Here is a 144,179-nt window from a genome sequence, read left to right as displayed (position 1 = left end):
GATTTTTTTTATTTGTAGTACGGATGCACTGAATGCACAATTTTGGATTTGGGCAAATCCTGAATCCATTGTGTAAAATTAGTCTGAATACTGAACTGAATCCGAATCCTAATTTGTTTATGCATAATTATTTGTTTTCTTTTAAAGCCAGGTTTTTATTACATATGCAATTTAGAGACATGAAAGGAAAAAGTGTTAAAAACATTTTTTTACTTCCTTGGTTTGTGACAAAAAGTCAAGTGATTTCTCTTCCCACAAATTAGTATTCGGTTTGGCCAGGCACAAGGATTCTGCCAAATCTGAATCCTGCTGAAAAAGCCTGAATCTCAAACCAAATCCTGGATTCGAAGCATCCCTAATTTGTAGGCCCTACCCATTCTGATACTGTGATTAATGAACAATGTTTCCTTTATCAGTGGATAAAAACTACATGTCAACTACTGCACCATGATTTTTAAGTATGGAAAAAAGGTACCCAAAGTGGAATTTGGGTTTCACTGGGTTAGCAGTACAGTATGTGACAACGTTTCAGATGTGACAAACTGAAACTTTGTCACATCTAATCTCTTATTTACAATTTCTAGTACAACTAGTACAATTCTAGTACAACTAGAACTATTCCAATTGGGAAGGATTTTAATAGGATTGTTAATATCTTAAAGGGATAGTGACACTTCTCAGGTTTTAGCATAATTGAATTCATCACAATATGCCTATATGTCCTTTAGACCATTTTCCTCATGTGACCTCTTTCTCTGTAAATTGGACATAGGTCACTTCGGACTCCAACACGTTCTTATGGTCCCTTGGGGCTTGTCAATCAGAGCTGCATGGCCAGAAGTTAAATGCTTGACTGACAGGAAGAATTCGGCACAGTTAAATGGCGGCTTATACTACATAGCCACATAAGGTCAGGGTTTACAGCCTCTTTATCACAGTGCTGTTGCGGTCTCTCTTATTCAGGTATGTGACTATACAATAACTCCTCCGCTCCTCCACCACACTGAAAAACTCCTCTTCTGCACCACTTTGTGCTGCTAATTTTTTTAATGGTGCTTTTAACTTATTCTGCCTTACTTTTATGTGTGGCCCTTGTCTGCCTGCCCCCCCCCCTGCACAAACAGAATGATCTGTGCCAGGACTGCTTGCAAGATTAACTTTTTGACCCCATAGCTAGAGTAGATCTTTAGTGCAGGAAGGAAAGGGACATGCATATATAACCTATAGGGATGCACCGAAATCCACTTTTTTGTATTCGGCCGAACCCCCGAATCCTTTGTGAAACATTCGGCCAAATACCGAACCAAATCTGAAATCTGGGAAGGGGAAAACATTTTGCTTCCTTGTTTTGTGACAAAAAGTCACGTTATTTCCTTCCCTGTCCGTAATTTACATATGCAAATTAGGATTCGGTTCGGCCTAGCAGAAGGATTCGGCCGAATCCGAATACTGCTTAAAGGACAAGGAAAGGCAAACATATAAAATCCCATTTTTTCCACTGTTGTGGATAGAAATTGTCAGATGGTCCCTAACTGCTGAGCACGGAAACAATCATACTTATGAACAGCAGGGGGAGCTCTGGCCTTACTTACCATGCAGAATTCAAGCAGCTTTGTTTATGATGATCCCTAAGCAGCCCAGACCACACTGAGCATGTGCAGGGTCAGGGTCAGGCAAAGATATTTAACAAAGTTAGACGATGACAGCCCCCTGTGGCCAACTTTGAAAGCATAAATCATTTGTTTGATTACGCTTTGTGGTGCAGTAAGTTCATGTTTATGTTTAGTATACAAAATACAGCATTTCTAGCCTTGTTCTATTTTAGACTTTCCTTGTCTTTTAAAAAGGCTGAATCCTGGCCGAATGCCAAAACCGAATCCTGGATTCGGTGCATCCTTAATAACCTAGTAACAGGGAATGAGTTAAGCACCATCTAAAAAACAAACCCGAGCAGTGTGGGAGAGGAGATTTTCAGAAAGAAGAAGCTTTTATTTTTTGCAGGAGTGGGTGTGAGATAAGAGAGGCTGAAATCATTAGTACTCACCCCCTACAGGAAATAGTATCCTTCTCCATATGAGGAAGTGGAGTGTTTTCTTAAAAAACAATACATTTTACTAATTTGTGTGTTTACATTAGTAATTTTGTGATTAATAGGCATTATTCCCATTATTCCAAGTAGAGATCTAAGCACAAAACTAGGTGTCACTATCACTTTAAGTGATATCCCAGTGAATGAAGTAAGAAAATGCTTGACAAAATGTCGATGAAGTATAGACAAACTGGGACTTAAAAGAACAGGATATAAGAATAATAATAAGAATATTTAAGAATATTGTCTTAAAGTTAAAGTCATTTGTTTTCTTTCAAAGCCAAATTTTTGATCACACACTATACAGTAATTTGCTGGGTAATATTTGCTATCTTAGGTTTTTATATTTAAATATGTACATGTTCCTTGTATATAGCTATTTTGTATATTGCACAATTCACTTTAGCTTGACATTAGGTATAAACTGCAGAGTATATATTTTTCCTGCTTATATTTTGCTGTATTGGCAATGCATTAATACCAAACCATATGTAATAAAAATACCTGGTGGTCTAGTGGTGCGGCGGCGTGGACGGCCGCCACGCCGCCGCGCTCCTTCTCCTGCCTCCAGCGCCGGCACCATCTTGGTTTCTTGCGGCGCGCGCGGCGCGCCTGCGCGCCTCTTAAAGGTACAGGTGCGCTGGCATGATTACGCCCGCGCGCATTGGCGCACGTTTTGGCGCGAAATTTGAAAGTATTTAAGGCCCATTCATACTCCCAGCCAGTGCCCGTGATAGAATCTTGATTCTGGTGGTTCCTGAAGCCTTGTGCTGTCTGTTCCTGTGTATTTTGTATCTGCTATTCCGGTTTTGATCCCTGCCTGTTCCTGACTATTCTGATATCCGAATCCTGACCTTTGCCTGCATCTCGACTACTCTTTCTGCCTGACCCCATCTGTTTGATTACCCGGTTTGACCCTTGCCTGCCTGACGATTCTTGATATCTGCCTGCCTCGACCCTGCCTGTCTGACGATTCTCTTGCCTGCTCCATTTGTACCGTGACCTTCGGCCCAAAAGACTTTCTACCTGCCGTGCGCCTCTGCTAGCCAGAACATCTTGCCTTGTACCCCTCGTTAAGTCCAGGTGACGGCCGCCACGCCGCCGCGCTCCTTCTCCTGCCTCCAGCGCCGGCACCATCTTGGTTTCTTGCGGCGCGCCTGCGCGCCTCTTAAAGGTACAGGTGCGCTGGCATGATTACGCCCGCGCGCATTGGCGCACGTTTTGGCGCGAAATTTGAAAGTATTTAAGGCCCATTCATACTCCCAGCCAGTGCCCGTGATAGAATCTTGATTCTGGTGGTTCCTGAAGCCTTGTGCTGTCTGTTCCTGTGTATTTTGTATCTGCAATTCCGGTTTTGATCCCTGCCTGTTCCTGACTATTCTGATATCCGAATCCTGACCTTTGCCTGCATCTCGACTACTCTTTCTGCCTGACCCCATCTGTTTGATTACCCGGTTTGACCCTTGCCTGCCTGACGATTCTTGATATCTGCCTGCCTCGACCCTGCCTGTCTGACGATTCTCTTGCCTGCTCCATTTGTACCGTGACCTTCGGCCCAAAAGACTTTCTACCTGCCGTGCGCCTCTGCTAGCCAGAACATCTTGCCTTGTACCCCTCGTTAAGTCCAGGTGGCACCCAAGTAAGCTGAGGGCTCCTCCCGAAGCCCAACTGTGGTCACACTACTGGTGAAGCCGAGCCGAGACCAGGGTACTTGGCACCTGTTCTGGTATTGGGTGCCGGCCGTGACATTATCACGGGCCATGGAGAACGATGGTCATGAAGCTGCTGCTGCCTCTGCTACACCTCAAACTTCCACTGAGATGTTGCTCACTACCTTGCTGCAACGTATGGAGGAGCAAGAGCAAAAACAGAATTATTTGCTTCAAGGGTTCCACAATCTGACCCGCCAGTTGGGGCCTTCGCAGCAGCCGCTTAATCCTGTTCCTGTACCTCCTGTGGGTTCTTCTGCCAGTGGGGGTAACTCTTGTAAACCCCATGAACCCAAGATTGTGTTCCCCGAAAGGTTCAGTGGGGATCGCACTAAATTTTTCGTTTTCAAAGAGGCTTGTAAGCTGTACCTTAGTTTCTTTCCTCATTCTTTTCAATCTGATGAGGAGAAAGTAAGGTTCATAATGACCCTGCTTTTGGGTGACCCCCAAATTTGGGCCCTCAGGCTGCCTTCTTCAGACCCTGCTCGTTATTCCCTAGACACCTTCTTTAACATTCTTTACGATGACCCGGATCGTGCATCATCTGCAGATACCGCGATTCGTAAGTTGCGCCAAGGGAAAAGGGATGCGGAGGTGTACTGCACCGAATTCCGCCGGTGGGCAGTGGAGAATGGGTGGAATGATTTGGCTCTAAGGAGTCAATTCCGGTTGGGGTTATCCGATTCTGTAAAGGATAGTCTGGTTAATTATCCCCTGCCTTCTAACCTGGATGGTCTCATGTCCCTCGCCATCCAGGTAAATAGAAGGCAAAGGGAGAGAAGGGGTGAGAGGAGTACAAACTTCTCTGGGGTTACCAATATAAGATCCAATGTGGTGACCAATGTGAAATCTCCTAACCCCTCTGTGCCTCTGCCTCAGGAGGAGCCTATGCAATTAGGCATATCCCACCTAACTCCTGAGGAAAAGGCACGCAGGCGTTCCATGGGTCTCTGTATGTACTGTGGTGAAAAGGGACATTTTCTGAACCAATATGTTCTAAGAGGCCGGGAAACTCCGAAGCCTAAATGGAGAAGGGGAGCTCCATTTGGGTGCAGGAGTTTCCTCTCCCCAATCTGCCTCTAAAGTTTTGTTACCAGTTAAACTAACTTGGCCTACGGGCTCTGTTAAACTGTCCGCATTTGTGGACTCTGGGGCGGAGGGTAATTTTCTGGATACTGCTTTTGCAGCTAAATTCTGTATCCCTGTAGTTCCTCTAAGTGCCCCCATGAGTAGGGATGTAGCGAACCGCCGATTTGATGTTCGCGAACGCCGTTCGCGAACACCGGCAAAAAATGCGAACAGTTCGCAAACTGTTCGCGAACTTCGAACATCCGAAAATCGTTCGATTCGAACGATCGAAGGATTTTAATCGTTCGATCGAAGGATTTTCGTTCGAATCGAACGATCGAAGCCATTCGATCGAATGATTTCATTCAATCCAATGGCTTCGATCGTTCGATTCGAACGAAAATCCTTCGATTTTAGCAATCGAAGGAATCGAATGGTCGAATGGTCGAACGATTTTTGACGCGAACGCCTATTGGCGAACGTCGCGCGACGTTCGCGAACATTTGGCGGACGCGAACAGTCGAAGTTTGCGCGAACTAGTTCGCCGGCGAACAGTTCGCTACATCCCTACCCATGAGAATAATGGCTGTGGACAGAAGACCCTTAGGGTCAGGTGTAATCTCTAAGGAGACGGTAACTCTTTCCATGTGTGTTAATAACTTGCATTGTGAGGAGATAGCTTTTTACCTCATAGAGGGTGCTTCCTCTCCTCTTATTTTGGGGGTTACCGTGGCTCCAGAGGCATAACCCTCTGATTGACTGGGTCTCAAGTAGGGATGTAGCGAACGTCGGAAAAAAAGTTCGCGAACATATTCGCGAACTTGCGCAAAAATGCGAGCGGTTCGCGAACGGTTCGCGAACCCCATAGACTTCAATGGGAAGGCGAACTTTAACATCTAGAAAAGACATTTCTGGCCAGAAAAATGATTTTAAAGTTGTTTAAAGGGTGCAACGACCTGGACAGTGGCATGCCAGAGGGGGATCAAGGGCAAAAATGTATCTGAAAAATCTGCCTGTGTGTGCTTGGAAGAGATAGTGTAGGGGGAGAGCTGTTAGTGATTTCAGGGACAGATGATAGTAAGTTTGCTGGCTAGTAATCTGCTTGATACTGCTCTGTATTGGAGGGACAGAAGTCTGCAGGGATTTGAGGGACATTTTAGCTTAGGTAGCTTTGCTGGCTAGTAATCTACTGTTCTCTTTAAACAACTGCCATACGTTGACCTTGTAGGCATTGTTTGCCCAGTTTTTTTGGACGCAGCCACTGAAGCACAGTTGCCAGAAAAAATATGCCATATAAATGCTGAAAATAGTCATTTTTCGCCATACGTTGACCTTGTAGACATTGTTTGCCCAGTTTTTTTGGACGCAGCCACTGAAGCACAGTTGCCAGAAAAAATATGCCATATAAATGCTGAAAATAGTAATTTTTCGCCATACGTTGACCTTGTAGACATTGTTTGCCCAGTTTTTTTGGTTGCAGCCACTGAAGCACAGTTGCCAGAAAAAATATGCCACATAAATGCTGAAAATAGTCATTTTTTGCCATATACGTTGAGTCAACGTATGGCAAAAAATGACTATTTTCAGCATTTATATGGCATATTTTTTCTGGCCTCTGTGCTTCAGTGGCTGTGGCCAAAAAAACTGGGCAAACAATGCCTACAAGGTCAACGTATACACTACTACAGCGGTGGATACGGATTACGTAAAATATATGAATGCTGCTTGAAAAAAGTGACTCCGGTGTTTTTTCTGGAGACGGTAATATTATGGATATTTAGACAGAATGGGAACAAGGTCACACAGCTCGATGGCGGGTTGAAGAAAACAGTGTGCAAATAATGCCTACAAGGCCAACGTATACACTACTACAGCGGTGGATACGGATTACGTAAAATATATGAATGCTGCTTGAAAAAAGTGACTCCGGTGTTTTTTCTGGAGACGGTAATATTATGGATATTTAGACAGAATGGGAACAAGGTCACACAGCTCGATGGCGGGTTGAAGAAAACAGTGTGCAAATAATGCCTACAAGGCCAACGTATACACTACTACAGCGGTGGATACGGATTACGTAAAATATATGAATGCTGCTTGAAAAAAGTGACTCCGGTGTTTTTTCTGGAGACGGTAATATTATGGATATTTAGACAGAATGGGAACAAGGTCACACAGCTCGATGGCGGGTTGAAGAAAACAGTGTGCAAATAATGCCTACAAGGCCAACGTATACACTACTACAGCGGTGGATACGGATTACGTAAAATATATTATGGCTGCTTGAAAAAAGTGACTCCGGTGTTTTTTCTGGAGACGGTAATATTATGGATATTTAGACAGAATGGGAACAAGGTCACACAGCTCGATGGCGGGTTGAAGAAAACAGTGTGCAAATAATGCCTACAGGGCAAATAATGCCTAAAAGGTCAACTTATACACTACTACAGCGGTAGTAAAATAAAAAAAAGTAAAATAAAAAAAAATGAATATTAAAAAAAAAAATTAAAGTTGGTGCTGCTGAACTACTAGGAGCAGCAGATTAGCACACCAGTCCCACTCCCCAACACTGCTAGACTAATAGCACTGGGCTCTTATAGTAGTAGTAGTAGTAGTAGTAGTAAAACAACAAAAAAATAAATAAAAGCAGTCCTTACAAGGACTACTGTTATTGCAGCAGTCAGCAGATGAGATCAGAAGCAGGACAGCTGCCCACTGCAGCTACATACAGAGCACTGCAGTAGAAGGTAGATTACTAGCCAGCAAAGCTACCTAAGCTAAAATGTCCCTCAAACCCCTGCAGACTTCTGTCCCTCCAATAACAGAGCAGTATCAAAACGATTACTAGCCAGCAAACTTTCAACTGTCCCTGAAATCACTAACAGGCAGCAGCTCTCTCCCTACACTATCTCTTCAGCACACACAGGCAGAGTGAAAAAACGCTGCAGGGCTTCGGTTTTTATAGGGAAGGGGAGTGGTCCAGGGGAGAGCTTCCTGATTGGCTGCCATGTACCTGCTGGTCTGGGGTGAGAGGGCAAAAAAAAGCGCCAACAATGGCGAACCCAAAATGGCGAACGTCGCGCGACGTTCGCGAACTTCCGGCGAGCGCGAACACCCGATGTTCGCGCGAACAAGTTCGCCGGCGAACAGTTCGCGACATCTCTAGTCTCAAGGGAGGTGGTTCAATGGGGTACTATGTGTGGTGGGGTATGTTTTCCCTCTGTAGTTGCAACTACTTCACTTGAAGGGTTACCTGCTGCATATGCAGAATTCGCTGATGTCTTCTCTAAAAAGGCAGCAGAAACCTTACCCCCACACCGGCAGTATGACTGCCCAATAGATCTGGTCCCTGGGTCAACTCTTCCTCGTGGTAGAACCTATCCTCTTTCATTGCCGAAGCCCAGGCAATGAAAGAGTATATAAAAGAGAACCTAGAAAGGGGTTTCATCAGACCTTCTAGTTCCCCTGCGGGGGTGGGCTTCTTTTTCGTTGGGAAAAAAGATGGTGGTCTTCGCCCCTGTATTGATTATAGGGGGCTCAATAAGATTACCATAAAAAAATCGCTATCCTCTCCCTCTAATTTCTGAATTTTTCGATCAAGTTAAAAATGCAAAAGTCTTTACCAAGCTTGATCTTAGGGGGGCTTATAACTTGATTCGAATCAGGGAGGGGGATGAGTGGAAAACAGCGTTCAACACCAGGGATGGCCACTACGAGTATTTGGTAATGCCACTCGGTCTTTGCAACGCCACCGCAGTGTTCCAGGAATTTGTCAATGACATCTTTCGGGACCTGCTGAGGATATTCGTAGTGGTCTATCTTGATGACATTCTTATTTTCTCTTCTAATCTAGTTGAACACAGGAATCATGTTTGTGAGGTTTTACGTAGACTGAGAGAAAATAATCTGTATGCAAAACTTGAGAAGTGTACTTTTGAAGTTACCTCTGTTCAATTTTTGGGTTTTAACATTTCTAACAGGGGTCTTGAGATGGATCCAGGGAAGGTGAGAGCAGTCCTGGAATAGACCCAACCCCTTTCTTTACGAGCAACCCAAAGATTCCTCGGTTTTGCAAATTATTACCGCCAATTCATCAAGAATTTTTCCCTGGTAGTTGCCCCAATCACCAACTTGACCAAAAAGGGTGCTGACCCTAGTATTTGGGCCCCAGAGGCAGTTCAAGCTTTCGAACGCCTCAAAAAAGAGTTCAGTTCTGCCCCTATTTTGCAGCATCCTGATACTGCTTTACCATTCATTGTGGAGGTAGATGCCTCTGAAGTGGGTGCTGGGGCAGTCCTTTCCCAAAGGCACCCGATTACCAACAAGTTACATCCCTGCGCCTTTTTCTCTAGGAAGTTTTCGCCTGCAGAGGCAAACTATGATATTGGGAACAGGGAATTGTTAGCTATCAAGTGGGCCTTTGAGGAATGGCGGCATCTACTTGAAGGTGCTAAACATATGGTAACCGTATATAAGGACCATAAAAACCTGCTTTACATTGAATCGGCCACACGGCTAAACCCTAGGCAAGCTAGATGGGCATTGTTCTTCACCAGGTTTAATTTAATTTAATTTTAATTAAACATATAGGCCTGGATCTAAAAACACCAAAGCTGATGCACTCTCTAGGAGTTTTGAATCTACCTCCTCTGACTCTAGTGAGTGCATCCCCATCATTCCTAGGGAGTTGATTGTAGCCGCATTGGATTCTGACCTCTCCACCTTGATGTCCCCTGTCCAATCTTCTGCTCCTGCAGACACTCCTTCTGGGAGAATGTTTGTGCCTGAGGAGTTGAGGGAACAAGTTCTCGAAGAGGTTCATAACTCCAAAATGGCTGGGCATCCTGGCATTTCCAAAACTATTTCTTTGTTAGCCCATCATGTGTGGTGGCCTTCTTTTAAACAGGATGCTAAGGTTTTTGTAAATTCTTGTCCAATTTGTCAAAGGTCTAAATCCTCTCGTCAATTGTCACAAGGTCTGTTGAATCCGTTACCAATCCCTGAGAAGCCATGGTCCCATCTTTCGATGGATTTCATTGTAGATCTGCCTCCTTCCCAGGGTAAAACTGTAATTTGGGTGGTGGTGGATAGGTTTAGTAAAATGAGCCATTTTGTTCCCCTTCCACACCTCCCTTCTGCCAAAACCTTAGCCGATCTGTTTATCTCTCATATTTTCAGGTTACATGGGTTCCCTGTTAACATTGTATCTGACAGAGGAGTTCAGTTTGTCTCAAAGTTTTGGAGAGCTTTCTGCTCGTTAGTTGGGATTGATTTATCCTTCTCATCTGCTTACCATCCCCAAACCAACGGACAAACAGAAAGAGTGAATCAATCCCTTGAGCAATATCTCAGGTGTTACGTTTCTGATAACCAGTCCTCTTGGGCTGAATTGTTGCCCTGGGCAGAGTTTGCCTACAATAATGCCACTCACTCCTCCTCTGGGGAGTCTCCTTTCTTTATTGTAAATGGGCTACATCCAAAAGCATTTTCTTTTTCTGGTTTAGATTCCTCTGTACCCTCTGCTAATTCCTCTGTCAATCATTTTTCTAAGGTTTGGGCCCAAGTTCATCATTCTCTTTCTGCCGCTTCCTCTGCTCAAAAGAAAGCTGCAGATAGATCTCGTAGAGTGGCTCCTCAATACAAAGTGGGAGATTCTGTTTGGCTATCTACCAAAAATATTAAGTTGAAGATCCCCTCTCTCAAACTGGGGCCCAGGTTTATTGGTCCATAACCCAATAACTGAAATAATCAATTCTTCTTCTGTTCGTCTCCAATTACCTGCAGAGTTTAAAATATCTAATTCTTTTCATGTTTCTCTTCTAAAACCAGCCACTCAAGTCCGTCATATTCCTGTTCCTCCCCCAGTGTTAGTCGAAGGTCAGCCTGAATTTGAGATCCAGGAGTTCCTCGATTCTCGTCTGGTACGGGGTAAGCTCCAGTATCTTATTAAGTGGAAGGGCTATGGCTCTGAGGAGAACTCCTGGGTCTCAGTCGATGACATCAAGGCTGATCAACTCAGAAAGAAATTCCATCAAAAATTTCCTGGGAAGCCTGGGGGTCCAGTGGCCCCGCCTAGAGGGGGTGGTAATGTAATAAAAATACCTGGTGGTCTAGTGGTGCGGCGGCGTGGACGGCTGCCACGCCGCCGCGCTCCTTCTCCTGCCTCCAGCGCCGGTGCCATCTTGGTTTCTTAGGGCGCGCATGGCGCGCCTCTTAAAGGTACAGGCGCGCTGGCGTAATCACGCATTGGCGCACGTTTTGGCGCGAAATTTGAAAGTATTTAAGGCCCATTCATACTCCCAGCCAGTGCCCGTGATAGAATCTTGATTCTGGTGGTTCCTGAAGCCTTGTGCTGTCTGTTCCTGTGTATTTTGTATCTGCTATTCCGGTTTTGATCCCTGCCTGTTCCTGACTATTCTGATATCCGAATCCTGACCTTTGCCTGCATCTTGACTACTCTTTCTGCCTGACCCCATCTGTTTGATTACCCGGTTTGACCCTTGCCTGCCTGACGATTCTTGATATCTGCCTGCCTCGACCCTGCCTGTCTGACGATTCTCTTGCCTGCTCCATTTGTACCGTGACCTTCGGCCCAAAAGACTTTCTACCTGCCGTGCCCCTCTGCTAGCCAGAACATCTCGCCTTGTACCCCTCGTTAAGTCCAGGTGGCACCCAAGTAAGCTGAGGGCTCCTCCCGAAGCCCAACGGTGGTCACACTACTGGTGAAGCCGAGCCGAGACCAGGGTACTTGGCACCTGTTCTGGTATTGGGTGCCGGCCGTGACACCATAATTCTAAGCCAGATCTGTCATTTTATTAATGATTATAAAAATATATAGTTAAAAATGTTTTGTTATTGCATTAATATTGTATCCATGTTCTTTTAATTGTCACAGAACTCAATTATTTTACTCTTTATAAAATATAATTGGTCGCACACAAGATGCATCGGATTAGAGATGCTCCTGTAAACACAAATCTGATTTTGCATTACTAGCATTAGGTTATATGCTAATGTTGATATCTTTTAAATGTATGTTTAAAAAAATATTTTAGTTTTAAATGATTAGCAGTAGAGTCATTTAATTCATATTTGTAACTTAATTTGTAATATAAGAACCTATTAATAGGGCTCAACAGAGTTGGCTAACACATACATACAGTACATACATACTCCATAGTTTTGTTTGCAGTCTAGATACACTATATGATTGTTGTATATTATGACCATATACAATATATTGGTGAGTCCTATTTCAAGTTATTTATTTGCAAAGTAGAAATATTTCCCACACGGTCATGCTGTTAAAGGTGATGTAAGTCTTACTAAAATCTATGCCATAATCTACTGGTTTTCCAAAGCAGAAGACCCAAATTACTCTTTACATACTACAGTAAGAATAATCTCTTCCAGCAATACACAGTCCTCTTGATGGTGTAATAACCTAGTGCAAATTGTTTCTCAAGTCTACAATATACTAAAAGTTAATTGTAAATTACATTTTTCTATTAAATGCTACTTGTAGAAAATAACCAAACTGGAAAAAAAAAAAAAAAATATTATAACACCATTGTAATATGATCCTAAGTGGGGGTTGGCATAAGCAAAGCGAATATGCACAGAGTTGACTAAGAGACCAACAGAAATGAGTAAAACACCCCTTTTCTTTTCTAAACTGCTAAATAAAACTGGCAACATAAATTGTTTCTTTAAATTAGACTTTTCTACAGTTAATGACCTGTTAAGAAGAGCATCATTCGCCCTTGACACTGCACCATTCTGGTAATTAAAATCCCTATCATTACAGAGGGTTCTCATTACTTTGCTATACATTTTTAAATTGTGGAGAATTCTAGACAAAGAAATCAATTTAATTAAAAGTTCAATTACACTTCTAAAAAGTGGAAATATTGCCCTCTAGAGTCTTCAAGTCTCTCCCATGGACTGCTACCTTGACGTGGTGGGAGGGCTTGAGTGTCTCAAAAACCCAGAGAGCTATGCTGGCTGGAGCTTATACTCCTGGCAGGACCACCCATGCCAGACAGGTCAAAGGATAGAGACCAGACGAAGTGCAGTCCCTGGCCCTCCAGGTTGGGGGTTGGGCTATGGGCCAACAACCCATTCTCAGTTAAAAAATAATTTGTTACAGAAACCACAACGACACAATCAGAAAGCAACTTGGTTGGCGATGATTTCTCTCCAGCAGAGCTTATGACGCAATCTGGTGAAAGCCCTAGGGAAGCCAGTGCGCCGATAAATCTTCTATCAGCCAAGACCAAAACAAAGATCGGAACATGAAATGTCCGCACCCTTTACGAAAGCGGTAAAACAGCACAAGTGACCAAGGAGACGGATGCTGTGTCAGACCATCACCTAGTGCAGGCGACACTGAGGCTGAAGCTAAGGGCACACAGGGACCAGGCACAGAGGCCAGCATTCAAATACAATGTGCAGAGCCTGAAAGATGCAAATAAAGCTACAGAATACCAGTGCAGCTTGAAGAACCGCTTTCAGGCACTAGCAGAGTTGGAGAAAGAGATGGTGGAAGACCACTGGCTGGAGCTGAAGAAAGTCTGGAGGGATACCTGCCAAGAAGTCCTGGGGAAAAAGAACAGAAAGCACAAGGAATCGTTGTCACCGGGTACATGGGATCTTATGACTGAAAGAAAAGAACTCAAACAGAAGATGAATAATCGTCAAAATCATCAGGAGAAGATGGATCTCCAAGCACAGTATTGGGAGACAAATCGGATGGTGAAAAAGAGCTGTAGAGCGGATAAGAGAAAATTCATCCACGTCCTTACAGAGGAGGCAGAAACGGCAGCGGGGAAACAGGACATGAAGCGATTGTATGAGATCACCAGAACTCTCGCAGGCAAGAACACACAGCCATCATGTGCAACAAAGGACAAAGAAGGCCGCACCATTACCAACGAAGGCCAAGAACGAACGAGATGGGTTGAGCACTTTGCAGAAGTCCTCAACAGGCCACCTCTAGAGCAGCCTTCACTCATCCCACCAGCAGACAGCCTTTTGGACATCAACACCAACCCACCCAGTAGAGCCGAGATCATCACAGCAGTAAAAGAAATCAAGGCTGGGAAAGCAGCAGGTCCAGATGGTATCCCACCTGAAGCCCTAAAATTGGACGTCATAACAACCACGAACATGCTATACCCACTGCTTCAGAAAGTCTGGGAGCAGGAAAGCGTGCCAAAAGAGTGGAGGGAAGGGCATCTGGTGAAACTTCCCAAGAAAGGCGACCTCTCCAACTGCAACAACTGGCGAGGCATCATGCTCCTATCTGTACCTAGCAAGGTACTCACACGAATCATGCTGCTGAGACTGAGGGAGGCTCTAGACAAACGACTGCGAGATGAGCAAGTAGGCTTCAGGCAGGACAAATCTTGCACGGACCACATTGCAACATTGCGCATCATCATAGAACAATTACTGGAATGGCAGTCTCCACTTTACACAATCTTTGTAGACTTTGAGAAGGCCTTTGATAGCGTAGATAGAGAGGTCGTCTGGAAACTTATGGCACATTATGGGATACCACCAAAATTCATCTCCATTATCAAACAACTTTACAACAACTCCACATGCCAGGTTGTGCATAAAGGAAAAATTACAGAGCCTTTTGAAGTGCGGGCGGGGGTGAGACAAGGCTGCATGTTGTCACCAACCATCTTCCTGTTGGTAGTAGACTGGATTATGAAGAGTTCTACACAAAATGCCAACACAGGAATCCACTGGTCCTTCACTAAAATCTTGGAGGACCTAGACTTTGCAGATGATGTCAGCCTCCTGTCGCACAGACAACAAGATGCACAGCAGAAACTCACACGTCTATCAGAGGAAGCAGCAAAAACTGGCCTCAAGATCAACACTAACAAAACAGAAACCACGAGGATTAACAACCAGCAGCAAGATCAAATCCAGCTGCAAGGAGTTGACATTAAGGACGTGGACAAGTTTGTCTACCTGGGCAGCGTAGTAAGCAAGGATGGAGGAGCAGATGAGGACATCAGGAGCAGTATCAACAAAGCCAGACATGCATTTAACACTTTACGTCCCATCTGGAACTCCACTGCCCTTTCACAACAAACCAAAATTCGTATTTTTAACACCAATGTGAAAGCAGTCTTGCTTTATGGTTCGGAAAATTGGAGACTGACCATGACAACCACAAGTAAGCTCCAAACCTTCATCAACCGCTTCCTACGACACATCCTACACATCAGATGGCCAGAGAAAACTTCCAACATCAGCCTATGGAAAAGATCAAAACAGATCTCCATCGACCGAGAAATCAGAAGAAGAAAGTGGGGCTGGATAGGCCACAACCTCAGAAAAAGTTCTGACAACATCACATGGCAAGCCCTTGAGTGGAACCCACATGGGAAAACAAAAGTTGGCCGGCCAAGACAGACATGGAGGAGGTGCATGGAGGCTGAAATGAAGGCAGCAGGATGGACATGGGCTCAGCTGAAGAAGACCGCTGCGAACCGAGTTCGTTGGAGGAGTGTCGTTGAGGCCCTATGCTCCCCGCTGGAGCAAACGGACTAAGAGAGAGAGAGTCTTCAAGTACTAGAAATTGCATGCTGTAAATTATACAAATTTAATCTTTTATAGGATACCAATGAAAACAAGTAGGGTCGTTATCATAAATATTGGGGTGCAAATAAAATATATTGAATCTCATTAGAAGTGCTTCAGACACCTGAAGGTCAAGTTCCTAGGTAGGCAAATCAATATCTGGGTCCCTAATATGGCCCCTACTGCTATACTGTGGCCCCTAGTAATAGATCTACCAGGAGAAGGTTGCCCTGTCTCACTTGCCCCCAAATACTCAAGACCCCTACATCAGTCCCAGCTGCTTCTTTTCTGATGGTGGCCCAGGAAATCAGGGTGCCGAACAGAAGCCCAAATTATGAGAATGCAGTATGGAAGTTATAGGAAATAAAGATACTAGGAGCCCCAATACATGCATAAACTTGATACTAATATCCGAATTACATTTTTTATCACTTAAAATTATACTTTATTTAGTGCTTTACAGAGATTCCTCTGGTGGAGTTTAAAATCGAAGGTCCCTTTCACACTCAGATAAATACTACTATCAATTTTATCAGGAGTCAGTTAACCTGCTTGTATGATTTTGGAGTGTGGGATGAAGCCAGAGTACCTCGAAGAAATCCATGCAAAAATTTTGCTGTGCTCATATTTGCTGGTTATGGCTTCATGGTGCATGAGGAACAGGATAAGGACTGTAGAAAACCCCCATAAAACAGAGAGTATACAAGGGTTGTCATATAATGCATACATTACTGGAGCTCATACTGCACACTTTCGGCAAGGGGTAGGCATTCACAAGGATCCACTGAGGTTAGTAAATAAATTTATAAAAAAAATATTTCCAAATCATCCTCAAAACGCCTGATTCTTTTCATGCTATGTGCAGTGACAATGTTTTGTCAATTTGTGTGACTCCATGTAGTAACCCTTACTAGATTATGCAATGCACAATACACAGCATACTGGCACCAGCCATGACAAGGCCATAAGTACAGGGCTTTTCTCATGTTGTGCCTTTAATATATGTAATAAAAGGCACTAAGTTTGCCCAGGAGCAGTAACCCATAGCAACCAATAAGATGTTTGCTTTTAAACAGGTGACCAGTGAAGGCTGCCTGCTGATTGGTTGCTATGAGTTACTGTTCCTGGGCAAACTTAGTGCCTTTTATTACATTTCCCCCTGAAGGTTCCAAATTGCATGCTGATGTCAAAATTGCATGCTGTTCTTTCTCTCTCTTAAGTACACATTGCCTACATTTGTACATTTTTCTACTGAAAGCCACATGCAGAGTTATGCTGTAATTCTGGGTACTAATGTTTCATTGACAGACCGAAACATGACAGATACATTTCTTATTCATTGTGTACTCCTTTAGTAAATTAGTTCTTTAATATTAGTCAATGGTGTTTCTCTGTAACATGTAGCACTTTGCTTAGATATAATACACAGTTAAAGACTGCTTTATCTGTACATGGAACATCATTAGATATTCTACCAAAATACTAATAGAAGCAAAGCCACAACCCACCTTCAGAACCCTACCCCCTTCACCGCCATAGATCACATGTCTGTATTTTTTGGGGGGGGGAGGGGTTGGGAGAAGTGCAGACTGGAAAGTGGAAGTGTTGCAATGTAACACATAGAAACAGGGAAGGCAATAAATTATTGACAACTGAGATTTTTTAATGGGTTTATAATAGATACAGAAATTTCAATAATAATAATAATAATAGAATTTGGATTTCATGTTTAATTTGACTTTTATTATGCCGCTTTTTGTGTGCGAGTGACAGGGCCCTTGTAAATAACAAAACACCCCTATCCCCCCCAAATGTTACTGCAAGTATTACCTGGATATTTTACACTTCATTAATGTGTATTACAGAAAACATTTAGTAAGTATGTACTGAATGTGTTGAACACAATATTTGGTGCATATTATGGCTCTTATTCTCAAGTGACAAATGGTTTCACTTACCCACACAAGTTAGAAAAATGGGTAGACTTATTCTTTCAAATATATGTTTATTTGTTATACACAAGGTCATACAATGTCATATTACACCATTGTCAAGTACAGTTATAAGGAATTTGCTTATTTACAGATAATGACCACACAAGTAAACATAACAATGATAACCTTATCACAGAATGGGGTTACGGGGGGGGGGGAGAGGGGGGAGAAAGAAAGGTAAGTAGATAAAGTTAGCTCCAAGGGTAGTGGTATCATGCATAATGTACATCTTGAACAATAACATAAATCCTGTTCATGCTGATTCACAATAAGTGTTGTTTATAATCTTGTTCACTTTTGAATAAAATCCATGTCAACCATGACAGGGCAGAGTACTCTTTAAATTGTTTTTCAGTGCGAGCGGACCATTCCTCAAATTGTTGAATCTCATTCACTTTATTAATCCAATCTCTGATTGTCGGTACCTGCTGCGTATTCCAATGTCTAGGAATTAAGAGTTTGGCCGCGTTCAACAAGTGAGAAAGGGCTGAGTTATTGAAATGTAACCTGTCTTCAGGGGACATGTGAAATAACAGGGTAAACGAGGGATCATTCAGATCTCTGCCACATGCAATATGAGAACACAATCGGAGCACCTGTTTCCAATATTGTTCTATCAGTGGGCATGACCAAAAGATATGTAACATATTTCCCTCCCCACCTCTACACCTCCAACACATACGTATAGCATTCGGGAACATTCTGTGTAACCTAGAAGGTGTATAATACCAATTAGTTAGAATTTTATAATTGAGTTCCTGTATTCTGTTACATCTGGAGCTTTTCATTAAAGTATGTACCATGTCAGCAGCTTCTTCCCCTGTTAACGTGGAATTTAATTCTCTCGTCCATTTCTTTATGAATAATTGCTCTTCTAGCTTACAGTCCCCCGTCAGATTTTTGTAGATAGCTGAGAGAGTATGTTTAGGTGGTGTATTAACAATACATAACTTTTCAAAGTCAGTCATTTTTCTGTTAAATATTCTGTCCCCTCCCAATTTGTTATAAAAGTGCTTAAGTTGGCCGTATTGTAAGTGCTGGAGCGGGGTGAGGGCCGATGCTCCTCAAGTTTCTCTTTTGAGACCATTTTGCCCTTGTCTAACAGGTGTATAATCTGTAGATGACGATTTACTAGCCAATGTTTATATTGATCCTTATCCATGGTGGGTGGAAAGGCTGGGTTGTTCGTGACAGGAGTTAGTACAGAGGGATGTTTAGCAATACTAATTTTTTTTATCAAGTGTGTCCCATACCTCTAAGGTATTAGTTAGAAGTGGATGTCCCTTGGTCAGAAGTCTTCTATTGATTTTAACAATCGATGGGAGATGTAAAATGTGTGTTGAGGTAGCCTGCTGCTCTATTTCAATCCACAACTTGTTGTCTAAGTGGTGAGACCAATCTAAAATCCTATTCAAAGTAGCTGCCTTATAGTACTTATGTAGGTCTGGTAATGCTGTCCCTCCTAATTGTTTGGGTCTAGAGAGGATATGTTTGCCCAATCTGGGGTGTTTATCTAACCAGACAAATCTTGTGATAGAAGCTTGGAATTTATTTATTGATCCAACCTTTAGGATATTTGATTGGAAGGGCTTGAAAAAGGTATAGCAGTCTAGGGAGAATATTAATTTTTACGACATTTATACGACCAAACCATGAGAGTGTGTTAAGTTTCCATCGATTCATGTCTGGACTATATTTTTTTGTACAGATGCGAACAGTTTAAGTCACCCCAATTGTTACAATCTTTTGTAAGTGCAAGACCCAGATAAATAATACTATTTGATGCAAACTTGTAACGGAAATTTTGAGATAACCCTGTATCGTCCTACTTGGTATGGAAATGTTGAGGGCATAAGATTTGTTGTAATTTTTTTTAAAGTTGCTTACTGCCCCATATTTGGCTAAGATATTATTAAGATTCGGAAGTGAAATGATGGGGTTTGTTATGACAAACAGCAAGTCATCAGTAAAGCTGCTGTTTTATGGTGTGTTACCAATCTGAAGTCCCCCAATATCCTGGTTGTTTCGAATTGCATGCAGTAGAGGCTGGAGCATTAAAATAAATAATGAAGGAGAGAGGGGGCAACCTTGACGTGTACCATTTTTGATAATTATGGTTTCGGAAAGGATGTTGTTAACTTTCACCTTAGCTGTTGGATTGTTATATAACGCCTGAATCCATTTGAGAAGGTTAGGTCCAAAGCCATATTGTCTCAGGGTATCAAACATGAATCTCCAGTTGACGCGATCAAACGCTTTTTCTGCGTCTGTGGAAAGCAAGTGTAACTGTTTAGAGCGTGTCTGTGCATGGTATAGTAGATTTGTTAATCTGTTTGTGTTGTCACTGGCCTCTCTGTTAGGTACAAAACCTACTTGTTCTGGGTCTATCAATTTTTCCAATACCTGTTGCATTCTTTTCATTATGATTTTGGCCAATAATTTCACATCATTGTTTATCAAGGAAATTGGCCTACAACTGCCTGGTTCAGAGGGATCTTTGCTAGGTTTCAGTAAAAGGGTTATCTGTGCCTCTGGTGATTGGGGTGAGAATTTGGCATATGTTTGTAAGGCATTAAAGGAGTTACATAAATGAGGGGATAGTTTATGTTGGAACTCTTTATAATATGACATTGGGGAACCCGTCAGGTCCTGGGCTTTTGCCTGTTGGGGAAGAGGAGATGGCTGCCTGTAATTCTTCTAGGGTAATGTTTGCCTCCAGTTGTTGGCTGACTCAAGGGATGAAAACATAATTATGCCTCTTTATAGGTCCCTGGTAAGGCCTCATCTGGAGTATGCAGTTCAGTTTTGGACTCCAGTCCTTAAGAGGGATATAAATGAGCTGGAGAGAGTGCAGAGACGTGCAACTAAATTGGTTAGAGGGACGGAAGACTTAAATTATGAGGGTAGACTGTCAAGGTTGGGGTTGTTTTCTCTGGAAAAAAGGCGCTTGCGAGGGGACATGATTACACTTTACAAGTACATTAGAGGACATTATAGACAAATGGCAGGGGACCTTTTTACCCATAAAGTGGATCACCGTACCAGAGGCCACCCCTTTAGACTAGAAGAAAAGAACTTTCATTTGAAGCAACGTAGGGGGTTCTTCACAGTCAGGACAGTGAGGTTGTGGAATGCACTGCCGGGTGATGTTGTGATGGCTGATTCAGTTAATGCCTTTAAGAATGGCTTGGATGATTTTTTGGACAGACATAATATTAAAGGCTATTGTGATACTAAACTCTATAGTTAATATAGGTATGGGTATATAGAATTTTAATTAAAAGTAGGGATGGGTGTGTGTATGGATGCTGGGTTTTCATTTGGAGGGGTTGAACTTGATGGACTTTGTCTTTTTTCAACCCAATTTAACTATGTAACTATGTATAACTATGTAACTTCTTGTGACAATTTGGGTAGATTCTGTTGGTGTAGAAATGTGGTGGCTATATTGTGGTATGTACTATGTGTGCTATGGGGGTTCCGGTCAATTTACATAGTTACATAGTTAAATTGGGTTGAAAAAAGACAAAGTCCATCAAGTTCAACCCCTCCAAATGAAAACCCAGCATCCATACACACACCCCTCCCTACTTTTAATCAAATTCTATCTACCCATACCTATAATTTGATATACTTTAGTAAAGAATGTTTCAAATTTTTTCGCTATTTTCTCGCTTATGAACTCTATTGTTCCATTGGTTGTTTTAATTTGGGGATATAGTTTTTGGCAAGCTTTTGTCTTAAAGCATTAGCAAGCAATTTGCCTCATTTATTACCATGTTCGTAATATGTATGCTTGATCAGTGTTTGTATTCTGTTAGTATATGTGTTAAGTGATCCTCCTAACTCAGTCCTTGCTTCTGCAAGTTCCAGCGCAACTTGTGCCAGTGATTGCTTATGCTGTGTTTCTAGAAGTTTTAGATAACAATTGTTCGATTTGTTGATTCCGTGCTTTTTTAAGTCTAGATCCAATCTCAATGATAGAGCCACATATCACACATTTGTGAGCTTCCCAGCATATCATGGGCGAGGTGTCTGGCAGGCATTTATCTTGAAATAGTTTTGAATGTTTGTGCCAATTTCTTTTACTAAATTTGGGTCTCTTAAAAATGATTAGTTAAATCTCCAGGTGGAGTAGGGTTTTTTAGAGGTCGGTATTATGAGTTTAGTAGATATTGCCGCATGAATGGAAAATGTTCTAAGATGGATGTGGCTATTCTGTATTTCCGTTAAGGCGAACTGAGAAATGAATAGGTAATCTATTCGAGTGTATGAATTATGTCTAGCTGCGTAATATGTGTAGTCCTTTTCCTTTATGTGTTGAATTCACCAGACATCAACTAGCAGTAGATCATGCAGCCATTGTTTCATTTTCAAACATGTCGCTGGTTTTCCCAGTTGAGCAATCTAGAAGAGGTTCCATAGAGACATTAAAGTCTCCCCAAGGATAAGAATCCCTTCCATAAAGTGTTGCAGAATTTGAGTTATGCATGTAAATTCCTTGTCCTGGTGTGCATTTGGAAGATATACTTTAGCAAGTGTATATAAGTAGGGATGTCGCGGACTGTTCGCCCGCGAACTAATTCGCGTGAACATCGACTGTTCGCGTCCGCCGAATGTTCGCGAACGTCGCGCGACGTTCGCCAATTTGGTTTCGCCTTAGCTGGCGCTTATTTTTGACCTCTCACCCCAGACCAGCAGATACATGGCAGCCAATCAGGAAGCTCTCCCTCCTGGACCACCCCCACACCCCCTGGACCACTCCCCTTCCATATATAAACTGAAGCCCTGCAGCGGTTTTTCATTCTGCCTGTGTGTGCTTGGAAGAGCTAGTGTAGGGAGAGAGCTGTTGAGTGATTTGAGGGACAGTTGATAGTAACTTTGCTGGCTAGTAATCTACTTGATACTGCTCTGTATTGTAGGGACAGAACTCTGCAGGGATTTGAGGGACATTTTAGGTTAGGTAGCTTTGCTGGCTAGTAATCTACCTTCTACTGCAGTGCTCTGTATGTAGCTGCTGTGGGCAGCTGTCCTGCTGCTAATCTCTCATCTGCTGACTGCTGCCTGTAACCCAATAGTCCTTGTAAGGACTGCTTTTATTTTCTTTTTTGTTTTTTTACTTTGCTACTATAAGAGCCCAGTGCTATTAGTCTAGCTGTGTTGGGGAGTGGGACTGGTGTGCTGCTCCTAGTAGTTCAGCACCAACCAGAGTAATTTTTTTTTTTTAATATACATATATATATTTTTTTATTTTTACTTATCTTACTGTTCTTTAACGTGTCCAGTGCTGTTTGCTGTTCTTCATAGTAGTGCACCAATAGTAGTGCACTTGCAGGCATTGTTTGCCCAGTGTGTTCTTCAAACAACTGCCACCTAGCTGTGTGAGCTTGTTCACATTCTGTCTAAATATCAATAATAATACCGTCTCCAGAACACCACCTGAGTGACGTTTTCCAAGCAGCAATAATATATTCCGTATCCACTGCTGTAGTGTATACGTTGACCTTGCAGGCATTGTTTGCCCAGTGTGTTCTTCAAACAACTGCCACCTAGCTGTGTGAGCTTTTTCACATTCTGTCTAAATATCAATAATAATACCGTCTCCAGAAACACCACCTGAGTGACGTTTTCCAAGCAGCAATAATATATTCCGTATCCACTGCTGTAGTGTATACGTTGACCTTGCAGGCATTGTTTGCCCAGTGTGTTCTTCAAACAACTGCCACCTAGCTGTGTGAGCTTGTTCACATTCTGTCTAAATATCAATAATAATACCGTCTCCAGAAACACCACCTGAGTGACGTTTTCAAAGCAGCAATAATATATTCCGTATCCACTGCTGTAGTGTATACGTTGACCTTGCAGGCATTGTTTGCCCAGTGTGTTCTTCAAACAACTGCCACCTAGCTGTGTGAGCTTGTTCACATTCTGTCTAAATATCAATAATAATACCGTCTCCAGAAACACCACCTGAGTGACGTTTTCCAAGCAGCAATAATATATTCCGTATCCACTGCTGTAGTGTATACGTTGACCTTGCAGGCATTGTTTGCCCAGTGTGTTCTTCAAACAACTGCCACCTAGCTGTGTGAGCTTGTTCACATTCTGTCTAAATATCAATAATAATACTGTCTCCAGAAACACCACCTGAGTGACGTTTTCCAAGCAGCAATAATATATTCCGTATCCACTGCTGTAGTGTATACGTTGACCTTGCAGGCATTGTTTGCCCAGTGTGTTCTTCAAACAACTGCCGCATAGCTGTGTGAGCTTTTTCACATTCTGTCTAAATATCAACAATAATACCGTCTCCAGAAACACCACCTGAGTGACGTTTTCCAAGCAGCAATAATATATTCCGTATCCACTGCTGTAGTGTATACGTTGACCTTGCAGGCATTGTTTGCCCAGTGTGTTCTTCAAACAACTGCCACCTAGCTGTGTGAGCTTGTTCACATTCTGTCTAAATATCAATAATAATACCGTCTCCAGAAACACCACCTGAGTGACGTTTTCCAAGCAGCAATAATATATTCCGTATCCACTGCTGTAGTGTATACGTTGACCTTGCAGGCATTGTTTGCCCAGTGTGTTCTTCAAACAACTGCCACCTAGCTGTGTGAGCTTGTTCACATTCTGTCTAAATATCAATAATAATACTGTCTCCAGAAACACCACCTGAGTGACGTTTTCCAAGCAGCAATAATATATTCCGTATCCACTGCTGTAGTGTATACGTTGACCTTGCAGGCATTGTTTGCCCAGTGTGTTCTTCAAACAACTGCCGCATAGCTGTGTGAGCTTTTTCACATTCTGTCTAAATATCAACAATAATACCGTCTCCAGAAACACCACCTGAGTGACGTTTTCCAAGCAGCAATAATATATTCCGTATCCACTGCTGTAGTGTATACGTTGACCTTGCAGGCATTGTTTGCCCAGTGTGTTCTTCAAACAACTGCCACCTAGCTGTGTGAGCTTTTTCACATTCTGTCTAAATATCAATAATAATACCGTCTCCAGAAACATCACCTGAGTTGTTGTTGTTGTTTTAAAAAAAATGCCAGGCAAAGGCAGGCCGCCACGCAGAGGCACTAGGGGCCGTGCTGCTATGCTATCCTGTGTCCATAGGAAATTGCCCAGTTTTACAAAGGCAATTACCCTGAACTCCCAAAATGCTGAAGAGGTAGTTGACTGGCTTACACAGCACACCCCATCCTCTACCGTTTCTAACTTTGCCACAACATCCTCATCCTCCTCTGCTATGGGCACCCCACGTAACACTTCCTCCACCACCGGCGCCCCTTCTTCACTGGAGTCAGAGGAGTTATTTACACATGAGTTTCTTGAACTGAGTGATGCGCAACCATTATTGGCAGAAGAAAATTAAGGAGATGAGGACGTTACACCAGATATAATTCTGGCAGACAATACAACAGAGATGGACATAATGAGTGATGAGGAGGTCCCCGCTGCTGCTTCCTTCTGTGAGCTGTTAGAAGAAATTGATGCATCTGAGGAGAATGATGATGAGGAGATTGATGTTTTGTGGGTGCCCAGTAGAAGAGAGCAAGAGGAGGATAGTTCAGATGGAGAGACGGAGAGTCAGAGAGGCAGGAGGAGAATAAGACTTAGAAGAAGCAGGGAGGACAGCTCGCAGGGAACAGTAGGGCAACAACTCGCAGGGAACAGTAGGGCAACAACATGTATCGGCACCTGTGGTCAGCCGGCCAACGCACCCGCCATTGCCGCCAACTTCTACTGTTACCGCCAGATTGCCAGCTTCAAAAAGCTCAGCAGTGTGGGATTTTTTTAATGTGTGTGCCTCTGACAAAAGTGTTGTAATTTGCAATGAGTGCAGTCAGAAACTGAGTCTTGGGAAGCCCAACACCCACATAGGTACAACTTCTATGCGAAGGCACATGAACGGCAAGCACAAAGCACTATGGGAGCAACACCTCAAAGGCAGCAGACAAACTAAAAGCCACCCTCCTCCTGGTCCAGCATCTTACTGCTCTACCTCTGCTGTCCTTGACCCGTCTGAACCACCCTCCACTCCGCCTTCCACCTTGACCACCAGTTCCCAGTCATCTGCCACCAGCCAAGTTTCTGTGAGGGCCATGTTTGAGCGTAAGAAGCTAATGTCTGCGAGTCACCCCCTTGCCCGGCGTCTGACAGCTGGCTTGTCTGCACTCTTAGCCCACCAGCTTTTACCATACCAGCTGGTGGACTCTGAGGCCTTCCGCAAATTTGTAGCAATTGGGACACCGCAATGGAAGGTACCCAGCCGCAATTTTTTTCCAAGAAGGGAATACCACACCTGTACCACCATGTGCAGAGCCAAGTCACCGCATCTCTGTCACTTAGTGTTGGGGCAAAGGTCCATATGACTACTGACGCATGGTCCTCCAAGCATGGTCAGGGCAGGTATGTCACCTACACTGCCCACTAGGTGAACTTGCTTATGGCTGAAAGCAGGGAATGCTTGGCTCAACAACAACAGTGGAGTTGGTGTCACCGCCACGGATTGCACGCGGTTCTGCCACCACCTCTACTCCTCCTTCGCTCTCTACCTCGTCTTCTTCCTCTGCTTCCTCCTCCTCTGCTGCTGGGTCCTCCTCCTCCACACCTGTGCACCCCCAGCTCCCCCTAGGCTATTCGACGTGCCAGGTACGCCGTTGTCATGCTGTCTTGGGGATGACGTGCCTGGAAAGCAGAAACCATACCGGATCTGTACTCCTGTCATCTCTGCAGTCACAGGCCGATCGGTGGCTGACCCCACACCAACTGAAGATCGGAAAAGTGGTGTGTGACAACGGAAGCAATCTGTTGGCAGCACTGAGACTGGGCAATTTAACACATGTGCCCTGCATGGCACATGTTCTGAATTTAATAGTCCAACATTTTGTCTCGAAGTACCTAGGATTCCAGGACATTCTCAGGCAGTCCAGGAAGGTGTCGGCCCATTTCAGACGTTCCTACACAGCCATGGCACGCCTTGCTGACATTCAGCAGCGGTACAACATGCCAGTCAGGCGTTTAATTTGCGACAGCCAGACTCGCTGGAATTCAACGCTCCTCATGTTTGAACGTCTGCTGCAACAACAAAGAGCCGTCAATGAATACCTGTTTGAACTGGGTGGTAGGACTGGATCTGCATGTAAGGGCCCGAAGGCGCAGTAGGAGTGTGGACCAAGGAGGAGGCAGGTAGCCAGCCGATAACGAAGTACACAGGGATGAGACAAGAGAATGGTCGAAGTCCAGGCAAAGTTCAGTTCAGGCAGCGAAGGTTCAATCCAGGAAAACAGGCAGAAGTCGGTACACAAGAATCAATAAGCAGAAATCACACCCAGGAATACACGAAGTAAGACCTATACTTGGGCAATGATAGTAATGTCCTGTGGCTTAATATAGGCAGATTTTGGCGCCAATTGGGCGCAATGGCGTCATCACGCTGGTTCCGGCGTCATGACGTTTTGACGCCGACGCACGTTCTGACGCCGGCGACCATTCCGTCGCCGGCGACCAATCGGCAGACGGGAAGAAGCGGGCGTCATCAAGCGGCGACCAGCAGGATCCACATGGTGAGGGCGGGGGTCGCCATTTTGGACGCCGTCGCCATCTTGGACGCCGTCGCCATCTTGGATTCCATCCATATCTATTACACTGCAGAGCTGGGGATTTTTTTTCCCCCATTACTGGGTGCTTATGCGCGATGCCTGCAGGCTCATGCGCCCTTTTGAAGAGGTTACAAACATGGTCAGTCGCACCGAAGGCACCATCAGCGACCTAATACCCTTTGCTTTCTTCCTGGAGCGTGCCGTGCGACGAGTGACAGATGAGGCTGTAGACCATCGTGACGAGGAGCAGGAAGCGCACGATTTCTGGTCGGAATCACCAGAACGAGCCCAGGCACCTGCTGCAACGCAGGGAGAGGTGTCAGAAGTGGAGTCAGAGGAGGAAGGTGGCTTTGTGGAGGAGGAGGACCAACAGGAGCAGGCTTCCCAGGGGGCTTGTGGTGACCTTTTGGGGACCCCTGGTCTTGTACGTGGCTGGGGGGAGGAGACCGTGGATAATATAGTCCTTGATAACGAGGAAGCGGAGATGGATACCTCTGCATCCAACCTTGTGAGAATGGGGTCTTTCATGCTGTCATGCCTGTTGAAGGACCTCCGTATCAAGAGGCTTAAGGAGAAGGACCTGTACTGGGTCGCAACGCTACTAGACCCTCAGTACAAGCATAAAGTGGCAGAAATGTTACCAACGTACCACAAGTCCGAAAGGATGCTGCATTTACAAACCTGCCTGCAAAACATGTTGTACAATGCTTTTAAGGGTGATGTCACTTCAGGAACTCATCAACATTCCAGGGGCAGAGGTGCCAGTAATCCTGCCACGAGCGCACCTGCAAGGACAATGCACTTTGGCCACTCTGTAACGTCAGACATGCAAAGGTTTTTCAGTCCAAGGCAGCGCCAGAACCCTTCTGGATCCACCCTCAAAGAACGCCTCGACCGGCAGGTAGCGGACTACCTGGCATTAACTGCAGATATCGACACTCTGAGGAGCGATGAACCCCTGGACTACTGGGTGCGCAGGCTTGATCTGTGGCCAGAGCTGTCACAATTTGCCATGAACCTCTTGTCTTGCCCCGCCTCAAGTGTCCTCTCAGAAAGGACCTTCAGTGCAGCAGGAGGGATTGTAACTGACAAGAGAACTCGCCTAGGTCACAAAAGTGTGGATTACCTGACCTTTATTAAAATGAACGAGGCATGGATCTCGGAGGGTTACTGCACGCCGGAAGACTTGTTCTGACTCCCCATGCAGCTGTCTTTCTCTGCACGCCGCATGACTCCACACACAGCTGTCCTTTAGCGTCCTCCTCCCTCCGCCACCGTTACAAACTAGGGTGCAAACCCTACTGGTTTCATTTTAATCAAAACTTTTTGGACAGGTAAATCCTGAGTTTTTCTGGCCTCTGTGCTTCAGTGGCTGCAACCAAAAAAATATATATTTTCAGCATTTACATGGCATATTTTTTCTGGCCTCTGTGCTTCAGTGGCTGCGACAATTTTTTTTTATATTTTTAGCATTTATATGGCATATTTTTTCTGGCCTCTGTGCTTCAGTGGCTGCGACAAAAAAAAAATAATATTTTCAGCATTTATATGGCATATTTTTTCTGGCCTCTGTGCTTCAGTGGCTGCGACAATTTTTTTTTTTATATTTTTAGCATTTATATGGCATATTTTTTCTGGCCTCTGTGCTTCAGTGGCTGCGACAAAAAAAACATAATTTTTCAGGAAAGTACACATGCCTAATTTTTCAGGGTTCTGCAACAGTGGCAAAATCGCATCTTTTATGGTCACCGCAGGTGATCAATAAAGTAGACCAAAACTGTGCCCACACTGCAGAATCAGTGTTTTTTGGTTCACTTCACTGTACATTGAATTACCTCTGTCTGACCGTGCACGTGCGCACAAGCACGGTGACTGCTAGGGATGTAGCGAACGTCGGAAAAAAAGTTCGCGAACATATTCGCGAACTTGTGCAAAAACGCGAGCGGTTCGCGAACGGTTCGCGAACCCCATAGACTTCAATGGGAAGGCGAACTTTAACATCTAGAAAAGACATTTCTGGCCAGAAAAATGATTTTAAAGTTGTTTAAAGGGTGCAACGACCTGGACAGTGGCATGCCAGAGGGGGATCAAGGGCAAAAATGTATCTGAAAAATCTGCCTGTGTGTGCTTGGAAGAGATAGTGTAGGGGGAGAGCTGTTAGTGATTTCAGGGACAGATGATAGTAAGTTTGCTGGCTAGTAATCTGCTTGATACTGCTCTGTATTGGAGGGACAGAAGTCTGCAGGGATTTGAGGGACATTTTAGCTTAGGTAGCTTTGCTGGCTAGTAATCTACTGTTCTCTTTAAACAACTGCCATACGTTGACCTTGTAGGCATTGTTTGCCCAGTTTTTTTGGACGCAGCCACTGAAGCACAGTTGCCAGAAAAAATATGCCATATAAATGCTGAAAATAGTCATTTTTCGCCATATACGTTGACCTTGTAGACATTGTTTGCCCAGTTTTTTTGGACGCAGCCACTGAAGCACAGTTGCCAGAAATACAATTAAATGCTGATAATTTTTAAACAAGCTGCCATATAATGCAGAAAATGCTTTTTTGGTTGCAGCCACTGAAGCACAGTTGACAGAAAATTATGCCATATAAATGCTGAAAATATAAATTTTGGTTGCATGCCACTGAAGCACAAGTGCCCAGAAAAATTATGCCATATAATGCAGAAAATATGCATTTTTTGGTTGCAGCCTGAAGCACAGGGCCAGAAAAATTCATTAAATGCAGAAACATGCTTTTTGTCGCAGCACTGAAGCACAGTTGAAAAATTATGCCATATAAATGCTGAAAATATAAATTTTTTTGGTTGCAGCCACTGAAGCACAGGGCCAGAAAAAATTAAACCAGTAGGGTTTGCACCCTAGTTTGTAACGGTGGCGGAGGGAGGAGGAGGACGCTAAAGGACAGCTGTGTGTGGAGTCATGAGGCTTGAAGAGAAGGACAGCTGCATAGAAGTCAGAACAAGTCTTCCGGCGTGCAGTAACCCTCCGAGATCCACCCCTCATTCATTTTAATAAAGGTCAGGTAATCGACACTTTTGTGACCTAGGCGAGTTCTCTTCTCAGTTACAATCCCTCCTGCTGCACTGAAGGTCCTTTCTGAGAGCACACTTGAGGCTGGGCAAGACAAGAGGTTCATGGCAAATTGTGACAGCTCTGGCCACAGATCAAGCCTGCGCACCCAGTAGTCCAGGGGTTCATCGCTCCTCAGAGTGTCGATATCTGCAGTTAATGCCAGGTAGTCCGCTACCTGCCGGTCGAGGCGTTCTTTGAGGGTGGATCCAGAAGGGTTGTGGCGCTGCCTTGGACAGAAAAACATTTGCATGTCTGACGTTACAGACTGGCCAAAGGGCTTTGTCCTTGCAGGTGTGCTCGTGGCAGGATTACTGGCACCTCTGCCCCTGGAATGTTGATGAGTTCCTGAAGTGACATCACCCTTAAAAGCATTGTACAACATGTTTTGCAGGCTGGTTTGTAAATGCCGCATCTTTTCGGACTTGTGGTATGTTGGTAACATTTCTGACACTTTATGCTTGTACCGAGGGTCTAGTAGCGTTGCGACCCAGTACAGGTCCTTCTCCTTAAGCCTCTTGATACGGGGGTCCTTCAACAGGCATGACAGCATGAAAGACCCCATTCTCACAAGGTTGGATGCAGAGCTATCCATCTCCGCTTCCTCATTATCAAGGACTGCATCATCCACGGTCTCCTCCCCCCAGCCACGTACAAGACCAGGGGTCCCCAAAAGGTCACCACTAGCCCCCTGGGAAGCCTGCTCCTGTTGGTCCTCCTCCTCCTCCTCCACAAAGCCACCTTCCTCCTCTGACTCCACTTCTGGCACCTCTCCCTGCGTTGCAGCAGGTGCCTGGGTTCGTTCTGGTGATTCCGACCAGAAATCGTGCGCTTCCAGCTCCTCGTCACGCTGGTCTACAGCCTCATCTGTCACTCGTCGCACGGCACGCTCCAGGAATAAAGCGAAGGGTATTAGGTCGCTGATGGTGCCTTCGGTGCGACTGACCATATTTGTCACCTCTTCAAAAGGTCGCATGAGCCTGCAGGCATCGCGCATAAGCACCCAGTAACGGGGGAAAAAAATCCCCAGCTGTGCAGATCCAGTCCTACCACCCAGTTCAAAAAGGTACTCGTTGACGGCCCTTTGTTGTTGCAGCAGACGTTCCAACATAAGGAGCGTTGAATTCCAGCGAGTCTGGCTGTCAGAAATCAAACGCCTGACTGGCATGTTGTAGCGCTGCTGAATGTCAGCAAGGCGTGCCATGGCTGTGTAGGAACGTCTGAAATGGGCCGACACCTTTCTGGACTGGGTGAGAACGTCCTGGAATCCTGGGTACTTGGAGACAAAACGTTGGACTATTAAATTTAACACATGTGCCATGCAGGGCACATGTGTTAAATTGCCTAGTCTCAACGCTGCCAACAGATTGCTTCCATTGTCACACACCACTTTTCCGATCTGCAGTTGGTGTGGGGTCAGCCACCGATCGGCCTGTGACTGCAGAGATGACAGGAGTACAGATCCGGTATGGTTTTTGCTTTCCAGGCACGTCATCCCAAGACAGCGTGACAACGGCGTACCTGGCACGTCGAATAGCCTAGGGGGAGCTGGGGGTGCACAGGTGTGGAGGAGGAGAAGGAGGACCCAGCAGCAGAGTAAGAAGAAGAAGAAGACGAGGTAGAGAGCGATGGAGGAGTAGAGGTGGTGGCAGAACCGCGTGCAATCCGTGGCGGTGACACCAACTCCACTGTTGTTGTTGAGCTACCCATTCCCTGCTTCCCAGCCATTACCAAGTTCACCCAGTGGGCAGTGTAGGTGACATACCTGCCCTGACCATGCTTGGAGGACCATGCGTCAGTAGTCATATGGACCTTTGGCCCAACACTAAGTGACAGAGATGCGGTAACTTGGCTCTGCACATGTTGGTACAGGTGTGGTATTCCCTTTTTAGAAAAAAAATTGCGGCTGGGTACCTTCCACTGCGGTGTCCCAATTGCTACAAATTTGCGGAAGGCCTCAGAGTCCACCAGCTGGTATGGTAAAAGCTGGCGGGCTAAGAGTGCAGACAAGCCAGCTGTCAGACGCCGGGCAAGGGGGTGACAGTCAGACATTGGCTTCTTACGCTCAAACATGGCCTTCACAGAAACTTGGCTGGTGGCAGATGACTGGGAATGGGAACAGGTGGTCAAGGTGGAAGGCGGAGTGGAGGGTGGTTCAGACGGGTCAAGGAGAGCAGAGGTAGAGCAGTAAGATGCTGGACCAGAAGGAGTGTGGCTTTTAGTTTGCCTGTTGCCTTTGAGGTGTTGCTCCCAAAGTGCTTTGTGCTTGCCGCTCATGTGCCTTCGCATAGAAGTTGTACCTATGTGGCTGTTGGGCTTACCAAGGCTCAGTTTCTGACTGCACTCATTGCAAATTACAATGCTTTTGTCAGAGGCACACACATTAAAAAAATCCCACACTGCTGACTTTTTGGAAGTGTGCGATCTGGCGGTAACAGTAGAAGTTGGCGGAGTTGGCGGTATTGGCGGCAATGGCGGGTGCGTTGGCCGGCTGAACACAGGTGCCGATACATGTTGTTGCCCTGCTGATCCCTGCGGGCTGTCCTCCCTGCTTCTTCTAAGTCTTATTCTCCTACTGCCTCTCTGACTCTCCGTCTCTCCATCTGAACTACCCTCCTCTTGCTCTCTTCTACTAGGCACCCACAAAACATCAATCTCCTCATCATCATTCTCCTCAGATGCATCAATTTCTTCTGACACATCACAGAAGGAAGCAGCAGCGGGGACCTCCTCCTCATCACTCATTATGTCCATCTCTATCGTGTTCTCTGCCAGAATTAAATCTGGTGTAAGGTCCTCATCTCCTTCATCTTCTTCTGGCAATAATGGTTGCGCATTACTCAGTTCAAGAAACTCATTGGAAAATAACTCCTCTGACCCCAGTGAAGAAGGGGCACCGGTGGTGGAGGAAGTGTTACGTGGGGTGGCCATAGCAGTGGAGGATGAGGAGGATGTTGTGGTAAAGTTAGAAACGGTAGAGGATGGGGTGTGCTGTGTAAGCCAGTCAACTACCTCTTCAGCATTTTGGGAGTTCAGGGTCATTGGCTTTTTAAAACTGGGCAATTTGCTAGGGCCACAGGATTGCATAGCAGCACGGCCCCTAGCACGGCCTCTGCGTGGCGGCCTGCCTTTGCCTGGCATTATTTTTAAAAAAACAACAACAACAACAAAAACTCAGTTGGTTTTCTGGAAACGATAATACACACAGCTAGATGGCGGGTTGAAGAAAACACTGTGCAAATAATGCCTACAAAGTCAACGTATACACTACTACAGCGGTGGATACGGATTACGTAAAATATATGAATGCTGCTTGAAAAAAAGTAACTCAAGTGGTTTTTCTAGAGACGATAATATTATCAATATTTAGACAAAATGTGAACAAGCTCACACAGCTCGATGGCGGGTTGAAGAAAACACTGTGCAAATAATGCCTACAAGGCCAACGTATACACTACTACAGCGGTGGATACGGATTACGTAAAATATATGAATGCTGCTTGAAAAAAGTGACTCCGGTGTTTTTTCTGGAGACGGTAATATTATGGATATTTAGACAGAATGGGAACAAGGTCACACAGCTCGATGGCGGGTTGAAGAAAACAGTGTGCAAATAATGCCTACAAGGCCAACGTATACACTACTACAGCGGTGGATACGGATTACGTAAAATATATGAATGCTGCTTGAAAAAAGTGACTCCGGTGTTTTTTCTGGAGACGGTAATATTATGGATATTTAGACAGAATGGGAACAAGGTCACACAGCTCGATGGCGGGTTGAAGAAAACAGTGTGCAAATAATGCCTACAAGGCCAACGTATACACTACTACAGCGGTGGATACGGATTACGTAAAATATATTATGGCTGCTTGAAAAAAGTGACTCCGGTGTTTTTTCTGGAGACGGTAATATTATGGATATTTAGACAGAATGTGAACAAGGTCACACAGCTCGATGGCGGGTTGAAGAAAACAGTGTGCAAATAATGCCTACAGGGCAAATAATGCCTAAAAGGTCAACTTATACACTACTACAGCGGTAGTAAAATAAAAAAAGTAAAATAAAAAAAAAATGAATATTAAAAAAAAAAAATTAAAGTTGGTGCTGCTGAACTACTAGGAGCAGCAGATTAGCACACCAGTCCCACTCCCCAACACTGCTAGACTAATAGCACTGGGCTCTTATAGTAGTAGTAGTAGTAGTAGTAGTAGTAGTAAAACAACAAAAAAATAAATAAAAGCAGTCCTTACAAGGACTGTTATTGCAGCAGTCAGCAGATGAGATCAGAAGCAGGACAGCTGCCCACTGCAGCTACATACAGAGCACTGCAGTAGAAGGTAGATTACTAGCCAGCAAAGCTACCTAAGCTTAAATGTCCCTCAAACCCCTGCAGACTTCTGTCCCTCCAATAACAGAGCAGTATCAAAACGATTACTAGCCAGCAAACTTTCAACTGTCCCTGAAATCACTAACAGGCAGCAGCTCTCTCCCTACACTATCTCTTCAGCACACACAGGCAGAGTGAAAAAACGCTGCAGGGCTTCGGTTTTTATAGGGAAGGGGAGTGGTCCAGGGGAGAGCTTCCTGATTGGCTGCCATGTACCTGCTGGTCTGGGGTGAGAGGGCAAAAAAAAGCGCCAACAATGGCGAACCCAAAATGGCGAACGTCGCGCGACGTTCGCGAACTTCCGGCGAGCGCGAACACCCGATGTTCGCGCGAACAAGTTCGCCGGCGAACAGTTCGCGACATCTCTAGTGACTGCTAAACACACCACTACAGGAAATATTGCCACCAACAGGACGAACATCCTGGAGGTGACAAGCAACTAGTAATTAAAAACTATTATTTGCTCACTTGACGGTATCATCCATAAAAATTGTTACAAAGTATCTTATTTGCACCTGTTAGCTGTTCTGAGCTCTCTGCCAAAAGCTAATTAAGTTAGAAACTGTTTTTTTTCTGGCTGTTCAGTTCAGAGAAAAGAGGGACTGGTGTGCTGCTCCTCCTAGTAGTTCACCACTACCAGCACCAACCAGAGTCAAAATTGTTACAAAGTATCTTATTTGCACCTGTTAGCTGTTCTGAGCTCTCTGCCAAAAGCTAATTAAGTTAGAAACTGTTTTTTTTCTGGCTGTTCAGTTCAGAGAAAAGAGGGACTGGTGTGCTGCTCCTCCTAGTAGTTCACCACTACCAGCACCAACCAGAGTCAAAATTGTTACAAAGTATCTTATTTGCACCTGTTAGCTGTTCTGAGCTCTCTGCCAAAAGCTAATTAAGTTAGAAACTGTTTTTTTTCTGGCTGTTCAGTTCAGAGAAAAGAGGGATTTTCCAGTACAAAAGAGGGACAGGGGGTTGAGTGGTCAAAAGAGGGACAGTTGGGAGGTATGCAAGTGCCACCTAGCTGTGTGAGCTTTTTCACATTCTGTCTAAATTCCGTGTCCGTAAACATCACCTGAGTGATGTTTTTACAGCAGCAATAATATATTCCGTATCCACTACTGTATACGTTGCCCTTGCAGGCATTGTTTGCCCAGTCTTTAACCAAGTGCCACCTAGCTGTGTGAGCTTTTTCACATTCCATGTCCAGAAACATCACCTGAGTGACGTAGTGTGATTTCTGCCCTTTACAGCACAAAACGCAGCGCTGTGTCAACAATGTATTTTTCAGATACATTTTTGCCCTTGATCCCCCTCTGGCATGCCACTGTCCAGGTCGTTGCACCCTTTAAACAACTTTAAAATCATTTTTCTGGCCAGAAATGTCTTTTCTAGCTTTTAAAATTCGCCTTCCCATTGAAGTCTATGGGGTTCGCGACGTTTGCGAACCGTTCGCATTTTTGACGCAAGTTCGCGAACATTTTTTCCGCCGTTCGCTACATCCCTATGTATAAGCGTTGGCCAATGCGGCCTTAAACAAATACAAATCTGCCCTTAGTGTCCGCTTTGGTATCCTCAACTGTGAGATTCAATCCCTTTGAGATCAATATGGCTATACCTCTAGTTTTCGTGTCTTGGGGGACACTAGCATATAACGCAGGATAATATCTGTTATTCCACTTGGGTATATGGCCTTTTTTAAAATGAGTTTCTTGTACAAATGCAATATGTGTTCTGTGTTTTCTTAGTTCAGCTGATAGCAGTATCCGTTTTTGGGTTTTGAGTTCAAACCATTAGCATTGACTGAGGTGACGTTTATAGGGCTCCCCAAATTATTTATGCGCAAAGCATGCATTCCACTACCCTTAGTCTTAATCGTAGTTGTAGGGGGGGAAGTAGTGACTGTAAATTTGTTTTCTAAGCATGTAGTTAAACGAGAAAACTGAAACAATTGGTCATCCTTGAAACACATAACAATTATAACGAGCGTAACAATTGCAAAGATATAAAACTTCAAACTTTGTGACATTAATATTCCTTGCCATGCCATGCCCTTTTGTACATAATACAGTTCTAACAAAGCATATTAAAAGATACCTAGGTGACTAGGGTTGGATTGAGATATGGTGATTTTCTTAACTTAGAGTAAGATTTATACAGTGCTTGTTTACAAAATCTGGTTTCTGTCTGTGAATCATAATCCCTAACTTTAGAAGTATTCACTTTGAGCCGTACAGCATGAATATAAATATATGATACTGGTAGACAAAACATAAATAAAGTAAGGTGTGATAGTATGTCTACCAGGTAATTTCGAATAAGAGTAGACTCTCTTCTGTTTTCTCTTTTTTTTTTTAAATTAAAAAAAAAGGGGGGGGGGATTCTGCAAATGTTCTGCCTATCATAAAAATGACATTTTAAGAAACAAAAATTAGCATGACTTATTAGACTAATAATGCAAACCCATCCACGATGTCATCTAAGCCCAGATATGCATTGTAAGTAATATAACCTATGAAACTCTCTAAGTGGCCGATGAGTCTCTCTTAGGTGATGTATTAAGTCGGGTCTGAAGAAGTCTTCGGATGGTGGAAAGGAGAGGGATAGAGCAACCTTTTTTTCCCTGCTGAAAGTTGCTTAGAGTAGTATTGCCCCCCCCCCAAAAAAAGGAAATTATCTTCTGTTTCTATCGTTTTTACGTGAGTCAGTCAGTGATTCTAAGCGAAGGTGAAATTCCTGCATTTAGCATAGCTGAATATTAATTCTCACTTGGCTGGTCTTCTTGCTGGTCCTGTTGGTCTTGTAGCTGTGGGCCGTAGACATATCTAGCCCATTCTGAAAGGTCAACCGGGGTATTCCCAAACTGCAAAAAAGTTTTCCCCCTCTTCTGGTTCTCTTAGTAGTTGGCTTTTCCCATTATGTCTGGCTATTAAAGAGAATTGAAAACCCCATTTATATAGAATATTTCTATCCCGAAGCCTGCTGGTTACCTCTTTTAATAGCCGTCTTTGGTTAACAGTTGAGGGTGCCAAGTCTTGAAAGAGTTCAATGTTCAATGTTATCTTCCTCTATTTTCATGTTTTTAATGTCTCTGGCCTTAGATAAAATCTGGTCTTTGGTAATATAGTTGTGTAAACAACATAGTATGTCTCTCAGCTTACCTGATCTTCCCTTTGCCATTCTGTGAAAGCGGTCAATTGGGATATCAGTGTTTTTGTCCCAGCCTAACAACTCATTGAATAGCTCTATGAGCAGTTGTTTGGCCTCTGCCTCCGGGATTCCTCTTATGCGAATGTTATGCCGTCTGCTTCTATTATCGGCATCTTCCAATCCTCTCCGCAAAAGGTTAATTTGCTTGGCGTATGTTGAGAGGGCCGTGCCTTGTCTGTTCAGGCTGGTGTCGACTGCTGTTTGGTGCGACGTGGAGATGGCCGTTAGTTCTGTTTTGATGATCTCCGTTTCGTTGTGTTGGGCACGCTTGATGTCTGTTAGCAGTTGGATGAGGTCGTCTTTTGTTGTTAAGTTGGCTATCATCTCTGGTATGCCACTGCTGTATCTTGTCGGCAAGGTGAGTCGTGGGTGGATGAGGTTTCACTTTCCTCTGCCATATTGGGATCTTGTGAAGACGTCTCGGTTGGTTTCTCAGCGATTGTTTTCGTTTTCTTTTTAGCTGGAGTCTTTTGAGTTGCAGGGGTATTGGAAGCTTTGTTCATTTTGCCCATTATCGCCCGTTTGCTCAGATTATCTACCAAATTGCCAGGTCCCGGTGCAGAGAGCCACGAGTGTGCGTCCGCTCACCCTGACATCCGGCTACGCCCCCCCGGTAGACTTATTCTAAAGAAAATGGATCCCGTTAAGCGCAATGGTTCACCCTACATTAAATATAATGCCTAATCATTTTTTTCAACATTTCCAAAGTAATTCAATAGAAAATAAATTGACTTAGCTCATTTGGCATTTCTTTAAAGGACAAGGAAAGTCTAAAATATATTAAGGCTAGAAATTCTGTATTTTGTATACTAAACATAAGCATGAACTTACTGCACCACAAAGCCTAATCAAACAAATGATTTATGCTTTCAAAGTTGGCCACAGGGGGCTGTCATCTTGTAACTTTGTTAAACATCTTTGCCTGACCCTGACCCTGCACATGCTCAGTGTGTTCTGGGCTGCTGAGGGATTGTCATAAACAAAGCTGCTTGAATTCTGCATGGCTGGTAAGTAAGGTGGGGGCTCCCCCTGCTGTTCATAAGTATGATTTTTTCCCTGCTTAGCAGTAAATGAAGGGAGAATTTCACTGCATACAGCCAGGTGCACATTTTTTAATTAAAGTATATTGGAGATAGGTTTCTTTTTCATTAAAGAAAGTAAAAATGGGATTTTATTTTTTTGCCTTTCCTTGTCCTTTAAAAACAACATAGCAATTACCTGCCAAAGAAGCTGGATAATAAGTTATTGACCATTGGATCTTCTCCACATGCTAAATTACATCCAGATCCTGCTCTAGATACAAAGGAAGGATTGATTTGTGTTATGAATTTGAATTATCAAGATACTATATTTTGTTGTTGGTCTCGGTTGTTCTTAATTTATCCTCTATAGAACCAAAGAAATCACGTTCAGTGAGTAAACTGTACATGGGGAGTGTTTTTTGCTGTCTGTCTTGTCTATTTTTATCTTCATTCTTGGAATAATAATGAGAATTTTTAAAACAATGCTAAAAACCAAAGTATATTAATTTTTAATGGGGGAATGTAATAAAAAAAACATATTTGCAATGCCAAAATGTATGCCTTTGTGCGAGGCAAATTTGCCTTTGCACCAATTTAATATAGCTTTTGCTAACCCGGAAATAGTTTACCAACCACTTCCAACAGGGAAACAAGGTTTCCAGTGTCCAGTGAATGCAATAAAACTTGAAAAAGTTATGTTTGCTTCAAAAGATTAAGACATCTTAAAGCACTTCTTAAAGTGGGCAATGCACAATTAAAATTCACAATGCGCAATTAAAACTCGCAATGTAATAACAGTTTAAGGAAGAGTATTATATTGCAAGATGCAAATTTTTATTGTTTTTTGTGCAAATTGTTTTGCTCTTTGCAACTTTGATTACATTTCCCCATAAGAGCCCTTTCTCTGCAAGAAATCTCTAAACATCTAATGCTTAAGAATAAATGTAAAAGTCCCTTTACACTATGGCCCAAACTGTAATTATATCGTGAATAAAGTACTCCCTCTTGTAAATTATAAGGATATAATAAGTTACCGAGGCGTTTCATGACCATATAAAAACACGAGGCCAAAGGCCGAGTGTTTTTATACAGGTCATGGAACTCCGAGATAACTTCTAATATCCTAATACTTTGCAACAGGGCGTACTTTATTTATTATAATACACAAGTTTCAGTGAGTCGTGACAGAAATTACATCACTACTCACCGTTTATAACTGATATCATCAGTACTCTCCATTTATAAGGATATAATTTACAAGATATTCATGGCTTTTGTGTATTATATGTATATAATACACAAAATCCATGAATATCTTGTAAATTATATCCTTATAAACGGTGAATTCTGATGTCATCAGTTATAAACGGTGAGTTCTGATGTCATTTCTGTCACATGTCTTACTGAAACTTGTGTATTATATAAGGATATACAGAGCGTTCTGCATCAGAACACGTCATTCATAACTGGGTCACGTAGGCACAGTGTGCATCTTTTCTAGAATTACCCCAGCCTAAGTGACCTCTTTATTACAGCTGCCTGGGCATCCACGGATTTCCATACTGACTGCTGACTTTGGCACCACCTGCTCGCTAACTGAAGCACCTTCTGTCTATTGACTGTCACACCACACAACACACTATCTTCCCTACTCATGAAGTAGCCTGAACACCAGCCCTGCTGGCACTTTTGTCTGCCTCCCAGGTCTCTTGCCACCTGCTGTTCAGTGAGAGACAGGAATGGCGAAGGTGGGGAGAGGTTACAGATGTTTGATGTACAGTGGATAGAACAGTAACTGGGAAGATAAGAGAATGAAATGGAAAGGAGGAGACATCATGGATTGAGATTAAGGGTGGAGTGGAAACAAGATGAGACAGGTGGTGGTGAAGCAGAGGCGATGTGGAGGTGAACAGAGGCTGGTGGGTTGAAGTAAAGGGGGATGGGAAGTTGGCAATGAAAGAAAAGGGAACGGAGGCAACAACTTACCTACTGTATGAATTATCTAGTGCCATCCATCCCCCCCCTAAGACCCATACCAACATTCACCCTACCACTCACACCAGCGGCGTAAAGTGAGGCTAGATTCTTGTGAGTGCATATTGCTTGGGGCCAGGCCCGGACTGATAATCTGTCGGGCCGCTCTGCCCTGTGTTTCAGTGGGCCGCCCACTGTCCGATTACACGCGGTGCAGTGCTTCACTTACAAGCAATAAATCAAAGCCATCAGCGTGAGTACCTGTCCTCAGCCTGAACAGAACAGCGCGGCCACCTAATTAGTTGATCTTTAAACGAATCCGTGACCCACCGTCTGCTTAGTGTAAAAGCTTTAACCCCTCTGCTGTCTGCTCTGTCTCCCGGTTCCTCCCCCACTTTCTGGCATGGCAGGACAGACGCCATCACGTTCATGCTTGCAGCCCCCTCCCACCTCCAACAGTTTAAAGCTTAAATTTTCCCCTCTGTCACAAACACACATGCACAGCCCTATTCCACTCCCCCTCGCTGCTTGGCAGGGTGCTCAGCTGTGCAAGCTGGAAGTGAGTGGAGCTGAGTCTGCAGGAGCATCACCGGCACCGGATGATAATACAAAGGGGCATGGGGGGGCTGACAGGAAATCCGGGTACCGGGAAGCCGCAGCCATGATCCTGCTGCACTCAAACCCCCACGGGAACGGCTTGCTTTACTCCGGGTTCAACCAGGACCATGGTGAGGGCAAAGTGGCGTGAATGGGGGGTAGTTTGCAGTGTGAGGTGAAGAGGGTCTGGCAGGAAGGGTGTATGGGGGTTTGAGTTAGACTCATGTTATACAGAGAAGCAGCCTGGGTCGTGTGTGTGTGCGCGCCACTAGAGTATGCTGGGAGATGTAGTCCAACCATTACTGAACGGAGGTCAGATGTCTGTGTCATGTTTCAGAATTATGGGGTTAATTTATCAAAGAGTGAAGTTCCGCCACTAGAGTGAAATTCCGCAGCTCTCCATTCATTTCTATGGGATTTTGAAAGGCGTATTTATCAATGGGTGAAAGTGAAATATCACCCTTTGATAAATACGCCTTTAAAAAACCCATATAAATGAATGGGAAGTGGCGGATTTTCACTCTAGTGGCGGAACTTCACTATTAACTTCACTCTTTGATGAATATACCCCATAATGTCTGGCAGCATCTGGGAATCCAAAGTAAAGAAATAGGCCTGTAGTGCTTTGCTTCAAGAGCTGACACTCCCTATAATGCATTTGCTATAAACAAAGTGCCTGGTTCCTACTGACTTGTTCTCCCTAATAAGCTAAGTCATTGAGATTGTTGAAAAGGCAAGCCTGGGCGAAAGAGCTTTCAATTAATGGAATATCACGTTGCCTTTGGCCATTACCATTGAATACCAGAGTTCTGCCCTGAAGGGCTTGCACTCTATAGACAAGAGAAGGAGAAAAAAAAAAAAGACTTGAAGCAATGGGCACCTTGCCCAATTTTGTGGCCCCTAATTACCATGTCCATTTTACAAAACTTGGCAGGTTATGAAAGTTTGAACACATTTCTGTGATTTTTATGTGTGATTACAGTGTTGCTAATGAAGGCGAATAGCCCTTTAAGCTGTGAGTCTTAGTTCTCCAAAGAGAAAAGTGATTATACAGGGAACTCGTAAGTATCACTCATGTATTATAAGGGATAATGTACCCCCTACTGTAAATGATAAGGATATTAGAAGTCACTGAGGGGTTGTTCTGTGACCATATAAAGACACAAGGCTGCAGGCTGAGTTATACAGGGAACACGTGTATTATAAGGGATAATGTACCCCTACTGTAAATAAGGGTATTAGAATTATTAGGTTCTGTGACCATATAAAGGCACAAGGCTGAATAAGCTTTACCATATTTACATTAATTACACTGAAGTGAGAAATGCACGTAATTTTGTGCACTTTTACCCCAATATATGAGTGGATGAGTACAAGACCATAACGTGTTTACATGCGGGCTGCTTTGATTTTTTGACAGGGCTGCTTTTTACTCCCAGTCCAGCCCTGCTTGGGGCTGTAATTTTGCAGAACATAAAGTTAGTGGTGAACTCTGGTGAGTTGTAGAGTATACATGATTAATGTACCCGATACTAATATTTGTAAAGATATTTAAAGTCACCTCGGAGTTACATGACTTTTATAAAAACAACATCAAATCAACATTTGGCCTTTTCCCTTTTTTTTTTGATGATATAACTCATAGGCAACGTCTATAATAAAAATAAATAGTAATTGGAGGTATGTTATCCACCAAATAATTCATAGTTGCTAAACATTTTTTTTAATATGCCAGCCTCCTTGCATTCCAATGATATGTTGTCTTTTTGTATAATAAGGACAGTTTCCCACAGAGTAGGCATCGGGACAGCGAACTAAATGGCTTTTATTTCAGCCAGCAGAAAACAGGTACAAATAAAGGCAGTTTTTCTTTCCAAACAACAAAAATGGCTTTCAGCAGCAGAATAAGTTCAGTGACAACAAAAAGTCAGTAAAATTACAGACCTTCCCATGGGCGACTGTGTGTGCACAGGTACATAGGATCTTTAATGTCTGGATCACAGACTCTGTGTGTATCTCCCAGTCAGAGCTCTTGAAAGACTGACCAGTCAGGGTTTAAAGGGCTCCTGCTTAGCCACTTGAGGCTAATTAGACCCAGCTGGTCAGCTTGTAGCGCCTCACTCTGCTGCATAGTCACATAGTAAGTTAGGCTGAAAAAAGACAAATGTACATCAAGTTCAACCTTTTTAATTATTTTATTTTTTTTAAATATTTTAACCTGCCTAACTGCTAGTTGATGCAGAGAAAGGCAAAAAACCTATTTGAAGCCTGAAGCCTCTCCAATTTGCCTCAGAGGGGGAAGAAATTCCTTCCTGACTCCAAAAATACCTCCCCTGTTTGCGGGAGGCCCTGACTTCTGCAGCTAAAACTCGACTCTTCAACTCTTGTCTGGGAAGAAAATTACCATCTGATGTGCCTTCCCAGGCTCGTGTTTGACCATAAAGGAAAAGGGTTGGAGAGCTTATGCATTTACCCCCACTTCCTTCTACACCAGCCCTTTCATACTGGAGGGCAGGGCCGGACTGGGAGTAAAAAGCAGCCCGGGCAAAAAAATCAAAGCAGCCCACATGTAAACATGCAATGGTCTTGTACACATCCACTCATATATTGGGGTAAAACTGCAAAGAAATATGTACAAGTTTCTGCAGCCTTGTGTCTTTATATGGCCACAGAACCCCTCAATGACTTCTAATCTCCTTATCATTTACAGTAGGGGGTACATTATCCCTTATAATACATGAGTGGCCCTCAGAGTTCCCTGTATAACTCAGCCTGCAGCCTTGTGCCTTTATATGGTCACAGAACCCCTCAGTGACTTCTAATATCCTTATCATTTACAGTAGGGGTTAAGTAAGAATATAGATGTGCAGGGTAATTATATAACAAGGAATGTGTATATAAACAGCGCGGTGAGTGACTACATAGGTATGCAGTAAGCGTGCAACACGGTAGAATGCAGATGGGGTGCACCTGTAATAGGGGGTTAACGTGTGGCTGTACACAAATGTGTAACAGTAGATGTGTTATATTGTTTGTCAAATTTGCATGTAATAGGTGAGTGTGTAACAGCATGTAGACGTGTAAGGACTCTAGCTATTATTCTCATGTCAGTCAGTGTTGTAAGTGGCTGGTTCCTCAGGAATAACCCACAGAAGTGCAACACTCAGCCAGCCACAGATGTTGGTTTTGACACACACATACATAGGGTTGCCAGTATTTTACAGGCCTGGCTGGTACAAATGATGGTTGATCCAAATGTTATTAATAGGGAATAAAGATAAATATATAGGAAAGTCAGTGATATGATCCCAATGTGATTAATAGGGAATAAAGATAAATATATAGGAAGGCAATTTTTTCCAGAAAAGGTGCAGCCCTACACATACCCCCCAGCAGTGACAGTGGACAAACAGAGGCACATGCAGAGATACACTGTGTCCCTCACTGTCAGGAGAGTTGGGTTTTTTTTTTGAGTGGTGTGCAAAGAGGGATGATTTCTTGTACTACAACTCCCAGCATTCCCTATACAGACCCTTTCCCCTCTTGTACCTGAGCTGAGTCTCCCTCTGGCAGGGGCTTCTCCAGGTCCCTCTGGTCTGATGTGAGGCTAAGTCTGTCCCCAGCTGTCTCCTAGCAGATCATAAAAGAGCTAGGATGGGGCCTTTTGGCTGATTAGACCAAGCCATTATCCCTAGGCTAGTAAAAAACTAAATGCAAGATGGCCGTGCGTTCCACAGCAGAATGCACGGCCCTTCACCTAAATCATGAGCAGCGGTGGCAACAGAGAGCAAAGTGGGTGGTGGAGCACTTCAGGGCTGGAGGCCCCCACATTAGTTACTCCACTATGTACTCCATGCTGAGTGTGCTGGGACACACACAGCACGTCAGCATCAGCAGCAGCAGCAGCAGGAGAAGAGGAGTGGGAGGGGTGGAGCCACAGTGCGAGATAGGGCTGAGTAGCGGTCCTAGAGCCTGCCGGATTTCCTCCAAACGGCGTTTCTAATTAGAATTATCACTTAGGACTCGGAACGGCCCACTTAAACAAAGTATAGAGAAGCCCCACGGGCATTTGCCCGACTAGACAAATTGTCAGTCTGGGCCTGCTGGAGGGAAGTAATAAGGGGGAAATCCACTTTCCAGCCATGGGTCTGTGTTCCACTTAAGTGTGGGCTGCTGACCCATAGGTACCTGGGGACTTCTCGCACCTTTACAGGTGGGAAGATGGCAGCCCAAACCCTCGTCAGTGGGGACATTTATTAAAGGAGCAGGTTTTGGCTTTCTTTGGCTGGGTGGCTGACAATCTGGGCATGCAGTACAATATGTATTAACATCTCTGTAAACACCTGGCCAGAAAAATCGTACAAGAATGCACTCTTTGGTTTTACATTTACCCAAGTGTCCACCCCAGAGAACTGTATGAGCCCGGTTACACACAGACCTTATGAATTCCATATGAACGACCATTTGTTTCAAAACCTCCCCTGTTTTTATTATCCTGTATAATCTGTATAAAAACCTTTATGCACTTCAAAATGAGGAAAAAGATTAAAAATTTTCAGTTGCAATTACTTTATCCCCAATTTTTCCATATAGTTAAGCTAACACTCTGTTTCAAGTCAGAAAGAGAAGACAGATTAAAACAGACAATATCATGACCCTCCTGCCTTTTCCGGAAAGATTTGGGTCCCCAGACAGGAGACCCTGATGTATTTTTACCTTTAGTCTCTCTTTTAGAAACCCAGTCCTGTTTGTCCATTTATCTCTGTTTCCGGGACTTTCTCCGGTGCGGTTTTTGGGTAAAGATGTCTGGTGAGAAAGGCAGTTTATCAGGTGCACCTAAAAACACACTCTTCACAGGAGAAGGTGTTGCCATTAAAGAAGTATAGAAAGGCAAGTTTCTTCCCAGTTACACAGGGGTAGGCAGCCAGGGTGTGACTGCAACACAAAGGGAAACTGGCTAGTCATTAACCCTTAGTTACCTGGGCTGTAGTGTATTTCTTTACATCACCATGAATACACTCAATACTATAAACAGCAGTGTAGTTAATAAGCTTGGGGGGAATTAATTATTTCAGAATGAGAGTGATTCCTGAACCTAAACCAACCATGCCGGGAACCTGTTTCCCATAGACCTCCACCCTTACAGCAGGGGCAAACTGACTTACTTTGATGGCTGCGGTTGCTGTAGTTTTTTTTTTTTTTTAGTTTCAAAAAAGCTTTATTGTAAATTATCAGCGATACAAAGCTGTAAACGCATTAACAGTACCATGTAACATACATCTATAACAGTTGAGCAAACATCTACAGTGTCTCATACAAGTTTGCTTATGGTTAGAGTTTGCAAAATGACAAACTTATAAGTACGAGTCAACAGTGTTTCACATCGTAAAAGCCAGAAATCAATATACTTCAAAATAGAAAGAGTCATACATAAGCAAAGGAATTCCCTTTCTAATACTAGGGTTAGAAAGGGGGAGGAGTTGAAAAGCGCTTCTGCCCAAGGGAAGCTTAAAGCATTCTCTGAGTAGATGAGTATAGTAGTGCAAGTGTAGAGGGTGGGTATGGATGGTCGGTGTATTTAACTAAACGGTAGAGCCCCGCCTCCCTGGACTGTAAAATGTGAATGTCTTGGTGAAAGAAAAGCTAGTATAGACGTATGGAGAAGGGCCGGTAGGGTGTCCTGTGTCAAGGAAAGTAGTTAAAGTCCTGCGGGGTGTTCTTGAGTATTGGAGGATGAGCTGAAATTTGAGGGAACAGGTCAAGTAGAAGTGCAAAAAGCATATAGTTGAGAATGAGTAAAGTAGACATGTAGTAAATCATAACCTGGATCAGCATGTCAAATCTTAACCATAACAGTACCTGGGACATATATTAAATTTGGGGATAAGGTGATGCCCGATAGGTATGGTGAGGGAGATCCCATATTTAGTGCTGAGGAAAGCCCAGTGAAGAGGGAGGTAGCATCAGACCACTGTCCCGCGTTGGTATTATCCATATGCGCTAGTGAGGAATACCGAAATACCCCCACTAGCTATACATGTATCAAATAGAGGGTTACCCTAGTATCGGTATGGAAGGCAATAATTAACAAATGAAAAGGTTGGGGGATCCCCCTTTAGATTATGGCTATGGGTCATGCAGGTATAGGTATCAATACTCTCTCAGGTACCTGGAAGAAAGGCATATGCATACAAATGTACAGATATAGACACATGTGCACATCTAAAGACATTCCCAGAGTTTCAGTGGGGATATCAAAAAAAAAAAAAAAAAAAATGGGGGGGGGGAATGCGAGGGAGGTCCACCTTAGCAGGACAATCCTAGTCTGATAAAGGCAACATCGTTCTAACGGATAGGTCTACTGAGTATTGGAAGGTAAGAAATTACCTAGCAGGAGATAAATGAAATACATAGAATCATAATAGTCCATTAGCAGTCGTAAAAGGACCTTGCGTAATTTGAGCTGGTAGAGAAAAAGGGAAAAAAAAAGGGGGGGGAGGGACTATAAGTATCCAGCCGAAAGAAGGCAATGGTTCCGCATCTGAAAGGATTCGCCGAGTAGTACAGATTAATAGTGAACACAACAGAAATTGAAAATCATATAATTACAGTAGATCAGTAATAATAATGGAGAAACTTCGAGTAACCAGAGCCGGCATGAGCGCTCCATAGAACAGCATAAAGGGGATGAGTAAACCCAAAATGGGGTATAACCAAACAGTAACAGTTCATGCAGGAACAGTGCATGGGTGTAGCTGGAGCATGTGATCCATGTGTGGGGGTGTGTGACGCAGTAACCTGCAACTTGTAGAAAGGGTGTACTACCCTGTCCCACTGGGCGGAAAGTGACATGGGACGTCATTAAGTCACCTCTTAGGGGCAAAATTTCCAATAACCTCAGGTGCACATCTCAATAACATCACGTCAGTAGAGGCTTGGGTAGTTCGGCCTTCCTGGTACACATGGGGGGGCAAGTAACGCTTTATCTCAGATCTCGCTAAGCGCGCTGTGACCAAGGGGCCTCGTGTAAGTGTTCGTGAAAGTACAGTCACGTGGTGGGCCATGCTTTAGTGTCAACCCATCTGTACCACAAGGGTTACCCGCCAAGGCCTATGGAGAGGGAGATCTTCCAAAATATGAACCGGTATCACAACCGGTATGGCTATGGTGTGATAGCGGTGCCCTGAGAGGGAGTGCGCCCCCCATAATAAACAAGGCCACAATCTGGTAGCATGGCATTAGGTGGACTTGAGGTGGCTAACTTAGCAATAGGGTCGTATGCAGTACAAGGCCAGTTGTGCGGCCTGGAACAATTAAAAGCAAAGTACCGTAGGGTACTAAAAACTCACGTGTCCCGGATTTTAGCCCGATCCAATGGTGGGTTGTCGTCTGCATACACAAATCTGCTCCACTCTTGTAGGTCTAGGCACGGTAGGCCCAGGTTGTCAAAGAAGAGCGGTGCGTCTGAGGGTTCCTTGAGAGCGTGGGTTTTTCCATTTTTGTTGGCAAGAAGGGCAAACGGAAAGCCCCACTTATAGCTTATGTTGCTGGACTTCAGGAGTGAAGTAGCTTCCCGGAGCAGGCGCCTTTGGAATACCGTAGAGTGGGCCAGGTCCTGGTAGAATTCAATGGTGTCCTCCCCCAGTTTCACCGTCTTGGCTTCTCTGGCTTTGCGTAAGATCTGTTCCTTCGTAGTGAAGTAATGGAGACAGCATAATATGTCGCGCGGTTTGCCTGCTCTGGCACTTGCGACCCGGTGGACTCTATCCATGGGGATCTCCGTATGCGGCTCTTGTTCCGGGAGATCGTTGAAAAGATTGGTGAGTAATTGTCGTAGCTCCGTTTGGGGCACATCTTCTGAGACTCCCCTTATCCTTAGATTATTGCGCCTGTTGCGATTTTCGGCATCCTCAAGCAGTCGTCGGAGGACGAAGAGGTGGCGTGCCTGCTTAGTGATTTGAGCTGCATTGCGCTGAACCGATATGGCAAGGCCTTCCTGCGCACTTTCAAGCGTGCTGATTCTCGTAGACAAGGCCACTAGATCCTGTTTGATCTCCGCGGTTTCTCTTTTCTGAGCCTCCTTTATATCGTCTAGCAGACGGGATAAATCTGTCTTTTGCGGCAGGGCTGCAATCAGGGCCAATATGTCCGTCGAAAGTGGAGTAGATAGTATAGGCGGGGAGGGAGGTTGTGACCCTCTCGGGGAATCACCCGCATGGTCTCTGTCGGCCATATTGGAGTTGCTATCGTGTGCTGGTGAGGAGGAGGATTTGTTGAAGAATTTATCAATTTCTTTTTCTTTTCGGGTCATCGGGAGCCTCTGTGGTAACCCCTGCGAAGAGCCCTTTTGGGATTTCTTCCTTGTTTCGGCGGAAATTCTGATAATCAGGCTAATTGTATGCCAGGGAAGCGGGAGCTCTAATTCTATGCTGCTGTTCACTCCGCCATCCAAGCCACACCCCGGTTGCTGTAGTTTTGGCAAATGTGCAGTCGATATCGGAACTGTCACAGGGAGGGGATTAAAAGCAGAGTCAAATGGAGGATAACTCCAATACTGTACCTTGCCATGGCCATACGGACACCACAGGCAATTCCTTCCTGGGTTGCTCTGAGGTTTACCTGGTCACATTGACCCTTGTCCCTTTAACACGCAGTATTCCCCTTTCTGTAAGGGGAACTGTGCAGCACTGAGGTGACAGCTGTTGCTGGAGGGCAAACGCCTGCTCTGTGGATGACTGCCGCAACTTTGCCTGGACCAAGTACTTCTTCTGCCAATAGGTAATTTTCCACTAGTTGTACAGTTAGCAGGAGGGTAATAGCTTGGTGCCATTGGACCCACCAGCATACCTCGACAGGCAGGACAAGCAGAAACTTTTCCAAAACAACAGTCTCTATTACCTTCAGGCTTTCCTGCAGACTGGATACACCTGGTACAATAGTCCATCATCCACTGGGCTAAAACTCTGGGTCTGGAATTGCTGGCTGTATACCTCGGGTGTAAGGCCCAATCTGTCCATAAGGACAGACCTTACTTCTTGGTAGACATTTACCTTGTCTGCAGGAAGATTTCTGTATGTTGACTGTACTTCAACAACCAAGGCCACTCTGTGGATTAGAATCCCACTTCTCACACCATTCATGACAGGTTCCCACAGAGCAAGCATCAGGACAGTAAAAGTCTCTTCCAGTCAGAATTCTTGAGAGACTGACTAGCCTAGGTTTTAGGGGTTCCTGATTAGCCTCCTGAGGCTAATCAGATACAGCTGGTCAAATTGTAGCACCAAACTCTGCTACAATAATATTAACATATCTTTTGATTAAAAAGTGTGGTTTAAATGTATGTCCATATAGAGTAAAATAATTGCCATATTTTCATGATACTCTTCCCTAGCATAGTGCTTTCAACTATTTTCCAACGGGCTGATCAACTTTTCAGTATCTGACATGTTTTTGGCATGTAAGTATTTATTTGTAAAGCGCTATACAATGCATAAAAGTACAAAAAATCATTCTCAATTATTGAAACGGCAAAAATACATTGAAGTCAATGGTCGTCAAAACTATATTGACGCAAGACAATTTTTGACGTGAGCAACAATTTTTAAACTCATGACTATTCTGTCCAAATGCATTAAAATCAATAATCTAATGCAATAAAATCTGAATAATTTTGACGTGTGTCAGTTTTTATGCATTAGTGACAATTTGACGCGTGACAATTTTTTTGTTGCGGCAGATTTTTCATCAGTGAATTTTCAATGCAGTTTCACAAAAACATTTGCAGGCTTTAAAAATATTTGGTATGATTACTTTGGAGGTAAGGCAAGCAAAACATTCTGTTTTAAAGTTCTGCATCCCCTTTAAGGATAACATAGTAGAGTCTGATTACAGATAAACATGTGAAATAGAAGATGAGACAGCTAGCTATTTTGCATGCAAGACGTATTTTGTTTATTTTAATGACACAGTGTTTAGTAATGCTCTCCTCAGTTTTACATATAAAGCTACAGATTTGTTTTTCTTAGTAGAAGAAAAGAGGTTTCGCCTAAATATTCGGAAGGGGTTTTTTACAGTGAGAGCTGTGAAGAAATTAAAAAAAACATTCACAAACCAATACCAGAAAGATCTGGCTCATAACAGAGCTGATAATCAGAGCCATCTCATGTGGGGGAAGTGAAAGTCCACGGTAGGGTAACTTAGAGGCATATATATTATACTGTGTAAAATGAAATTTTATTTAAAATGAAAAAAATGGTTTAAAACTAGTGATGGGCGAATTTATTCGGCAGGAGCAAATTCATGTCGAATGTGCCAGTTTCGCCGCCGGCGTATAAATTTGCCACCGGCGACGATAAACGGACGATAATGGGCCCGTGTCACTTTTGACACCCAAATGGGCGCCCGTGTCACTTTTGACACCCATTTTGATGCTGGCGAATTGTCGCAGGTGTCAAAATCGATGTTTCATACATTTTTTGTCAGTTTCTCGAATTTCACATGAAATTTGCGAAATTCATGCCAACGCGAAACAGGACAAATTTGCAAATCACTATTTAATTAAAACATCTATGTAAAATATATGGCAAATTTATGAAGATATATGTTGGGGATCATATAATTCTCTAATGCTTTATTTACCAGTAGGTTGTTCCAGCTGAGGCAAGGTCACCCATTACAATTAGAAGAATGGAGGTTTAGTCTAAATATTCAGAAAGGGTTTTTTACAGTGAGAGCTGTGAAGATACAGAATTCTCTCTGAATCAGTTGTACATGATTATACCTTAGCTTTAAAAAAAGGTACGGATACTAAAAATTATTTTCAAAATATTAATCTACATTAAAAGTTACCTATAGGTCATGTTGATTGTATTTGACTGATAGTTCTGCTCTTTTGTAAGTCCCTTGAACCTGACTTTTCTAATGATTCTAAGTTTCAAATGATAATGCACAAATATGGCAGCCCCCTCATAGAGGAACAAGGTAGTAGGAAATGTAATGTGAAAGCATCAGGCAAATACTTTTATGGCAAAATTATAAATAGCATTCAAAGACAATGTTATGATGGATAATATAATTATTTTCTGATGTCAGTATCTTTTTAAGAAGTGGTTGGATAGCTTTTAGCAAGTGAGGGAATATAGGGTAATATATAAAGATAGCTCATAGTACAAGTTGATCCAGGGGCTAGTCCGATTTTCATTTCAGGAAAGAATTTTTCTCCCTCTGAGGCAAATTGGACAGGCTTCAAATATTAAGTGGGTTAAAATAAAGTTAAAAGGTTGAACATGATGGAAGTGTGTCTTTTTTCAATCTATGTTACCATGTTACTATGTCATTTTACACCATGCGAATGCCAGATTTGCTACCGTTATTTTACATTGAGTCCGGCGGTGGTCAGAAAAAACGCTTAAGAATAAACGTCATCTTTTACATGGGGAAGGCCGACGATGTGTTATGCATTATCCTACTGGTTTTTACACAGCATAATAAATATGGCCCTTAGAGTGCACATCCAGATCGCTCATAGGTGATGTGAAAGTCACAATATTACAGAAACTCAAACTTGTTTATGATCACAGAATTTAAAAAAAACTGTTTGTGGGTACAATATAATATTAGCTTTCAAAGAAGTCCAAACATGACTAGGATTGGCACTTGGTTTATCAGATGGGAATATCTCGGCAGGGGCAGGTCAAACATCATTAATATTTGGGGTCTATGGAATCAGTAGGAGGAACCATAACCAATGAATGTAATATAATGTCTCCACTATGTTCCTATAAGAAGTAATGGTCATTATATTCTTGGTCCAGTCCCCCTAGAGGAGATTATAAAAAAACGCCCGAGCCGTACGTCCTCCCTCTGCGTTGCCGAATGCGGAAGTGCTGAAAAGCCTACGCAGATGCGCCGAAAAGACTCGAAGTCACGAAGCGCCGAAAAGACCCGAAGTCACGAAAACAGCCGAAGCAGAAGTCCTGAAGCGGCGCAAAGACCCGAAGTCACGAAAGGAGGCGAAGTTGAAGTACTGAATGAGTTCAATTCTACTGATTCTACTGAATACTGTGTATTTTTTTTTTTTTTAATCCCCTGGCCACCAATGTATTATTTTAATATTCTATAGGCCCCTGCCACCAATCTTTTTGTAAAACATTTTTTTTGGGGCCCCAATTTTTTTTTAACTTGTAAGGGGCCCCTTGCCACCAATGTTTTTTTTTAATTTTATTTTTAATTTTTTTTTTTTAAAAAAAAAATTTTTGAGGCCCGAATTTTTTTTAACTTGTAAGGGGGCCCCTGCCACTTTTTTTTTTTCCAAAAACTTTTTTTTTTTAATTTTTTTTTGGGGCCCCAATTTGTTTTTAACTTATAAGGGGGCCCCTGCCACCAATGTTTTTTTTTTTTTTTAGTTTTTTTTTTGTTGGGGCCCCAAGTTTTTTTTTAACTTATAAGGGGGCCCCTGCCACTTTTTTTTTTTTCAAAAAACATTTTTTTTTTAATATTTTTTTTTGGGGGCCCCAATTTGTTTTTATAACTTGTGTGGGGGGGTTATTTTTTTAGCGCTGATGTCTGTGTGGTCTTTTAACTGCGATGTGGAGTGGGCGGCATATGGGGTGGAGCTTGGTCGTTAGTGTGGGCGGGGCCCAGGGGGCCCCAAAAATTTTGTTGTATGGGGCCCCGTGATTTCTAATGGCGGCCCTGTCAGTGGCTAATATTTGGATTTACTTAGGAGGATCCATTTTAGTGGGAGGTTATGCCATCTGTTTCCCTTGCCTCCAGGACCAGGAAATTACATATTTTGAGTTAAATTTTAGGTTTTACATGTTTTCCCCCTTTAATTTATAAAAGGTTATATTTTAATCAGTGTCCTTCTATGTGACATCTTTTATATATGCACTGTTAAACCTTTTTAAAACATTACAAAATTTAAAACGTTTTATCTTTGATGCTCTAACAAAACCCTAACTGGAAAGAATGTAACTGTGTGCCTCAGCCCTCTGCATGCTGATTAACCATTTGACGTCTGGTAGAAATAGTGTGTGTTTCAGTTACAGTTACTGTTAGCGTGCATGGCATCTTTCATCAAAAGTGTGAGAAGTATGAAAGCGGTGGCAGCAAATTTTGTGCGAGTTTTAGGGGGTGTTGGTTGGTCATAAGGGTGCTGTTGTGTGCTAGTCTAACCTGTATGCAAGGCAAGTGAGAAACTGAACTAGTGACCCATGATAGCCACACCTAAAGTCACGTGAAACTGTAACTGCTGCTATCGTGACACTTATGTGGTTATTTACTAATGTTCGATTTGTTCTGGTCGGAAGTTTAAATGGTAAAACCATTTTTTCGTCTGAAAAAAAACACCATATTTCATTATTAAAACCCTGAAACTACTACTACCCTGAAACTACTATTACTCGTGTATTTGCATCATTCTTTGCATACCTGCATTATTTTTGTCTGTAAATAAAGATGGGAAAGCAACAGAAACTAAATCCAGAGAAGGAAAAGTCACAGGACAAAAGAAAACCTCCTTCACAAGCAGAGCTGGGCCCCCTGTTTCTAAGAAAGAAACCAGAGCGGGGGAGTCACAAGATGGGGACAACACAGGGATCGGGAGAGGAACTGGCAGACACACATCAGGCAGATGTGCAGCAGGATCCATTGGAGCAGGAGGAAGCATCTAGCATCTCAACACACATTGCAAATCTACCCACTAAAACCGATATAAAGGAAATGTTAAAGGAAGTAACCTTGACGTTGAAGGAAGAGCTCAGGGAGATAAGGAGAGATATTGCAACAGTGGCTGTGAGAACAGAGGACCTAGAAACAAACCAAAGTAAGCTGTTTGCAAATCAAAGACAGATCCATACGGCTGTACTTGCTCACAATACACAAATAAATGAGATACAGAGGCAGCAAGAAGATCTGGAGAACAGAGGCAGAAGAAATAATATTAGGATTAGAGGGGTGCCTGAGTCCATTAAAAATGATGAGATAAAGATCAATGTTTCTCAACTGTTTAATCGTATCCTCTGCAGAGAGCTGAATACATCGATTTAGGTGTATAAGCCTAAAACAGCTCCTTCGGAAGCCCCACAGGATATCCTATGTTGTTTGAACAGCTATGCGCTAAAAGAAGAAATTATTTTCAAAGCAAGAGAGGTAACCAACTTAACCTACGAAGAATCCCCAATAAAATTATTTCAGGATATTTCAACTACAAAGTTGAGGAAACGCAAACTTCTCAAACCATTAACTGATGCTCTGAGGGAGAAAAATATTCCTTAAAGATGGGGCTTCCCATTTTCTTTAACGGCCTCGAGAGAAGGACATCAACCTGTAATTAGATTCCCAAAGGATACAAGGAACTTCATGTCAAGGATGCAAATCCCTTATTTGGATCTCCCAGGATGGATTAGTATGGACCCTCGGTTGTTAGATATGGATTTTACACAACAGGGAGAATGGACACAAGTCGACACACCAAGTAAACCACCACAAATGCCAAGATCATGAGGACATTGAGACAGAGGTATATCAATGAACATTAACGTTGGGTCTTCCCAACACAACCCCAAGGAGGGTAACTATACTATTATAAACTATAGTGTTCAATTCAGCTGAGGAGATAATAGGCTACTATGTTGTCTTCAAAATATTTTTCTTCTTTTTTTTTTCTTTCTTCTCTTTTTTCTTTCTCTCTCTTCTTGTATTACTTGAGGATATTCTATGTAGGATTCACGAATGTGATAGTTATTAGAGGGTGATTACACAATCCTAGTAAGATAGTCTAACGTGATAGTAAGCAATATGGAGGCATACTTTTTTGTTTTATTTTTTATGGCCTTTATTTTAAGGTTTTATCCAGTGATATTAATGAGGAATTACCCAAGCCTGCCCCAAATGGGTGATTCTAGTAAACAAAAGGACTCAATTAGAATAGGGCAGGCATGGGTGGGTAGGTAATATTTTACCCAAGTAAAAGATACCACTGGCTTGAAATAATAATACCCCCTTAGTAAGTGCAATGGCACTTCTCACCACCAAGGTTGCACAGTTGAAGGAATTTACCCCTCCAACTCTGCGGTGGCAAATACATTTTTTTGTCCTCCCCTCCTATCTAGGTAGGGCATATATAAAGTGGCTACTAGCAAGAAACAATTATAAGTCCCTTAATGCAATGTAAGGTAATTAGTTATAATGTAAATGGTCTAAATGAACAGATAAAAAAAACCCAAATATTTTAACTCTGCATGAAACTTCATGCTAGTATTATTCTATTACAGGAAACACATTTCAAAAATGGGCAAGCGCCTGGGACAGTATTAAAAAAGTACCCACAGTTATATTTTAGTAACAATCCATTGAAAAAAGCAACGTGAGTAATGATTTTGATCCATAAAGATTTACCATTTCATTTAAAGGAAATGAAAGCTGATGCAGAGGGAAGATATATTTTATTGAAAGGGAAGATAGTGAATATGGATATGACTATTGCTAACGTGTACATACCTAACCAGGGCCAACCATGTTTTATAAGCAAATTTTTAAGGGAATTGGATGATTTCAAAGAAGGGATGCTAATAGTGTTTAGTAGTTTAAATCTAACTCTTAATCCATGTTTAGATTCTTCACATGGTACTGGTCATATATCCTTTAGGGGTTAAAGAGGGATTGAATGATCTGTATTTGGTTGACAGTTGGAGAGCATTAAATCCTAAAAATAGAGACTATTCCCACTTTTCAAAAACACACCAAATGTACTCAAGAATAGATTACATATTCATGTCTCAAAAGTGGTTGCATCTTGCAAAGAAAGCCACAATAGAAGATAGGCTACATTCAGTTCATTCCCCAATAACCCTTTTGTTTACCATACCACAGACAATTAAGAGAGAATATATATGGAGAATGAATGATTTTTTATTACATAATAAAGACACCAAGAATAAAATAAAATAAATGCTACAACAGATATTAACAGACAATTCTTCTCCTGATATTTCACCGGCAACACTATGGGAAACAATAAAATGCGTTTTGCGGGACCAGGTGATATCCGTATGCAGCAGCCTAAAGAAAGAGAAAGAGAGATTAATACTATGATAAAAGATATACATAGATTAGAAATATTACATAAAGCCAATATGGATATAGATACTCAACAACAGTTAGAAAATAAAAGGTTGTAACTTAAGGCTCTGTTAGATCTTCGAACGCACAAGGCCCATATGTATAGTAAACAGAAGTTTACTATACATATGTGCAACAAGCATTTTTCAAAAAATGTAAAAAAACTATATCCGTTAACACATGTAATATCAATAATTGATAAAGATCAACATGCTTTTCATGATACTCAAAGCATCTTATCTATCTTTCACCAATACTACCAGAAGTTATATAACCCTGGAATACCTGGAGATAATAATTTGAGTATGGAGGAGATGGACCAATATATAACAAAAGCTGGCCTGAATACTATATCGGCAATCAATAAAGTAGAATTAGATCGTCCCTTTTCTATACTTGAGATCAAGGCTACAATAGACTCATTATCAATAGATAAAAGTCCTGGGCCAGACGGATACAGTGCCTTATTTTATAAGATATATAATAAAGATGTATCTCCATTATTATGTTCCTATTTCAATAGCATAAATTCTACCCAAGGGTTTCACAAACAAGCTAAAGAAGCTCATATTATAATTATTGCAAAACATAACAAAGATCCACAATTATGCACCAGCTATACACCAATTTCATTAATAAACATAGATCTAAAAATATATGCTAAGATACTGGCAAATAGACTGAAAAAATACCTACAAGGATTAATTCATGAAGATCAAACAGGCTTTATACCGGAAAGAGAAGGAAAAGACAATGTATATAAAGTAATATCATTAATCCATCTAGCTAAAAAATTTAAATATCCCACATTACTACTTACCACAGATGCCGAGAAGGCATTTGATAGGGTGTCCTGGGTCTTTTTGGAACGGGTAATGAAAGGGTTTGGTCTTGGAACAGGTATAATTGAACGTATACTAGCTTTATATCAACAACCTTATGCAAGAGTTAGAGTTAATGGATCATTATTGTCTCCAATTTATATACACAATGGCACCAGGCAAGGATGCCCTTTGTCTCCCTTACTTTTTGTCATGGTGATGGAGATTCTGTTATCCCTATAAGGTTGGATCCCAATATTTCAGGAATCAAGGTGGAAAATAAGGAATATAAAATTGCTGCTTTTGCAGATGATCTGTTAATGTTTATAACAAATCCTATAAGATCTCTCCCCAACCTGCTTCAACTGATCGAGCAATATGGTGTAATGTCAAATTTTAAGGTGAACTACACCAAATCATAAATTCTTAATATAAACATTAAAAAAACTATAAGGAACACATTGGAACAGAGCTTTCCTTTTAGGTGGACAAAAGACTATATAAGCTATCTTGGTATAAAGATTACAGCCCAACTGGGTGAATCATACCAAATCAACTATGGTCCTGTAATCAATTATATGCAACAAACAAAGTCATGGAAAAAATTAAATCTATCCTGGATGGGTAGAATACAGGCTATAAAGATGGTACTAATGCCAAAACTGGTATATTATATGCAGACTTTACCAATATTACTCCCAGCCTCCTTTTTTAGCAACATTAAAACTCTGTTAAATAAATTTATTTAGTCAGAGGAGCTCCCCAGAATACAGCACAAGGTGCTGGTTTTACCAAAGGACAGGGGTGGAGTAGCTCTTCCTGATGCCCATAGGTACTATCTGTTAATACACCTAACCCGTATAAATGCATGGGCGTACCAATCGAATAGCAAAGATTGGTTAGAGTTAGAAAGATCCATAGTGGATATACCATTAACGAGCTATTTGTGGTCAAGACCAGGAGAGGTCCCGAAAAGGGTTATGGAACACCCATTAATTGGGCCAACGTTTAAAGTCTGGTTTAGTACTAGGGATAAAAGCTCTCTTATTAAATTTCCCTATATACTTCAGCCGCTGGTTAATAATTTATTGTTTAAGCCTAGTCTAGAATCGGGGACATTTAAGAGATGGCAGTTCAGTTTGGGCAGACCTACAAAAATAACTGACTTTATAAGCTGCAATAACGTGATCCTGCTTGCTGATCTACAAAAAAGGTGGGGTGCTCATCCACTAGATTGGAATTACAATCAAATAACCTGTTATTATCTGGCTCACTTGTCCCAAGATAAAACCATTTTGGCAATGGGTTTTACATGTCATAAAAATAGTTACTGGCATAACGGTAGGAATCTGATTCACCTCTAATATTGCTCAATATGGAAATAGAGAAGAATAGCATATTAACAAACTTACTTGCTATACAACTGATTAATGCAGCAAAAACTCTGATCCTAAGAAATTGGAAAAAAGCATTACCTCCAACACATAATGATTGGAAGACCTTGGTTGAGGAGAATAGGAAATTAGAGGAGATCACTCATATAAGACAAAACACAAGTGATAGATATTGGGACATATGGGAACCATGGATATCATATATGAAATTACAGAATGGACAGGTGTTTTGAAAGTAGGTGTCTATGAGATAAGAGACAAAATTTCTACGGGGTACAGAGCTATTATTAGGGCATTTTAAAGCTGTAATTAACTATATTGCTGGGCCACAAGTTCTTATTTAAGACATATATTTAAATATGGATTTTCTATCTTTTGTCTTCTCTTTTTGTTTTTTTTGTCGTTTTGTTGGTTTATAAAATTATATTCCCTACCACAAACCCCTCCCTTCTTGCCTTTTGCACCCCCTTTCCCTTTTAATATTGTTCAAAATAATATAAATAAAGAATTGTAAAAAAAAAAAAACCCTGAAACTGCTAAAAGTCAGAATAAAAAAGTACTGCTGTGGTATTATAAAAGTCAATGGCAGATGTCCCTTTACAATTGGAAGATATTATAATTTGCGCTGGATTTTGTACAATAATTTGAATACTTTTTTTTCAAGGTTTTATTGAGTTAATTTATTGATAAAGTAAAAATGTGGATGGGAGTTTGGTCAAAGTGGTATTAGTAAAAAAATGAGACATTTTTGGATTTTAGTAAATAACCCCTTGACTCTAGCATTACTTGCCATTACCAGTCCACCAGAGGTAATGTCAAAAATCTCAGACATGTTTTTAAATAATTAGCAAAAATGGGAGTCTTTTTTTTTTCTACAAAAAAAAAAAAAAAAGCAGTTATGGTATAGTGAATAGGAGGCCCTCTATCAAAGTAGGGCATGTTTGTAGCAGTAAAAAAAAGCTAAACTTTTTATCCAGTTTTTTTGAGAAATGGGGGCAAAAATTTGCTGCAACAAAAATGTCGACCAAGACAGTGTTGCAGAGACAAAAAAGTCACCATCAGATCAACTCCTTGACTTTAATGCATTTGGAGTAAGAAAAAAACCTAAGAAAAAAAAAATCCATTGACTTTAATGCATTTGGACAAAAAAGTTGCATAGAAAAAAAAGTTGCCACAAGAAAAAAAAAACATTCACTTTTATGCATTTGGACAAAAAAGTCAGCAGAAAAAAAAACTGTTGCTGAGAAAAACATTTTGTCGACTTCACACATTTATTTAGCAATTTCATGAAATTTTCGGCAAAGCGAAACAGGATAAATTTGCTCATCACTACTCAGAAGTCTTATCCCCAACTTGATGAAAATGTCAGGGCCATTATGAAACAGTACAATACTGTATACTGGTATATTGCAGAGCCTTACTAATGACTGGTGTTTCATAGTTATAGTTAAATTGGGTTGAAAAACAACAAAGCCCATCAAGTTCAACCCCTCCAAATGAAAACCCAGCATCAATACTTTCACATAAATTGTATATATCCATACCTATACTAACTATAGAGTTTAGTATCACAATAGCCTTTGATATTATATCTGTCCAAAAAATCATCCAAGCCATTCTTAAAGGCATAAACTGAATCAGCCATCACAACATCACCCGGCACAGCATTCCACAACCTCACAGTCCTGACTGTGAAGAACCCCCTACGTTGCTTCAAATGAAACTTCTTTTCTTCTAGTCTGAAGAGGTGGCCTCTGGTACGGTGATCCACTTTATGGGTAAAAAGGTCCCCTGCTATTTGTCTATAACGTCCTTTAATGTACTTGTAAGGTGTAATCATGTCCCCTTGCAAGCGCCTTTTTTCCAGCAAAAATAACCCCAACCTTGACCTCATAATTTTAGTCTTCCATCCCTCTAAACAATTTAGTTGCACGTCTCTGCACTCTCTCCAGCTCATTTTAAGTCCTCTTAAGGACTGGAGTTCAAAACTGCACTGCATGCTCCAGATGAGGCCTCACCAGGGACCTATAAAGAGGCATAATTATGTTTTCATACCTTGAGTTAATTCCCTTTTTTATGCAAGACAGAACTTTGCATTAGTAGCCACAGAAGGACACTGCCCAGAATTAGACAACTTGTTATCTACAAAAAACCCTAGATCCTTCTCATTTAAGGACACTCCCAATACACTGCCATTTAGTAACTTGCATTTATATTATTTTTGCCAAAGTACATAACCTTGCATATATCAACATTGAACCTCATTTTCCAGTTTGCTGCCCAGTTTTCCAATTTAGACAGATCACTCTGCAAAGTGGCAGCATCCTGCATTGAACCTATAGTTCTGCACAATTTAGTATTGTAACACCTATTTGGGCTGCATAGCACACAAATAGTTAAACTGTCGAGCTAGCAGTAGAAGCATGGGTTACACTGCGACTCACACAACAGGGTCAGGGCCTTCGCCATGTGGAAGTGTTCCCTCTATGGTGTAGTGCAACTACCTCCCCCAGGCTACTGTGCATACAACAAAAGATGGGCGCCAGGAGGTTCTTGCAGTAAAACAGAAAACGGTTTATTTAACTATGCACGAGGCAAGTGACATCAGGTTTGTACTCACGCAGGAGTTGAGGCAACAGCATATAGAGAGGTCACACAGATCTGCAGGCATTAGGCATTTCTCACAGAGGAAAGATCTCCATTAGGCATTTGCAGTATTCACACACATTCCCTCCTGGAAGTTGTCATGAAAGCAGCTTCTACCCTACAGTCCCTCTTCACTGAGGTCCCTGACTGGAGGCAACACACAGAGCCTCTGGTAAACTACTCCCTTACTGCAAATCCTTGTTGGAGCTTCAGCTGCTCTCTCTCTCTCACCTCTCTGCCTTTCTCTCCTAGAGAGACTATTACAAGTCTGCCCTAGTGTCCCCGACTTCTCCAAAGCACATGGGCCATTCTGGACCTAGCTGTACCCAGGCTCCCCTGAGCTCACCCAGCTGGATCAGCATCCACAGGCCAAAAAGGAAGTGGCCACTCCCTACACTCACTATATAGCAGTGTAGCAGGGGAGTGTCATTTCTCTCCTGGCAGATCACTCCAAGAAAAAGGTGGGGGCCATAAAGCTTCAGGGCAGATTAACCCGTAGGGGCCCCTACAGTATCATCTGCAAAAATAGAAACAGTAGTTTCAATGCCCACCTCCAGGTCATTAATAAACAAGTTGAAAAGCAAGGGACCTAGTACAGAGCCCTGCGGTACTCCACTAACACCACTGGTCCAATTAGAAAATGTTCCATTTACCACCACTCTTTTTAGTCTATCTTTTAGCCAGTTCTCTCATCCAGGTACAAATACTACGTTCCAGGCCAACATTCCTTAATTTAACAGTAACCTTGTGTGGCACTGTATCAAATGCTTTAGCAAAGTCTAAGTTAATCACATCCACTGCCATGCCAGAATCGAGGTCCCTACTTACCTTCTCATAAAAAGAAATTAAGTTAGTCTGGCAAGATCTATTATGCATAAAACCATGCTGGCACAAACTCATAGTATTGTGACTTGCTATGAAGTGCAGTACCCTTTATTAACCCTTCGGAACCCCAATCCCAAGTGTTCAAATCCCGGATGATCCTTACAGTATCTTAAATTGACCTGTATTCGATAAAATGAGTGTAAAATGGACCACTCTATATTGTATTACAGGTGATGCTGTAGTATACGTAAACTTGAAATGTGAACATATTTTGTTCTTATTGAATGCAAACAAATAAAATAAAATAAAATTCCAATTGAAACCAAATTCTAACTGAAGCTTAAAATACATTTATAAGCAATTTTAAACCAAAAATTAAACTTACATTTAAAAAAATATATTTTTTTAAGTTTTTAAAATTATATTAGAATTAGACAAAATAAAAATTGCAATAATGTTCTAATGAAAGTTTAAGGGTCTGATTTATGACTGCTCAATCCTTTAGTTAGTTCCCCAAGCAGACTTTCTTGAATAATAAAAAGTTTGGCACCTAAAGCTAAAAGGCTCAAGCAGTCATATATCGTCACTGGACAACTGGCTTGGATAGATTTGACTGAATGAGAATCCTGCAAAGAATGCTTGGATTCAGCCAAATCATTACATGCAAATCAAAGGGGGAATGTATCAAACTTTGCATTTTGAAATTTCTTATAGTTTTCTGAGTTTTTAATTTTGCTTAATTCAAACTTAAGAGGGGACAAGAGGAAAGGCTGAACCTAAAAGTCTGAAATCAACTTATTTAGATGTGCCATGATTTGCACACAAGCAGTTTGTAGTTTAATTGCAGGCAACTTAATTTATAGAATGCCAAAGTGATTCATTCCTTCATACAATATTCAAAAGATATTTAAAAATTACAGAGGTACAGAGGTACAGAATTAGGGACCTTAATTATAAAACATAATAACTGAATGTGTGAACATCTAAGTAATAAAAAAAGTCTGTAGTGAGTTAGCCTACAAGTCAAAACACAATATACATAAATAAGAAACAAAGAAAATAGGAGAAAGAAGCAAAGCATAATAAAACACTAAAACCAATTAGTGTAATTGAATATGTTCTAAGTCATGTTAGCTTTTTTTGTCTTGTACTTTTATAGGACATAAGGATTCTCAAACGACAATTACAATATAGAGTAAACAATTATAATATTCTGTAACAGGCACAAAACAGTCTGCAGTACGTCTTTTTCTTTTAACTCTTTGTTGTACAGATTCTCTCTTTGAAATTTAAACTGCTAACTGGTGTCAAGGTTCACTTTATGCTAGAAAACAACCGGTCCTATAAATTATAAAATGGAATTGTTGAGGATCTGAATAGAAAAATATGTAATAGTAATAATTATAATAATAGGCTTGGGAAAATTTGACCCGTTACGTTTTGACAAAAATAAGCCGCCGGCGAAATGTCACAGAAGCCCATTAAATCTATGGGCATCATTTTTTTTTTGACACGCAACTCCATACAAGTCTATTGGCGCCATTTCTGCAGCGAAACAAGGCAAAATAAATTTGCCAATCCCTACTACTACTACTATTGTAATCATGTCTCTGGATAAACCTGGTATTTGACAAAGCCTGCGATATGCAGGTGAAACACGCATCAGGCGCATTTTAGATTTGTTAGGCAGGGGGACTGAATCAAACATCATTTTAGGCTATTGCTTCACAGCGGAAACGGGTGGGAAGCTCTGTGGGTGAAGGGGTGGGTAATCGACGGAGCCTCCTTTATTTGGGGAAGAATTTAAACTCCTATGTGAAACTTATTTAAAATACAATTCAGGTTGTTTAAGTGTACAGTGGGCCAATTTTTTGTACCGCCCGTTATTTTGTCTCCTTCTATGGTAATGGGAGGGTGTGCCTGAGGGTGAAGGGGTGGTGGAAATACCTAGGCTTGAAAGCGACTGTTGAAAGTTTAGCTTAATCTATGACTAACTAATTGAGACTAACTGAGACTCACTAGCACTCATATGCCAAGATTGGCAGGTGGGGTGGTTACCCATTGATAGTCCAATATTCACCTCATGCTTTGTATATATTGCCTGACCCAATTTGGGTTTTTTGGTATATTTTCTCCTTCTATGGAAATGGGAGGGTGCGCCTGAGGGTGAAGGGGTGGTAGAAATACCAAGGCTTGAAAGTGACCGTTGAATGTTTAACTTATTCTATGGCTAACTAATTGAGACTCACTAGCACTCGTATGCCAAGTCTGGCAGGTGGGCTGGTTAGCCATTGATAGCCCAATATTCACCTCATGCTTTGCATTTATTGCCTGACCTAATTTGGGTTCTTTGTCTCCCTGTTCCTAACTTTATTTTAAATGCTCTTCTGGACTTACGATTTTACCTAATTTATTAGTAAAAGTTAAGTTTTAATTTTTTGTTCCTTGAGTCATCGGGTTCTATGATGGGGTGGTGCAACTTTAAGGGTTAATTCTTTTTTCTTTTGAATTACTATTTATCTCCATAACCCTGCACACCATCTATCTGTTTCTCTTAAACTTAGGGGTGGTGCTCCCTAACTCAGGCCTGCTTACATAAACCTGGTATTATATTGTAGTGATATAGTGATATTACAAGACATTTTACAATTGGTATTGTAATTTTTGCTTAATTTGTAAACTTTTTGGTGTGTAGCTCTTCAGGTTGGTATTTAAGGGTGATGACACAGGGAGTTAATAGTAGCAGCTATTTTTCACAGCTACAAAATGCCAGAAAATACCCCACAGACAATACAGAGAATTGCCTCTGCTTAAACACACGTAGAGATAATTATTGGTAAATTATCAGCATTGTGTCAGTGCCTATCGGCTCTTGTGATGTAGAAGTTGGGACCAAGGACAAAACTGTATGCAGAAAGTGCAATTCCGAAGGGTTAAGGAAGCATCTTAGTCGTATCTAGACAAAAAGGTCAGGTTAGGCAGCAAGTAACGAAGTCAGGAGTTGAAGCAAGAAGGTCAGGATCCAGGAAACAGTTAGTAACGAATTGTAGCGAGATTCTCTCCCGTGACTGCACGGTGGATAGATTGATACAGATGCTGCTACTACTGCTTGTGCTAGGGGGCAGCCTGCTTGGATTTCCTATCATCGACAGCAGGGCTGCTGAACTTCTCTCATGTTGGAGGCACAGCATAGTAGCGATCTCCTGTTACATTCTGTCTTTAGAATATTGCCTTGGGTTAAGCTGGCAAGGTCCTATTTATTTGATAAAATGTGAATAAATGCTGTGGCCATTTTACACCTGTCTCTGTCTCCTGGTTTCATTAAGTTATGTAATAATGGGGTCCGATGGGATAGCTCAAGGCGAAGGGTCAAATTGAGGAGTCCCCTTGTCATGTCTTTTAATATATATTGCAATAAAGAGTAACAGACCAGAGTTTATATAAATGAATAGCTGAAAACAGAATAGATGTTTGAGAAAGTAAATGATTTTTAAAAAGCACTGTTTGTTATTAATTTAATGATATACAAAAGTACTCCTGTCTCTAGAAAACTCTTTTCTGAATAGTGCAATTAATTTGCAACAGCTTTTGATGTAACACATCAATATTCCAGCTCAAGCTTCCTTCTATAATAACCACCTTTTTCCTTTCTGGAGGAGCTCTCCGCTACTCGGATGCTGCCTAGTCTTAAAGTGAGGAAACCAAGACAAGGGTTCTGGGCAGACAAGGGAACTATAACATGCAATAGCGGAGTGGGGTTAGAGCAAAGAGTAGACATAGAAAAGGCCAGGGTGCAGTACAGTAAAAGCAGTACAAAGTCAGGAACCAAAAAAAATGTCAGTAACAGGCTGAGGTCAGTATAGAAAGCTAATAAATAGAAATCAAACTAGGAAGAAGAGCGCAGAAGAGGAGGCAGCGGGCATCCCCGCAAGCGAGGCAGGTATACAGATATTACAAAACTTTGCAAAGAAACACTTTCTTATTGTACTTATCTGCACAATATCCCATACTGCATTAAAAAAAGTAAACATGGATGTGTAACATGATGCCTGCTGCTGTAAATAAACATATGCAAATACACATATGAATGTGTGTTAAATTGTAAAAGCATCATAACCAAATAATTACTCAGAACAATAGAATTCTAAATGTAACCATCTACGGAAACAACTATAACAAAATACTATAGGTAGGAACAGTATGTTAGACCTGCAAAGAAATGTAAATGATATGTGTACAGTATATCTATATGCTGCATTAACCATAGTAACAATGCAGTGCTGAACCAGAGAGTTGCCATGAATGTATTTTTTGTGTGTTCTGCTATGCATTCTGGGTATAACTGCAACTCAGCTTACAAAGCCAAGGACAAAGTGCCTCATTTCCCAGGCATCTAAAATTACTCATAGAAATACATCATAAATAATATTTGTTTCATTGAAATATTTTATTAAATGTGATTGCTGCATGATTCCAAAGAACAAAACACTCAATTATTGATGTTGCTCAATGTGAATTCAAATGTATTCCTATATCATACTATGCTTTATGGTGCAGATGAATGGCAAACCTGACTTTCTTCAGCTATAAAACATTCAGAAACTACAGCCATCATAAACATTCCAGAAAGCCGTAAAGAAATATACTTACAAAGAGACCCTGACTTGTTTTACAGCATGTTTTCAAACCTTTATGCACACAGCTTTGACATATAAACTGAAATAGTCAGATCAAAGTATTTTCTAAAAATAATACAAAACACATGCCATGTTGAACATATTGTATTAAATCTAAAGCTGGACAAACCCAAAAAGTTGCACGTATTTGTTCAATAAAAATATTTTTTCCAAATCTGACTATCCAGGTGTTTGGCCAAATTGATCTGATCAGATCATATTGTGCAGTTATGCAAACCCATTGAGCGATCACATCAACAGCCTAATGCAGTTTTTGCCCTTGTAAATTCCTTTCCAAATATCAGTTTGAAATGGCATTGCATTACTTTCGTTCTGAGAAACTTAGCACCTAAGAATGTACTCTTGCTTAGAATGTGTATAATGTAGTAGTGATATTAAAAGTCCCCAGTTTAGTCACCCACATTCAGGCAAAAATGATACCATTAGGTATCACACATATACTACACCATCACATCACATTAAATGCCCTTGATAGTATTTTTTATAAACTCCTTTTGAAATGACTAAGGTTTAATAAGCTCTTTCAGTAATTCACAGTTTTCCCTTTTCCTGTACAGTAATACTTGTGTAACAATATTTTCCCTGGACAATCCATGTCACACACACACACACACACATGAAAACCCCACCCCACTCTGCCCCCATCAGAAGGACTCTCGACATTTAAAAGCTCAACCTCACCGCCCAATCCTGTGTCTTTTTGCCCTTCTGCTTCAGTTTACTTTTTGTTTGCTACCATTGGAAGCAAGCATTAGGACTTGCTGGAAAGCATCCCAGGGACTGGATTTTTTGGTCCTTGAAATCTTTGCCTTACCTAAACACATTACCTCATTTGTATGGAGTCCTCAGGGTTCCATCTTCTGGTTCAGCTAGTCAAGGTGTTACTTTGGCTGATATCACTTGATTGTCCTTGATCCTTTTGCCCTTCCAGCCTGCTCATAGCTTGTCCAGTGGCAAATGCTCTGTCTCCCTATCTGTGTGCCTTACCGGGCTTGTCTGGAAAAAACGTCAGGTGGCAGTGGTGTGTATAGCCCCTACACCACTTAAGATTTTTGTGGATGGGGGAGGGAGGTGGCAGTTAGCTAAGTTATTTGTTATTTTCAGATGTTTCAGCTGGCCCAAACCTTTGGGGTAATAGGGACTTCTGCTGGAGTCCCTGGGTTGTCCTGGTGGATTGGGGTTAGCAGAGATCTCTGGAGGTAGATATGTTTAGTTAGTGACCTACTGTAACCCGTATGGTCTCCTTCTCTTTTCCCCTATAGTGCGGTATAACTTTTTTCTTTAAATGGAGAAATTAAGGTGTCAGAGCCGGCTGCCTCACAAGTCTCACAAGTCTTTCTCACAAAAATGCCCATTGCATGCTGAGTATATTTATTCTTAGAATGGATGGGTCAGTTTGCATATGGGGTGAATAGTGCATATGGAATGCTTGGTTGTATGTTCTATGAGCAGTGCAAGTGCAATGCCGGTCTGTGCAGACACCAGTTATAGGAAATCAGTTAATTACTCTGGAGGCCAGTGGTGCAGGTAATGAGAAGGTATGTCCCCCTCCTTCTCCCTCACTTAGCAACTCAGAGTGAAGCTCAGAAGCATTAGATAAGATTTCTGTGTAAGAAATTCTGTCCTGTTACTTTACAGGGTTGTTGGTTTAAAACAAACATATTCTTATGTTACTCATCCAGAGTCCAGCTAGTTTAGAGGCTAGGGAAATGCTGCCTTAAGATGTGTCAACTTATTCTGTTTAGCCAGTGATTATACTGAGATACTTTCTAGCAGGGAATTGAAGCCAGAGAGACTATGTTCTTGATTCTTTATGAGAGTGCCCTCATGCTGAAGTAACAGGCTTGCATAAAGCAACAACCAGATTGAATGTATATGCTAAAGCATTTCAGTGGTTCTAGACCCAGCTAAATAATAGTTAAATAGGAATGTAAAGGTAGTATATTTCTCTGGTTCTGGCACAACAACCAAACTGAATGGGTATGCTAAAACATTTCTGTTATGTTTTGGTAGCCAAGGACGAGTGCTTTATTAGCAGGTTCATGCAGCCATTATCTAGAAAAATTGTTCTTCTGCGCCTTCTAACTAGTTGCCACCACCAGTTAAAGTTCAAAGTAGTTTGATATGAATTTACTGACAGACTCTTATATGAGAGAATCCAACAGGTACCAGAAAGAGAGGAACCAAAAGAGAGTCTATGGCGTCGCACAATCCATAAAAAGAGTGTAATTGATGTATATATTGGAATAAATTATGAACAAGAGAATTAATGATGATTGTGATGAATTGACTGTGATGTCGTTAAATAATTAATTCAATAAATAGTTCAAAATCATTATTCAAATATGGTGAAAAAAGCAATTGTAAAAACGTATTTAATTATTGCAAGTTAAAGTGCTGGTAGTGCCTGAGTGCTAATCTAGTACATGATTGAAACCCACTAATAAATAGATTACCTAGTTAAAACGTAACATTTAATGGCTCCTTAAAAATGCACACATGTAGAGGGAAATAACGTTGCTTAAAAACAATTAAAATTAATGAGATGGAAATTGATCTGGTATAAAAGTTGTAGGGGATTGCAGCGAAATTAATAATTCATCATGCTGATCCCACCTAGATCAAACATCAAACCAGATGCCCTCAAATGATTAAATAATGGGTGATGGGGGTGCTGAGGGAGTTAATGCGGTAAAGTAATTGCGGGGGTGTTGTTTGTTGGCAGGAACGATGTGCAGACCACTGATTGAAAGTCAACCTTAAAGGACAAGGAAAGTCTAAAATACATTAAGGCTAGAAATGCTGTATTTTGTATACTAAACATAAGCATGAACTTACTGCACCACAAAGCCTAATCAAACAAATGATTTATGCTTTCAAAGTTGGCCACAGGGGGCTGTCATCTTGTAACTTTGTTAAACATCTTTGCCTGACCCTGACCCTGCACATGCTCAGTGTGGTCTGAGCTGATTAGGGATCGTCATAAACAAAGCTGCTTGAATTCTGCATGGCTGGTAAGTAAGGTGGGGGCCCCCCTGCTGTTCATAAGTATGATTGTTTCCCTGCTTAGCAGTAAATGAAGGGAGAATTTCACTGCATACAGCCAGGTTTCTTATAAAAACGGTGCACATTTTTTAATTAAAGTATATTGGAGATAGGTTTCTTTTTCATTAAAGAAAGTAAAAATGGGATTTTATTTTTTTGCCTTTCCTTGTCCTTTAAATGTACAACTCCGCAGACACTGTATTCAGTATGGTGTGCACATGAAATTAACTTTGTCCTCTCAGAGGCACCTAATGATGAATGGCCTATCCCCTGAACGCGTGTAAACGCTACACCTTATACTGAAAAAAGACTTGGTCCAATTACAGAGTCCCCATGAGTGCAAAACAGTTATAGGTCAATCCGTCGTATGCCAACAATTCTTAAAAAAGTTGAAAAGTATTTCCCACCATTTCGCCAAACGCGGAAGATCTGAGCATACATCTTGAGTATTGAGAAGTGTATTATCAGTTCAATAAATGTTATACTGTTTTAAAGAACCAGTGGCACCCAAAGTTTATTTGATCAAGAGTGAATACTGTGTGTGCTTATACCCAAGTAGTATCCCTTCCTCCATACCATAAGTGGGGGCCCCACTTGAAGATAAAGAGTCTAAGTATATTGTGCCTACCGGGAGATGCTGGGAGTTGGACCCTTGCACGGGTACCAAAGCAGTGGATAGTAACTAAGGGAAGGTTACGGCAGACCCTGACCCATCCACCTGTTACATAGGTATTAAACATGTTTAATACAGAGGCCAAAAAAAGAAGCCAGGCAGCGCATATGTAGTATACACTGGTTGGAGAGTAGTGCCCAATTCTGATTTAAATGCACACACAGTTATACAGAATGGTATTATACAGTTGCTTTATTATTGCATTTGAGACTTACTTGTATGCAAAAGCTATTTGGTATATAGGTGGTGCATACTTCTCACATTCAGAACTGTAGGCTTGCTGAGATGCAGTAATCAGCCATAGGAATTCATTACTTACATTCAGGATCTATGAACTGACTTTGTGCCCACTTATTTCTAAGATAAGCTGTATACTGAATCCTGCCATTGGGGGTGGATATATAGCAAGGATAGTGATTCAGCAACAGCTCTAAATATTGCCATGGCTTGAGGCTCTTGCAGGTACCCTTATTGCCATTTTCCAGGAACAGTGGGGGTTTAAGGCCCATTAGTGTTTTGTTTGCAGATAAAATAAGGGTTTATTCAGATGGAAGGGCACTGAAATAGAACAATATAGGTTCTTGATATCGACTAATAAGGATATTTATCAGGTTCTCTTGTTCTGGCTACTGAGGTTCAGTTCATCATTAGCTCTTAGTCCAGTAGATTGTTTGCACACTGGTCTAAGTAATTATATATGTAAGTGCAAATTTCGTTATATTCCTAGGCATATTCCTATGTACTTAGGTTATATTGGCTTCATTGTTTTAAATACTTGCTTTCAGGTAAGAGTGTTACCAGATCATAGGTCAGTCATCTAACTGAGGATAGGCTCAGTGATCATAGTATGTTGATTGCCATACACAGCAGTCTGTGAAGGTACACACAATTTTTGCTGCTGTAGCTAAGGTCGCAGATCCATTTGGAGACTGTCTATGAGGAGAAAAAAAACCAGTTTTCATCCAGGTCAATGTTTGCAGCCTGTTTTCTCATTATAATAAAATGTTATTTCTGTGGTTGTAATCCTTATGGTTGACAATAGTGTTGCTAATAAAGCATGTATTTATGGCATGAGTTGGTGTTTCTTTTCTTCTTCAGATAATGGATAATAATCTGTTTGGACCAAAATATCAGTGCTGGTTGTTATTTAAAGGACAAGGACAGGCAAAAAAATAAAATCCCATTTTTACTTTCTTTAATGAAAACGAAACCTATCTCCAATATACTTTAATTAAAAAATGTGCACCGTTTTTATAAGAAATCTGGCTGTATGCAGTGAAATTCTCACTTCATTTACTGCTAAGCAGGGAAATAATCATACAACAGCAGGGGGAGCCTCCACCTTACTTACCAGCCATGCAGAATTCAAGCAGCTTTGTTTATGACGATCCCTAAGCAGCCCAGACCACACTGAGCATGTGCAGGGTTAGGGTCAGGTAAAGATGTTTAACAAAGTTACAAGATGACAGCCCCGTGTGGCCAACTTTGAAAGCATAAATCATTTGTTTGATTAGGCTTTGTGGTGCAGTAAGTTCATGCTTATGTTTAGTATACAAAATACAGCATTTCTAGCCTTAATATATTTTAGACTTTCCTTGTCCTTTAAAGTCCTGGTTATGGCATGTCTTCTCTGGACTGGGACACTGTGGTATAGGTAGCAGGGGCAGTTTCATTCTAGAGCAATAGATTGATAACTATTTTCTCATACTTAGATTAATTTCTTTAAGGATCTTGGATGTTTGTTTAGTATAATAATGTAGTGAAGTATCAGTATGATCCAGGCTGGAACCCAAGGATAAGGAAGTTATTTCTGGTATTTTGTAATTCAAGAAGTGTTGTCTCTAGCATTATTTGGGGGACTCCATTTGGCTCAGGCCAAATAGATATTTGGTTCTGGGCCCAATCTACAGGCTATAAAGACTTTGTTCTTACCAAGTCACATCCTTGTAGGTTCCTTGTAAGAGGACTATATTCTGGCAAAGGCTATGCATGTCTGCATGTATTTCTGTTAACCCATTGCAGATGGCATGCAGTTACTTCAGTACTATCCAAACTGGTTTGGCTGGGTCATGGAAAATTGGGCCTAGCTGCTAGAGGCTTCTGGGTAGTTCATAGGGCAGGCATTGTATGCTCACAGTGGCAGCAGTCTATGTGAGTCAGTCTCAGCGTGCCTTTAATAGGGTGTGGTGGGTATCCAACTGGAGAGCCTGCAGGATTTAAGTACAGGGCACCATCTCAGATTTAGCATGTGTGCAGGAATCATTGGAACCCTACGTAAGGAAATTAGAGACTAGAATCCCCTTTCTAAGCTAGTGGGTTGTTCTTCAAGATTTCTTGCATAATACCGGGTGCTCTGTAGATTTGTGTATAGTAGAAAATCATCTTATTATGTATGGTATCCCAAAACCCAGAACAAATGCCAAGGTCCTGGTCTAGGCTCATGTTTCTGCCTATAACTGCCGTCTTTCCTTCGGGAGGAGCCCTCTGCTACTCGGATGCCGCCAGGTCATAATGTGAGAGAACTAAGGTGAGAGTTCTGGGCAGACAAGGGAATTGCAATGAAGGACAGGGAACAGGAAGTGTAGTCAAGGGACATGCTGAAGTCAATAGTGCAGTACAGAATAAGGAGACAGAAACGTAGTCGAGGTGAGAGACTGAGGTCAAAACCAATTAGTAACTCAAAAAGTCAGGATCTGAAACAATTGTCAATAACAGGCAAAGGTTGGCATAGGCAACAAATTGTGACGAAAAAAATAAGAAAAAAATATTGCTACTAAAAAATATAAATAATATCAATATTTTCTTGTGGAACAGCGCCTAAAGCAAATGGAGAAAGCAAAAACAGAAACAAAATATGGTGTAGTATTTCTGGTTATTCTTGTAACACCCTTGTGCTGAAGAAGAAAAATCAAAAATTTAGTCTTACCTGAAATTTTCCTTTTCTTTAGTCCGAAAGGCAGCACATCACAATTGGGTAATAGATTCCATTTCCCCTGATAGGACAGAATAATAAACAAGCTTAATTAACCCCTATAAGAGTCACCTCCTCCCCCCAGGCATCAGTGTTCATTTTCTAGCTTCTTAAATAAAAACACACCACTACTTTAAATTTATCGGGAGGGATTATTGTGCTGCCTTTCGGACTAAAGAAAAGGAAAATTTCAGGTAAGACTAAATTTTTGATTTTCTTTACGTCCTACAGGCAGCACATCACAATTGGGATTTAGCAAGCTAAACACAGGGAGGGATCATTATTTCTCTGCCAAGGCCGATACCCAAACTGTACTGCTAAAGGCTGCTTCTTGACAGGCTGCTATGTCAAGCTTGTAGAACTTTGCAAAAGTATGTACATTACTCCAAGGGACTGCTCTGCAGATATCTCAAATATGCACTTGTGATCTTTCTGCCCAAGAAATGGACACTATCCTTGAATATGCTTTTAACTCTGCTGGAGGTTTCCTCCCTGCCATATAAGCTTTCCTATCCAAGGATCTTTAAATGGTGACTCTTCCACAGGAATTGTTGTTCTTTTAGAAAGTCTTGCGATCAAAACATCCACCTGAAGTGGCTCCTCCCAGGGTGCCTCCTTAGCATCTATAGGAAACATCAATTAGAATCTTTTTATCAATTTGGGTGTGTTTTCCACCTAAAATAAATAAAACCGTTCCTTAGATTTGTGTTGTACTAATGAGGAAGCATCACTATCAGCAACTGAATCAAGATTCTAAACTAGATTACAAATCTCTAGAATGTCAGCAGGTGACATACGTGTATTTATATTTGATCTGACTTCATCAACATATTTTGACAACAGTTTCTTGAACCAGCTAACAAACTGTTCCTTGTTATTTACTGGCCACTTGAAATACATGATTCACGATTTGACTGAGAATAATCTTCAGGCAATGGCTGATCACATCCTGAACAAATATATCTGGATTTTCGCTTTTTCCTGGAAGATCTTTCTCCAGACACCTTTAGCAGCCTAATCACAGTCTAGCAGCTTCCGCTACAGGAACGGACACACAAATGGCAAATGCTGCAAAATACCTGCTTAAGGGGATACCGCACCCTTAGCTGTGAGTTTCCTGGAAATATCTTAAACTCCTCATACTCACCATATTTTGCATGCATGTGGTATAAATGATACTCCCTAACCAGTAACAGTTTTATACTGGTAAAGGTAATAGAATGCAGGACAGCCTAGGAATGGTAACAGCAATGATAATTTGCAATCATTTGAATATCACATTATAACAGATTTCTAAACACTCATTTGAAATTGTAAACTGCAGATGCAATACCATAAAATATAACTGTAAAGGAGTAATAGGATATTTGCAACCCCTATATCTTTGTAATATAGACAATAAAATTCAAAGTTTCCTGAATGCATTGCCCTTGTACTCTACAAGGTCATGAATTAATGGTGGTAAACTGCAGTGCCGTATAAAAACTAATGCAGCATAATGGACAAGGTACCACTAGCTACAATCTACACCCACATACCTCGCATGCTGAGGGATTATAGGGACTTTAACTACATTATATTAATAACCCCTTAACTAGAACATTAGTTAAAGTACAGTTCTGTATGTTTGGATCTATATGCCACTTAAAGCTAGTCACTTACAACTGGGTAGTTGTATCATTAGAATAAGACACAGCATTATCTATTTAGTATCCATATATTTTGGAATTAACAGATAACCTGAAAAAATCCACATCCATAAATGTAGTAAAGTTAGTGTTGATATACTTAGCTATTGAGCATAGTCAAGATTACCTACAGAGTACACCGTAGGATAGAAACACGGAAAAAGCCACACACACAGTACAAATACTTCAGAAATTGGCATGTGATAGTAGCTGGAATAACCTAGAGAAGAGGTCCCCAACCTTTTTTACCCATGAGGCCACACTCAAGTATAAAATAATGTTGGAGAGCAACACAAGCATGCGATAAGTTCCTGCAGATTCCAAATAAGGCCTATGATTGGGTATTGGTAGCACCTATGTGGACTTGCAGCAAACAGGCGGCTCTGTTAGGCAGTATACATATTTTTTATGCAACTAAACCTTGCCTTTAAGCCAGGAATTCTAAAAAGAAGCACCTGCTTGGAGGCCACTGGGAGCAACATCCAAGGGGTCAAAGAGCAACATGTTGCTCACGAGCTACTGGTTGGGGATCCCTGACCTAGAGAGATACTAAGTACGGTAGTTGTAGAAGGAAATAAAAAGACCTGAAGCACTATGTTAATATGGTGCATAAACCAAAAAATTCAGACAATCCATCATGAAACTATTTTCACCGCTGTAATGTCAAGCAAGGGTGTGATTAGTGTAACACACTGTATGGCTATATCATGATAGTACTTATGTCTGCAGACATAGTAATAATAATAACCATATATGCTGTTAGAATTCATATGCTGAATGGTAGACATTGTAATTCAGGAATGAACAAACATTTTTACACACAAGAAAAATTGCAGGTAAGAACCACCGCCTGAGGATTAAATCCTGCAATACTCACTGCTTCATGGTGAAATTGGAGTCTCATGTGGTCATTTACCACCATTTCCTACTAACCATAACAAGTAACCGGTTTAGTAGCCATATTGTTGGGAAACACTGTGTTGAGAAAGTGACAATACTGTGTATATCCCAGGGATTTAGTTAACCATACCCGCAACAGTTCCAATGCTTTTACTGAGATAGCCGAACCGCTAATTTGTTACGTCAGGCTCAAATACCTGCAATCCCAAAAAGCTCATTTGCATGCCAGAGGCAATTAGTGCACCAGGCTCCTTTGCATTAGGAGCCTTTCCCTTAAAGGGACAGCACATTTGCTGATGTAGGCTGAGAAAAAAAAAAAAAATAAATAAATAAAAACAGCTAATATTACTGAGGCTAGTTTACCAAACTTTCCATAATGATGTGGATCCAATCCACTATAGTTGCTAAGGCTGCACAATCTGAATGCTATCTGGTGACTGCAGAGAGCACAGTGAGGAGAGCCCCATACTCCTGTTTGGATGTAAAAACCAAGTTATTGTATGCATGTGATTCCTCTGAGTACATGATTTACATAGTGAGTGGGAATAGTTATTAGGCAATAGTTCTTCACATCCTATGACCCATAGTAATTCTGCTAAGACTACCCATTGTACCTTAGCAGCCTAGTCAAATTCTAGCAGCCTGGCAGCTTCCGCTCCAATAACTGACCCAAATGACAAAGGCAATAAACGCTGCAAGATTACCTGCTTTCCATAAAGTTCCTGGTTTATACTGCCTTGTCCACTTAGACGCGCACCTACACAGAACGGTAGTGCGACGTCATCAGCATACGCCCGGTAATACCGGCGTGTAGCGCTGAACCACATCCAGACACATTCTTCTTCTCTCTGCAGGTCCTCACCCTCTCTCCCAGCAGTCAGGTTACTAGTGAGAACTCTGCATTGCCTAAGGGAGTTTTTCCTGCCTCCCCGAAGTGACCCACGCTGGCGTGGTCACTTCTACGGCCTTCAAGCTCTCAAGCCTGGATCTTCAGCCTTCCGGCCATCTTCTACGTCCTATCCTGGAAGGACAGAAAAAAAAAACACTGATGCCTGGGGGGAGGAGGTGACTCTTATAGGGGTTAATTAAGCTTGTTTATTATTCTGTCCTATCAGGGGAAATGGAATCTATTACCCAATTGTGATGTGCTGCCTCTAGGACGTAAAGAAAAAGGGTATTTGTGGTGTAGATTCCCCTTTAAAAGAGACTTCTTCCTCCGATCCCCAAAGTGTGCGCAGTTATAGTTATTATTTTCAGGATCCTTCACCGAATTTTGGTAAAAATACCTACTTACAAGATGGTGTAGGTTATATCGCATGTAGTAACAGATCCCAATGTCTTCCTCTCCTTCGCCAGCCACTGTAAGGATACAAATTGTGCATAGTATAATCCCGTTTTATTAAAAAGTTTAAAACATTTAAAAAATTTTACACTCACATTTGTTGGTAAAATTTAAGTTACATATAGGTAAGTCCTTTAGCGGTATCACCAGTTGAAATTCAAAGGAGGAGGTTTTTGCCGGCATCTCTCTCCCTCGTGGTGTTTCCCTTGCAGCTTGCCTGTGACGTCACTTCCGCCTTACGCGTTTCACCAAACCAATCGGCTTCCTCAGAGGCATAAAGTGTCTTTACGCTCACAGCTCACCGGTGTCCGGGCTCCCAGTCAGCCCCACGATTTTCCTTGCACGGTTGCCAAGCACCGAGAGAAACGCAAGGTGGAGAAAGGTAGCGTTTAGTTACTATCCCATGGGCTACACCTACTGCATTTCTCCCGGTGCTTGTCAACCGTGCAAGGAAGAGCGTGGGGCCGTCTGGGAGCCCGGACACCGGTGAGCTGTGAGCGAAAAGACACTTTATGCCTCTGAGGAAGCCGAGGACCCTACCCTTTCTAGTATACTAGATATTGCAGTTTACCTCTAGAAATGCAGGAATCCACTAACCTCTGTACCAGATATTCTAGCTGACCTTGAACAGAATTTAGAGGAGAAGGAGCATTCTGTCATATAGCTCAGGAGGGAGGGAGTCCCAAGCGAACAGTGTTGGGGTTAATAGCTTTGGATATAGAAAATGGACCAATGCATTTGGGTCCTAGCTTGGCAGAAGGAACTTTCAATGTAGCGTTCTGGAGGATAGAATTGTCTGCAAAAGTCCTGATTCAAACTTTTTTTGGGTAACTTGTTTTCTCCTGACATTTCATAACGTATGGAACATTCATTTTACAGTGGACTCATTTGAAGGACATTATATTAACTATCTTGTCTTTGTTAAGGTTCCCTGGACATTTGTAAGAAAAAGTGGTAACTTCAAGCATTTGCACCAACATTTATAATAAAGACCTCCATACAACTTTAAATTTCCCACCATATGCAAATGACCTAAACGCATGATCACTATCGAATTTTCGGTATGCACAAATGAACGCTATTGCATCTTCGCTATGAAATGCTTGCATAGCCTGAAGTAACGCTAGCGAAAAGTTGCCAGCATTCGACGCCCAGGACGAAATTTGCATTTTAGTGCATTTTAGTGAATTTGCTTATTCATAGAGCATTTGTGCATGACAAAGTGATGTGAGGGGTGCGAAGCTGACGCTGGCGAAATTTCGTCCGTTAGTGAATCTGTCCCATAGTCTTTGTAATTGCTGCTGCTACAATCAGTTATTTTATATACTCTGTTGGTCAATTCTAGTCCATCTTGAAGGGGTTGCTCACTGTTAACTTTTAGTATATTATAGAATGGCTAATTCTAAGCAATTTTTCAGTTGGATTTTTTTTTACAGTTTTTGAATTATGTGCCTTCTTATTGTGACTCTTTCCAGCTTTCAAATGGGGAACAATGACCCCATTTAAAAACAAAGGCTGTCTAAGGCTACAAATATACCCATCTACTGTGCCATATGCAGGTCTGTGCCAATATTTATGGCCCCCTGCTGTCCAACTGCACAAGAGGTAATGGACTAAAATAGATAAATAGGCACCAGAAATCAAAAACAAAAGCTGAAGTTGGGTAAATAGCAAAGGGAATTCTCCTCAAGAAGTTTTGTATTGAAGAAGAGATTATCATATTTTAGCTATTATCCTACTTTCCGCAAATCATCCATTCATGTCCTCATTGCAGAATACCGAAAAGATATTCAGGTTTATACATGAAACAAATATGAATCTCCCATACCATGTCCCAGTAAGTTATCCTTTTCTAAAAATATGAGCATATTACAGTCTCATTAAACCAAAAGCCTGGCATTTTATGTGGCAGTTAAAAATGACACTTTTAAATGTTCCATCAGCACTGTTAACTTGTGTCTTAAAAACACATCTCTCCACTTTCCATATCTGTCAGACTATTGATCTCCATGCCCACAGTCATGGGCTTTCAAATTCTTAAAACAGCTTTACTGTTTGCTATCTCCTTTTGATTCTAATTTTCTTATTGACCTTCTACCAGCTTGCTTTGGCTATGTTTAGTCTCTCAAAACAGGCTTGACAAATAAAATCAATAACTGTCACTTGTGACACAGGACAATGGTGTCCAAGATTTGTTTATATTGTTTGACTTATTGAGACATTAACCACTGTATAACTGTGTAGGCAGATTGATAGATAACAAGTCAGTCTTCATCGCTGTCTGCACTAGCGGAGATGAATATCCGGGTTAAAACAGGATATTCGCCACTTAAAGTTACAAGAGGCGGCTTCCCCTCCCCCCTTGTAACTGGCATAAATGGCCACTAAAAACAAACAAATAAAATCCAAACAAATAATACCTTAAGTCACTATTGCATAAACAATAAAATATCTTAGCAGGTTTTTATAGCTCCAAGCCATTCAGTTCTTCTTAATAATGGGCTGAGCACAGCTATGCCCCTGGCACAAGTGCTGATTGAATGAGCACTAACAGGCTTTGTTTTGTCCCCCCCTAAGTGCACTTGCATCCAGGACATCAATAAATAAGTCCTATTTTCTCTGTAACTGAGAAGATGTTTATAGTGGTTACTGAATATGATTTGAAATCAAGGAACTATTACATTTATATAATAAAAATATTTATTATGGGCAACAGAGAGGAAACACATTATCAAAGTAAATATTTGTATAAATTGATAGCAAATAACACATAAAAATATCATTCAAAACACCTTAGCAAAGCTGGATAATGGAGTAGTGATGGGTGAAATTCTGCAGGCATGGATTTTCTGGCAAATTTCTGCATTTTGGCGTCCGTGAATAAATTTACGAAACTGCGGCAAAAATGTGGCACGCACATAAAAATTGTCGCACTTTAAAATGATTAGGATGGCCGTTGACCTTAATGCAGTTGGACAAAATAGTCACGCGTATAAAAAATTATTTTGACGCCCATTGACATCAATGCATTTGCAAATTTTTTCCCTTTTCCCGGTTTTTCGCATATTTTTCGTCAAAGGGGAACAGGACAGATTCATGCATCACTATACTGTACACCTAAATATAAATGAAAAGAAAACATATATATAAAATATAATATAAAATATATAAATATAATACACTGTCTGCAAATTCTGGCATCACTATATTCATGGAGGAAGGGAGGTTACAAAGACCTTAGCCTGTGGTAAAAAAAGACCACAGCCTATGGTGCAGACTATGATAAATATTATCACTGCAATGCTCTATAAATATAAAGTAGATAATGTAGCTATGGTCTGAAAATCTCCACATGGTTGGAAATCCCCTGCCGTGGCCAGCTAAGTGTTGGACCTAAATTGGTTAAGAGAGGGAGAATGAGTACTTTGTCCCTAATGGAGTGTGCTCTGATTTGGCCAGAAGGTGTCACTGTTGCATAATTTCTTTATATAGCTAAGTTGCCATGTGCTCAGGGCCAGTCTGCTTTCACTTTCACTGAGTATGGAGTGATTTTATTCCAGCTGGTGTTATGGCAGCAACAAGCCCCAGGCTATGAAGAGAAACCACATGGGCGGTTATGCCCTTGATGGGCTTGGGGATAATGGGAACCCGATAATCATGAGTGAGATTCCCCAGAGAGAGAAGCCTGGAGGTGAATTCCAGTGAAAGAGACTTGGGAGAACTCATACTCTGGAGTGTTGGTGTAGGCCTGAAGGTTTCTGTGAGATGCTGTGGATACCTTTACCAGTTCTTTATAAGCCCTCAAGGAGTTTTGGCCTGAGGAAAGGGCATTAAAGGATCCCAGCATAGGTCCCCTGTGTGAGGACAGGTTGTGCTTGATAACCTACTACATGGGAGCTATTGCCTCTAATCCAAAGGAGAGGTATAGGGAGCAGATAGCATTACCTGAGGTAAAGAGCTCTTGGGACTGGGACTTTGTGTCTACCAGGTGTGGAGTGTGGGACTTTGCCTTAGGAAAGACTGTGTCAAGGTTGGGCTTACCACATGGGTACCCCAGGGCAGGGTTAATATTGATATTGTTATTGCAATTAGCTTTTTTTATGCATATATAAAGTTATATTTTGTTTGCAGCACTAGTGTGTTTAATTATTGTTTCCTAGTGGGGCCACTCGTAGGGACTGCCAATGAGAGAAATTCCCATGACCCTTTGATTTAGCAAAGGAGATTCAGGACCTGTGTATGGTAAGATATTGATGATGTACATCCTATAATACTCAAAGTTAAAATAGGGTTACAGATATAATATATATATAAATCAAAAGTTATTATCTATAGCATGCCATATTATCAATTTTTTATGGAAAAATAAGCCTACCCTAACCAAACCCTTACATGCCTTAAGGAAAAAAAGCACAAACAAAAATAAAATGTGTATTTGTGTCGAGAAAATTTAAGACATCATGTTGAATACTTCGATATACTGTAGTTCCTATGTAGAATATTGGTTACAATTAAGCCTTGTATGCACATGAAGCTTTGCCTTTGTCCACAGAAAGACCAATTTTCAACCTGGTTGAGTTGCTTGTTAACCCTTTTGATCCATTAAGTAAGGAGGTCCTTGAAACATCACCTTCCTCTTGTGCTGTCTTTTAGAGGGAAGTTTTCTTATAACCTTTCTCACATAACCTATCAATTAAGGATTCTGCCGCCTCATAGTATTTGGTGTCATCAGAGGCTATTCTACGTGCCCGTAAGTATTGCTCTTCTGATTATGAAAGCTAGAATGATTAAGAAGGCTATTTCTGTCTGAGACCTTTCTGTAGAGATTGTTATCTATGGACCCATTATCAATTGTCAGATTCACATTAAGAAAGTTTAATGATTTTTCTGCTGTTTCTGTGGTGAATTTGACAGTGTGATGTTTTAAATTTGCCTCCTTTACTATCTCATGGAATAATGATACATCCCCTTTCCAAATAACCAAAATGTCGTCCACAAAACGGAGATATAGTAAAATACGATTTTTATAATGATGGTTCAAAAAGAACTCCTGTTCCAAATTGTGGATGAACAGATTGGCTGGGGCAACCTCTGCCCCCATCGATGTACCTTGGCACTTGCAGTAGTACTTACTCTCAAACCTTAAATAATTTCGTTTTAACACCAGGGTTAGACAATCTATCAGGAAATATACCAGGGTATTTGGGAGGTCAGTCTCCAGTAATGCTTCTTTTACACATAATATGACCTCATCTTGGGGGATAGAAGTGTACAGGCTAACTATGTCAATGTTGCAAAGTACAGTATCTTCTCCAAATGTATCCAATGTAAATAAATAAATGTATTCAGCAAATCAGTTGTGTCATGCAAGGTATTTGTTTTACCAAAGGTTGCACATATTGGTCAACATATTTTGCCAAAGGTTCTAGCGCCGAGCCTATCCCTGACATAATAGGGCACCCAGGAGGGTTCACAATGAACTTATGTATCTTGGGTAAGAGGTAAAGTACAGAGGTGCGTGGATGTTCAGTACAAAGGAAATCTTTTGTTTCATTTCGTATAACATTATTCATATATGTATCATTCACCAACACACATCTCTTTTTTGAATATCAAAAACAGGGTCTTTGTCATTTAATTTATAGTGACCTGGCACCTGTAGTTGTCTCTAAGCCTCTTCAAATATACATCTCTTCAGTGTCTGATTGGCCCACCGGGATACCAGGAAAACTCCCCGTGGGCCCAGGGGTCAGTGAGCCTCTTGCTTCTAACTATGTGGCCTATTTCATGGTCATTACCTATTTCTTTATGGGAAACAATGCTTACTAATGGAAGAATATAGTATAGTATATAGAGATTAGGAGAATAAAGAGGTTGAGTGAGGAGAGGTGGTATAGTAGTTTGGAAAGTGGGCCCTCAGCCTAAAGTTTTCTGGTGGGCCCCTGGCATCCCAGTTCGACACTGCATCTCTTTGTTCATAACTACAACAGCTCCTCCCTTATCGACTTGTTTGATAATAATGGATTCATTATTGTGGGGGATATCAGGGCTTTATGCTCACTGTGGGTTAGGTTTTTAGCACATGTAATAGATTTCTTCCAGAGACCTCTAACAGTTGAGGTCACAATTTTTTCAAATGCTATTAGTGCTTAATTTTGAATAGTAGGGATAAAAGTGCTTTTTTTTCTTTTACCCACGGTGTGCTCCATCAGTTTGAATTGTTTCCCCAAAACACATTTTTAATTTCAAAGTCCGTAGAAATTTTTGAAAATCAATTTCCCATTCAAGGAAATCACTATTATATGTGGGAATGTAACTCAGCCCTTTATTTAGCCCTTTACTTAACAATGGCAGTTCTGCTGAGGAAAGGGTATAAGTTGTTGGCGCAATATGTTGGCGCTATATAAATACATGTTAATAATAATAATGATATATTAATAACCAAGTCTTTTGCCTCCAGTGACATGATGAGAACAAATGACCCTTTTATTAGTTTTATCACTATGGTTCTTTAAACAAACTCAACAAGCAGAATATATGTCAATTTAACAAGCCATGGGGAATAGTATGATGTTTATAAAACTGAGATATCACTTATTTCTCTATGGGACTGGTTTACTAATATTCTTATTTCTATGTTTTTCACAAATCATATTTTTTCTCTACAAGTTTGTGTTTATAATTTTCAAATGCTAAAAATTCAAGATTTGTTAAGTATAGAAACCACAAAAAATACATAACTGGGCCACGGTCCTATAAAAGTCATTTTTTTTTCTGTAAAGGGGCAGAATTATCAAAATGTAAAATTAGAGTTTACCACAGAAAAACCCACCCACCTTCATTTCATTCCTATCACATTTTTAGAAGTGTATTTATCAGTGGGTGAGAGTTCACCATTTTCAATAAATGCAACAAGAATTAAGTGTTTTCTTTATGGAAAATATAGTATAATAAAATATTTGGATACTAATAGAAATTGATTTGAGGAGGCCTATATATCAAATTTCTAATTTGTGTAGTTTTGGTTTTTTTTTTTTCAACTACGACTAAACTCATGCTTAAAAAAAGCACACGTCTACTTAAATGATCTTAATATAAAAAGCATAACAAATAAAACCACTGAACAAATGCAAATACGAATATGAAAACTTCAAAATCTTTATTTTCTCCAATTTTTTTGTGCATTTATGCAAAAAAAAAAAAAAAAAAGACAAAAACCTCTAATTAAATATTTTAAAATTTGCTAAGGACTTTTACAAGACCTTGGCAGCTTTTAGATATTTTTCAGTTCACTTCATAAATATTGAAAATGTCATATTTTTAAACCATTCTTCACATGCAAGATGTTTAGTGCTAAAAAGTTTGAATTGTAAAAGAAATACAAACGCTAATAAATCAACCCCTATTTACATTATTAAGATTTTTTTATGTTAAAGGGAAACTAAATCAATGCATTATGTGTTGGACATGAAGACTATCCAAGAAAACACTGGCACTCAAAGGCAAGTAACAGCAGGGTTATACCCTTGCGTATTTATTCTGCAAACGTGCAACGTTTCGGGGTCAGACCCCTTTGTCAAGCATAGCAAAAATGTGCAAGTGCAAACAATTTAACACCCCTCACATAACTTGATTGGTCAATCCCCACATTTGCATACATAATCAGGGACACAAAATTAACCCTAGAAAATCCAAGTGTAAAATCACATATAAAATGATAAAAAGTCCACATTATAAATAGTAATAGCCAGTAGTGAAAAATTAGAAAAATATATATGAACATTTTTAAAAAGATTTGATAGAAAAAATGTTGGGTTTCGCTCACAAAGTCCAAATATCTAATAAAGACAAAAGAAAAAATGCTTAATTCCAATCGCAAACTCCAATGTCTGGTACAAGGGGAAATCCCTGAAAGATATAAAGTCCAGCACTGTTCCAATTCTGTTAATCCAGAAGCTTGAAAAGAAAGGTATAATGTATGCAGTAATGTATTAGAGTTAGAGACAACCTGCTAAACGCAACAATGTATCAGGTTACTTGTCATATCAGCAAATTGAAACAGGAAGCATCATGCAACAATAAAGCAAAATCAAGGTACAGACGGGAAGGTTAAATCATACCCTACAGGCGAAAAATTCTGTCCCTGCGGGGAAATCATGCAGCATAGTTATCTGAAAAGAGGTGGAAGATGCATTAGTTGGAATTACAGGTAACATGTCATATTAAAATCCTCGTTTAACCCTTTCGAATGCCTGGATTGAAGTAACCAAATCCAGTAACATTCACGCTGCAATAAACGTTTTTTAATGTCAAAGCCTTGTTTGTGTGTTACTTTTTCTAATATTTGCCATCGTAATTGGGATATTCTATGGCCATTGGTAAAAAAATATTTTGCAAGCAGTGTCTTTTTTTGGCTTTCCTTTTTCAACCTGCTTCACTGTACCCACTTGATCAACAGGCGACGGCTTATAATTATGAATAGTGGATTTGTGCTCATTAAAGGAAAACTATACCCCCAAAATGAACACTTAAGCAACAGATAGTTCATATCATATTAAGTCGCATATTAAAGAATCTTACCAAACTGGAATATATATTTAAGTAAATCTTGCCCTTTTACATCTCTTGCCTTGAGCCACCATTTCGTGATGGTCTCTGTGCTGTCTCAGAGATCACCTGACCAGAAATACTTCAACTCTAACTGTAACAGGAAGAAGTGTGAAAGAAAAAGACACAACTCTGTCTGTTAATTGGCTCATGTGACCTAACATGTATGGTTTGTTGGTATGTTTGTGAGTGCAGTGAATCCTATGATCCCAGGGGGCGGCCCTTATTTTTTAAAATGGCAATTTTCTATTTATGATTACCCAATGGCACATACTACTAGAAAAGTATATTATTATGAAAATGGTTTATTTACATGAAGCAGGATTTTACATATGAGCTGTTTTATGCAATATCTTTTTATAGAGACCTACATTGTTTGGGGGGTATAGTTTTCCTTTAAGCCTCACCTTCATCGCTCTACTAGTTTGGCCGATGTACACCAATCCACAAGGGCACTTTAAACAATAGACCACCTCCTTGGTATCACACGTAAAGAACCCTTTGATCTCATGTTTATTACCCAATTGGGGATGTACCACATTCTTCCCTGGGATGATACCATTACAATGCCCACAGTTTCTACAGGGGTATGTACCTCTGTTCTGTGTAGATAGTGTAAGTGGAGGTTTATTGGCAGGGGTCACTTTTGGTTTTATAAGTTCCTGTATACTTCTCCCTCTTCTGTAAGAGAAGACCGGAGATTGTTTAAACAAATGACCAATTTTAGGGTCAGATTGCATATACCGCAGTGCTTAAGAATAGTTTTTCTAATGGCCTTGTTATTAATATCGAAAGTTGATATAAAGGGAATGCGCTGGCCCCTAAGTATATTTCGTGGTTTCTTCTTAAGGGTATCCTCCCTTGGGACGGACCTGAACTCATTCCGAATCACATTTAGTTCATTCGCATTATAACCCTTTTCCACAAAATTATTAACTATTTTGGTAGATTCCTGTTCATATAAAGCATTTGTAGAGGTTATACGTTTAACACAAAATAATTGACTCCTGGGGAGACCCTTCAAAAGGCCCTGTGGGTGAAAGCTAGTAGCTTTTGAAAGGTTGTTGCGGTCAGTTGGTTTCCTGTATATAGAAGTCACAAAAGAGGGCCCCACCACCTGTACGTTGACATCCAAAAAGTGTAGTTCGCTAGCATTGGTTTCTAATGTAAACTTAATGGTGGGATGAACCTCATTTAAGTATATTGCAAAGGCCTGCAAACTCTCTACTGAACCTGTCCAAATAAAGAAAGTATCGTCCACATACCGCATGTAGGACTGTATAAATGGGCAATAGGTGGTATTGGAGAAGATATATTTCTGCTCAAAATTGTCCATAAAAATATTTGCATATGCAGGGGCCATGTTGGCCCCCATTGCACAGCCCTGTAATTGAAGGTAAAAATCGTCAGCAAAAGTAAAATAGTTTTTAGATAGTACTAAGTCAAGAAGTTCGCACAGAAAATTTACTTTAAAGGCTGGGAGACTGCTTGTACTCAAATAGGTTCTCATACATTCAATACCCTCATTATGTGGTATAGAGGTGAATAAATCCTTCACGTCTAATGAGCACAAGCAGAAGTCACCAGGCGGCAAAGCAAATGGACTAAGTCTGTAGTTGTACTAAGTCTGATGTTTGCAGAATAAATACGCAAGGGTATAACCCTGCTGTTACTTGCCTTTGAGTGACAGTGTTTTCTTGGATAGTCTGCTGAGGAGGGTGCCGATCCCTCCAACACCGTGCACCAGGCGCTGAACTGCTGAAGGCCAGGGTTGTGCGAGCGGGCTACATCACATTGCATTGGACATAAAGACACTACAAAGGAGGCCAGTGCAAATTAGAATTTAAACCTTTTTGTTATGTGTATCACTTCCGTGTCATAGCACTTGGTACAGATAAACAATATTAAAGAAAATCTGAAGAGAGAGGAAGTTCAGCCTAGTGGATTAGCATGAGGCTAAGAAATATACATAGAAAAATGTTAGTACTTATGTGCAATACCAACATGGCTCTTGCCATCAGTCCAATGGGATGACTTGCTCAGTAGTCAGACACCTGTGTGCCACCAAAAAGTATGCAAATGGAATTGATCAGTTTGATTACCAGTATGTTAGGTGGCTGTAAAGAACCAGTATATGGTTACAGATAACCCTTCAAAGCATCACGGTAACCCTAATTTTTGGATCAATGATCAATTTTCTTGTTTAATTTCATTTAAGATTTGCTCGTGTAGATGAGAAACTGAAGAATTGTAGAATTGTAGAATTGTAATTTTCTGGTCTCTCTTATATGCCTATAAACTGTAAATTTTAATCTATCCTTATGAAAAGCATATACTTTTTTTTTATTCTGCTTCAATAACCTTTCCATGTCAAATCTTGTGAAATCAATCACTTCTGAAATATGACTTTTAAAAAGATCAATTAGCATACCAAACTGAAATATTGTTAGGAATTTACTTCATCAAAATCTTCTAATAACTACAGTAAATGGCAGGGTCTTTTTGTCTTCTTTACTAAAAAACATGTCTTCTAATATCTCTACATAATGATACAATGTATCTTTATCGCCTTTATTGCGTTCATTTTGCTTTGGAGCAATGTATTTGATAATGGACAGACAGAGATAGAGAAAATGTCTAGTTTACACTTTAATAAGCTACTAATTCAGTTTTATGACTTTACAAAAAATTAACTTACATAAATTAATTAATAATAGAGAGTTTTAATAAGAATTTATTGTTAATAGACATGGTATTTTGTGCTAGATGTCATTTACATCACATTTGCAGCAGCAAAATGTAATTAATTTGTTTTGAAATAACATTCTGGAGGAAATTGCTGGTTATAAGCTTGATAGAAATTGTCTTTTGTCTTCCAACTAATCTTTTTCCTGTCGCACTAAAATTATTGGAGTAAGAATTAGATGGAGTCACATATCCAAAAAAACAGCAGCAGTACAATTCTAAATGAAACATAAACAAGAATAAGGTGTACATTGATAAAGAACATTCTGTTTTCTTATCTGTACTGTAGGGCAAACAGTCCTGAATTTGTTATAGTGCTTATTTAAGATACTGTCGGGCATTCCTTTGATGGTATTTGTGCCATAGGTTTACTCATTTGTTTCTTCTATTAAATAAAACTGCAAATGGAAATTTGGAGCTGTCATTACAGATCTGTAACCTCACATTAAATAAAATGTAAATGTTGCCATGGATGGGCTGATCTGTACAGAAGTCCAATCAAATGGCCTGTGGTCTAACAGAAGGATAGGATTACAGGATTATAAATAAAAAAAGAGACTGGCCATATACATTCTGATACTAGTTGCACTGGTTTCTGTGCTGCCATGTAGTAATTATCTGTATTAATTACTATTAATCTGTGATATTTATATTCTATGTGTACTGTATATTGTGAGTGGGTCCCTAAGCTCAGTAAGTGACAGCAGCACAGAGCATGTGCAGTAAATCAGCAGAAAAGAACATGGGGAGCTACTTAGGCATTTTTGGAGACACAGATCTTTCCTGCTAAAGGGCTGTGGTTGCCTTGGGCTGGTACAGAAGCCCAAAACATAATGTATAACATTTCTAGCTACTTCTTTAGTTAGGCTGTAGTTAGACCTTTAAGGTCTTTTTCTTAACACTTACACCATCTTTTAATTTAGGCATGTATCTAAATACTCTCAATTCCAAAAAAAATTGAGATCTAGATATGATATTTGAGCTAAATACATAAAACCCTTGGTGAGAACTCTTGAATCTTATGCCAGGGGTACAATGGATGTGCTCTCACAAACTGAAGACATCCAAGTGTCAGAAAATATATTATTGATTACCTTGGATGTAGAGTCCCTCTATACTGTACATTAATAAAGCATGAGCTAGGCGTTGAGTCTGTGAGATTTTGGTCAAAATTTAGAAAAGTATAATAAGAATATTTTGAAATAGCTTAGATACATTATATGTAATTATATTTATAATTTGGTAAGGGACACAGATGGAATATTCTAGCTTTTCAAAGGAGTTAAATACCAATAATCTCAACATTAAATTAACTTCTCATGTGTCTGTAACCCCATTTTGGCCACCCCCTGTGCCATAGGATATACACCATTAATTTCTTACCATCCACAGGTCCTGAATCCCATTTGCTAAATGAAAGGGTTTAGGGAATTTTTTTTACATGGCAGTGCCTCCACCTGGTGGGATGCGGGGATTAATCACACCACTACAGTATAACAAATAGAACTTTATGTAAGAAGGAAAGGCAAAATGCAAAGTAAAATACATTTACACAATGCACCATAAATCCTGCCCTGGAGTACCCATGTGGTCTTCCAACTCCTGGCACTCTCTCTCTCTCCTGGTGGACACACAGGCACAATCCCAAGAGCTCTTTACCCCAGGTAGTGCTACCTGCCCCCTATATCCTTTGTATAATGGCAGTAGCTCCACGTAGCAGGCATACGAACAACACCTGTTTTCTCAAACTGGGGAGACATGCTGGGATCCTTCCAATATCTTTACCTCAGGCTGATCACTCACCCAAGCCTCACACAGAGCTGGCACCGGCAATAGCCTATCCTCAGGCCACAACTCACTAGGGCTTACACAGAATTGGTACAGTCATCCACAACTCTCTCATAAATCGTCAGACTCCAACACCCCTTCCTGCGAAACTCGCAAAACGTAGAAAAATTTGTGAAACTCGAAAATTGGCGCCCTCTTCAATGTTGACACCAGCGTTAAAGTCAATGGGCATCCGAATAGTGTTAACGCGTGGCAGTTTTGGTGTAAGCGACTTTTTGGATGCGCGTCCAAAATTTTTTGACGTTGGCAAATTGTCCGTGGGAGTTTTGTGGATTTATTCATTGGCGGCGAAATGTGGAAATTCGACACAAATTCGTGCCAGCTAAATTTATTCGCCCATCACTATTTGCCACCAATATGGATTTATACAATTTAGTTATGGCCAAGTACAAGGAACTGTTTTACTATTACAGAAAAAAAATATTTAATAATTAGAAATATTTGCTTATAATAAACTTTGTGGGAGTTGCCCTTCCTGTAATTTGGAGCTTTCCAGATAATGGGTTTTCAGGTTAGGGATCCCATACTCGTATTGACATTAACTGAAGCTGATATTACACACATGAACAGTATATTATATTTAAGTTATAATTTATCACAGTTTATTATAATGAATAAAAGTGGTTTGTCTTAATATATAATGTGCAACACATAAAGACACTATGGGCGATTTCAGAAACTAAAAGGATCTTTGCTAATATCATTATGTTGTAGAGATGTCGCGAACTGTTCGCCGGCGAACTTGTTCGCGCGAACATCGGGTGTTCGCGCTCGCCGGAAGTTCGCGAACGTCGCGCGACGTTCGCCATTTTGGGTTCGCCATTGTTGGCGCTTTTTTTTGCCCTCTCACCCCAGACCAGCAGGTACATGGCAGCCAATCAGGAAGCTCTCCCCTGGACCACTCCCCTTCCCTATAAAAACCGAAGCCCTGCAGCGTTTTTTCACTCTGCCTGTGTGTGCTGAAGAGATAGTGTAGGGAGAGAGCTGCTGCCTGTTAGTGATTTCAGGGACAGTTGAAAGTTTGCTGGCTAGTAATCGTTTTGATACTGCTCTGTTATTGGAGGGACAGAAGTCTGCAGGGGTTTGAGGGACATTTAAGCTTAGGTAGCTTTGCTGGCTAGTAATCTACCTTCTACTGCAGTGCTCTGTATGTAGCTGCAGTGGGCAGCTGTCCTGCTTCTGATCTCATCTGCTGACTGCTGCAATAACAGTAGTCCTTGTAAGGACTGCTTTTATTTATTTTTTTGTTGTTTTACTACTACTACTACTACTACTACTATAAGAGCCCAGTGCTATTAGTCTAGCAGTGTTGGGGAGTGGGACTGGTGTGCTAATCTGCTGCTCCTAGTAGTTCAGCAGCACCAACTTTAATTTTTTTTTTTTAATATTCATTTTTTTTTTATTTTACTTTTTTTTATTTTACTACCGCTGTAGTAGTGTATAAGTTGACCTTTTAGGCATTATTTGCCCTGTAGGCATTATTTGCACACTGTTTTCTTCAACCCGCCATCGAGCTGTGTGACCTTGTTCACATTCTGTCTAAATATCCATAATATTACCGTCTCCAGAAAAAACACCGGAGTCACTTTTTTCAAGCAGCCATAATATATTTTACGTAATCCGTATCCACCGCTGTAGTAGTGTATACGTTGGCCTTGTAGGCATTATTTGCACACTGTTTTCTTCAACCCGCCATCGAGCTGTGTGACCTTGTTCCCATTCTGTCTAAATATCCATAATATTACCGTCTCCAGAAAAAACACCGGAGTCACTTTTTTCAAGCAGCATTCATATATTTTACGTAATCCGTATCCACCGCTGTAGTAGTGTATACGTTGGCCTTGTAGGCATTATTTGCACACTGTTTTCTTCAACCCGCCATCGAGCTGTGTGACCTTGTTCCCATTCTGTCTAAATATCCATAATATTACCGTCTCCAGAAAAACACCGGAGTCACTTTTTTCAAGCAGCATTCATATATTTTACGTAATCCGTATCCACCGCTGTAGTAGTGTATACGTTGGCCTTGTAGGCATTATTTGCACACTGTTTTCTTCAACCCGCCATCGAGCTGTGTGACCTTGTTCCCATTCTGTCTAAATATCCATAATATTACCGTCTCCAGAAAAAACACCGGAGTCACTTTTTTCAAGCAGCATTCATATATTTTACGTAATCCGTATCCACCGCTGTAGTAGTGTATACGTTGGCCTTGTAGGCATTATTTGCACAGTGTTTTCTTCAACCCGCCATCGAGCTGTGTGAGCTTGTTCACATTTTGTCTAAATATTGATAATATTATCGTCTCTAGAAAAACCACTTGAGTTACTTTTTTTCAAGCAGCATTCATATATTTTACGTAATCCGTATCCACCGCTGTAGTAGTGTATACGTTGACCTTGTAGGCATTATTTGCACACTGTTTTCTTCAACCCGCCATCGAGCTGTGTGACCTTGTTCACATTTTGTCTAAATATTGATAATATTATCGTCTCTAGAAAAACCACTTGAGTTACTTTTTTTCAAGCAGCATTCATATATTTTACGTAATCCGTATCCACCGCTGTAGTAGTGTATACGTTGACCTTGTAGGCATTATTTGCACACTGTTTTCTTCAACCCGCCATCGAGCTGTGTGACCTTGTTCCCATTCTGTCTAAATATCCATAATATTACCGTCTCCAGAAAAAACACCGGAGTCACTTTTTTCAAGCAGCATTCATATATTTTACGTAATCCGTATCCACCGCTGTAGTAGTGTATACGTTGGCCTTGTAGGCATTATTTGCACACTGTTTTCTTCAACCCGCCATCGAGCTGTGTGACCTTGTTCCCATTCTGTCTAAATATCCATAATATTACCGTCTCCAGAAAAAACACCGGAGTCACTTTTTTCAAGCAGCATTCATATATTTTACGTAATCCGTATCCACCGCTGTAGTAGTGTATACGTTGGCCTTGTAGGCATTATTTGCACAGTGTTTTCTTCAACCCGCCATCGAGCTGTGTGAGCTTGTTCACATTTTGTCTAAATATTGATAATATTATCGTCTCTAGAAAAACCACTTGAGTTACTTTTTTTCAAGCAGCATTCATATATTTTACGTAATCCGTATCCACCGCTGTAGTAGTGTATACGTTGACCTTGTAGGCATTATTTGCACACTGTTTTCTTCAACCCGCCATCGAGCTGTGTGACCTTGTTCACATTTTGTCTAAATATTGATAATATTATCGTCTCTAGAAAAACCACTTGAGTTACTTTTTTTCAAGCAGCATTCATATATTTTACGTAATCCGTATCCACCGCTGTAGTAGTGTATACGTTGACTTTGTAGGCATTATTTGCACAGTGTTTTCTTCAACCCGCCATCTAGCTGTGTGTATTATCGTTTCCAGAAAAACCAACTGAGTTTTTGTTGTTGTTGTTGTTTTTTTAAAAATAATGCCAGGCAAAGGCAGGCCGCCACGCAGAGGCCGTGCTAGGGGCCGTGCTGCTATGCAATCCTGTGGCCCTAGCAAATTGCCCAGTTTTAAAAAGCCAATGACCCTGAACTCCCAAAATGCTGAAGAGGTAGTTGACTGGCTTACACAGCACACCCCATCCTCTACCGTTTCTAACTTTACCACAACATCCTCCTCATCCTCCACTGCTATGGCCACCCCACGTAACACTTCCTCCACCACCGGTGCCCCTTCTTCACTGGGGTCAGAGGAGTTATTTTCCAATGAGTTTCTTGAACTGAGTAATGCGCAACCATTATTGCCAGAAGAAGATGAAGGAGATGAGGACCTTACACCAGATTTAATTCTGGCAGAGAACACGATAGAGATGGACATAATGAGTGATGAGGAGGAGGTCCCCGCTGCTGCTTCCTTCTGTGATGTGTCAGAAGAAATTGATGCATCTGAGGAGAATGATGATGAGGAGATTGATGTTTTGTGGGTGCCTAGTAGAAGAGAGCAAGAGGAGGGTAGTTCAGATGGAGAGACGGAGAGTCAGAGAGGCAGTAGGAGAATAAGACTTAGAAGAAGCAGGGAGGACAGCCCGCAGGGATCAGCAGGGCAACAACATGTATCGGCACCTGTGTTCAGCCGGCCAACGCACCCGCCATTGCCGCCAATACCGCCAACTCCGCCAACTTCTACTGTTACCGCCAGATCGCACACTTCCAAAAAGTCAGCAGTGTGGGATTTTTTTAATGTGTGTGCCTCTGACAAAAGCATTGTAATTTGCAATGAGTGCAGTCAGAAACTGAGCCTTGGTAAGCCCAACAGCCACATAGGTACAACTTCTATGCGAAGGCACATGAGCGGCAAGCACAAAGCACTTTGGGAGCAACACCTCAAAGGCAACAGGCAAACTAAAAGCCACACTCCTTCTGGTCCAGCATCTTACTGCTCTACCTCTGCTCTCCTTGACCCGTCTGAACCACCCTCCACTCCGCCTTCCACCTTGACCACCTGTTCCCATTCCCAGTCATCTGCCACCAGCCAAGTTTCTGTGAAGGCCATGTTTGAGCGTAAGAAGCCAATGTCTGACTGTCACCCCCTTGCCCGGCGTCTGACAGCTGGCTTGTCTGCACTCTTAGCCCGCCAGCTTTTACCATACCAGCTGGTGGACTCTGAGGCCTTCCGCAAATTTGTAGCAATTGGGACACCGCAGTGGAAGGTACCCAGCCGCAATTTTTTTGCTAAAAAGGGAATACCACACCTGTACCAACATGTGCAGAGCCAAGTTACCGCATCTCTGTCACTTAGTGTTGGGCCAAAGGTCCATATGACTACTGACGCATGGTCCTCCAAGCATGGTCAGGGCAGGTATGTCACCTACACTGCCCACTGGGTGAACTTGGTAATGGCTGGGAAGCAGGGAATGGGTAGCTCAACAACAACAGTGAAGTTGGTGTCACCGCCACGGATTGCACGCGGTTCTGCCACCACCTCTACTCCTCCATCGCTCTCTACCTCGTCTTCTTCTTCTTCTTACTCTGCTGCTGGGTCCTCCTTCTCCTCCTCCACACCTGTGCACCCCCAGCTCCCCCTAGGCTATTCGACGTGCCAGGTACGCCGTTGTCACGCTGTCTTGGGGATGACGTGCCTGGAAAGCAAAAACCATACCGGATCTGTACTCCTGTCATCTCTGCAGTCACAGGCCGATCGGTGGCTGACCCCACACCAACTGCAGATCGGAAAAGTGGTGTGTGACAATGGAAGCAATCTGTTGGCAGCGTTGAGACTAGGCAATTTAACACATGTGCCCTGCATGGCACATGTGTTAAATTTAATAGTCCAACGTTTTGTCTCCAAGTACCCAGGATTCCAGGACGTTCTCACCCAGTCCAGAAAGGTGTCGGCCCATTTCAGACGTTCCTACACAGCCATGGCACGCCTTGCTGACATTCAGCAGCGCTACAACATGCCAGTCAGGCGTTTGATTTCTGACAGCCAGACTCGCTGGAATTCAACGCTCCTTATGTTGGAACGTCTGCTGCAACAACAAAGGGCCGTCAACGAGTACCTTTTTGAACTGGGTGGTAGGACTGGATCTGCACAGCTGGGGATTTTTTTCCCCCGTTACTGGGTGCTTATGCGCGATGCCTGCAGGCTCATGCGACCTTTTGAAGAGGTGACAAATATGGTCAGTCGCACCGAAGGCACCATCAGCGACCTAATACCCTTCGCTTTCTTCCTGGAGCGTGCCGTGCGACGAGTGACAGATGAGGCTGTAGACCAGCGTGACGAGGAGCTGGAAGCGCACGATTTCTGGTCGGAATCACCAGAACGAACCCAGGCACCTGCTGCAACGCAGGGAGAGGTGCCAGAAGTGGAGTCAGAGGAGGAAGGTGGCTTTGTGGAGGAGGAGGAGGAGGACCAACAGGAGCAGGCTTCCCAGGGGGCTAGTGGTGACCTTTTGGGGACCCCTGGTCTTGTACGTGGCTGGGGGGAGGAGACCGTGGATGATGCAGTCCTTGATAATGAGGAAGCGGAGATGGATAGCTCTGCATCCAACCTTGTGAGAATGGGGTCTTTCATGCTGTCATGCCTGTTGAAGGACCCCCGTATCAAGAGGCTTAAGGAGAAGGACCTGTACTGGGTCGCAACGCTACTAGACCCTCGGTACAAGCATAAAGTGTCAGAAATGTTACCAACATACCACAAGTCCGAAAAGATGCGGCATTTACAAACCAGCCTGCAAAACATGTTGTACAATGCTTTTAAGGGTGATGTCACTTCAGGAACTCATCAACATTCCAGGGGCAGAGGTGCCAGTAATCCTGCCACGAGCACACCTGCAAGGACAAAGCCCTTTGGCCAGTCTGTAACGTCAGACATGCAAATGTTTTTCTGTCCAAGGCAGCGCCACAACCCTTCTGGATCCACCCTCAAAGAACGCCTCGACCGGCAGGTAGCGGACTACCTGGCATTAACTGCAGATATCGACACTCTGAGGAGCGATGAACCCCTGGACTACTGGGTGCGCAGGCTTGATCTGTGGCCAGAGCTGTCACAATTTGCCATGAACCTCTTGTCTTGCCCAGCCTCAAGTGTGCTCTCAGAAAGGACCTTCAGTGCAGCAGGAGGGATTGTAACTGAGAAGAGAACTCGCCTAGGTCACAAAAGTGTCGATTACCTGACCTTTATTAAAATGAATGAGGGGTGGATCTCGGAGGGTTACTGCACGCCGGAAGACTTGTTCTGACTTCTATGCAGCTGTCCTTCTCTTCAAGCCTCATGACTCCACACACAGCTGTCCTTTAGCGTCCTCCTCCTCCCTCCGCCACCGTTACAAACTAGGGTGCAAACCCTACTGGTTTAATTTTTTCTGGCCTCTGTGCTTCAGTGGCTGCAACCAAAAAAACTGGGCAAACAATGTCTACAAGGTCAACGTATGGCAAAAAATGACTATTTTCAGCATTTATATGGCATATTTTTTCTGGCAACTGTGCTTCAGTGGCTGCATCCAAAAAAATGCATATTTTCTGCATTTATATGGCATAATTTTTCTGGCCTCTGTGCTTCAGTGGCTGCAACCAAAAAAATGCATATTTTCTGCATTTATATGGCATAATTTTTCTGGCCTCTGTGCTTCAGTGGCTGCAACCAAAAAAATTTATATTTTCAGCATTTATATGGCATAATTTTTCTGGCAACTGTGCTTCAGTGGCTGCGACCAAAAAAATGACTATTTTCAGCATTTATATGGCATATTTTTTCTGGCCTCTGTGCTTCAGTGGCTGCGGCCAAAAAAACTGGGCAAACAATGCCTACAAGGTCAACGACGTTGACCTTGTAGGCATTGTTTGCCCAGTTTTTTTGGCCGCAGCCACTGAAGCACAGAGGCCAGAAAAAATATGCCATATAAATGCTGAAAATAGTCATTTTTTGCCATACGTTGACTCAACGTATATGGCAAAAAATGACTATTTTCAGCATTTATATGGCATATTTTTTCTGGCAACTGTGCTTCAGTGGCTGCGACCAAAAAAATGCATATTTTCTGCATTTATATGGCATAATTTTTCTGGCCTCTGTGCTTCAGTGGCTGCAACCAAAAAAATTTATATTTTCAGCATTTATATGGCATAATTTTTCTGTCAACTGTGCTTCAGTGGCTGCGACCAAAAAATGCATGTTTTCTGCATTTATATGGCATAATTTTTCTGGCCTCTGTGCTTCAGTGGCTGCAACCAAAAAGTTTATATTTTCAGCATTTATATGGCATAATTTTTCTGTCAACTGTGCTTCAGTGGCTGCGACCAAAAAAATGCATATTTTCTGCATTTATATGGCATAATTTTTCTGGCCTCTGTGCTTCAGTGGCTGCAACCAAAAAAATTTATATTTTCAGCATTTATATGGCATAATTTTTCTGGCAACTGTGCTTCAGTGGCTGCGTCCAAAAAAACTGGGCAAACAATGTCTACAAGGTCAACGTATGGCGAAAAATGACTATTTTCAGCATTTATATGGCATATTTTTTCTGGCAACTGTGCTTCAGTGGCTGCGTCCAAAAAAACTGGGCAAACAATGCCTACAAGGTCAACGTATGGCAGTTGTTTAAAGAGAACAGTAGATTACTAGCCAGCAAAGCTACCTAAGCTAAAATGTCCCTCAAATCCCTGCAGACTTCTGTCCCTCCAATACAGAGCAGTATCAAGCAGATTACTAGCCAGCAAACTTACTATCATCTGTCCCTGAAATCACTAACAGCTCTCCCCCTACACTATCTCTTCCAAGCACACACAGGCAGATTTTTCAGATACATTTTTGCCCTTGATCCCCCTCTGGCATGCCACTGTCCAGGTCGTTGCACCCTTTAAACAACTTTAAAATCATTTTTCTGGCCAGAAATGTCTTTTCTAGATGTTAAAGTTCGCCTTCCCATTGAAGTCTATGGGGTTCGCGAACCGTTCGCGAACCGCTCGCGTTTTTGCGCAAGTTCGCGAATATGTTCGCGAACTTTTTTTCCGACGTTCGCTACATCCCTATTATGTTGCTGTTAACAGTATTACCCTCTAGCAAAATTGAGAAGGGTTATGTTTCAAGTACTATTTGTCTGTAATTAAAAGAAAATGTATGTACAAAACAATGCTCATATCCTAATAATCCTCTTAGGATCATTTAATAAACTGAATGGAACAGGCAAGTAGACAAATGAAACCCAAGTCTCATCTTTTTCTATGTATCCATAAACACAAAGCTCAATTGATTAGGCAATGTTACATTAGATTGCGATGCAAAATGAATTCGTTTGACTTCTTCCCTAAAGGGAGCACTTTGCTGCATTGTTGTTTTCCCTCATATTATCCTTCTTCTTATTATTATTAATGAGACTAGGTGGTAAAAGGTTCAGAGATCAAATTTGCCTAATGTGCTGCTGGTCAATCATGGGTGAAGGGCATGGGGGAAACCCTATTGCATTCATGTAATGATTTAGGATTTTTTTTTAAAACCACATCATTAAATATTTTGATTACTTTAATAACAACTCAGAATACAGAATGACAGAGGAATGGATGGTCACACCATTTTTTACCAACTCTCATTAACATTCAGCATAACAAACAATGTCTGTATTCATGCAAGCAAGAGATTGTGCAATGATTATTATAAAATGCTTCACCTTAGGGCCATATATAGTCATTCAGAAAATATTTTATAAAATAACAATTAAAAATTTTGGAAATACATTTGTCGAATTTTAGAGATGTATTAAGCACCAAAACTTGAATGTAAATATTTGGCATCTAAAACCATTCCAGTTTATGTAGAAGTTAATGGGAGTTGTCCAAGGCAAAAAGTAAGTAAATTTTTCAATTTGAGTTTTGGAGAGTTGTTTGACCCATTGAAACTGATGAGTGGAATACAAATTTGATGCATTTGGTTTTTTAGATTTAGAATTTTTAAGAAGCAAACATTTCATTGCAGTAATATTAAGTGATGGGCAAATCTGTCCAGTTTCACTTCGCAGAATTGATCTGCCAAATGGTGAAAAAAATAGCGAAATAGCAAAAATTGTCGAAATGCATTGAAGTCAATGTATTTCTAAATATACAGTATGAAGGGGACAAACTAACCGACTGCCACTGGAACTTTGGATTCTAGCTGTGCAACAATGCCTCGTATTCCGGATCCGGGGAACTTGCACAAAGAAACACCAACGAGTGGATCAGAATAACAAGTTCCGTTTATTGAAGGTCAAACATAGGCTTATATAGGTTATAAGTAAAGACGTCCCAATATAGTGACGTATCAGCATAGTTATTAGCATAGTAAATGTCTGTAATAGGTATATAATCTACAGTCTGGTCATTTCCCTATGGGACCAGACTGTAAATTATATCCTTATAAACGGCGCGTTCTTGCGTCAGAACGCGCCGTTTATAAACTAGAGAGAGAGCACTTGCCGCTGCTGCTCTTTTCCTCCACTCTGCCCCCCTTCCTTTTAATTCCCTGGCTCAGCTCTAGCTTAACACTGTCGCGCTGCTCTCACTAACTCTCGGCTGCTTCACTCTCAGGTCCTGCCCCCTCAGTGTCTCTTTAGTCTAGCTCCCCCCTCACATGATGGCTCAATGGGCTCCCTCATGTTTGCACAGTGGCTCTCCGTCTCACTCTCAGTCCCCCTCCCTTCCACCCACCTTCTTAACATCCATTTTCATGCTCCTCCGTGTAACCTGTAACCGTGTCGGCTCCTTTAGCTCCCCTCACAATGCCATTTGTCTCCCTCACACAATCTCCGGTATTGCTCCGCCTCCACCCATCATTCTCCAGTCCTCTGACACTTCCCCTCCCTCACTTTCCCCCCACCCCTGCAACTGACGTCACCCAGGGCAGGATACAAGTCATATTGGGAAAAAAACATCGAATTCAAAAACAGGTACTTTCACACAAAAAAAAGTAACTACGGGGATAAAATTAAGTGGGGGGCTGGGGTGGGGAAAGGAAAACAGCATTAAAAGTGTAATTTTACTGCACATAGGGCAAAGCCATTAAAATACTACATATATATAGGAAGGAAGACACTGGACACAAAACTATAGATTATAATACATAATGTACCCCCTACTTAAATTTATACAGATATTAGTAGTCACCTCGTAGTTATGTGACCTGTATAAAAGCACTCGGCCTGCGGCCTCGTGCTTTTATATGGTCACATAACTCCTTGGTGACTAATAATATCTTTATAAATTACAGTAGGGGGTACATTATCCACTATATCCTTCAGGATGGACAAGATAGAAAAAAGTGACAAATATGTGCATGCGCATTAGCTAAGATATTTTGTCTGAGGCAAGCTGATAATATTGTTTATAGTACATGATGATACTTATGCAAGGTTGTCTAAGAAGAGACAGTACAGGGCAGGCCCGGACTGGCAATCTGTGGGTTCTGGCAAATGCCAGAGGGGCTGCTATAAGGTCCCATTGAAAATCAGTATTTAGTGGGCTGGTGGGGCTGTTTGGGCCTCCATGTGGGCTGAATGGGCCTCTGTACCTGAAATTCCAGGGCCTATTTTAATTCTCAGTCCGGACCTGGTACAGGGTCGTACAGAAAAACAAGTACAGAGGCCTAAAAGGGTCGGCACGTAGGCATGTTAACCCTTCACAGTACACCTTTGTTTCTGTTATCTGTAAGGTAATGCCATTTTCAGATATACTTTTTTTGCATTTACCCTTCATTGAATAAAATCTGTTTGCTATTCTCTATATTGCTAGAAATGATTATACATAACATTGGAAACAATGATGCAGTAGTCATCAAGACTACGAATGTCCCTTCTATGGCACGTTGTAGGGAAGGGAACTTTGGGAAATAGTCTTGGCTCAAGGGGATTAAAAATTATTTTAATGGTACATGAATTTAAAAGATTTAGAATAGCAAACAGACACACAGATACTGCTTTTAATGTAAATTTCCATTTATATTACAACTTTAAATTTCCTATAATAATTTTTTAATAGTTTTATATTTTTACCTACTATAACATAATTTACAGAATTACATTGTTTTTTTTTAATTTACTAATATTACATGATAATATTATATAACGCAATGTATTGTGCCTACCAAGATTTAGAAAGATCATGTAGGTTAAATCAAAATCTAACTCTTCTATTCATGATGCCTCTTATTATGTCTGACTGCTGTTTAGTAACAGAAGGATTTCTTTCCTCATTAACTAGCATGGTACATCTAACATTGGCACTTACTAACAGGAACACAAGAGTTGAACTTTTAGCCTATTCAGCAGGGGGGCTCTAACAAATTCCTGCACTGGATAATATATAGTATATCAGTAGGGGACATAAAAGAACTTTTTTTTTAGATAAAAACTTGTTCTAGAAGATCATATCATTAACAACTGCATCAAGTATTTTGAAGTGGAAAACTGGAACTTTAAAAAAATAACATGCTCCAAACAAAAGCTGATTTATCTACATGAAATCAGAATACAAGTACAGGGAAAATGTATTATTAGTCAGCAATGAAAATACATTGTATTAATCCACTAAATGTTTAATACATGAACAATGTTTTTTAGCTACTGTTCTTCTCAATTGGACTATAATTAACAGACCAGGCATTAACAAAAAAATAAATTTGTAACTTTATAGAATGAAATATTTAGAAAGTTTAAATTATTCTATGAAACATGCATTTAAAGTTTTGAAAATGGTGGAACTTCAACTAGAAATCTATTCATATTTTTAGAAAACAAGAAGAAAGACCAAGAGGCTGCCTGACTGAAACACAATTATGTAACAATAAATAGTAATGAATATCCTGCCTTGGCAGAATAATAATGGTTCGGATTGCCGGCAGTCATTCAGACTCTGTCTCTTTCATCTGTGTGCTCTGTTGGCCTTGACCTTAAATTTAGAAAATTCACATCTTCAACTGCTCTTTAAACTACTTCATTAGTGGCGCACCATTGGGCAGCTCCCATAACAGTTATCCAATAGGACAAAAATGACATAGGAATAAAGACTATAACATCCTGGCATGTATAATACAGAAAAATGGGACAATTAGGACAGTAGGTCTATGAATATCATAACATAGAACAGTTAACAAATGTAGGATACCATCCCAAGAGCATGGGCAGTTTGCAGGTAAATGTGTGTCCCTTGTGTGGAGAAATTAATTTTCCAAAAAGCTGAAACAAATATAGGGATTGTGAAACTATGTGGCAAACAATCTCAAACAAATTAGTTAGAAATTTATATATTCAAGGAATTAATAATATGTATCTAAAACCAAATGTATTAAACTGGGTAAGTTTGAAAGGCCTGGGAATAATTTGCAATAGACTCAAAATCAAGATACATTTGCAAGCTCTTATTTTTAGTTGTGAGTCCCCTCCAATAGACAGCTAGTACTGTACTTAGGCAAACAAGAAAAATAAGAATGTGCCCTTCTTCTTAACAATACATAGTGGTTGCTCTGTGGAATCTCCTGTTGCAAATAAAAAAAAATGTGCTATGCACATTTTGTTGATTTTAAAGTTTCAGTATTGTAAACAACCACATTTGTAATTCTGTTCTTGCTTCATATCTGTTGAATGAATAAGATAAATCAAGACAACTGGGATATATGTCCATCAGAATTCAAATTGTACATGGCTACATCTGTACATTATTTATTCTGTTTCTGTGAAAAAATTGAGATTGTAACTTACCTATGTGCCATATGTTAGTTGTGTTACACTATGGTGTCCCTTCAGGGAGGTCTAAACATGCAGGCTCTAATATTTTTTGGGATCACAGCAAGTAATATTTGTCATCAACCCATCACCATGCTTGGAGGTTCAGTACATATGAACTGAGATCAACTGTGTATTCTCCTTCTTCTGGCTGGCATGCACCTCCAAAGCTAAACCTCTGCCCCGGAGCCACCCTACCAGCAAAAGGCACCACGTGACTTTCATGGAAGCAGTCCATATGCACAACAAAAATTAAACCCCCTCCCTTTTTTTTCAGATGAATCATCATTGCCCAAGGCAGAGGTTGTAAGGGAAAGAAAGGCTATGAGGTACAGTATACATGGTTTAAGCAATGGGTGAATAACAGGTCAATGAGGATCCATTTCAATCATGCTGAATTTCTTCAAGCTATTTTATTTTAACCTTTATCATTACTGAAAACTATTTTTCCATTTTGAAATAAGATTCTTTTTATTGGACACAAGTTGGTCAATGTGAATTCATGCAGCCAGACTGTAGAAGAACATATATTTTTAGAATATAAATAAAAAGCAATTTTTACTTCAGAAAGCAATCTTTACTTCAAACCAATATTTCAAATGTGTTTAACTCAGTATTGATAGCTGTAAATACATTTATAAATGTTTGTGATAAGCTTTTGTAAGAATCAAGAAATCTCTAAATTAAGATACTGTAAATGGGCCTGATTGTCTGTTCTTACCAGCATATTACTATGTAAAACTTGAATCGTGTACTGAAACTTACACTATCTTACTTTAGTATTATTTTTACTTAAATGCAGGATACAATTTAATTCATAGATAAACTGAATTCTGAGTTCTGTACCATATACTGTTATGGTTGACTTGATCATATATCTTATATATAAGACACAACTTTTCAGGGACCATATACTTCAATAGTATGTAAGAGTAAGAGCAATTTAATTAGTCAAGAAACAGGGAATTGTGGCAAAGGACAAAGCATGCAGCAAGATGCTGAGCTTTAAATCACACACCTGCTATCTGATTCATTTCATATCTTCAGAAAACTACTCAATATAACGTTGTTGCAATTAAATTGCTAAACAATACATTGAGAAACAGTGTAGGATTTTTTGAAGGCGCTGGCTAAGTGGTATATTTGACTGCAAATCTGATTAGTTTACCAGACAATGCTGGGTACAGATTTGTCTAGAGTTCTGGGCAACAAAATTGTGGCATCCTATAGCACTGGAGAACTTCTCAGCAATACATTTTTTTTGCAAGATTAATTGCTTTATTTATTAAAACTCCATTTTTTTCTAGTCAATTCTTTTTAGTGAAAAACCTTGAATTTTTCAAGATTTTTCATGCCCAAGGCTGCTAAAAATCTGAATCCGAAAATACTCCATCTTAAATCTGTCGAATTCATGTAAAAGTCAATGGCAGCTGTCCCTTTAACCATTTGAAGATGATTTTAACCTTCACATTTTTGGGTGTTTGAAGCTGGTTTTCACTTGAAAACTAGAATATTTATAGTTTTTTGGTGACAAACTGTTAAGGGGGTGTATTCGTTATCACTATTTATGCAGATGTTTGATACTTAGTATTCATCCATAGGCAATATCATTGGTTGATAACTCCGCCTATTTATTCCTTAAAGAACTACTCTTAATTAACCTTTCACTATGTACGCTATATATTGTACTGTACTAACTATCTGCGTGCGCTTGCTACTCTAATTACATAATAACAAACACAACACAGAAGTTACAAATAACACAATATATATTTAATACGACACTCAACAATAGAAACAGCAACTACCTCTAATGCAGATATACCAGTTACACAACATAAAACAACTAAATAAAACAATCCTCATTTACACTAACAATCCCCAAAATTCACCCACAATCTAACTACACATACACAATCACACACGTTATAATTGCCCGCCCTTCCTGGTGCTAAACTTTCCCTAAACCAACAAAAGGGAATTGGGGTACAGGGGATAGGGAATTGGTGATATCAGTAAGGGTTTTCGTTGGTAGGGATGTAGCGAACGTCGGAAAAAAAGTTCGCGAACATATTCGCGAACTTGCGCAAAAATGCGAGCGGTTCGCGAACGGTTCGCGAACCCCATAGACTTCAATGGGAAGGCGAACTTTAACATCTAGAAAAGACATTTCTGGCCAGAAAAATGATTTTAAAGTTGTTTAAAGGGTGCAACGACCTGGACAGTGGCATGCCAGAGGGGGATCAAGGGCAAAAATGTATCTGAAAAATCTGCCTGTGTGTGCTTGGAAGAGATAGTGTAGGGGGAGAGCTGTTAGTGATTTCAGGGACAGATGATAGTAAGTTTGCTGGCTAGTAATCTGCTTGATACTGCTCTGTATTGGAGGGACAGAAGTCTGCAGGGATTTGAGGGACATTTTAGCTTAGGTAGCTTTGCTGGCTAGTAATCTACTGTTCTCTTTAAACAACTGCCATACGTTGACCTTGTAGGCATTGTTTGCCCAGTTTTTTTGGACGCAGCCACTGAAGCACAGTTGCCAGAAAAAATATGCCATATAAATGCTGAAAATAGTCATTTTTCGCCATACGTTGACCTTGTAGACATTGTTTGCCCAGTTTTTTTGGACGCAGCCACTGAAGCACAGTTGCCAGAAAAAATATGCCATATAAATGCTGAAAATAGTAATTTTTCGCCATACGTTGACCTTGTAGACATTGTTTGCCCAGTTTTTTTGGTTGCAGCCACTGAAGCACAGTTGCCAGAAAAAATATGCCACATAAATGCTGAAAATAGTCATTTTTTGCCATATACGTTGAGTCAACGTATGGCAAAAAATGACTATTTTCAGCATTTATATGGCATATTTTTTCTGGCCTCTGTGCTTCAGTGGCTGTGGCCAAAAAAACTGGGCAAACAATGCCTACAAGGTCAACGTATACACTACTACAGCGGTGGATACGGATTACGTAAAATATATGAATGCTGCTTGAAAAAAGTGACTCCGGTGTTTTTCTGGAGACGGTAATATTATGGATATTTAGACAGAATGGGAACAAGGTCACACAGCTCGATGGCGGGTTGAAGAAAACAGTGTGCAAATAATGCCTACAAGGCCAACGTATACACTACTACAGCGGTGGATACGGATTACGTAAAATATATGAATGCTGCTTGAAAAAAGTGACTCCGGTGTTTTTTCTGGAGACGGTAATATTATGGATATTTAGACAGAATGGGAACAAGGTCACACAGCTCGATGGCGGGTTGAAGAAAACAGTGTGCAAATAATGCCTACAAGGCCAACGTATACACTACTACAGCGGTGGATACGGATTACGTAAAATATATGAATGCTGCTTGAAAAAAGTGACTCCGGTGTTTTTTCTGGAGACGGTAATATTATGGATATTTAGACAGAATGGGAACAAGGTCACATAGCTCGATGGCGGGTTGAAGAAAACAGTGTGCAAATAATGCCTACAAGGCCAACGTATACACTACTACAGCGGTGGATACGGATTACGTAAAATATATTATGGCTGCTTGAAAAAAGTGACTCCGGTGTTTTTTCTGGAGACGGTAATATTATGGATATTTAGACAGAATGGGAACAAGGTCACACAGCTCGATGGCGGGTTGAAGAAAACAGTGTGCAAATAATGCCTACAGGGCAAATAATGCCTAAAAGGTCAACTTATACACTACTACAGCGGTAGTAAAATAAAAAAAAGTAAAATAAAAAAAAATGAATATTAAAAAAAAAAAATTAAAGTTGGTGCTGCTGAACTACTAGGAGCAGCAGATTAGCACACCAGTCCCACTCCCCAACACTGCTAGACTAATAGCACTGGGCTCTTATAGTAGTAGTAGTAGTAGTAGTAGTAGTAAAACAACAAAAAAATAAATAAAAGCAGTCCTTACAAGGACTACTGTTATTGCAGCAGTCAGCAGATGAGATCAGAAGCAGGACAGCTGCCCACTGCAGCTACATACAGAGCACTGCAGTAGAAGGTAGATTACTAGCCAGCAAAGCTACCTAAGCTAAAATGTCCCTCAAACCCCTGCAGACTTCTGTCCCTCCAATAACAGAGCAGTATCAAACGATTACTAGCCAGCAAACTTTCAACTGTCCCTGAAATCACTAACAGGCAGCAGCTCTCTCCCTACACTATCTCTTCAGCACACACAGGCAGAGTGAAAAAACGCTGCAGGGCTTCGGTTTTTATAGGGAAGGGGAGTGGTCCAGGGGAGAGCTTCCTGATTGGCTGCCATGTACCTGCTGGTCTGGGGTGAGAGGGCAAAAAAAAGCGCCAACAATGGCGAACCCAAAATGGCGAACGTCGCGCGACGTTCGCGAACTTCCGGCGAGCGCGAACACCCGATGTTCGCGCGAACAAGTTCGCCGGCGAACAGTTCGCGACATCTCTATTCGTTGGTGGGATAATAGGGGTATGAGTGGGATTGTTGGTGGGATAGTAGGGGTTTGTTAATGGGATTCATTGGTGGGATAGTAGGGGTTTGAGCAGTAGGGGTTAATGGGATTCATTGGTGGGATAGTAGGGGTTTGAGCAGTAGGGGTTAATGGGATTCGTTGGTGGGATAGTAGGGGTTGATATACTCAGCCAGGTTTAAATGCTCGTTGTCCAGGGGGTGATGTTCTCCGGGCGATGCACACCGAAGAGACCGAGTTCAGATGCGCCGGGCCTTTTAATCCCTGCTCAGTCCTGCCCAGCAGCGTGCACACACGCCCCTCCTCCGACACACACACACTACTCTAACACGTGGGCCGGCACGGTGATAGGAGGATCAAAGCAGATCCTCCGGCCGGACCTTGCCTGGCTTTCCCTCCCTGCTGGGAGGCAGGGAGGGGTTGGGGGGATGGGATCCATCCTTCCCTTACACAAACTCAATCATTTTGAGTTTGTTGTGTGACAATTTGAAAAAGTTCCATGAATTTTTTAGTTTTTTCCCAACCTGACTTTTTTTTATATGATTTCTTTATAAATAAGCTAAATTTGTGGATGGGAGTTACGTCAAGTTTGTTTTAATTAAAAAGTGAGAAAAAGTCGAGTTTTAGTAAATAACATCCTTAAATATGTAACATTCAATTTCAAGGACAAAAAAGAAATTATTTAGCGACAGCTCTAAATAATTCTGAAATTCATGAGGTCTTTCATATACTGTTGAGTTGGTGACCATCTATCATGGAGTGTTTTAGGATATGTATTCTAACTATTTAAGTGTGGTAAAGTGTAAAAACATTAATAATTATTTAACCCCTTATTTCTCCATGAAAATGAACACTAAGGAGGCAGTAACTTTAGGGTTCCTACAGCGGCCTGCTTAAATAGGTGCAGGGCACTCTAATGCCGACTGACAGAAATAATGTCTACTGGACATAGAAAATTTACAGCACAATTGGGTTGAATTTGCATTGTGTTAGCATATTCACGTCAGTTAGAACAAATAGGGTGCAAATGCATCAGTCACAACTGATACTCTGGAAAAAAGATACATTATGTGAAAAACATGCCAATTGCACTGGAAAGTTGGACTAAGAGACTGAAAGAGAACATGATTAGTGATGGGCGAATTTGTCCTGTTTCGGTTGGCCACAAATTTCGCCGGAAATTCGCAAAACAGGGAGAAAAATTCGCGAAATGAGAATGTTGACGTCGGTGACAATTTGTGGGTGCCAGAATTGACAATTCCGATGCCAGCAAAAATAGACGCGCATTAAAGTCAATGAGCGTTTGTTTAATTGTCAAATTTTCACTGTAATTTCGCAAATGTATTCACCAGCTATGAAACACGGAAATTCGCTGCAAATTCGCGCATGGCGAATAAATTCCTACAAATATCCTACAACTGATCTTTGACTTTATTTTGGCAATTGGACTGATAGGTCGATAGAAAAAAAAAATTGTCCACCATAGACTTCAATGCATTTGGTTAATTTATTACCATTTCGTGAAAGTCCACATTGCATGCCTGACCATGCTGCTCTTTTCTGAGAATCATTGCATAAATACATCCTTTTCTCTGTCACTCACGAGTCCAGGCCCTCATATGCTCCAGGATAGATTAATGCAATATATTATTAGTTGGTCTCCCTGAATCTCTCTCTGCTATCTCATTACAAAAGTATATGATCCCAGTAAAATTATATATTAAGTACAACATTTTTATCCTGTCCTTTAGAGCCCTGTATTCTTCTGTTCCAATGGGGCACTGCCTTTTCTCGTCATCTGACTTCATCAAATTTCACCTCACTTTGCCAGGTGTATTTTCAAAAGTCATCTCATTTACTAAAAATCAAGAGTGAAAATTCTGTAGAGATTGTTACATAGTTAAGTGTACATAGTTACATTGGGTTGAAAAAAGACAAAGTCCATTAAGTTCAACCCCTCCAAATGAAAACCCAGCATCCATACTCACACCCCTCCATACTTTCACATAAATTATACATACCCATACCTATACTAACTATAGAGGTTAGTATCACAATAGCCTCTGATATTATGTCTGTCCAAAAAATCATCCAAGCCATTCTTAAAGGCATTAACTGAATCAGCCATCACAACATCACCAGGCAGTGCATTCCACAACTTCACTGTCCTGACTGTGAAGAACCCCCTAAGTAGCTTCAAATGAAAGTTATTTTCTTCTAGTCTAAAGGTGTAGCCTCTGGTACGGTGATCCACTTTATGGGTAAAAAGGTCCCCTGATATTTGTCTATAATGTCCTCTAATGAACTTGTAAAGTGTAATCATGTCCCCTCGCAAGCGCCTTTTTTCCAGAGAAAACAACCCCAACCTTGACAGTCTACCCTCATAATTTAAGTTTTCCTTCCTCGAACCAATTTAGTTGCACGTCTCTGCACTCTCTCCAGCTCATTTATATCCCTCTTAAGGACTGGAGTCCAAAACTGCACTGCATACTCCAGATGAGGCCTCACCAGGGACCTAAAAAGAGGCATAATTATGTTTTCATCCCTTGAGTTAATGCCCTTTTTTATGCAAGACAGAACTTTATTTGCTTTAGTAGCCACAGAATGAAACTGCCCAGAATTAGACAACTTGTTATCTACAAAAACCCTTAGATCCTTCTCATTTAAGGAAACTCCCAACACACTGCCATTTAGTATATAACTTGTATTTATATTATTTTTGCCAAAGTGCATAACCTTGCATTTATCAACATTGAACCTCATTTTCCAGTTTGCTGCCCAGTTTTCCAGTAGCTGGGCTTCATACTCGACATTTATACGAGGTGGTTTATAGCATACACCAATGATAATTCTTTTTGTAACCTTTTGCTGAGTCAAAATCTCTACCCAGAGGGATTCTACACCCTCACCAGTGCCAGCTATGGGTATTTCTTTAGCACATGGCTTTAATTCAGGCTTTACATACACACTCCTCCACGCTTTTTAATCCCTTTGTCCCTCCTAAAAATGGTGTAACCATTTAAATTCACAATCCAGTCACATGTTTCATCCCATCAGGTCTCAGTGATACCAATTATATCATGATTTTTAGAGCATGCAATTCATTTGAGGTCTCCCATTTTACCTGAAAAACTCTGTGCATTTGCTAGCATACAGCGGAGGTTACTACTTTTACTTTTGAAATTTGCATTACTTAGTGGAGAATTATATGTTAATTTAGCATTATTCTGTTTTCCTTGTAACAGAAAGACCTCCCTATCTGGTAAACTGTATGCCCCCCTCACTCCTCCCCCATGACCCCTTACTAATACCATTGCCCCGTCTACCCTAGCTTCCCCATAATTCTGTATTTTACCTGCCCCCCTCTTGCCTAGTTTAAACACTCCTCCAACCTCTTAGCCATTCTTTCCCCTAGCACAGTGGACCCCCTTCCATTGAGGTGCAAACCGTCACGACTGTATAGGTTGTACCCCAACAAAAAATCTCTAGGAACCTAAACCCTTCCTTCCTACACCAAGACTTGAGCCACGCATTTAGCTCCCTAAACTCTGCTGTTTTCCTAAACTTGCACGTTGCACGGGCAAAATTTCAGAAAAGATAACATTGGAAGACCTTTCCTTGATCTTAGAGCCTAGATCCCTGAAATCACTCTTTAAGGTCTACCATCTACCATTTATTTTGTCATTGGTACCGATTTGCACTAAGACAGTTGGGTCATGCCCAGCCCCACCCAATAACCCTGGCACCAGGTAGACAGCAAACTGTACGGTTGTAGCGATCCGTACGACAGATTACCGTATCCACTTTCCTAATAATTGAGTCCCCTACAATCACAATCTGCTTAGGCCTGACTCTGCTCTCCTCCCCACCACTACTAGAGAAACTGGTCTCCCTGCTGTTAGAGAGATCAGCCCCATCTAGAATTGCCAATCCAGAGTTCATACTCCCATCATCATCACACAATCTGGCAAATTAGTTGCAATGTATAAGCTCCGGATCATCCTCCGTTTTCCTTTTTCTACCTGTCATCCAGCTAGCTGCCTCAACATCCTGCTGCTGTTCTGTTCCCCCCAAACTATCTGACCCCACTAGGTCCTGCTCAGTGAGCAAGAGACTCCTTTCAATCGACCACAGTGTTGCATTGTGTTTGCATTGTGATTGTAATTTAAAAGTGACTACTCTATCTTTATAATGGAGGTTTGCCAACCTGAAACTGGGGATGTAGACTAGATAAGGGTAATGAATAGAAATGTCTGCTCTTTGATAAATTAGTGGATTTGCATAGAAAATTCGTCTGGCAAAAAGGACCAAACGTTCTCTCTTAAATTAGGGCTGAAGTTTTTTGCTAGCGAAGTGTTGTATTTGCCTTTTAGCAAATTGGTGATGTTGCTGCGAATGGTCATTTTGGCAATTTTTTGCCAAAAAAACACAATGCATTCTCTGTTCCTCTATCTGTCCCTCTATATATGTCCTCTTCTCTCCATACACTCTCCTGAAACACCTAAGCACTTTAGAATACATTTATTTAATAGATTATTTTAATTCCACAGTATAATTTTATAACTATTGCCTATCAGAAGCATAAAAATAGTTCTGCTGTAAATAAATAAAATATACATACGTACTTGCATAAATAAAGGTGTACTGTAAGCAATTTACATTTCTTTCAGCTATGCAATGCAGTTGTAAGTTGCACAATGGACCCATTTCTGGCAGTCAAAGCAGTATATATATATGTATGGTTGAACTTTACAATTCATTCTGTTCCCTTAGCAAAACACTTCTAAAGGCAATGTATACCTTCATGTGCCAAAAGCATTTACAGATGCACATATATGCAATGAATTGAATATGCAGTTGCATCCATTATGATGAATCTGGCACAGCTGTTGTAGGTACAGTGCAGTTGCGCCAAGCAATTTGCCATGTTGTACCTGCAATGGCATTAGAACAAGCTATTTTTTGTGTACTTCGACTAGGGAATAGTCCAAATCCGATTCGAATTTGAAAAAACATTGAAAATCCGAATATCGAAATTTATTATGTTCTGTCTCTTTAAAAATTCGACTTCGACCATTCGCCATCTAAAACCTGCCAAATTGCTGTTTTAGCCTATGGGGGACCACCTAGAACCTATCTGGAGTAAATTTGTGGACTTTGAGAAATCAAAGTTTTTTGGGGGAAAAACTTTGAATCAAATGCGCTATTCCTTCAATTCGTACGATTCAAATTCGGTCCGATATGGACCTATTTGATGGAAGACGGACCTATTCGACCAAAAAAAACTTCGACTTAATTTCGGTTGGTCTTTTTGAATTCGAATTTCGAAGTTTTTTCAATTCGAAATTCGACCCTTGATAAATATGCCCCTTAGTCTAGGTAAACGAATACTCCCTATTAAGTAGATCTAAGAGCACTAATCCTTGCTCTGATTTTACAAGGGATAGTTGGGGAAACCAAATAGCCCTTTCATAAAATTTAAGAGAAGTACACATCATTTTCATATGGAATTCTCTGTGCTCCAAGTGTTGACACAATGTTTAAGGCCACATGTCTCTCCTCCTATTGCCACTCTTTGTGATTTTTTAAAACCCCAGCCATATAGAGCTATGGCCTGCTACACTTAGGGGCACCTTTACTTAGTTCAAGTGAAGGAATAGAATAAAAAAAGTTTGAATTTCGAATGATTTTTTTGGCTACTTCGACCATCGAATTGGCTACTTCGACCTTCGACTACTACTTCGACTTCAAATCAAATGATTCTAACTAAAAATCGTTCGACTATTCGACCATTCGACCATTCGATAGTCGAAGTACTGTCTCTTTAAAAAAAACTTCGACCCCCTACTTCGGCAAGTAAAACCTACAGAGGTGCAATGTTAGCCTATGGGGAAGGTCCCCATAGGCTTTCTAACAATTTTATGGTCGAAGAAAAATCGTTCGATCGATGGATTAAAATCCTTCGAATCATTCAATTTGAAGAATTTAATCTTTCCATCGAACGAATTGCGGTAAATCCTTCGACTTCGATATTCGAAGTCAAAGGATTTAACTTAGACAGTCGAATATCGAGGGTTAATTAACCCTCGATATTCGACCCTAAGTAAATGTGCCCCATAATCTCATTTTCTTTTTCCACTCATTTGGCCCAGTAATCTGAGGACTTTATCCCCAACACGATTTGCTTCAGGAATTACTGTGCACAGTGTATCAAAAACACACTGGGGACAGCCACCCTTCAATGATAGGGTGGGTCAAGGTTGGGGTCAAATTTGTACTGTTTTTGCAAAACCAAATGAAGGGATTTATGGACACAGTTTGAGAACAAAATTGCGTTAAAATAATCCAGAAAGTTTTATAGTGTGTTACCAAGAAGTAAAGTTCACCAGTAGTATCATACTAGTAGTGATTTTTGGAAACTTTATTTAAACAAAATTATGACACATGCTATACTAGCCTTATGTGTTTTGGGCACAACGCACTAAATCATAGGCTAAAACGTGTCTTGGTTTTCTTTAAAAAAAAGTTTAATTTTTTTTACAATCCAAGTTTGTAGGATTTGTGAGGGCCTGCCAAAAAGTCTTGTTGTTTCCCACCACAAGCTGGAGGTCACCTCAACCTGACAATGAATGTCCAGGTTGTTACTGGTCTGCACCACCCAACATCTTTACATCATGTTTTTGCATTAGAGGTTTTTGTGGTATTTACACTTAATAAATTAAGAATTTGTTAAGCTTTTTTAGAAATACAGGAAAACCACAACGTATTTGAGATTCATGGAAAATAATGCAATTTGATTGTTAGTAAATGGGTCCTTTAATGGCAGAATATTCTATACAGCTGCTCCAGAAATCATTTGCTTACTTTAATGGCCAGTCTTGCCTCTGGCCCCCTCCCGTTCCCCAACAAATGTATGAGTACAGACGATAGCTTAAATCAGTGCAATATAGCAATCCACATATACTAGACCAAAAAGGACAGTATAAAACAGATTGGACCATGATATGATGAGATGGAGATAAAGATGAAGCAGATTTTATTGATGTATCTGGCACACACAGCAATCCTCGCTCTGAGCATTTATTTTGTATGCTTATCAATAAGTCCTGCTTAGCATGCTTTGATACTTTTATACTATTGCCACTTTGTAATTGCAGTTATATTGTCTAAATTTTGGTAGTCCATACAGAATACCTTTAATAATTTTCATTAGCATTAGATGAAAAAAAATCATACTGAGCTACAAAATAAACACTCTCATTTGCACACATTCCTTATAAATATGACTAAATATTTGTTATTATTTACAATGTGGCAACATTACTGTATTTGTAGCACTGTGCAACAAAAGTAGGGTAAATCAACACATAAATACGGGCTGGTACCAGAAGGTCCTGCTTATTAGAGCATACAGATATTGTATTATCATTTTACTTAAAACAAGTCTTAAAAGAGACATTTAGAGCAAATTAATAAATATAAGGTCCAGGACCAAAATATATACAGTAAATATAAAAATGCTTTCTGTTTACCCATAGTTAGTAAAATATAAATGTTTTAACAAAGCATTTTTTCTCAATTGTAAATGTCTGTATTTTCTCAGCACAGAGCTGACCTACTTTTGCAATACTAACAAAAAAAATGACTATGAGCAATGCTAGTCTTTAAATGCAGTAAAAATGTGTTAATTGTCAGAATTGTACATCTAACCAGCTGAGACATTTATAAATAAAGCCCCACAAAATATTCTATCAGGTTTAATAAAAAATAGACATTATGCATCTGCATATCTGTTAAAATCTGACATGTAATCATATGGTGTTTAGCAATTGTCACAAGTGTTAATTAGAGCTTGTGCATCCTAAAACATTCATTGTAAAATAGATATACAATATATAATGAAGTTATTTCTCTCTCCTTTCTCGTTCCTTCCATACAAGTCTGCATCTTTTTATTCACACTTCACTGAATCACCCTTATCTGTAGAGCTCTTGCATATTAGAATCCCTTGATCTGTGAGTAATGTATCCCCCTGAAAAAGGGCCTCCTGTCCAGAGGGACTGAATTTCAAGGCAGATCTCTATTAGCTTATTTTGATGTTTTTATCCTTTCGTGATTGGGAATGAGAACCATTCTCTGCAGCCAAAACAGGCACTTTTCTGAGGGCGTTGAGTGAAGTTTTTCCTTCGAGAAGTAGGCTTAAATAAAACATTAGGCCACTGCCAAAGTTGACTGTAACATCTCATGCGGTTTATGCATTTCAATGTAAGTTTACACTCGTGTGAACATCAGCTCTTCCATCCTGTATGGCTTTAAGTGAAAGTTTGCACGCAAACATGGCCTCCATTAATGTTACCTCAGGCTAAAGCACTTCCATCATCGGCAAAATTAAGCATTATACTGAGTCTCTAGTGGTTAAATCTGTCTCTGATTTGACTGTGGCTGATGTTTTATTAATGGCGTGAGATTGTCCTTTTATTTGCAGGCTCCAGCAGCAGGTGAGATTGTCACATCCACTAAAAGCAACGAGAGAAGATTGCTAGGCACTTGCGTGGAATGTTTGCATAGTTCTTAATTTCGGTTGAGAGGCACGCAATATAAACAAAGGTTTGCTTAACTGCAGGAACATTTGTCGGGGCTTTGATACACACAAACTTCCACTTCAGCACTATGAAAACATTAAATTTTTTTTAAAACCCAAGAGCACAGAGCTTATCCTGCCTCAGCAACAAATCTTCTGGCTCTCTCGATAGGCTGGCTTCTTGACTGCTTATCTGATGACTTTCTTTCTCTGCTCATACTTTGCTATGTTGTTTTCTGAGATGTTGTGTACATTCAGAATTAATTTGGTAATTTCACTTCATGGAGACAGCTACTTATTTATATTTAAATACATTTCACATTCTCAATATTAATCAGTTTATAATAACAAAAATAAACAGTTAATTTTCCAGGAATATTTTAGATAATAAACCATTGTATTCACTCATGAGCAAATAAGTAAAAAATAAGCATTTTTCATTTCAATATGTTTCATTTTGCTTTAACTGTGCTTTTGTCACATACCCTTTTGCAATTTGTAAATGTGACAGACACTTTTTCAGCATCCTCAGATTGTGTCAAGGGTATGGATTCACTATAGGATGAAGTGGCTAATGCTAGTGACAATTCGCCAGTGCTACCACCCACAGGGACATCGCCTATTCAGGCGCAGGCGTCAATTCACCGTTGATAGCGTTCGCACTCTCTCGCCAGGCAACTTTTCGCTCTGGCGAAAGTTTGTTACTCCGCAAATTCAGTAAAGTGCTGATTTTAATGAACATTCACCATCTCAGACCAGGCAAAGTGCTAAAAAGAAGCTAGATCTTCCTCAATCTTCTGTCACTTACATCATATGTTGTGTGCCAAAAATGCATTAAAGTTCCAAAAACGCTTGTGACTTTTTTTTGGTAACTGGTTTTCTCCAGACATTTCATAGCATATGGAACATTCATTTTACAGTGGGCTCATATGTAGGGCATCTTAACTCTCTTGTCTTTATTACGGTTCCCTGGACATTTGTAATAAAAAGTGGTAACTTCAAGCATTTGCACCAACATTTATAATAAAGACCTCAACTTTAAATTACCCATCCTATGCAAAGTGACCTAAGCACAAGATCACTAGCGAATCTACGATAGGCACAAACGAACGCTAGCGCATCTTCGCTAAAAATTGTTTGCACTGCCAAAGTAAAAATAGCAAAAAAAAATGCCAGCGCTCAGCGCCCAGGATGAAACTCAGCGTATTAGTGAATTGGTGTAGTCGTAGTGCATTTGCGCCTGGCAAAGTGGTGCAAGGTGTACGAAGCTTATGCTGGTGAAAATTTGCCAATTAGTGGATCTACCCCAAGGATGGAACCTAAGAAGATGCATAATTCTTTAGAACCTGTTTAGAACTCATATGCCTTGATAGTTTAAAAACGTTTCAATTTGTTTTCAAGTTTGTTTGAGTGTACTGGAATATGTTGTTTGTTTCAGAGGCTGACCAATTTTTTGGGAGGGGGGATTCTAGCCCACCCATACTGGATGAATTAATCAGGATATATAGCATATACATGTCACAGAAAGCTTTATTTTTGAATTCAGATATAAGCAGATCATTACTTCATGTGATACGGCTCATGTGGCTCGAACCTAACAAAGGGATTTGCCATATGGATGCACCGAATCCACTATTTTGGATTCGGCCGAACCCCCGAATCCTTTGTGAAAGATTCGGCCGAATACCGAACCGAATCCGAACCCTAATTTGCATATGCAAATTATGGGTGGGAAGGGAAAAATAATTTTACCTTGTTTTATGACCCTTAATTTGCATATGCAAATTAGGATTTGGATTTGGTTCAGCCAGGCAGAAGGATTTGGCCGAATCCGAATCCTGCTGAAAAAGGCCGAATCCTGGCCGAATCCCGAACCGAATCCTGGATTCGGTGCATCCCTAGCCATGTATGTATTAAAATTGTTTTTCCAACTGGTCTTAAATGAAAGAGAGCTAATTTCCCTAAGTAATAAATGTGTATTTAAAATTGCATGCAAGTTTGTATGTATGTACTTGTTACATTTTTGTTTTTTTCATTTACTACTTTTATTAAATTTTCCTCTTTGAGTCTAAGAGGGTTAAGCTCTACTGCTGACCTTGGAGAGTCAAGGGAATATTGCTTTAATAATAGAGCCCTTATAATGCTGTACTACATTGTATGTATGCTGGGATTTGTGGCCCAATGCTAAATAACAGGAGCATAAGTGGAGGGGCTGAATATGGACCTGAAATAGCAAGGGGTTGATGGGAATTATAGTTTTGAAAATGTAGGAAGCTGGTGTAGGATAGGGGTAGGGTAGGTGTATGGTCGCTGAATAGGGATGGGCGAATTTTTTTAACTTTGTTTTGCCACAGAAATGACGCCCATCGACTTGTATGACGCTGCCCATCAAAAAATTTTGGCGCCCATAGACTTTAACGGGCGCTGGCAACATTTTGCTGGCAGCGAATCTTTGCTGAAACTAAGCGGTTCAAATTTGCCCAAAGCCTATCGCTGAAGCTTCTGATTGTGATAGGGCTGCCCTAGTGGAAAGGAGGAGAAATAAGAACAATGTATAGGTGTGTTTGTGGGCAGGCCTAGGGTTAGGTTTTAGGGGAAAAGGCACAATAGGTGTAGGAGGCAAAGAAATTAAAAGGGGGGGGGCGTAGAAGTAGGCTGGTCACTTGAGTTCTTCAATTGGTTAATTTTAATCTGTGGCAGTTTGTACAAGGATGATTTGTATGCACTCATATTCCTCCACTTTTTATACTGCTAGCATCTGGTTAAACATTGTAATGCACAATGTTAATAAATAAAGCTGCTGCCTTTCCACCACGTTAGTGTTGTTTGTGTATATATGATTTGGGGCTGGGGATAGGGGACTGATATTAAAATCTTTCCAAGTTAAATAAAAATTGAGAACCAGTGGCTGAGCAACTGTTTTAGATCCTATTGACTTTCAGGGGCACATTTACTTAGCTCAAGTGAAGGATTAGAATAAAAAATACTTTGAATTTCAAAGTATTTTTTTGGCTACTTCGACCATCGACTACGACTTCGACTTTGAATTGAAAGATTGGAACTAAAAATTGTTCGACTATTCCATAGTCGAAGTACTGTCTCTTTAAAAAAAACTTCAACCACCTACTTCGCCACCTAAAACCTTCCTGAGCACCAATGTTAGCCTATGGGGAAGGTCCCCATAGGCTTTCCTAGCTTTTTTTGATCGAAGGAAAATCGTTAGATCGATGGATTAAAATCCTTTCGAATCGTTCAATTGAAGGATTTAATTGTTCGATCGAACGATTTTTCCTTATATCGTTCGATCGAAGTAAATGTGGTAAATCCTTTGACTTCGATATTCGAAGTCGAAGGATTTTACTTTGACTGACGAATATCAAGGGTTTATTAACCCTCGATATTCGACCAATAGTAAATGTGCCCCTCAATGTGAGGATTTAAATAATGAACTCTGTTATTTAGTTGCCACTCCCCAGCTCTTACAATTAGGGGGTTATTTATTAAGGTCCATTTTTTATGGTCTGAGTTTAAAAGGGAAAAAACAAAATTTTTCGTGGAAGAAAAAACTCAGTTTTTTTCTGGATTTATTAAACCCTGAGACTGTTAAAAGTCAGAATAAAAAAATACTCAATTTCAAAACTGCCAATGTTATGTAGAAGCCAATGGCAGATGTCCCATATACAATTGCAAGATATCATGATCTGCACTGGGTTTCGTACAATAATCTGAAAAATGTGTGGTTTTTGGGCGATAATTTTTTTCGTCAAATTCGGAAAAATTATACAATATGGATTCTTTTACGATTTTATTTTGACTTTTCCTGCACCAGATTTTTTTAAAAAAAAATGTACTGATAAATTCGATAAAAAATGAGCAGAGGAGTTTGGTTAAAGGGTTTTTTCACCTTTCAGGTAACTTTTAGTATGATGTAGAAAGTAATAGTTTGCAATTGGTTTTCATTTTTTATTATTTAAGGTTTTTGAGTTATTTAGCTTTTTATTAAGCAGCTCTTAAATTTGCATTCTAAGCAATCTGGTAGCTTGGGTCCAAATTACCCTAGCAACCATGCATTGATTTGAATAAGAGACTGGAATATGAATAGGAGAGGGCCTGAAATGAAAGATGAGTAATAAAAATTATCAAACAAAAAGGTGATCCCTTATCAAATTTATTTATCCTGCGGTAGAAGCTGCGGTCTGACCTAAGTCAGTAAGGATTATTGGAATAATAAAGAAGAAAAAGTACCCCACTTGCTTCAAACTCGCTCAGCAGTCTCTCAATTATTCCAACTACCTATTGGATGATATCTATATTGACGTGTAGTGTTGCTGATTACCTTATAGTAATCACAAAAAATAAAGGTTTACAGTGCTGTGCTATAATTTAACCGGTTAAAACTACCAATTAATTTCAATTTAATTTGATTAAACTTTAATTGAAGGTATGATAAAGTTCATTCCATTATATATAATAAGGCTTAAAAATATATAGTGATATGATCTTAACTACAATCAATTCTACTTCACACTAATTTATATCCTTTGCAATACAGTGTATTATCATAAAATTAGCTAATATACCCCCATCCAATCGGATTTGAAGATTTAATTGCAATACATTTAAAGTGCTTGAGTGCTTAATAATTGATTGTGACTGGCAATTAACATAAATTCATTCAACTTAAAAATGAGTTCATTAAGTATAAAGTGCTTAACAGTGCTTAACAATAGATTATAAATTAGGTAATTGATAAAAGAGACCGCAATTAATAGGATAAATACTAAAAAAAAACACACAATGCTCAGGTTCAAAAAGTTAAGCCAGAAATAGAAAAAGAGAGGAGGTGGAGTTGTCCCAAATTTACTGCCTAAATTTTTCTTTCCCTCGGACACCACAAAGACAAAGAAGGCAGAGTACCCGAGACTGTGGTCTCGATTATTAATCTAAATTCTATACTGAGGAGAGCTATGTAAGCCTAAAAAACCACAAATCCACGGGCTCTTGTGAACTTTAGTATCAGGGAAAGAAGAAGTGAACCGAGCACTGATTGAGGTTTTTATCCTCCCCACCCCTTCTATTCCATCGAAAGCCAATTGACTTGAAAATAATTTTAAAATAAGGTTAAAAGAATTCCAAACGCCAACGCGCGTTTCGCAATAATAGCTTTTGACAAAGCTACAGAGCATTCACTTTTTAGAAGGGGGTCAGCGACCCAGAAAAAGAGAAAAATAATTATAACGATTGTTGCTTCAAATTGGCAGTTCTATAACATACTAAAAGTTACCTTAAAGGTGAAGCACCACTTTAAGTGTTTTAAGAAAATAGTGAGAAATTTTCAGATTTTAGTAAATAACTGCCTTACTGTTCATACCATGCTGCAAATGCAAACAATTTTATGTTTTTTCTAGAACCAGCATAATGCCATTTTTTATTCCCCTTTTAAAATAAATATGGTAGGGGGAGGGTGTGTCATCATTCTAGCTTTTGCAATAGTTTATTTAAATCAGGCATGTTTATTACCTTTTATGAATCTGAAGGGCAACAAGGAGACAATTTACAAGTGTATTCATTAATTTCTATTTTTTCTGTATGCATTACCTTTCTTATTAATTCTTATTTATTCTTTCTAATTTTGTATTTTTTCTCTGTTCATCCATCTTTCTTGTGTTGTGTTTTTGTTTTTCCCATTCTGTTTTCCAAAGCTGTGAGCTATTTTATGCTGTCCCATTGCTTTTTCTCTCCACTGCCATTTGGTTAACACGTTTCTATTTACTCATGTCTTCCCTACTTCCCCTCCTCTAATTCATGCCTTTCTCTAATGTTAACTTGTGTTGTTCCTTTCCTTTATATAGCATTTTTGGAATATGTGCTTCTATTATTGTAATTAGAAATTAGTTAAATTTAAAGTTAAAATTGAGTATGTAACAGAGACATAAGAATCCAACTTTACTTAGCAATAGAAATACACTAAAATGTAGCTCAATACAGCTTTACATTAAACAATATGGAGCAACAGGACACCCTGTGCCATCACTTGAACAGCAACTTGGATTCTTATGAAATCACATAGTATCTTTTCAAATTAAACCACTATTGCTAAAACTTTATAAAATATCAAAACACTTCTATTTTTGCAGAACTGGTATAAAGCGAGTTGCATGAAAATGCATTATATATTGGCAGAGCACAAACGATGACAGAAGGTGTGTAAGCAAACACAAAATCTATATAAAAGTAAACCTTATAAGAGGCATGCTGGTTTGCAAAATCTATGTGAGTGAAACCGCATTACAGAAACTTTGTACAGGAATCTGTGATTTCTATAACTAAATAATTAAAGGGGACCTGTCACTCATACATACAACTGTATGATTAACACAAAACCCATTTTTTAAATTTAAAACATCCACACTAGTTTAACTTGTTTAAAAGTCTAAGCTAGCAATCGTATATTGCCTGCACAAAACACCGCAAGACAAATATTGCATCCTCAAAATGGCACCTGCCTGCTTCATGTGATTTTTAGGATTAACAGAAACAAGACTGAAATACTTTATATAGTGTAAGTGAAGTTTATTGTAAAAGGTACTGTATCTACTGTAATAAAACTAGCCTTTATTATGGGCTCTATATATGGGATGTGTTCTTGCAGGATCTATTTCTACACATATTTTAGTTGTCAAAATTTGTAACCTGTCCATGGTCCTAGACAGACACAGCTGGCTCCTAGCACTTTCACCTTCCCTAATCCAGAACTGTATTGCAGGTATGGAAACTCTTATCTGATGTGCAGCAGAACCTGCAAACATGCTGTCATTTTGCTGAACTTTGGAGTGCAGGAAGCACCTTCCCTTTTGACCCAAAACGGTAACAAAGGAAATTACTTCCTGATCAGTCAGTGCAATGTTAACATATATTCTATATTTTAATTTTGCATTCTATTATTCTGAAGTCTAGCACAGTAGAATACCTATATTTCAATTACATGTGTTAGCACTGAAGGCAACATGTACGTCTGTCTATCTATCTATCTATCTATCTATCTATCTATCTATCTATCATCTATATACAGTACTTATGGGAGCACACACCATGATATAATCAATTGCCTGGGTCCTAATTTAAATATATATATCTTGTATTTTTTTCTGTCATGGATTTCATCAGTGTTTGTTAATGCTATGCTTATTTCCTGTAAATATACCAAGAAAAATGATGTTACAAAATGAAACAATTATACTTTATACTGAACAACAGTGAAGAAATGTTTTAATTAAATATCGATTTCCAGCTTGGATTAGAACTTTCTGCACATAGCGTCTTTTTTCAACCAAACAAGTCTTATGATTGATTTTGGTAAATAATTGCTTCATATGGATTAAAAATCAAGAATTTTGCCCTCTAGTGAGGTATACATTTTTCTACACTGAAAGAAAAATCTTTTTTAATAAATGTTAAATTCAGATGAAAATTCCTTTGCGGCATCAAGACATCAGTAAAATCTACTGATCATTTTTAAAGTTAAATTGTTCTACGAAACAACACAAACGTATACATACTGGTTAATTTCATATTTACTGTAATATGAACACAAAATTAAATGTATTTAATATAGCACAAAAGCAAGGGCAATCCTGGGGCTGCTGCCACCTGAGGCAGTAACCCCAACGCCACCCCCCCTCCAGCTCCACGCTTAAAACATTAGCTTGGAAGTGGGTCAAAAGGGGCCGCATCGCTAGTGCAATGAGCGAAATAGCACTCTCTGCACTAGCGGAGCAGATTTGCCGACCTTTGTAACTGGCACACAATGCCTCACCTTGCACAGCGGTCCTGCACAAGAGTTGTGCAGTCACTGATATTATTCATGTTAACCAAACTTGGAAGAAAAGACACATACAGGTATGGGACCTGTTATCCAGAATGCTTGGGACCCAGGGTTTTCTGGATAATGGTTTCTGTTATTTGGACCTCAATAACTAAAGTCTACAAGAAAGCTATTTAAACATTGAATAAACCCAATGGACTGGATTTGCTTCCAATAAGAATTAATTATATCTTAGTTTTGATCAAGTACAAGGTACTGTTTTATTATTACAGAGGAAAAGAAAATAATTTTAAAAAATTTGGATTATTTGATTATAATGGAGTCTATGGGAGATGGCCTTTCCTTAATTTGTAGCTGTCTGGATAAGGGGTTTCTGGATAATTGATCCTATACATGTACTGGTATAACAGATATTTTAGGAAAACTTTGAGTAAAAATTATACTGTAATAACTTTTTCACGTGGCTGTCCTGGAGTGATTGTATTGATTCAATCTCACTGTTTCCTAATATAATTGAGACCCACGGGAACTTTTTGAATGCTTGTGTTGTTTGTTTTTTTACACTTGAATGTAGCTCATAGGTAAAAAAGGTTGGGGATCCCTGCTTTACATCATACAGTACAAAAAATGTATCTAAAGATGAACAACCCCTTTAAATGGATTGCGTTTCAAGATAATTTTTTTTCAGTCTGGATACCTATAAATTACACATGGTTCATGTCTGCTTTTGGTACTAGTTTGGTTGAATTATATGCGGTTGCACAAAAATCTGTGCAGTCTGCATTATGCAGCTATAATATAATATACATGGATATTTTAAATTAAACAAATCAAATTATCATGTATACACATAAAAATAAACATTTAGACATATAAACACATCTTACAGAACAGCAACAACCTGAAGTCAGGTCTGTAGCAAAATGTCTTACATTTTTATTATTTTATTATTTTTCAGATGTACTGGTTGAAGCGCTGTGGTTAAGGGGTTGAGTTTTTAAAATAAAGCACTAATTAGTTACAAACCTGGTTGCATATTTTTTTTTAACATAAAGGCATCCTTTATGATAGACATATACTTGACTGCAAACCAGCAACAACTGCCTAGTTATACCCAATACCCTTCATATTTTATTCAGTAGATGTAGGTGGTTGCCTGGAATGTGGATTTTGTTAATAAAGATGTATATTTGTACCCTAGGAAACTAATGTTTGTGATTATCAACAAAGACTGTATGGTTTGTAAAAGAAGATATGTAAGAGGAAAATCAATAAGGCTTACAGATTTGATGAGTAACTATTTTGCTAAATTGATTCATTGTGTGTTATTTTGCTTGATTATTTAAACAATAATGACCTATCATACTTAGAATTTTAGTTAAGATTATCTGTCAAAATAAAATTGGGGTTTCAGATTGTCATGGTGCTGTACTAGAAAGATTTAAAATTATATCTTTAGTGTACACCATTTCATCCATAATACTGCTATTCTTAATTTACTATCACATCCTGCCACCTCCTACCTAGCAACACATTCCCTTCATATTTTATTCAGTAGATGTAGGTGGTTGCCTCGGGTTAAATAAAAGACTTTGTGCCCTCAGTCTTTAGTTTTTGTGTATTAGTATTTGGTTCCTGTATGCTGTTGATTTTTTTCACTGTAAATCATTGACAAGGTCCAACAACTTCAGTGTATTTATATTAAACAGAGAGAAGAGACACATATACATATCAATATAACTCAAAGTTTGAAAGGGAAATTATTTTCCTTTCCAGGTTATGGAATGCTTTCGGAGTTCTTTATTGAACATGGGTGTCAGTTGTTCCCTTGTCTTTAAATGGGGAGCTATAATGGGGAGCTATAACAGTTCACTCTAGGAGTCAGACTAGGAGTCAGACAGGCAGTAGTTAACAGAGCAGCCTGTAGCTCTGCTGCAGAGAGCAGATGCATTAGTAGCCTGGGCATCGTCCATCAGCATAGGGACGTACAATAAATGGATAGCAAAATTCATAAAATGGGCACCACTTTGAGCGTCTTGTGTCCTGGTGTTAGTAAACATTATTGCTGGATGTAATTGAAGCCCTGCTTGCACCAGGTAACCCCATTTAAGTAACTATCCTGAATTCTGGGAAGATGTTTTATTGTGAACCATCTTTATCATGTTAGACTGATTCAGCAAACAGTTGAAAGTGCTTTAAGACACACATTTTTAATGTTGTTCAGTTTAATTAAATTAATTAAATTATATTTTATTCTGCTGAAACTAGGAGATAGCTTCTACTATATTTTAATAATTGGAAATAAAAATAACTAATTTTACTGGGGTTATTAGCATTAACTATGTGAATTTTTTTCTTCATGGCTAACTAGCCCCAGGTAAAATGTATTTTGTTAATATCTAAGTGGAAGAAAGTAAATCTAAATAGTATAAATGAAAAACAAAGGGGTTATTTATTAAAAGGCACTAAATTTGCACAGGAGCAGAAACCTACAGAAACCTCAGGTAGCATTTACTGCTATGGGTCACTGCTCCTGGGTAAAATAGTTTTCAATACAACTTGTGCTATTTAAACACAGAATATGTTTTTAAAAAATGTCCAGGTGCTCTTTTTAAATCAGATCATTGCTTTCCCCTTGCTAGAACAAAATTAACAGGAAGCAGGAATTAGATTTGTGTTTCTTTCTCTGAATCTTCATTACCAGAGATTATATTATTGATCAGCACATTGGGGAGATCTAGCAGGAAGGAGGGTGCAAAGGGTATGCAGTGAAGACAGCGTTGCCTTGTTCCCACCAGTGCTGCAATCTGCACCTCACATAACTATGCCCTGGAAAAAAGTGTAAAAGGCATGATTTAGCATTTCTTAATGTTCTAGCAGCAAAGAAATGTAAAAGTATTTAGTATTTGTATTTAGTTGATCTCAAAAGGTAATCATTTGCTGTGTTTAGTTTTCCATAAAATAGTTTAAATATAAAATAGTAATAAATAAATCCTTCTTGGAGCTCTATTAAATATTAATCTTGCTTGACACAAAATGATCATGAAATGTATCATATGTATTTTTGATTAATCCAGTCCACTTACAACGTACAATTTTAGCACATGCTCAAGTGAACACTTTTTATATTGGTTTTACATTGGTAAAATACAGTACGTAATCTTCTGCAAGTTTCTTCTAATGTTATAATTATTTTATTATACTACTATTGTTATTCTACAATTATTATATTATTCTAATAATACTTATACTGTAGAATGCATATTACTGGAAACAATTCATTTATTTTCATTTTTTTATAAGCCATGATTAGAATTACTTCTTATCGTTGCTTTATTATTTCTCATCATTGAACACAAGTTTTCAGGAAACATATATACATACACACAATAATTGTAATTAATTTATTTGAATTAACAAGCTATTAATAATGTCTACATAAACCAATAGTGAAAGCAATCCAAAGCAAAGGTGTATACAATTTCAGACCATGAGCTAACATTTCGTTTTAAACTGATGTAATTAATAAAGGTTGATCTTTTAACTGAAAACGAACCTGAGCAATCTTTTTGACTTTGGAGTGCAACGTCTTGGATGTGCATTGTATACAATTTTACTCCTGCTTTAATGCGAATGAAATAATTTGTATAAAATGTAAATCATGTTGCAATGCATCTACTTTCTCGTTTTAGAGAATTGCACCAATTACTGATTTTATTTAATGCAATTGAGCAATTTTGTTTGTAGATTACAAAAAAAACCCCAACAATACCCCCCAACTCATTGCCTTTATATCTTGTCTATTTGTTATTTGTAACTCAAGTTTGGATAAGGGAAAGTTGGAACTATCAACCATGGCTTTGGCTTCGTTTTCTCACAATGGGAGCTGTTACAAATATGGTCACTTCAAATCGGATATACATGTACTTTGTTGTCAGAATCGGTACTGGCATAAAACAAAATCCTATTTCTTTTTTTTTACCTGTGTAGTGCAAGCCTACATTACAATAAAAATTAAACTTTATTAACAGCCTCCCTATACATATTTGTTAATAAATATTTGTTTATTTGTTGATAAAAAATTTAAACTGTCCTTGCAAGGGTTATCTGCAAATACACTAAACAAGCAGTTTACTAATTTATTACCTGCATTATCTTTCCTAAATATCACATATATTTGAAAACATCCAGATAACATACAATAACTATGAAAATTCTATTCAGTACCGTAAAATTAAGTAAAGTCAGTAGCTGCATCTTTATTATATAAATCCTTTATTAACTTTAGGATTTCAAAATTTATATAAGCTTCTATCCAACAGTATCCATATTTGTTAATAATATTGCGATAAATCATTTAAACTGTGCTTGACAGGGTTATTCGCAAATAAACTAAACAAGCAGTTTACTAATTTAATATCTGCATTGTCTTTTCTAAATATCACATATATTTGAATACACCGTAAAAGTAAGTAAAGTCAGTAGCTGCATCTTTATTATATAAATCCTTTATTAACTTTAGGATTTCAAAAGTTATATAGGCTTCTATCCACCAGTATCCATATTTGTTAATAATATTAAGATAACTCATTTAAACTGTGCTTGACAGGGTTATTCGTAAATAAACTAAACAAGCAGTTTACTAATTTAATACCTGCATTGTCTTTTCTAAATATCACATATATTTAAATACATCCATATAAGCATAAAATAACTGTGAAAATGCTATTCAGTAGCGTAAAAGTAAGTAAAGCCTGTAGCTGCATCTCTATTATAAAAATCCTTTAACTTTAGAATTTCAAACGTTATATTGGCTTCTATCCAACAGTAGCCAAAAGTCACAAAGAGTGAAAGGGAGAACTGTATTTTAATTAGTTAAAGCAAGCAAAAATACACAAATACAGGAAAAACTGTCAAGCAACCACAGCTAACTTCGGTACAGTGAAAAGCCAACAATGAGCTCAGCAAAGCTATTCAAGTTTTCATTAAAGAAAAAAAAAATACCTTTTTGTTTATCCTATGGTTCCAGAAGCATTTTGTTAGATAGCAACTGCATAAAATGAAGAAGCTTGGTGACTCTTTGCACAGGATGACATGAAAGAGTGAGTAAGAGAGAGAGCACAAAACAGCTCTAAAAGGCAGGAGCTTTAAATATTTTTCCATATTTTTATATGTATAAAAATATAATATATATATACACACACATATATCTTGCTATTCCGAAAGCCTAGTTGTTAGCTTTGAGAGCTTTATAAAATTATTTTTTTTACAAAAATGACTTTTAACTTAGAAAGCCATCAAACCATATTTTGTTCATTGTTTTATTACATGGCTCATCACGTTTTATTTTAATATTGAACTGCATGGACTATACACCTCCTGCTGTTCGGTAAGGACTGGAGGGTCATCATCAATTTGCACTAACTCTGATCATGTTTGCTTAATTTAACAGTAGTTTTGGATGAAAGTCTAGGTTTTTTCCCCAAATAACATAGAAACTGCATTTTTTACGAAGAATAGTAGCTTGAATATAGTGTAAATATTTTATAAAAACAAATATTTTAAGATATGCTTATGATAGTATTCATATGGTATGCTTATGATTGTATTCTTATTCATAATGTTAAAAATGTCAACTCTCAATGTTTTTAAGTTTTCTTTGAGTTTAAAATCTATATTACTAATTTATTAGTTATTTGTGATCTAGAAACATTTGGAACTTGGTGTAAATAAGCATGTGGTGTAAAATTATAAAATTATATTTATACATTATAAACGTAAAATATCGGAGTGACCTACTGTAACATTGTGAAGTACAGCCTCTATACATTGTGCTTACTAAAGTTATACCAGTATCGGACCTATTATTTTGAATACTAGAGTTTTCTTGATACACAATTACTCAGTGCTGCTAAAACCCACTTGACAATTAACAATACTTTGTCGTCTTACCACGGCAAGGTAAAAAAATCAATAAGTTTACTTACTATATTAAAAAAATCCATAATGAATAATTGACAGTCATTTAAATTGTAGTTACAATAATAAAAAAAAGGCTAATTATTTTAGGGTAAACTTTGAATCTAATTCGATCGAATGCGATATTCCTTTGATAACCTATTTGATCGAAAACTGACCTATTCAACCAAAAAAACTTTGACTTAATTTCGGTTGGTCTTTTTGAATTCGAATTTCTAAGTTTTTTCAATTTAAAATTCGACCCTTGAGAAATATGCCCCTTAGGGAATTACTTACTAAAGTCCAAATTGTTCTGCCCATTGTTTTAAAGGGGAAAGCTGTTTTTCCATGGAAAAATAAAAACTTGAATTTCTCTAGATTTATTATACCCCAAGGCTGCTAAAAGTCAGAATCTGAAAATACTGTTTTTTTTATAATTATTTTATTGATAAATAAGGTACACTTATGGATGGAAGTTGTTTTAATAAAATGAGGAGAAAAAAAATATATGGGGGTTATTCACTAAACTCTGAATGCAAAAATCACAAAAAACTTTTTTTTTTTTTTGTAAAATCAGACTTTTAAATAATCACAAATTTTTCAGAATTCATTAAACCCTGAGGATGGAAAAGTCTGAATCTGAAAAGTCAGACCTGTTGAGGTTGCATATGTCATTGGGAGACGTCCAAATGATTTTTTGATGTGCGCTGGGTTTCTTGCACTACCCCTGAAGTTTTTGGAGTTTTATGGTGAAAATTCCAAAACAATTGTGAAATTCGTGAAAATCGTATGAAAAGGTACGAAAAAAACGTGAAAATCCGATTTGTTTCCGGCAAAGCTAATTTTCAGGACAATGTAATAATAAATAAGCATAAAAAACCCGAGCGGATTTGATTTGATCAGAGTTTATAGCAGAAAATATTGAGATAAATTCGAACTTTGATAACCCCTATATGTTGCATGTTACAGGCTTTACTGGAACTGAGCTGATAATGTTAGTCAGGTATTAATTGTTAAGGGCAGATTTATCAAAGGTTGAGGTGAATTTTTTAATGAAAAAAATTTGAATTTCGAGTTATTTTTTGTGTACTATAACTAGGGAATAGTCCAAATTTGATTCGAATTTGAAATAAATTTAAAAATTCGAACATCGAAATTTATCATGTACTGTTTCTTTAAAAATTAAACTTTGACCATTTGCCATCTAAAACCTGACGAATTGCCGTTTTAGCCTATGGGGGACCTCCTAGAACCCATTTGGAGTCAATTGGTGGACTTCAAAAAAAATCTAATTCAATCAAATGCACTATTCCTTTGATTCGTATGATTCCAATTCGTCTGAATACGGACCTATTCGACCTATTCAACCAAAAAAACTTTGACTTAATTTCTGTTGGTCTTTTTGAATTTGAACTTTGAGTTTTTTTCATATCGAAATTGGACCCTTGATAAATATGCCTTTAACTGCAATGTACTGTGAACTGTAAAACTATAGTAAAAACAACACTGAGTACTATTAACCACATATAACCCAAACCTGCCATTTTTTCAAGATCATTAAGCCGTGCTGTTTAAGGAAATAAACTACTGTCAGAATTATATGAACAGAAAACTCTTCAGGATATATACTGTATCTCAAAATGGGTAAGAGAACCTCCTTCTACAAGAACTAGTAATTATGTGGTGAATTGCGATTGGGTAGTTGGATGCTGGAATATATTTTTGACATATTAAACATATATGCACATGAACAGATCTCCTAAAATGTTAAGTGTTTAATATTGGTGAATTGTTTCTAGCAATGGAAAATATTTCCAAATGCAAACAAAGCTCAAATAACTGAATATTCAATACATCAAGCAGATTGAAGAACATTTTTTTTCATTATATTGCCTAACTTTTAATGATTAAAATAATTACCACAAAACAGTATAAAAATGAAATAAAATAATAACCTTCATAAATGATGACTCCTCTTGTTATCTAAATTGGAATTAACAAATTGAGATTGAGATGATTTTTTTTTTAAAAAATACTATTTTCATACTTCAGTTTCCACAAACTGCAGTCTCTACAATTAAAAACAGGATTATTTACCTAGATTTTGAAATAGTTTTAGGTGAAATGCATGGTTACAGTAGGAGGTATATTTATAAATAAAGAGATAAAAGTATTGTATTCCTAACAAATCAAATATATATACAGGATAATGTTCCAGTTGAACCCATAGGTCATGATAATAAAAATAACAAGTTACAAAGGGACCATATATAAAGGTGTGCATTTTCCAACTCCAGTAAAATGCTAAAAAATAAAACAATAATTTTACACTGTTGTATACATAGCATAATCTATTTCAGTCAATGATTCTTAGGCAACAACAAAGAAGTTCTGGCATTAAATTAGCATAAAAAACAGTCAACACTAGTTTTTACACATATGTGTTATGCTTACACTTCTTTTTTTACACCAAAATTTTATAACTGACTGCATAATCAGATAAAAGTATTACACAGTTTTATAAATATACTGAATTTTACATGGCATTAAAGTGCCAATGTATGGTCACCTAACAATACAGAAGTGCTGTTGTTTTGTCATGATTTGGGCTAATATTTTTGTAGATCACAGTGGTGTGAAATTCTGTTTTCCAATCAGAAAATCGAATCTAAGCTGATAAGAAAGCACAGTTAAAAAAAACTCCACAATAGTACAGATTAGGTGTAGTTTTATAAACTGAGGATATTTCATAAAGAAATTCAATAACACTAATCAGTGTATGCATAAAAAGTTAAAATTATCCCTATGAAGTCTTAAAATTACATAGTGATCTAATTATTATTTTAATACAATACTGGAACAACTGTAAGTACTATTATTAAGAGGGAGTTTGATTGTTGGTAGTCAATAATGATTAAAACATTTTTTTTTTGTCAAGTATCATGTAGCATGAATGGCTCATTTATACCTTAAATAATTAGCCTAAAAAAGCAAAGCACTGTGAAAGCGTGATGAATACCATTGTTTTCACTAAGAAGCGTTCTGTGGAGATTCCCTGATTCTTGATCAAAACATGTATGCGACATAAAAAGATAATAATGTTTATAAAAGGTGACTATTGTGAACAACATTTAATTGCTTTTCTGCCAAGTTTGCCCCTGGAAACAAACACATTTTAAAGCTATTCTGTTACAGTTATATGTGGATATCGCAGCAGGTTACCTCATTCCTAAAAAAACAAAACATTATTTAATTAAATGGGTGAGAATGAAAATCTAGAGTACTAAAGTAATCAAATTGCTTTGTATTTTTTGAATACTGTAATCTTATTACAGCACTTTCAAAAGATTTACAATTTGTTAATGGGCATGACCTGCTTGGTTAGGGTATAGAGCTTCAAGTCTTATTAATGCAAAATTAGATTCCTTCAAGTGCTTTTTCCTTCAAGCATTTGCTTTAGAGAGTCCTGTTTGTGACAAATTTTGCATAATGTCTTCTAGTACAACATGATTAAATATTAAATAAGACATTATCAGAGTTTCCAACAAGAAAAATTCAATAGCTGTGCCAGATTTCCTTAGTAACTAGTAACACACACATGCACAGGAAAAACTGTGTTACACTACTGTTAATAATGTTCATGCCCTAAGTTTATCTTCTTAAAATTTTTTTTACAGGTATGGGATCCGTTATCCGGAAACCCATTATCCTGAAAGCTCTAAATTATGAAAAGACCATCTCCCATAGACTCCATTTTATCCATATAATTCAAATATTAAAAATTAGTTTGTTTTACTCTGTAATAATAAAACAGTACATTGTACTTGATCCTAATTAAGATATTAATTATTGAAGGCAAAACAAGCCTATTGGGTTTATTTAATGTTTAAATGCATTTTTAGTAGACTTCAGGTATGAAGATACAAATGACATAAAGATCCATTATCTGAAAAACCGCAGGTCCCCAGCATTCTAGATAACAGATTCCATACCTGTATATTAGATATAACCTGCCTGAATTTCCTCCAGAGCCAAGTAAACAGGTCATCATTTCTAACAGTATACTGTATGCAGTAAAAATTAGTTTCCTCTGGATTGTAATGTATCATACTTAAAAGTAATTATTAACATACAATTATGTAAAAATTCCAATATGTATGTATCTCATTTAATATGTATGTATGTATATGTATGTATCTATATATGGTTACAGCTAGACATTTGAAATATAGGGATAGTCATTCAAGTCTATAAAAAAACCTACTCGGTGCTAACTTCCCCTTGCAAAGCTGCCACTCTTCAGACCCCTGAGTATTAACCTTTTTCAATTACATCTTAAAGCAGTGCAGAATTGTAGTAGGGTTTGGGAAAACTCCTGACAGAATGAATCACTGTTTACATTTGTCCACCAGGTTGCAGCCAGGAAATTATATCAGCCAAATGGTAAAGTTCATTGTCATTAATCTTAAAGGACAAGGAAAGGCAAAAAAATAAAATCCCATTTTTACTTTCTTTGATGAAAAAGAAACCTATCTCCAATATACTTTAATTAAAAAATGTGCACCATTTTTATAAGAAACCTGGCTGTATACAGTGAAATTCTCCCTTCATTTACTGCTAAGCAGGGAAATAATCATACTTATGAACAGCAGGGGGTGCCCCCACCTTACTTACCAGCCATGCAGAATTCAAGCAGCTTTGTTTATGACGATCCATCAGCAGCCCAGACCACACTGAGCATGTGCAGGGTCAGGCAAAGATGTTTAACAAAGTTACAAGATGACAGCCCCCTGTGGCCAATTTTCCTTGTCCTTTAAGAGGAATGGGAAAGACATTGGTTGCAGCCAATTACCCTGCTCCCAAGTGCCATCAGTGTCAGATGGAGTACTGATGTGGAATGCGAAGATCTTTCAAACATATTTTTCTGGTTGTGCCACTTAAGAGTGAATTTGGGACTGAATTTCATACTACATTAAAGGGGTTGTTCACCTTCAAGGTAACTTTTAGTATAACATATAGAGTAATGTTCTCAGAAAGTTTGCAATTCATTATCATTTTTTATTGTTTGTAGTTTTTGAGTTATTTAGCCTTTTATTCAGCAGCTCTCCAGTTCTCCAACTGTGCCTTGATTTGCAAAAGAGACTGGACTATGAACAAGAGATGGCCTGAATAGAAGAGGAGTAATAAAAAGTAGCAATAACAATGAATTTGGAGCCTTACAGAGCATTCTGGAAAGAGTCAGAAGAGGAAGGCAAATAATTAAAAAACAAACATAAAAAATAAATAATGGAGATCAATTCAAAAGTTGCGGGTTTCTGAGAATTAGGGTGGTGGCAGATGGGAGATTAGTCGCTCAGCCTTAGAAGTGTTCTAATTTCAAAGGGGACTCGTCACCCAAAAAAATTATTCAGAATCCTATTTTGTCACATTGGTCAAGCAAAATTAACTTTAAATACACAATATAAATTATTAATTAGTAATTAATAATTACTTCAGTCTGTGAATTCATAATTATAGCAAGCAGGCAGGCAGGAGCCATTTTGTGGACCCTATTATTAAAGCAAGCCTTGCATGATCTCAGAATCTTGTTTTCGCACCAGAATGGGGGACCTGATGTCCATCACCATGCCCTGGCTACACAATTAAACGGTGTAGAGAACAGGGGAATGTGTGGAGAGCAGTGACATCTACTAAATGCTGAATGGAAAGTAAAAGCAATTGTCAGCCCCACCTCTATGCCTAAGGCGAAATATTAAAAAAAGCATAGACATATAATCTTATACTGCAGTTCTATAGGACAATTCTATGATCAGTATGATGATTTTAACAACATAAAGTGGCTTACAGAATGCATTTTGTAAGTAACTGTTTAATATGGGTTCAATACAACTATCACGTTCGGCACCCTATATCCAGAACCCAAGCTAAGCTCCCTGGTCTCGTCTCTCACTTCTGCCTTTAAGCGCCGCCTTTCACTTCAGGAGGAGCCCTCGGCTAAGTGATCTCTAACTTCAGTTTTTGATATATATACCCCAATATGTACAGTATACATGAAGGAAAATAATGACAGATAATCCTCTATACATATACATAACTATAATCATGCAGACTGTGGATACTGCTACTGTCATCAGTAAGCTTTAACCACAGTTTCTGGCTGTAATAAATGTTTACCTATTAAAGTTAGATTGTCTTTTATTAAATGATGGTAAATCAGCATATGTAAGACTAAAACAAATAAAACAAAGCTTGCTTTTTCAAGAAAGCTAACCAAATGCTAAATTGGGAAAGAATTAATCTACAGATTTTTTTTGTATTACTTCAGCCATGGTAGTGCTGTAATATTAAAGCATTATTTAACAGAACTGAATTGAAGACAATAATTTTTTCACCCTTCCATCTGAGATTTGAGTTTACAATTCATTCACTCTCCCACCTGGTCCAATAAGATCAGCACAGCTCCCATTGACTTCTATCGAACCTTGACAACTTTTACTTGGCAAAGTTTTGCATTAGAGATTTTTGTGGTTTTTGCACTTAATAAAGCTCAAATTTTTTGAGCTTTTAAGAAATACAGGAAACCACACATTATTAGAGATCTGTGGAAAAAAAAATCGATTGCTAACAACTGACCCCCTGTAATTTAATAAATACGTTCAATGCAATAATATAACAGTTTTTTTTTTAAAAAAATGACGCTCTTAAAAATTACATAAAAAAGAGATAAGGACCGCACAGCTCACCGTTCCCCCCTCGCAATTCAGGTGCTCAGTCCAGCAGTGTCCCCACTGTAGATTCCACGAAAGCTCAAAGAAGAGACGGCACTTCTGAAAATTGGGTTTTATTTGTGTTCCTGCAAAAAACCTTACGCGTTTCGGGAGTTATCCCTTAGTCATAGGACCTATGACTAAGGGATAACTCCCGAAACGCGTAAGGTTTTTTGCAGGAACACGAATAAAACCCAATTTTCAGAAGTGCCGGCTCTTAAAAATTAGACTAGCTACACAAAAGTTTTAGCAATCAGACAGAAGCAGAGTTTTGCATAAATCCAAGTGGTGGGGATGTAAAAAAAGTGCACTCTATATACTGTAAATGTGCATTTTTTTTGCATACATTTTTGCTTGGGTCTGCTGCCCATTTATTGGAAAATGCTTTCTAAAAAAAATATGTCAAAGAAAATTTTAAAAATATTATGGTTGCAAAGAAAGCATAGTTTATAAAGTTTTCTTTTTGCTTCTAATTACACCAGTCTATCACTTTCATACCAGAGCTTATTAGCTGCAGTTCTGTACTTAGCAGTTTTTAGCTGAACAAATGTGTGCAATAAATTCAGTAAAAATGAGCACTGTAGACTAAAAAGTAATTTGATTAGATGTACATTGAATAAAAAAACCATTACATGGATTGCTTAACTGATACTACAATAAGGACAAAACGAACATTTGTCTGTTAACAGTAAAACAAAAAACTGAACAAATAGCTTCACATTTAAAATGTTACAATTCTTTTATTTTCATTTGAATGTCTTTGTGAGGTTGTAAATTATAGGTACCACATTGTTAGGACTTTTGATACCCTTTTGAAATTACAGATGAGAGAATGTAAAATGATTTTGGTCCTTTTTATATTTTGCAAAAAATAAAAAGCTCACCACCTAAAACCTGGTGAGTTTGTTTTTGTTTTGCTTTTTAAAGATGATTATGGATTAAAAAAATAGTTGTCAAAAAAGGGACTTACTGTAAGAAAATCCATGCAATAAAAATATTTCTTTCAGGTTTTCTTACTTCCTTTATATTTATGTATTCTTTAAAATACTACAGCTAGTTAGTGCTGAACAATTTTAGCTTACTTTTTTACTTTTTTACACGTTTTTAAGGATAGGATGCCCTCATAAGGTAGCTTGTTAATGTATTTATCTACACAAATATTCCCATTAACTAAAATTTGTAATTCTTTCCTAATAGATACTGAATCTAGGTAATTTACCCATTTTTGTGTCATATTAATTGCCTAAAAAAGTCACAGCTAACCCCAGGAGCATTCATGACTAGTGATGTGGGAACATTCTTGTCTGATTCAGATTTGAGGCTAAATTTGTGGTTTTGCAAATGGCAAAAAATATCAAATGTGCAAAAAGTGTCCATTGATTCCATTGCATTTTGGCACGAAAAAACACTCTTTGGCAATGGTAAAATGTAGCCATTTGATACCTTTGGTTTCGCTCTGAAACAAATCAGCTTCGCTCATCAATATTCACTGCCTTAATTCAGAGATCTAAATGACTGAAGCAATAGTTACCTATAACCTGTATGGAAAATATTTGATTCAACTTCATTATTATGTACATCAAGTTCTCAGCTTCATTCTCTGAATAAGTCACTGTGAAATCTGGTAAGGAACTTTGTTGATTGCTGTACTAGGATGCTACAGTTGTATAAAATGCAAGAGATATACCTGTCTTAGAATGATTCTAGCTCAGCTCCTGAACTTTTCAGAAATCAAACCAGAGGTTTTCAGACTTTTTTTGTTCAAGCTCCCCTTTCTTGAGTGGCCTTAATGAATGAAATTAGAGAGAGGCTCCGGTGCTTGGGGTGGGTAAAAAAGCAAAGGTATGCTTTTTCTTAGCTACCTATCTGTTTAACCTCACTACATTTAAAAGTAATATACAGAGTTTAATACATTTTCTTTTACTGTATATAGTCCAAGCAATATATGCCACAGTGGCTCAACAATATGTCACGGCATAATATGCCTTAGTGGTTACATTAATATACAGTATGATACAGTGGTCCAACAATATGTCTGAAATATCCACATAACTTATCCTCCTCCACATTGTTCAGTCAGTGCAGAGAAGATCACCCTACTACCATTAGGATAGACAAGCACACAGAGCAATTCTAAGAAGACTTCTTCGTTATTTTGAGTTTAGATCATTTTCTTGTGAATACAAAAGAACAGAGAGGAAGAAAAAAAGGAAAAACTAGACATTCATTGGTTAATGTCCACAATAGGGTAAGCATTGTTCACAATGGAATATTTAAAGGATAAGTAAACATTTAAAATAAATGAATGTAAAATTGATACAAGTGCTGTTCTAAGAACTTTTGTAATTGACATTAATTATTTTTTTTATTTCAAGATATTAAAGGATACATGTACTGTTAATATAATTTATTTCTGTTATTATAGCACCACCTGCTGGTCAGTTTCCAACCATTCTGACCATCAAGTAGTTAAGGAAGTTGTCAGGAGAAAGAAAGAGGCTGCTGATGCTGATGTTCTTCTGATTTGAGAGAGGTTTCTAATTTTTTAGCAGAAGCAGAAGAATGTCAGAGCAGCCTTATTTCACATGTTTAATTATCCTTTAAAGTGGTCATTTGCCTTTATTGCAAACATAATGAAACAAGCAGAGGTTAACAACAGAAACATAAGGGGAGAGTGGGGCAAGCCAGGCAGGAGGCAGGTGATATCCTTTATTTAAAAAATGGAGGAAGAGATACCAAACTAAAGAAAGCACAGAATAGGTCATAGCCTGTCTGGTAGGATAGAGGATTCACTTTATTTATAAAGAGTTGTGAACTGTTAGGGATGGGACCTTTTGCTAAGTGGGCAGGTTGGTCAGTATCAAATTTTTTTATTCTATGTAGAGGACCCAAGCCACCATGTGTGCACATAAGTTGGATATTGTTAGATTAAGATAACAATTCTTCCATATGCATAATAGTATTGAGTTCCATGACCCAGTCTCCCATTGATGATATTTGACTTGTTCTCCAATATCTAGGGATGACCCTCCTGGCTGCTGCTTAAAGTGATACTGACACTAAAAGACTGCTTTTTAAAATATGAATGTACATCAAAAGTTATCTATAGGTCATGTTGATCGTTTTTTGCTGAGAGGTTTGTTTTTGTTAGTTATTGTTAGTTGAAGTTTCTAAACCTGAATGTTTTGCCAACATGACTGTCCCATCTCAGCCTGTCAGTTAAAGTTACTAATGCTAACGGACTCCTGCTGCACAAATATGGCAGCCCCCTCATACAGGAAAACGGGGCATCAGACAGATAATGTAAAAGCATACTGCAAATACTTTATGGCAAAGTTCTAAGTAGCTTTCAAAGACAATATTATGATAGATGTATAAAAGAGTTTAATTTCTGGTTTCAGTATCTCTTTAACCAAAACCATACTTGATTATAGATATGTTATGTTTTGGGCATCCGGGATGAGTAGAGTTTAACAGTGCTTTATTAGTAGAGTCATGCAGGCATTACACAACAGTAAGCTTTCACTTTCACTTTCAAGCTTTCAAGTCCTGTGTATGCACAGTACAAGTCCTGTGCACAGTGACACCCGCAGGCCATTTGTATAAACACAAAATATTCCCCCCTATAGTAGGAAAGCATTTGTGCAAATGTAATAAACAACAATGCATCTTAAAGCAATAATATACATTATTCACATAACATAGTCCATGCAGGTAGTTTTCTGATCTCTCAGTACGCCTTATAGGTTCACTTTCTTCAGGCCTATTGCAGTTGACATCAGGAGTAGGAAAATGTCCTTCATCAAATGGAGCTTCTCCATCAGCCAGTTCATATGTGTATGGTCCTTGCTGGCATCTCACTTCAAGTGGTGTAGTAAATTTAGATTGTTCCTTGTTTCAGTATTCCTGGTTTCTTAATTCTGACTAAAGATCCAGGCTGAAAGTGTACTTCTCATGCACCACGTTTACTCTTGGCACAAAAAAGTTCTTTATAGCAGTAAGAGCAGTTTCATAAGTATCATCAGGTAATGGTAATGTATAGAATATATGCTATCCCTCTGCTCCCAGGCAGTGAATAAGTAAAGCACGCTTTCTAGCAGCAGAAATCTCCCCTTGGTCAGCAGCAATAATGTAATTTTCAAACATACGGATCCAAACAGTAAAAGGTATGGTAGGCTCACCAGGGTTTGGAAGAAAAGCTGCAGGCTGCTGCAGAGGTAGAAGAGACATCCTTGTCACCATTTTTTATGTTTTGGGTAGCCGAGGATGAGTAGAGTATAACAGTGCTTTATTAGCAGAGTCATGCAGGCATTACACAACAGTAAGCTTTCACTTTCAAGCTGAACAGAAAGTCCTGTGTATGCACAGTACAAGTCCTGTGCACAGTGACACCCGCAGGCCATTTGTATAAACACACAAGATACACAATGAGAACTCATCCAAATCGATCTGCCAAGCCATGTCTCTCCCTGTGCTGACATGTGTTTGTGAGTTTAGTACTCGACCTTCAATAAATAAGCCTCCACAAGATCATCTGCAATACCAGTCTTGACCTTTCAGTCTGCAATTATTGGGCCTTGTATTAGAGGAGATGTTCTTAAAATGTTTTTTTATTTTCAGTCAGATACAGAAGTAGTGGTAGTGTCAAAATACAGCTGTAGAGGTTTCTAAATAAATTAAGCATCTGTATGCTGAAGTGTTGGAATTTTAGGAGACCAAATATGTATGTATATGAAATCCTGCCAAAGGCTTTATCTGTGTCTAAATTCAATGTGCCTTGTTTTCTTTTTTCCAGCTTTCAATGGTATTGTCACATATGGTATCCCAAACCCAGAACAAACCCCAAGGTCCCGGCCTCAGCTCACGCTTCTGCCTATAGTAGCTGCCTTTGGCTTCGGGAGGAGCCCTCCGCTACCTCAGATGTCTTAAAGTCAGAGGAGAAGGTAGAAAGATCTGGGCAGGCAAGGGTACCGTAATATACTGTATGCAGGAAGGACAGAGGGTGAAGTCATGGAACAGGCTGTGGCCAGTGCAGTACAGAATCAGGAGCCAAGAGCGTAAGCCAGGATAAACAGACCGGGGTCAAAACCAATTGGTACCACGGTATATAGTCAGGATCCAGAAGAGTGGTCTAACAGGCAAGGGTCAGTTCAGGCAGTGATACAACAAGGTCAAAACAGGCAAAGTTCAGGAACAGAAAATCAGACAAGAATCACACCCAGGAACTATCAGGAAATAGGCCTATGTTGGGCAATGAGTCAGTGCAGTTTAGGGGGTTTTAGACATGAAGTCTCACAACCAATTCCCATTGAATTATCTTGTTGGAAACCCAATCCACTCGGGGATTGTGTTTCTGTAACCAGGGCAGGCCTAGGATCACAGGAGTATGAGGAAAATTAATAATGAAAAATAAAAAAATTTCTGAGTGATTAGAAAACAAGGACATAATAAGATTTTCAGATTTGAAAGACACTAGCAACATCCAACGGAGCTTCCATCAATACCAAAAACTTTGACCAATGAGACCAAAATGAATATCTAGAAAGTTCCCCACTGCCCGAGAATCTAAGAAGGCGTAACTTTCTATGTAACTCTTATCCCACTCTAAGACGCCCGGGAAAAGTACTTTAGAGGAAAGTGGTTGGGGAATAGAATAGGATACCATTGAAATAGTATAACACTTGCAATTCTGAATATTTAGTGTACGGATTAA

The sequence above is a fragment of the Xenopus laevis genome, chromosome 1S, assembly GCF_017654675.1.
Source record: "Xenopus laevis strain J_2021 chromosome 1S, Xenopus_laevis_v10.1, whole genome shotgun sequence".
NCBI classification, from domain to species: Eukaryota; Metazoa; Chordata; class Amphibia; order Anura; family Pipidae; genus Xenopus; species Xenopus laevis.
This window is presented reverse-complemented; position numbering follows the sequence as displayed.